The 121,905-nt window shown below is 44.2% G+C and overlaps 1 protein-coding gene across 2 annotated transcripts; it reads right to left on the bottom strand.

Annotated features, from left to right (window-relative positions):
• Positions 1–2,586: 2,586 nt before the first annotated feature.
• On the bottom strand, positions 2,587–85,023 carry LOC108697839 (leucine-rich repeat-containing protein 4B-like). Of its 2 annotated transcripts, XM_041571836.1 has the most exons (6): positions 84,318–85,023; positions 66,570–66,677; positions 46,812–46,872; positions 28,082–28,160; positions 8,525–8,593; positions 2,587–5,763 (listed from the first exon to the last, which is right to left on the bottom strand). In XM_041571836.1, exon 6 carries the CDS (start codon positions 5,702–5,704, stop codon positions 3,785–3,787), a length of 1,920 nt encoding a protein of 639 aa, XP_041427770.1. In that variant the 5' UTR covers positions 5,705–5,763; positions 8,525–8,593; positions 28,082–28,160; positions 46,812–46,872; positions 66,570–66,677; positions 84,318–85,023; the 3' UTR covers positions 2,587–3,784. The 2 variants fall into 2 exon arrangements, with proteins under 2 accessions (XP_041427770.1, XP_018083766.1); XM_018228277.2 differs by lacking the exons at positions 28,082–28,160; positions 46,812–46,872; positions 66,570–66,677; positions 84,318–85,023 and adding an exon at positions 23,024–23,140.
• Between the last annotated feature and the right edge of the window lie 36,882 nt (positions 85,024–121,905).

The raw sequence follows: 121,905 nt of genomic DNA, 5'->3' as shown, positions 1-121,905 counted from the left end.
CTGCCCAATAGCACCCTAAATAGGCCAATCCTCACATTCTTAATCCAGCACCGTCTCCTCAGCCAGAGCCAAGCAGGGTTCATGACAAACCACCGCACCACTGATCTACTCCCTGCACAGCCTCATCAGGGACTGGGTCCATAATACAAAATATGGAAAATATTTGCCAACTTGGCAGGCTTTAAAAAGACTTTTATCTCAGTGTGGCCACCAGGTCTATTCCTGAGACTTCTGGAGAGTTGGATAGGAGGGAAGACATATACTGAGAACCAATTCAATGTGAAGAGGAACTGGAAGAGAATGAGTGGTACTATAGTGGTCCTGCTTGGCCTGGGGGGTATTATAGTAATTTTGTTTTGCCTGAAGGGTATTATAGTAATCTTGTTTAGCCGTGGGTTACTATAGTAATCCTGCATACCCTGGGGGGTATTATAGTAATGTTTCTTAGCCTGGGATGGGGGGGTACTAGGATAATCCTGGTTGAGTAAGAACATGAGAAATGTATACTTGTGGAAGTTGGGGTTGGTATGGAATTTTCTACAAACACACTTTGCAGAAGGTGAGCAAAGGAATTGTGCCTAAAAAGATCAGATATTAAAGGGGATTAAAGGGTAGAGATTATGGGTGTGACTGCGTTGTGGCTGCAGAGGGGCATGGGTGTGGATTGTGGAGGACAGAATTGAGTTATAGGTACTGACAGGTGAATCAGGATCAAAGGTAGGATGAGAGTCTATGTATTTACCATAGAAGTACTTATGGGTCTCACCCTAAACCCTCGGCATGGGCCCTCTGGTGCCTATATGGTAGATATTGCCTTGTCACAGGGTCTGCTCCTCTGGAAATAAAACCAAACTGTGAAGAACTGTATTTCCATTCACATGGCCCAAAAGGAACAGGCAAATTGCCACTTTCCCTCAAAAACAAATCTTGAGTCCCAAATTTGGTCAGATGAAAATTCCCATCATAATGGTGAGCCTCCATATATATATATATGTCATGTCACATGAACATCAATTATCATTTGTACTAGTCAGACCAGTAAAATAGTGGCTCCTGGACCATAACACTGTAATTTAGCACAGACTTTCACTGAATTGAGATGGGCAGAAGAAACTAAATTAATAAAGGAAATTGAATTATTTAGTTAGGAGCTAAGATTAGGCTGATACATTTCTACATATGATTTGTCATGAATACAGAACATTCACAGAAATCTGATCAATGACTGGGGGAAGGTCATTATCACCCTCAGAGTCTTAATGGACAATTTTATGTCAGAGCAGAAGAGGTTTTTTATTAATGAAACAATGAAAATAGGCCAGAAAAGAATATTGGGCTTCTCCTAATCTGTGCAAGGTTCTGGTTTGTGGAACAATGTGCATGTAATGACACAAGGATGAAGAACGAGTATGTTATTAGCTACAGACATGTATAAGGAGCCCATGCGTCTCACAAGAGTTGCACCTGGGCAGCCTATGTACTATACTGGAAATATTTCCTTGCACTACCAAAAAAGAAATCAGATAGTTGCAGATATTACTTACCTAGAGGAACACAAAGGTCCAGCATGGAAAGTTCCTTTGAGCAGCGCATTTGGCAATTGCTTTAAATTACCTTGTAAATGCCCCTACTCTAACAGAAGGGCACAAAATACCCTGCAGAAAGTACTCTGCCTAAACTGCCTGCAGAGGTAAAACATGTTCTATTTTATAAATGTAAATGGTTCTGGCAATATTCAGAGTAGCCGGCAGAGGGCACAAAGCCATAAGCTTGGCCTGTAGGGGAAATCCTCCCACAAGAGCCTATATAAGGAAGAGTAGGAGCGGTGCGCTTCCTCTTTGGCCTAGCATCATCCATAGAAGAGACAGAAATGACTGAGCCAGACCAGGTGAGTACCTGATCCTTGCTAGGGAATAGGTAGGTAGTGGGGTTCATAGCTCATTGCAGGATTGAGAGTTCGATAAGGCTAGCTATTAAAGACAGCCTGCGTCCCAATGAGGAGTTTAGCTTTGGGGTACCGCCCTGGGGCGATTATGCGCTAGACAGGGAAAAGAGCATGTAAGGACTAGGTTAGTGGCAGCCTAGAGAAAGCTTGGGCACTGTATACAGACATTACACAGTCATTAGGCATGGAAGCCCCCTTGATGGCTAGTGGCACTCTATTAGTGCACTTATACATGACAAGGGTCCTGCAGGCTACAGCGAGACACAAGTGTGTGTGACAGAGGGATCATGAGAGGATCTCCTTAGAAGTGTATTTGAGTTACTCACGAATTTAAGTAAATTTCTGGTCATTTGTGACTCCCGTCTTCCCCTGTGGACCTGTGAGAAGCTACTAAATAAACTTTTTCCTTGGGTTATCACAACTACGTGCACCATGCTTTATTCACAGCCTAAAGGCCCAGCAGGTGCCCTGGGAGTATACCATTTATGGGGGACCCCGTTACATACCCATACTCTGAAGGGAACAAACTACCTGCCTCTACTCTGGTGCCCCTAAAGATCAGGTTGATGCCCATCTACACTGGCCTCTCCTTCTTCTACTTTTTCTACTTCTTCATGTATAAAAATCAAAGTTTAAGACAGTCTTTTTCATTTTTTTATTTGTTTTTGTAGACTTGGCAATGCCCTTCCTGTATAGAATCATTGTCAGAGAGAGAATCCATTCTTCTTCTTGGCACAAGAATACCTTCAAGGATCATTCAAACATCGCCTATTAAAAAAATCAAATCAACTAAAAAAAAAACAAAGCAAAAAAAACATAAGTGCATATCAATGTCGTGATTTTACATACCTTACAATTTTTTTGAGATATAAATCCAGAAAAAATAACTGGCCCAAATATTCCTGTGGCAGAAGAATGAAAATTTAGTCCTCCATGTGTCTTTCTCAAAAACATTTTTTTTGTAAAAACATGTTTTTTTTTCATACACTTGTATTTTTCTGTAAAGTTCAGAAGATAATTGGCACATTTGTAAATGTTTCTATGGCACAGTAACTTTTAAAATAAACATATTTAAAGGTTGGAAAAACCTTTAATTATTTTTAATTAGAAAAAAAAAGAAAACCCCTTTGGAAGCGGCAGAGAGTGCGGGGAGTTCCCGGAACGTCTCCTTCCATTTCCCATTATTGTTATCAATGAAATGTCCAAACGGATCAGAACTGAGCCAAGTGACGGTCAGTGGGGCCATTACTCCACAGCAGGCACCCTCGGCTAGCAAAATCTAACAATGACCCCCAACTGATCTACGAGGAGCATCAACGCTTGTGTGTTACACAATTATTCAACAGAAACTCCTTAGTGAGACTATTAATAAAAAATGCAATTTTCTGCCTCAGTGATCCCGGGATTGATTTTCCTGTTCCATAACACCTTTCCTTGATGAAAATAGATCTGAAATAGAATTTACACATAAAGAGCTGTACCACAAAATAAGCTTTTTTCCTTACATATTCTTTTCATTACATTTTTACCACCTTTTCTAATCTTTTTTTAGCTTTTTAAAAAATTTTTTTTAGTAATACATCAGGTAGTCGGAGAGTGAAACATCCCTTGGAAATTATCAAAAGGTTTTTCAGTTTGTGTCAGTGCTTTGTCTGGGGTGTCTCTCTATAAGTCCGAGAATTCCGTGAGACTAGTGCCCATGAAAAGACTCTCAGGGTTACCCAAGCCAAACAGACTCATCTCATGGTTGGACACGCTCGCAAGTTCTTTCTGAAGATGTGGAAAAGTATTTTCTGTCATTTGAAATTCACAAATAATAACACTGCCTGGTTTTGTCCGCTAAATTTGCGTCTCTTGAACATTTTCTTTTGAGCTGCTCTTAAACAAAAGGGGTTCGTGGATGGAGTTCAGCATGGGGTTTTTGGCACAGTTAAGAGTTCCCGTATTGTTGTTATAGTGGGCCTTAAACGCAGTGTAATGATTGAGGTGGTCATGCTCGATGGCTGGTAGGGCCATGTGATTGTCCCCCGGGGCCGTGGCTGGTATCTCATCTTCTACATTAATGATCTCGATAGTCCGTGTCGGCCCGTGGTGCTTGTGAAGCTGGTGCTGCTTTCGAAGTTTGTAAAATGCGATCAGCATAACGGCTGCCATGAAAGTTATAGCCACAAAACATCCTATGATAATTTTTGTGGTCTTCATAACATCATCGAGATCCTTCATAATGTTCCCCGTCATGTCTGTGATTGGGATTGTGAAGGTTTTTTCAGTAGAGCGTGTACTGCGTGGTGTGAGGGAGGTGGTGGAGTATGTTATTCCCCATCGGACCGTTGGAGTGGGACCAGGCTCCTTGTCGGTAGGTTTTGTCTCCTCTACGTCCAAAGTTTCAACAGTTACAGTAGTGAAATATGTATAATCAGTGGTTGAGGGATCAGTAACAGCAGATACGTTAAGTGTGGCAGAGGCAGTCGTATTTCCAGCCGAATTAGTCACCATACATGTGTACTGGCCTGTATCCTGAACCGTTACATTAGTAAAATTCAATGTGCCATCATGAAGGACTGAAATGCGTACCCTGTAAGAGCCATGGGTCATCAAAGTTCCATTTGGTGTCAACCAGTTTACAGAGGTCATCGACGTACCACTTCGACACTTAAGTTCAGCCGCCATGCCTTCAGTGACATTAAGGTCAGTGGGGGGTTCCACTATCACTGGGGCATAGCAAGTGAAATGACTCTGATCTAGCTCCCCAATGTATCTCATTTTTAGGTTGGGAGGTGAATGGCAACGGGCACAACATGTTGTATTATTAGGTACAGTCTCTTTTAGCCACCAACTTAGCCACAATACATCACAATTACAATGCCAGGGATTGTGGTTGAGATGCACTCGCTCCAGTCGGTGGAGAGGTGTAAAAAGGTCATGGGGAAGAGACATCAAATTGTTATGAGAGAGATTCAGTTCCTCTAGAGACTTTAAGTCATCAAAGGCATTGCGCTCTATGATGGCAACATGGGCATGCATCAGCCACAGCTTTCTAAGACTGGTCAACCCTTGAAAAGAGCCTGGACGGATCATTTCCAGACGGTTTCCAGAGAGTTCCAGTTCCTCAAGTCTCACCAGAGCTGTAAGGTTGGGTATATCCTTTAAGTTACACATACCTAAGTTGAGATATCGCAGGTTCACAAGACCTTCAAAGGCAGCTTCAGAGATATACTCCAACTTTTTAAGTTCCCCTAAATCCAGTCTCCGCAAAGAAGGAACTCTGTTGAACGCATAAGAGGGTATACTTTCAATTGGATTATTTCTCAACCACAGCTCCCTCAGCTTTGACAAGTACTCAAAGGCTTGAGTTGGGACAGTGGTCAAGCGGTTATCAAAAAGTTCCAGTGTGCTCAGATTTGGGAGTCCATTAAAAGCTCCAACCTCAATGTTGCGAATGACGTTTTTACTGAGCTGAAGAATTTCCAAATGACGAAGGTGCTTGAAAGTGTCTGTCTTAATGACCTGGATATTATTCTCCTGAAGATTCAGATATCGCGTATTAACAGAGATGCTCTCTGGCACTTCCACCAGTTCCCTCCGGGTGCAAGCTACACGACTGGCCTGGTTACTGCAGGTGCAGGGGGCTGGGCAGGACGTCGGGGATGGGCCACCCAGTGCCAGAGCTGTGACCCACAAGAGAATTAAAACTTGCTTCCAAATCATTCTAATGAGCTTCAGACCAAGAATCCTGCATGTGCAAAGGTGGGTAACCATGTTCAATGTTCATACTTTTGTGATAATTCTTCTAGGGAACCCTTTTTTTTGGAAAACACCTTAAAGAGAAAAAGAGAAGAACATGAATACAAATACATGGATTATATGAAGGATAGCAGAATTAAGGTCAAATAAACCAATTTATCCGTACAATCCCCAATCCTAAAGTGCGCTGATTATTGTGGGTCAGGCAGTGTAACCTACTGATCTCGTGTTCTGGATCTAATGGCTGACCACAACCTACACAGGCTGGTACAGATGCACGGGGGGGGGGGGGTTTCAGCTCCAAGAGCTCCACTGCTTTACTGCTCACTTTAAAGCACCCCCCACCCTCCAGGGTAAGATGGGCAGCATCAGGAGGCACATGTACCCCTATGCTTACTGCCTGCTGGTGTATAATAATAATACACAATGTCTCTAAGCCATCTCAGAACAAAATACCTGTCATTACTAGTTGTGACTCTCATCCGTTGCATCATTTCTCTCAACTACTAACTTCCTCCATAAGGAATTATTACAAACGTATCAATTGTGAAAATTGGAGAGATCAACAATATAGAGCAATGTCCTATATGCACAATATCCAGCCTGTATAATATAGTTACATAGTTACATAGTTAAATTGGGTTGAAAAAAGCCAAAGTCCATCAAGTCCAACCCCTCCAAATGAAAACCCAGCCCCATACACACACCCCTCCCTACTGTCACATAAATGATATATACCCATATCTATACTAACTATAGAGTTTAGTATCACAATAGCCTTTGTATTATGTCTGTCCAAGAAATCATCCAAGTCCCTCTTATAGTCATTAACTGAATCATCACCCGGCAGTGCATTCCCCAACCTCACTGTCCTCACTGTGATGAACCCCCTACTCTGTTCCTTTAAATGAAACTTCTTTTCCTCTAGTCTGAAGGGGAGGCCTCTGGTACGTGATTCTCTTTATGGGTAAAAAGGTCCCCTGCTATTTGTCTATAATGTCCTCTAATGTACTTGTAAAGTCTAATCATGTCCCCTCACAAGCGCCTTTTTTCCCCCAGAGAAAACAACCCCAACCTTGTCAGTCTCCCCTCATAATTTAACTCTTCCCTCCCTCTAACCAGTTTAGTTGCACACAGTGCCTCTTTGCTTGTGGACAAAGGGAATGTGCCATTTTGTGCACTAACTGATTCCTAACCTCTGCATTAAAATCCAAAAAAAAGGACCCCAGGGGGTCCCCATCATCTTCTGGGGGGACAGTCTCTCCTCCAGTATAAAAGAAGCTTCTATGGGTTTCAACCAACTGAATGGGAGACAATGCAACAGTTCCAGGTTTTTAACAATGAAAACAGGAACCGTTGTATTTAGGTAGTGTGAGTCCACATACGGGGAATCTGCAAACGGGTGTGTCCGAAAAGACCGCTCTGGCCGCGGCATACAAACAATCCAAAGTAATAGAAACGGACTCCACCGGAAGAATAGTAATCAGTGTAGAAACCAGCGTATTCAAATTTTCAAAGGCTTTATTGAATACCACTTTAAAATCACAGGAGTAGCGGGCAGGGGAATATGCGCTCGACTCATACTAAAATAACAAACATCGTTAAGAACATGGGAAACACCTGATTGAAAAAAGCTCACGTTTACGTAATTTTTAATCAGGTGTTTCCCATGTTCTTAATGATGTATGTTATATTAGTATGAGTCCGTTAGAGGGCACCCGTGCTTCTGATGAAGTGACACAAACGCGTCGAGCGCATATTCCCCTACCCACTACTCTGTGATTTTAAAGTGGTATTCAATAAAGCCTTTGAAAATTTGAATACACTGGTTTCCACACTGATTGCTATTCTTCTGGTGGAGTCCGGAGTCCGGAACTTAGTTCCAGGTTTTTAGTCTGTTTTGTCAACATGAAGCAAAACTGTTAACTCTTTAAGTGAAGTGAAAGTTTAGAAATTGTGGACAATAAAAGTTAATAAACCTTGCAGCACAGCATCTGCGGTTTCTGAGCATGTTTGTCCACAATTTCTAAACTTTTGCATTGGCATGTGCTTCAGTTGGGACAGAAGTGGTGGTAGAGGCATCCAATCATGTTACTGGTACAAGCTTCTCTTATTCCTGTGAAGTGAATGTGCTGCCTTTAGGAGACCAGTGTGCCACAGCCATAGATTGCAAGCTTCTGTCACCAGCATGCCAAAAGGACAGTCATTTTTTTCTTTATGGAGAACACCATGAAAGGGTTACAATATGTTTTCTTTCAAAATTCTCCCTAAATTGATCCACTTACAGGCAATGTTCCCAGTAAAACTATAGGAATAAAGCTGCATTCACACGCCAATATAGATAGTGTCTCCCTTAACCACTAGAGGGACACACGCTACACAAGATCTCCAGCAATAAGATCTGCAATGTGTTGGCTTTCAACATTACTGCTCCGTCATTCATTAAAGAGAGAAACATGGATTCTCCAAGCCAATGAGCTGTGTCTTGCCCTGCAGTGTGGGCTCCCGGCTCCAGGGAAATTTTGGAAAGTGTTTGCTCTTGCAATTGTTTAGATAGACCTTAAGGTGGGCAACATTGGCCCAATCCGATCATTTGGCGGAGGAGAAGCAGGATTTTAGCCTAACATAGCAGGATTTTAATTGCTTTTAGTTTCATTTGGTGCAGAGCAATTTCTATTAAATTCAAAGCAAGTGAAGTTTTAGTTCTGTGGATCAGCAGTGCCAGTGATTGACACAGACAGAAGGTGGTGAGACCCTTTCACTTCTTTTCCCTGGGGCAGCAGGTTACACAGATGAGGGTGCCAGGCCTGGGTGCAGAAATGGAATGAGCATTACCTTGTAAATGATGGAGCCTGGATATCTGCCCCCGTGTCTCAGCTTAGTGCCAAGTCATCTTCAAATGATCTGAAACAACAGAGAGAATGAGGAGATCATGAAACACGGCCAATGAATCAGTCACAAAGTAATGGTTATGGTGCATGCGGCACAGACTTTGTGTGGGTCCAAATGATAGATGTGCTGATTGATATCTGATAGGAGATATTGCGCTGGGCACAATAACCAACTGATTGCATGTGTTTAGTGACACACAGGCCTCTATGGGAACCACCAGACCAAATGCATCAATTTGGCTCAATATTTGGGGCAAAATATGAGTAACCTGGCCAGACAAGCGGGTGTTTATGGAACCCTGGAATTATCCCCAGGCAGGTTGTGTCAATATGTGTTACTTGCTCCAAGCACATTGCTCACTAAAGCGGCTGATTAAAGTGATACTGTCATGGGAAAATATGTTTGTTATTTTTTTTAAATGCATCAGTTAATAGTGCTGCTCCAGCAGAATTCTGTACTAAAATCCATTTCTCAAAAGAACAAACTGATTTTTAAATATTTAATTATAAAAATCGGACACGGGGCTAGACATTTTGTCATTTCCTAGAGCTGTCCCCAGTTATGTGACTTGTGCTCTGATAAACTTCAGTCTCTCTTTACTGCTGTACAGCAAGTTGGAGTGATATCACCCCCAGCAGCCTAACAACAGAACAATGGGAAAGTAACCAGATAGCAGCTCCCTAACACAAGATAACAGCTGCCTGGTAGATCTAAGAACAACACTCAATAGTAAAATCCAGGTCCCACTGAGACACATTCAGTTACATTGAGTAGGAGAAACAACAGGCTGCCAGAAAGCAGTTCCGTCCTAAAGTGCTGGCTCTTTCTGAAATCACATGACCAGGCAAAATGACCTGAGATGCACCTACACACCAATATTACAACTAAATACACTTGTTGCTTCAGGAATGACATTTTATATTGTACATCGAATTATTTGCAGTGTAAACAGTTTAATTTAGAAATAAAAATTACATCTTAAAAATCATGACAGAATGAATCCCTTTAAGACCAATTTTAGTAAGATCCAACAAATCTGTCAAATGATCATGAGATCAGTGGGCACCAAACAATCTACATCTAATGATTTTTAGTCCGACGTTGGTCAGAAAATTGATCAGGCAGGTAAGATTTTCATTGGTCACAGTGAAATGTATATATTGTTCAATTATGTGCACAGCCAAGTGGGCAGCTCCCCACAGTTCACCTGGGCACAACTAGACAATGTTGAGTTGATGGATAGTGATGGGTGAATTTATTAGCAAAGCGCAAATACGCAACGAATTTCCGCGTTTCCAAGACAGCAAATAAATTCGTGAAATTTGCCGCAAATATTTGCTGGCGTCAAAAGTTTTTTTGATACCGGCGAGGGAATCGATGCGGGCGACAATTTAGACACCGGTGACGATTTCCTGATGCCCGTTGACTTTAATGGGGGCCAGCATCAACTTTGACGCCAGTGCCCATTTTGATGCTGGCATATTGTCGCCGGTGTCAAAATCTGCGTTTTGCAAATTTGCAAAATTCATGGCAAAGTGAAATGGGACAAATTCGCCCATCACTATTGATGGACAAATCATACATTTAACCCATCATTTCAGGATCCACTTGCCCTACGATAACAAAAAGATGTTTTGAAAATCTTAATATGTATGGCCACCTTAATGGCGTTATTACATGACGCTGTTCCCACAGCACAACTTGCACACCATTAACAAACCTGCATTGTGGCACTTTAATGTGTTGGTGAATGACTGGTGCCTTTGTATTACACTAGCATTACATTTTATGCTCCAATGAGGGGGATTGATCATTATTGGGGGGATCCAGGAGGACAGTAGAGTTGTGTTACATTTGTCTTAATCAGGATAAAACAAAAAACAGAAATCACTTTGTTTCTTTGTGTCCCATCACAGACTGGCAGTGCCAGGGAATGCCACACATTGCCTCTATGTAAGAACAGGCAGTCGTTTGTCCCCCGTTAAGTAAACAAAAACACTGAAGTCAAAGTTCCAGTGATTCCGGATGCCATTGTTGCACAGTTCGAGGTGGACACAGATCCAGGGGTTTCCTGTGCCAATGGCGGCATTTGTGCAAAATTTGTAATAGGAATTTGAACAAAGACAGTGGCACCAAGCGCCACTATCATTATCATTAATGCCACTTTCTCTTATCATTATTCTCTCTGTTTTATAATTTCCTCTTATAATTTCCACTTTCATTATTTCCTCTCTTTCATCATTTCATTACTCTCACACTTTTCTATTTCATTATTTCCTCTTTTCCGTAATTTCCACGTTCTCCTACTTTTTTCTTTCAGAATTTCCTCTCATTATTTCCTCTCTCATAGACTTCCTATTCCATAATTTTCTAATTCATTTGTTCTCTTGTAATTTTCAAACACCCATGAATTATGGAGAGAAAAGTTTGCTGCAGTCACATAAGAAATAACGCAAACCCTGGCGCTACGCCCATCTCCCTGGTGCCGTGTGGCAAAATACCAGCAGGGCAATTACAACTGAATCATGTGAATTCTGACACTTTGGCTGCAATTGTGTCAGAGTCCCACCCATCCCCTAATCAGTTTTATAGAATATTCTTTATTCATTCACATCACATTTGTTTAATTCATGAATTACATGTGTATAAAATAATAATGTAATGTGATTATTATATGAATATGTCTATGTCTGTGTGCCCATATATACATATTCAGTAGATGTCCAAAATCTTGCTTGAGTTGAGTGGAAAGTTCAAACTGATTATGGAATAAATGCAGAAGGCCCAGCACATGTCCAACACATTGTCTCTCACTAGGACATTGCTCAATTATATATTTATGATTTAAGAACATATTCATGTCCATCTTACATAAGAAAGAACTTGCATTTCTGAGTCTGACTTCTGAAGTGATGTAGCAGAAGCCACTGAATTAACAGGCCTAAAGGGCAACTGACAATCTTTTTCAAGAACCAAAGAACACAAAGCGGTTGATATAAATTGTGTGGCCTTTAAGCATCAGTGAAAGTGTAGATGGGAAAGTTGCTTGAATATAAAAATGAGCTCAAGTTAAACATCACAAACATACACAAAATGACTGTAAATACAGCACCCAGGTCGGCCTCACTTGGTGCAAGGTCCAACCCTACTTCACATCTGTCTTTCAGATCCCCAAAGGGGCAGTCAGTGTTTGGTCACTTTTAGGTCACGCCATGAGTCTATGGAGGCAATCAGAGAAGTGCTGAGAATGATGAGGAGCCTTTGCTGCAAGGACATTGATTCTGCTTGTGTTGCTCTGCATCGCTAGATCATGTATCTGTGACAGTTATTTATATATTTAAATATGATTGGTAGAAAACTATCCCTTTGGATTTACATTCCCACAACATAAGTAGGGTTTTCATTTCAACAGCATGAATAGGTTTTACTCTCTCTCGCTCCATGAGTAGGTTTTACTCGATCGCTCCATGAGTAGGTTTTACTCTGTTGCTCAATGAGTAGGTTTTACTCTGTTGCTCAATGAGTAGGTTTTACTCCTCACTACATGAGAAGGTTTTACTCTCTCAAACTCCATGAGTAGGGTTACTCTCTCTAGCTCCATGAGTAGGTTTTAATTTACTCTCTTGGAAAGGCAGATGGGACAAAGTGTGCTTTATTGGCTTTTTGGCTATACTCAGTACACGGACCCAGGCAGTCAAGCCACATAGAGCCATTGGGCAAATTAAAGCACCTAGTATTCAGGAGACAAAAAGGTACCGAGGTACCTGTAAAACGGAGATCAGTCATTGGTAATGAGGCTCTTATATTCTCTTGCAGGGTAGAGAGAGACTGAGCCAGGGGGCTGCCTTTCCTATGTGCAGCGGCATAACTATAGAGGAAGCAGACCCCACAATCACAGGTCATGGGGTACCCAGGGGTCATGGGGGCCCAGACTGCGGGGTCAGTTCCCTCTAGTGCCCACTTCCTAAATACGTCGGCAAGCATGAGCTGGCAATTCATTGTTACAATATGGTCTGTGTGTCTCAGGCCCTACTGCACTACTCACACTTACACTCACATAAACCTATACTTTAATTAACTTGGGCACTTGTACCTGCCTCTAAAAAAACATTTCCTTTGTGGCTTAAAGGAAAACAATTAAAGTCAAAATGAGAAAGTGGGTGATGCAGGAAGTAAGACACAGATAGCTATATACAGGTACAGAATATAGAACTTTCCTTATTGTGTCCTGGAGCAGTTTTGGCCGATTGAAGGAACATGGCACATGTACACCTGGGCTAAGTCACATGGGCACAGGTTTGGGCAGTTGTGTGGGGGAATCTGGTGCTGCTGGTGGTACCACTGAGTGACATTAGAATGTCCTTGCGACTCCATCTGAGCAGGTGTTGCAGGCAGTTCTGCTGATTATCAGGGATCCGTGTGGGGCAGAGACAATAGAGCCGGCAAACAGAATGTGCACATTTAGCCGATGCTGCCTTCTTTGGTCCTTCTCCCTTTTCTTGTGGGTGATAGGTTGTCATGGAGATTTCCATGGTTACTAGTATGTTAGAAGGCACAGCAGGGATGCCTTTCACTAGGAGTCCAAAGAGAGTCTGTCTCGAGTCAGACAAGAAACAGGAATGTGGGGGAGAATCACTAATCTTACGCATCAACTGCCATCGGCCATGTTTGGGGAACACTGCACCATCTCTGTCATCTCTCCACTCAGTCCTACATACGGATATGAGGCACCCTCACCCACTGTAACATTGGAAAACACCCCATAACCCCTAACCTAATATTCACCCCCCCCCCCCCGGATATGAGGCATCTCACTGTAACATGGGGAAAAAAAACATAAGGCCTAACATTCACCCCCCAGATATTAGGCACCCCCACCCACTGTTACATGAGCCATAACCCCTAACTTTCAGCCCCCTGGATATTAGGCACCCCCCACCCACTGTAATATATATATACATATGTATATATATATATTTACACACACACACACACATATATACATACATGTATAGTGAGTATAGGTATATACTGTATAGGTATGTGTGTATATGTGTGTGTGTATATATATATATAGATAGGACTGAATAGGTATGCATGTATATAACACATAAAGATGCCGGCAGTCGTGTTTAAATGATTCGGTGCAGTTCATGTATACATATATATCACCAAATCAAAGTGTCAATGCAGTAACAAAAGCTGGGTGCTAGTACAAAAGGAACATGGACAGAGAAAACAAGGACAAAAATGTAAATGCAAAAAAAATTAATGATGAAAATGTCATCTACGTGGCGCCCCAGACCACACGCTGGTCCTCGAATGATGCAAGACATCTGAACTCCAGGCTTAAACATAAAAAACACTTTTTCTTAATAGCCGACCACAACTCATCCCAACCAATTTGGGCTGGGTGCTGGCTCATGACAGTGAACTTTTCAAAATTTTCTATGAATGTGACCTGAAACATCATCTGATTTTAAACAAGTCCTTAAAATAACATGTCCAATTCGTAGTAGCCGAAGGGTGAAGGAGAAGCGAGGTCGAGATTCCGGCAGCAATCAATTGTGGTCAGGTACAAGACAGAGGGTAAAAGTCAGAGAATCAAATAATAATTTTAGAACACCCAGAAACGCCAAGAAGTGCAACCTATATTCGGGCATTGAACCCACGTTTCGTGTTGCTTTTATTTTGAATTTTCACACAGTGTCTTCAGTGTGCGGCCCTGGGTGCCGCCATCTTGGTTGAAAGGCAGAGTGCTCCAGAAGGAAGTGCTCCTGGCAGTTGGTGGGTTTACTCACATGAACCACTCGCTTTAGGCTTTTCCACAACATTTCAATTGGATTAAGGTCAGGACTGTGACTTGCCAGAACATTCACTCCTGTAGCCATTCTTTGGTAGAAGCACTTGTGTGTTTGGGATGGTTGTTTCGCTGCATCACCCACTGTCTCTGGACATTTTTCTTTAGAATTCTCTGTCAAGTTCAGAATTCATTGTTCCATCACTAATGGCAAGCCGGCCAGGCCCAGAAGCAGCAGAACCCAAACCAGAACACTCCCACCACCATGTTTCACAGACAGGATAAGGTTCTTATGCTGGAATGCATGGTTTTCTTCCAAATGGAACACTCCTCATTTCAGCCAAAATGTTTTATTTTGGCTTCATCTGTCCACAAAATATTCTTCCAGTTTCTTTCTGCTTTGTCCAAACTGTAGACGCTCATCAATATTTCCTTGCTTCCCTGCCATGCACACCATTGCTGTTCAGTCTTCTCCTGATGGTGTACACATGAACTTCAACATTGGCCAATGTCAGTCAGGCCTTCGGTTGCTTAGAATTGACTTTGGGTTCCTTTGTAACCTCTCCCACTATTTGGTGCCTGCCAGTTGGACTTATCTTTCATGGTCAACCACTTCTGGGTAACTTCTTGAGTTTCCTTCATTTGCACACAATCTGGTTGGTGGATTCAAACTCTTCAGAGTCTTGTAACCGTTTCCAGCTTAATGGGCATCAGCAAGTCTTTTTGTGAGCTCCTCAGACACCTCCTCTGTTGGTGCCATGATGTCCATCCACAAATGTGCTGTATGTGTGATCAGGCTTTGCGGAGTGCCCCCTCTTTCAATAAAACTCTCACTCACCCCTGATTGTCATCTCATTGACTGAAACACCAGCCTCTGATTTCACCTTTCAATGAGGTGATAATCCTAAGGGTTCACTTACTTGTGCCATACGCAGAAATGTGATTGGATCATTTAAAGGAGAAGGAATGCTACAGAGGCATTTTATTGCCAATAGATTAGCCACAATAGTGCAAGCTAGAATGCTATATTTATTCTGTAGAATGTTTTACCATACCTGAGTAAAAAGCTCTAGAAACTCTGTTTGTTTAGGATAGCAGCTGCAGTACTAATGTGGTGTGACATCACTTCCTGCCTGAGTCTCTCACTGCTCTGGGCTCAGATTACAGTAGAGAAGGGAGGGAGGGGGAGAGGAGCAAACTGAGCATGCTCTTGCCCAGGGCAATGAGGTTTAAGCTGAAGGCAGGAAGTCTGATACAGAAGCCCATGTGTACACAATAGAAGGAAAGAAATGTGCTGTTTCTTTTGACAGGGGACTCAGACCAGCACCACTTTGGGGGTTTACAGGTATATTTAGATGGACCTTTCTGATAAGGCTTACTTAGATTTAACCTTTCCTTCTCCTTTAACTAGGGTTTCTTCATATACTTTTACAACCTGTCTTGTAAAAAAATCAGAAGATGTTTCAGGTGACATTCAAATATACAGAAAATTTTGAAGGGTTTGCAAACTTTCAAGCACCACTGTATAAAAAGAAGATACATCAAATGTAGCAAAAGGGTTATACAAGTGTGTCCTAAGGGGAATGTGCCCTATTGGCACAAGTACATATGCCCAGACGAGGAGGGAACTGTGAGACATTCCTACAAAGGTGGTAGGAGGGGTGGGGGTTACGCCAGTGACTATCATTTGCTCCACAATGTCTATGATTTCTATGTGATTTTGTACTTCCTGCTTTTCATTATTCCTTTTGTCTCTAGTTGCTAAGGGATGTGCCAACTGTATGTTTTAATAATGATGATTATGCCATTTTCTTGTAATACTATGTGATACCCACGGCTTGATAAAGGTTCCTGGATGCACCAACATGTTTCTGCAATTGTATGGGCTATGGGAATGTTTTGCTAGATTTACCTGCATTATACTGTGTGTGCTGGGCACTGTATATTATAAGCCACACACAGTGGTGGGGAGTTTATGGGAGTGTGTGTATACATACATCTTTATATGTTTGTCTATGTATCATCTCATATCCACTGAGCCACAACACTAATAATTCCACATGATATTCTAAGAGCAAAAGAAATAAGGCCACTGGAAAGCTCTATAAGGCAAATGTCACATCAGGCAGTTTCCCCGGTAAAGTAACGTGTGCCCCTTCCAAAACTGCCAGCACTGCTGCTATAGGTTTTACCAAAAACAGCCATCATGTCTATTTCCCAGGCAGTGCCCATTAAAGTCAATGGAAGGTGGCACAACGTTAGGTATTTCTCTTCCCACAGAACAACACACCTATGTGACATTGACTTTAACTGAATTGTGCAATACATATATTGTCCTTTCCCACCCAATAAATCTGCATGTGAAATGAGGGCAGTAGGACTAGGAAATCCTAAGGGGGATATGGATATATATATATATATATATATATATATATATATATATATATATATATATATATATATATATATATATATATATATATATATATATATAGATATAGATATAGATATACACATATATATACTGAGCAGCTCCTACATCATCTTAACTGGGGAATCAATGGGAAAAGAACAAGCAAAAAGATTTTTCTAACCACTATCATCTTCAGGCTATGGCTTCTGACTGTAGGTTTGTGGGTAACAGTCACCCTGCTATAGTTCCAGGAGAACCTACAAATAAGCACTCACCCCAAATCTCTCCCTAACTGACCTTCAGGCTGAGCCCCCTTAGCTCATAACAAGGTTACAGATATTTAGAAACATTGGGGTAACAGTCACCCTGCTATAGTTCCAGGGGTACCCATGGCACAAATAAGCACTCACCCCAAATCTCCCCCTAACTGACCTTCAGACTGGGCCGCCTTAGCTCATAACAAGGTTACAGATATATAGAAATATTGGGGTGTCACCCTGCTATAGTTCCAGGGGTACCCAGGGCACAAATAAGCACTCACCCCAAATCTCCCCCTAACTGACCTTCAGACTGGGCCCCCTTAGCTCATAACAAGGTTACAGATATATAGAAACATTGGGGTAACAGTCACCCTGCTATTGTTTCAGGGGTACCCAGGGTACAAATAAGCACTCACCCCAAATCTCCCCCTAACTGACCTTCAGACTGGGCCCCCTTAGCTCATAACAAGGTTACAGATATATAGAAACATGGGGTGTCACCCTGTTATAGTTCCAGGGGTACCCATGGTACAAATAAACACTCACCCCAAATCTCCCCCTAACTGACCTTCAGACTGGGCCCCCTTAGCTCATAACAAGGTTACAGATATATAGAAACATTGGGGTGTCACCCTGCTATAGTTCCAGGGGTACCCAGGGTACAAATAATCACTCACCCCAAATCCCCCCCTAACTGACCTTCAGACTGAGCCCCCTTAGCTCATAACAAGGTTACAGATATATAGAAACATTGGGGTAACAGTCACCCTGCTATAGTTCCAGGGGTACCCAGGGTACAACTAAGCACTCACCCCAAATCTCCCCCTAACTGACCTTCAGACTGGGTCCCTTAGCTCATAACAAGGTTACAGATATATAGAAAAATTGGGGTGTCATCCTGCTATATAGTTCCAGGGGTACCCAGGGCACAAATAAACACTCACCCCAAATCCCCCCCAACTGGCCTTTAGGATGGGCCCCTTAGCACATAAAAAGGTTACAGATATAAAAAGAAGTGTAAGCACACAGGGCAATTATCGGAGAGCTGAGAAGCCTACAACCTGTCACCTGTTACTTATACAATATCAAAATTTTGCAAAATGACAGCATTTTAGGGTAACCTGAAGGACTCTATGACAGAAGTGAAATGTAAGCTCTAAAGCTGAATCTTTTGGTGTAACTATAGAGGGGACAGGGGAGCCTAGGGGAGTAGGGGTCCCAAAATAAAGGGCAAGGAGGGCTCCTGCTTGACCCATGACAAGCTCAGAATGGTGGGTGCACTCCAGGTCATCTGTGATTCCATGGGGGCCTGAAAAATATTTAAGGCAAAGGGACCCCAGCTCCTTTACTTGTGCTCCTGTTTTTGGATATTGCCCTGTGAGCAGCTTCTTGGTGTATTCCACTTGTCTTTTTCCTCTGGGCGGATTCCTCTGGGTGTATTCCACTAGGCAGATTCCTCTGGGTGTATTCCACTAGGCAGATTCCTCTGGGTGTATTCCACTAGGCAGATTCCACTAGGCAGATTCCTCTGGGTGTATTCAACTGGGAGGATTCCTCTGGGAGAACTCCACTGGGCGAATCACACTGGGTGTATTCCACTGGGCGGATTCCTCTGGGCAGATTCCACTGGGGAGTATCACACTGGGCCCTGAGCACACACTGCTGCCTATAATGTAATGTGTGTGACTCCGGGTGCTTCTCTGAGACATTCCTGAATTTACATTAATTTTCTATTTCTAGTGGTTTGTGAGACATTAGCAGAACCCCACAACACTGCCCTGGTTTTGGCAGGTGCCATCTTGTGCCACTTAATGTTCTTTTACCAGTGCTCCCAGATGTGGCGTATGTGCCAGGTTACTGCTTATTATCCTCATGGTGCCCAAAGTGACCCATAGCAGCTGCTTCTGTGTTTGCCCCTCTCTTCTTTGGGTAAAATAAATCCTGGGATATTGGGCTCTGGCACCTGCCAAACAACTTCCCTTTGTGCAACTGTCAGTAACCCTTTCAGCAGCTGGTACTCTAACAGAATGCACTTATTTTACTATTCATATATTTAGAGGATTTTAGGGATTTTCTTTTTCCCAAATCTATTTTCCAACACCTGCCAACCAAACAAGGATAAGCCAGTAAGTTACCCCCGCTGAACTGTATCACTGGGGGCGTCAGGTAAGTAACAGCGGTTGGTTACACTGGACATGCCACACAGGTGAAAATTACTGGTGCACAGACAATATTACTGCCTGTTGCTGGGGTAAATGACACCCTAGCAACGAAATAGCTGTTGAAATTCCAAAATGGAGAGCAGCTGAACAAACAGTTAAAAAAACACACACAAACATAAGACCAATTGCAAATTGGCAATATTGGCAAAGCATCACACTAAGCTTTGTGTAAAGGTGAAGCACCCCTTTAGTAAGAGCAAAGCTTGGGGCTCAGTCCCCAGGTTTTCCTGCTGATAAAGTAAAATTGACTGGTGGGAGGAGCCTGTGTTACTGTTGCTAAAGGGTAAGTTAAACAACACAATGAAATGTGCAAGGACAGACAGGGGTACAATTAAGTCACACACAAGGTGCCCCCAGGGCCCATCAGTTGGATCTCAATGACAGGAATGCAGAAGGGCAAAGTGCCAACGTGGTCCTCACTCCGTCAGGATTTATACACCTGTCCATTGATTTGTGGTTGATTCTTGGGCAGGTATTGATCAGAGAAGCCCAATGGAGGGCCCATACACTGGCCAATGATATCTGTGTCTTATCTGCTTGTGTCTGGGCATGTTAGAGTCCGTCACCAGGCCAGTCGCTACTCTAACGCCGTGCCCACCCACTTATGGCCTTATAGCACAACATTCTGCTGCTTTCAATTCATCACAACTTTTTGTGTTATTTTTGCTCTGACAGTTTCTTTTAAACTTTTGTTAGAGATCAGAAAGCGACGGCTTTGTGTTTGAACACTGAGTTCATTGCCGGTCATTTTGGGTTCAAAGGACCAAGTGGAGAGAAGAATTTACTTGTCTGGGGGCATTACACACACTTCACCCCCACTTTGTAACTAGTATCATGTGTAAGTGAGTCTGACCATCACATCCAGTCTACTCCATCTCATCATAAACACATCCCTTTACTCTTCCCTCAGCTGGGTCAGGAACTTGCTCCTACAATGGTCTTTAATGTAAAGTAAATGTGCCGCTAACAACAACACACGCAGCTGAAATCTTTGTCAATAGTTCACAAAACTGACAGATAGTTCCCTCATATTGCAACAAAAACGTGCGAGCTAGTGGGTGGAGCAGGGTGACATAAAGGTGAGGGTGGGTGGGGTGTAATGTAACGGTATATGGGGCAAGTTAGTGGGTGGAGCAGGGTGACATAAAGGTGAGGGTGGGTGGGGTGTAATGTAACGGTATATAGGGGCAAGTTAGTGGGTGGAGCAGGGTGACATAAAGGTCAGGGTAGGTGGGGTGTAATATAACGGTATATAGGGGCAAGTTAGTGGGTGGAGCAGGGTGACATAAAGGTGAGGGTAGGTGCATCATGAAAGGCTGTTGAGTGAGTAAAGTTCTATGGTAGAAGGGTGGGAGGCTGTCAGTAATGTACCACCAGGGAATGTAGGGGGCAGCAGTGAGTGAAGGGATGACAGTCAATGTTATGCACATTAAGGGGATGAATGGGTGGTGCCAGTGCAGAGGGCAGGTCAGTAAAGAGACAATGGCACCAGAATGAAACCTATGTGTGACCTCCATGTTCCTGTATGAGGGGGCTGGCATATTGGTGCAGCAGGAGTCTGTTGGCAAGAGAAACTCTGACTGACAAGAAGGGACAATAGAAAAGCAGCTGCATCAGTATAAAAGCATCAGCATGGCCTATAGGGAACTTTTATGCACACGAATATCATGGAGAAGTTTTCAGTGTCACTTTAAGGAGGGTGCTGGCACTACTGTGTGTCTTTGTATAAAGGTGGCAGTGTAAGGACTGCAGGGTGCCAATGTGGAGAGTGTGGGTGCCATGGGGTGAGGCAGTTGGTTAACACAACACTTGGCACACAGAGACCCTGGTGAGCTGCTGATGGCCGTGGGACTTATAGTAAATAATAGTGCCAATAGGGTGGTCGTTATTCTACTGGTAACAGTGCAGTGTGAAGGACCCCAACACCCAACTCATGAGAGGGGCATTTTGGGGTACAATTGTGGGGAGCCTGGGTATCACTGAGCACCGCGAGGAAGTCTGGTTACCACAGGCAGGGTGAGAGTTAGTGGGTAGCACAGGGCACAGGGTGGAAGCTTGGTACCAATATGGTGGCGTGTGGGCCATAGTGACATTATGTTTAGGTACAAATGAGATGATGCCCAGATACTGCCCATTGTAGGGTGCCACTGGGTTGCTGGTAATTCCGAGTGCTGCCAGTGGCACATAGTGATGATGATGAGGAGGGGCAGTTGATCAGAGGAGGTGCCAGTAGGTTGGTGGTGGTGCCAGTGTAACATAGTGATGATGATGATGAGGAGGGGGACGAGGGGCAGTTGATCAGAGGAGGTGCCTGTAGGTTGGTGGTGGTGCCTGTGGCAGATAATGATGATGATGAGGGGGAGTTGATCAGAGGAGGTGCCAGTAGGTTGGTGGTGGTGCCAATGTCACATAGGGATAATGATGAGGAGGAGGAGGGGCAGTTGATCAGAGGAGGTGCCAGTAGGTTGGTGGTTGTGGTGCCAGTGTCACATACTGATGATGAGGAGGAGGAGGGGGAGTTGATCAGAGGAGGTGCCTGTAGGTTGGTGGTGGTGCCTGTGGCACATAATGATGATGATGATGAGGAGGAGGAGGGGCAGTTGATCAGAGGAGGTGCCAGTAGGTTGGTGGTGGTGCCAATGTCACATAGTAATGATGATGATGATGAGGAGGAGGGGCAGTTGATTAGAGGAGGTGCCAGTAGGTTGGTGGTTGTGGTGCCTGTGGCACATAATGATGATGATGATGAGGAGGAGTAGGGGCAGTTTATAAGAGGAGGTGCCAGTAGGTTGGTGGTGGTGCCAATGTCACATAGTAATGATGATGATGATGAGGAGGAGGGGCAGTTGATCAGAGGAGGTGCCAGTAGGTTGGTGGTTGTGGTGCCTGTGGCACATAATGATGATGAGGAGGGGCAGTTGATCAGAGGAGGTGCCAGTAGGTTGGTGGTGGTGCCTGTGGCACATAGTGATGATGAGGAGGGGCAGTTGATCAGAGGAGGTGCCAGTAGGTTGGTGGTTGTGGTGCCTGTGGCACATAATGATGATGAGGAGGAGGGACAGTTGATCAGAGGAGGTGCCAGTAGGTTGGTGGTTGTGGTGCCTGTGGCACATAATGATGATGATGATGAGGAGGAGGGGCAGTTGATCAGAGGAGGTGCCAGTAGGTTGGTGGTTGTAGTGCCTGTGGCACATAATGATGATGATGAGGAGGAGGGGCAGTTGATCAGAGGAGGTGCCAGTAGGTTGGTGGTTGTGGTGCCTGTGGCACATACTGATGATGATGATGAGGAGGAGGAGGGGCAGTTGATCAGAGGAGGTGCCAGTAGGTTGGTGGTTGTGGTGCCTGTGGCACATACTGATGATGATGATGATGAGGAGGAGGGGCAGTTGATCAGAGGAGGTGCCTGTAGGTTGGTGGTGGTGCCTGTGGCACATAATGATGATGATGAGGAGGAGGAGGGGCAGTTGATCAGAGGAGGTGCCAGTAGGTTGGTGGTGGTGCCAGTGTAACATAGTGATGATGATGATGATGAGGAGGAGGGGCAGTTGATCAGAGGAGGTGCCAGTAGGTTGGTGGTGGTGCCCGTGGCACATAGTGATGATGATGAGGGGAGGGGCCAGTACAGATGATGATGATGGAGGGCCAGTGAGGAGAAGGATGAAGGCACCGCTGATGATGTCGGTTCCAGGGGGTCGGTGATGGAGGGTCGGGGGCAGTGGAGCTGTTGCCATGGAAACCACTCACCTGTCTCCGGTTGCTCAGGACTCCCCCCGCCCCCCATCCTCCCCGGGGATCACTTCCCAGTCTCTCGGTACGTCCGACTCCTCCTCCTCCCAGCGCCGAATTTGCACCCGAGATCCAACTGCTCAGGCCAGAGATCCGCACGAACATCAGGAACAGTCGCCTCTCCGTGCTCGGCCCGAATCCCACCTCCAGGGAGGAGCCGAGCGTAATGACGCACTTGGGGCGGAACGTTCGGGACGGACACCGAGCTCCTCCTGCTCTCGGCACTAGACACGCCTCCTACGTGCAGTTTAGTACAGTGACGCAATGGAACGGGGGCGAGGCAAGTTGACGTTCCAGCCGTGGGGTCCTGCCTCCTGGGCGGAGCTTTCGGGGATGTTTCCTGCTGTACCGGAACCTCCGAATCCCACGTGATCTTTATTCCTCTCAGTCCCGTTCGAGTGTTTGTAGCGTTGTCTGTGTGAGAGAAAGTGCCACAGCCCCGCCTCCATTCCTCTGTCCTGCACGCGCTCTCTCCCGCCACGTGACTTCCTGGAGCCAATTGGGATGGAGAGAGGGAAACTGGCAGTTGTACTGGGCCCGACTGAGTGGCACGTTCAGTATTTGCCCAGTGTCAGGTCCAGAGGCCCCACCAGCCCACTAAATAGTGACTTTCTGTGGCATTTGCCACAACCCACCGATTGCCAGTCCGGCCCAGTGACCCCTCATTACAGGAGGTTTGGGGGTAATAATAACAGAAAGCTACAGGGGGCGTCACGTGTGGGTCTGACATAGAGTATGTATATTCTGTGGGGTGCATGCAAAACATTTGTTGACCTTCATATACCTTATAGCTCAAAGTAGAAAGATAGCAGGACTACCACCTTTATTATTTCATATGGGCTGGAGTTGCCGCATGAATTTACAAGATGGGGGTGCTACTATCTTTCTACATTCCTCTTCAGTCTCCTGTAGATTCTCCCCATCACCGTTGGACCTTCGCTTCTGTTGGATGCCAGTTAGTTTCCTGCCAGCTATTCTGGTGTAGTCCAGAAGCAACCAAAACTGGTTCATTGGGTGACAACCTATGTATCTAGATTACTCCAGTTTGTTTGTAATTGACACAATAGGCATCAGATCTGATCTCCAGTCTTTGGGTCAACAACAGGCTCATCTTATATATGTATATAGAGATTAGGCTGGAACTGGCAGTTAGCTCAATTGTGGCATCTGGATTGGCTGTGGATTAAGTTTAAAGATATCTTTCAAGATGGGTTTGTAGATGGCATCAGTTTAGTTAACTCCAGTTTTCATCTCCTGGATTCAGATTCCACTAGGAGCTTGCATTTCTGAGGGGAAGGGGGCCGGTGCTTTCCAGCTTGCCCCCCCCAAGTGGTTGCCCTTGGAATTAGGCCTCTGGTCCAGTGTAATAGGAACAAAAGCCCTAGAGCAACTCCTTGGTCTCATGGGCCTGGTGTTACCCTAACAGCTTGGCATATAGTCAGTGGCTGACTTTGTAGGAACATATCCCGTGAGAGGACTCTCTGGCTCACCTACACAGGTACCTGCTAACCCTCTGCCAAATTACAGAATCAATTATAGAGAGGTTGTCAATTATACAGTGTGCCTTGATCAAGACAAAGGTACATGCCTTGGGGCAGAGAAAGGGATAGGAGAGAACATATCAAGAACAAACCAAGGCAGAAGTAGCAGAAAACTTGTAAACAACATTAGCATCACTGTGTTTGCCCAACAAGAACCCAACAAGTAATCGAGTTATATTTATAAAGAGAAGAATTCTGCCATCTGAATCTGAATTCTGCACTTCCCCGGGACGGGGCCCTACACCAATATTCAGATAAACTGTCAGACTTGACTCCAGGTACAGAGGGTTCTTGTGTTTCTTTTATTAGCAACAAAGGACATTCAGTCATGTGCTTAAGTAAGGATGTTCGTTATTTTCCAGTTCAATGTGTGAACATATCATTCAAGCCAGTGTATAACAACAAAGGGGAAGTAATTGAGCAGTTAAACAAGGAGCTACACCATGTCCTTCTGTGGGGAAAAACAATGACCCCCTTCAGTCTTCTTCCAGATGGTCTCAAATTATCCTCAAGCCCTTGCTGGTGCAATGAACAATTCCTAGTGGAATCCAGAAGAGTGAGCTGCCCAGGCCCTGCCGAAGCAAAGCAGCCCCAAACCAAAACCTTTCTATGAATTACACTTGCTATCTGGTTCTCACTCTGTCCTGAGCACATTGTTCCAGGTGTTCATGGGAAACTTTACCCCCCCCCCCGTCATGTTGATTTGTGCAGCCTCTTTCTAATGGTAGCACTATGCACTTTAATACCTATGGGGGGGCAGCTGTCTAAGCTCTGGGGTTCTTAGTGATTTGTATTCTGCTCTCGGACTGAACTTTCGTGGTCGCCCCGGCCTGGGCAAGTTGTGAAGTTGTCTCCGTACCCCTCATAGACAGAGAGAAAGGACATGGAGAAATGTAGAAGATAACCTTGTGATTTACCCCCTGGGTGGGTATTACAATTATTCCCTTGTCACTGTATAAGTGGGGGCTCCTGTCTCCTGTGATACCCAACAAAAGATGTTTTATCCATAACTGAGAGGCTGTAAGAGACTTTTTCTCCGTTTGTAGCTGATCTTCTGCCCAGTAAACTGATTGATGTCCAGTGTTTTGGGATCATTTTAGATCCATTGCCATTAGATCCATTGCCTTTAGATCCATTGCCAGTCTCGCAGGTGCCTGTAACCTTCTTTCCAGAGGCCACATAGTGTACGTCCAATCTCGACACGGAGCTAGCACTCGCTCCAACTACATCTGTCAGCTTGAAGTAGGAGCAGTTCCTCTGAGATCCTGTCGTATGATGTTCTCATGTTTGCACCTGGTCTGCCCCACCCAATTCTCATGTTAGGTGTCAGAACAATGGATACATTAAATGTAGGGGTGTCCCACAAGCCATAGTTCCATGTATTCTACTCAATGAACCAAGAAAGATATATGAAATTGCATTGTTATATATATTTATATATATACAAAGCTTCTGGCCTCTTCTCACCTTACCACCTGCCCGCTTGATCCAATTCCCTCAAAACTTATCCGCAATACCAATCCTTGTCTAATCAAAGCCTTAACTCACCTATTTAATCTTTCGCTCTCAACTGGACTGTTTCCTTCTCAACTAAAACATGCTCTTGTCACCCCCATTCTGAAAAAACCTTGATCCCTCCAATCTTGACAACCTCCGACCTATCTCTCTGCTACCTTTCATCTCTAAACTACTTGAGCGCCTAGTCTACAACCGACTTACCTCATTCCTCTCTGACAATAACCTGCTGGACCCCCTACAATCTGGTTTTAAGCCACAACACTCCACGGAAACTGCCCTGACTCGACTAACTAATGACCTCTTAACCGCTAAAGCCAACAATCATTTCTCACTACTAATACTGCTTGATCTCTCAGCCGCATTTGACACTGTAGATCACCCTCTCCTCCTCCAGTCCCTCCAGTCACTTGGCCTTCGTGACACAGCCCTGTCCTGGTTCTCTTCTTACATCACCAATCGTTCCTTCAGTGTCTCCTACAATGGAGTATCATCTTCTCCCCTACCTCTTTCTGTTGGAGTTCCTCAAGGCTCTGTCCTGGGACCATTACTATTCTCCCTCTATACTTCCTCCCTTGGCAAATTAATAAATCCGTATGGTTTTCACTACCACCTCTATGCTGACGATACTCAGATCTATCTCTCATCTCCTGATCTCAACCCAGAACTCCTAACTCGCGTCTCCTCCTGCCTGTCCGCTATCTCTACCTGGATGTCGCAACGCTACCTTAAATTAAACCTCTCTAAAACTGAAATGGTTCTCTTTCCTCCAACTAACACCAGTAACATCCCGGAAGTATCCGTCATAGTTAACAATTTCACTATCACCCCCTCTCCCCAGGCCCGGTGCCTTGGGGTTATCCTAGATTCTGCCCTGTCATTCACTCCTCATATCCAGTCACTTATTAAATCATGTAACTTCCACCTAAGGAACATATCCAAAATACGATTTATCACCCAAGACACTGCCAAAATTCTTATTCACTCTCTCATCATATCGCGTCTAGACTACTGTAACTCTCTTTTAATTGGCCTCCCCCTCCAGAGACTGTCACCTCTCCAGTCCATAATGAACACTGCTGCTCATACACCTCAGCAACCGCTCCTCCTCTGCCTCGCCATTCTGTCAATACCTGCACTGGCTTCCGTTACCTTTCAGAATCAAATTCAAATTAATGACACTGACTTTCAAAGCACTTCACAACTCTGCTCCACCCTACATCTCTGAACTCATCTCTATATACTCACCCACTCGCTTACTACGCTCCTCTACTGACCTGCTACTCAACTCTTCTCTCATTACCTCCTCACATGCTCGCATTCAAGACTTTGCAAGGGCTGCACCCCTCCTCTGGAACGCTCTTCCACGGTCGGTCCGACTTTCTCCCAACCTTTCTGCTTTCAAAAAATCTCTGAAAACGCACTTCTTTCGAGAAGCCTACCCTCACTCTGCTTAACTACCAAACGCAACACCACATACAATACCACATTTCTCACCCACTTAATTCGATCTTGCCCACTCCCACACCTTGTGTATTACTCCCTTCCCTTTAGAGTGTAAGCTCTTTCTGCATAGGGCCTTCCTCACCTTTGTACCTGTATTGATTGTGATGTTTGTTACTCCATATATTCTATATATGTAATTCATGTGATGTAGTTGTATAATCACATTTACTTTACAGTGCTACGCAATATGTTGGCGCTATATAAATACATGTTAATAATAATAATATATATATATATATATATATATATATATAAAACAAGGAAATGTGTCGAACAAGAACCCCCCCCATACACGCAATACATAAGGTCTTTCGGGCTAGACAATGAAAGTAAAAATCTGGTTGCTATAGGCGACAGCACTTATATTAATAGGAGAGCCTTCTAGTTTCTAAGCACAATTTGAGATCAGCCATTGTGATGAGGGTATGAAGCCTTAATGGACATTGGTACTTACCATTGGACACGTCCCCCGGCTGCCTGAACTTTTGGGCATCACCAGAAACCCCAATGGCTCCACAAAAAAATAAAAATTCCTTAGAAAAAAGAAAGAATTGTTAGTTATGGGGAACCATTTGCTCTTGTTGCTTCTCTAAGACAAACCTGTATAAACAGCAGTCAGTAAGTGGCATGGATAGGGCATAGTTACACACAAATACAACTCCCAGCGTTCTAGCTATAGCGCAACACAGGAATCAGGCTGTGTACTTTCTTCACTTTGTACACGTGTCTCCTGCCATTATTACTGATAACAGATCCCTACTATGGAGAGGAAGGAAAGTGGACCTAATACTGAGCCCTGAGGGACCCCACTAAGAACCTTACTCCAAGTAGAGAATGTCCCATTAACAACCACCCTCTGTACCCGATCCTGTAGCCAGTTTCCTATCCATGTGCAAACGACTTCATTAAGCCCAACAGACCTTAGTTTAGAAAGCAGTCGTTTGTGGGGCACAGTATCAAACACTTTGGCAAAATCCAAATAGATCTACTGCCCCCCCACTGTCCAGAATCTTACTTACCTCATCATAAAAAGCAAAAGCAAATTTGTCTGACATGACCTATCCTTCATAAAAACAGAACACACCGGCACAACATGGGTACTGCTAGCAGGTATAACCTTGCTCGTTTATTGCGGATGCAACGTTTCGGGGCGTGGCCCCTTTAGGAAGCATCTGGGATTCGTGTTTGTCTGGACGGCCAGGGTGTGCGAGTGTAAGTTCTTTCTTTCTACAACTATCCTTCATAAAGCCATGCTGATTGCTGCTCATAATGCCATTCACTAGGAAAACATTTTGTATGTGATCCCTTAGCAAACCTTCAAATAATTTGCCCACTACAGATGTCAAATTTACTGGCCTATAATTGCCAGGTTGAGATTGTAATCCCTTTTTCAATATTGGAATAATATCTCCAATCCATAGGCACCATACCAGATGAAAGTGAATCTGAGAAAATCAGAAATAGGGGCTGGTCTAAAACTAAACTAAGCTCTCTGAGAACCCGGGGGTGTATGCCATCAGGCCCTGGAGCCTTGTTTACATTAATTTTTATTAAAGCTTTATGAATCATATCCTGAGTCAGCCACTGACTAGATTGAGCTGAGCCATCAGTGCAGCTATGAAGTGAGTCTGGGAACTCAGACTCCTCTATTGTATACACTGAAGAAAAGAACTGATTTAACACATTTGCCTTTTCTGTATCTGTTACAACCATACTGGTACCATTATTTAATGGAGCAACACGCTCAACCTGCATCTTTTTACTATAAATATATTTAAAAAACTTTTTAGGGTTAGTTTTCACCTGCACCGCAATTAACTCTTCATTTCCTTTCTTTGCCTTCCGGATTGCTGATTTTATTATTTATTATTCCCTATATCATTTACATGGGGGGCACAGTATTCCATATATCAGTGAGTCATGTGACACAATTCAAATGGATGACATCATTATAAAATATTTAAATGTGATTCCAATGAGAAAATGTTCCCCACTTGTATGTGAATCATTGTTTTTCAGGCCAAATATAAATCAAGCACCAAACTTCATCCCCCAAATTCCTTGAATAAATGTAAAACCACTGAATGCAGCAGATGAGCAAGTGTGATTTTGGTGATTGGGGTGAGAGGCACCAGGGGGTGATCTATTCTTCTCGGCATGGATTGCACCAAGTGACTGTCCCAATATCACTTCCCTTTGGGGGCAGTACTTTTTTAGAAAGATCCCCTCTATTTACTATTACCCACAAGCCCCTGTGTTTCCTCCCTTAGCTTCAGGCGGTGAGGCTTATGAGCAGTCGTCATTCCTGGGTGGACTATGCATTAGCTGCTTTCTTTGCACTTTCATCACTTTGGTGGAACCCTCCATGTGATAGATCAGTGGAGACTCAGTTGCCCTCATGTCAAACTGTCACCCAGTAACATTTGAGCATTCTATATGATACAATCAAATCTGGGGGTTTCAGGGATCCACTGACTCAAATAATCACATGCCCTCAATTTCACCAATCAGATTGCCTACTCCATAGTATGTCAGAACTACTCAGCAACATATAATGGTAAAAGACAATATATTGGGAAAGACAATATATTTCCTCCACAATCTGCAAAAATGACCAATGAGATTGGGCCTTTCCATAACACCAAAAAACTACTCAGTAGCTTATTATTGCAAAGGAGAAACCATATACTGTGACAAGTTTTGTTATGTGATCTGTTTACCTGCAAGCGTCCAATGCACTTTTTAAGAGCATACGTGTCTTGATAGGGTTATGGTTAGGAGTAAATTTAGGATTAGGTTTATAAGTGAGATTAGGTTTATGAGTAGGGTTAAGGTTAGGCGTAGGGTTATGAGTAGGGTTAGGGTTTGGCGAAGGGTTAGTGTTAGAGGTAGGGTTATGAATAGGATTGTGAATGAGGTTAGGTTTAGGGTTAGGATAAGGTTTATAAATGAGATTAGGTTTATGAGTAGGGTTATGAGTAGGGTTAGCGTTTGGCGAAGGGTTAGTGTTAGAGGTAGGGTTATGAGTAGGATTATGATGAATGAGGTTAGGTTTAGGGTTAGGATAAGGTTTATAAGTGAGATTAGGTTTATGAGTAGGGTTATGAGTAGGGTTAGCGTTTGGCGAAGGGTTAGTGTTAGAGGTAGGGTTATGAGTAGGATTATGAATGAGGATAGGTTTAGGGTTAGGATAAGGTTTATAAGTGAGATTAGGTTTATGAGTAGGGTTATGAGTAGGGTTAGCGTTTTGCGAAGGGTTAGTGTTAGAGGTAGGGTTATGAGTAGGATTATGAGTGAGGTTTAGGAGTAGGGTTGTGAGTAGGGTTAGGATTGAGGTTAGGGTTAGAAGTAGGGTTAGTAGTAAGGGTAGGATTAGGTGTGAGGTTAGATTTATGAGTAGTAGTGAGATTAGGTTTATGAGTAGGGTCAGGAGTATCTCTTTTAGAAAAATGACTCTACTATGTAAAATGTGTAACATCAAATTTCCCATTGGAAAAGTGGTATTAGTGTATATTGGAAAGCTGATTTTTCTGACATTTTCTCGCATTTTCATTTCATTCATCATACCAAAATAGTTTTCTATTGTTTATTTTAATGAATTATTTTCTAAATTGCTATCAGGTACAGTTAATCAATTGTGTCAATTAATAGGGCAAGTTTGCTTTTGTATTTGATGTACTATATACTGTATATATGTAAATGTTATGTGTAGTATTTATGTATATGATGGACCTAATGAATATACCGAATAAACCAAATCCCTGTTCTCTCTCAGGTCTGTGCTCATGTATGCACAAGAGGAATTATGTGGAAACACATCATTTTGTATTTATTCTAATATAATAATTATACAGAATAAACTGAATACACATTGGGCAGATTTAGCAAAATGTCAGATTAGCGCTCAGAACACCCTCCCACTTTCTGTTCATTCCTATGGGAAGCGTAACTTTCACCCATTTCTAAATACACTTCTAAAAGTCCCATAGGAATGAACAGAAAGTGGAAGGGTTTTCTGTGCTGAGCTCTAAATATGTTGAATACATGTAATACACAGAATATAGCAAATATAATAAATGTTCTGAATTGTCAGACTGGTTATAAAGGGCTGATGTGCTGTGTAATTGCCCAACATTATGAGACTTCACACAAAGTCCTTAAACAAAGATTTTATAATGTTACAATAAACAACATGGAAATGGAGGAATGTAAAGGATCAGACAGAAAGTCCCAGTACAGGCAGTTGATAAAACAAGTGCAAATACAGGCACAATGTCAGGGCAGGCTGTAATGAGACAATCACGGGCACAGGGTCAGGGCAGGCAACTTTATGTTTAGACAGAGTAGGAGACCTAATGAGGAGACAGGCTTACTTGTACTGCCCACTTGTTCTGCCCAGTACCAGGCCCCAGTCTATGATTTCTCCTGTGTGTGACCTGCCAGTCACTGCAGCGCATTGCTCTATATCTACCTGTCTCTGCACTGTCCAATGTCCCCCACTTCTCAAAGCTTCCCATGGAATTGTGGGCTGCTTGGGATGGTTGTGGGGCCCGGAAATATATTTTGCTGGGGGGACCCTTGGGGGTGCAGCTCTACAACCCCTACATGCAGCACGTTTGCCAATATCTATTTTCATTGATATATTTATTGGTATATTCCCACCAGGCTTCCATCTCTTGGGTGCAGCACCCATCAGTACAATCACATGCCAACACTTGCATAGTCCTTTCACCCATGGGCGCTTCAATTTCTGCCTATGGAATGGGCCATCATCATCATCAGTTATTTATAGTGCCAGCAAGTCAAGCAGCAGTTTACATTCATTTATAAGAAATGGGGGTCTTAACAATCATTTAAGAGTCAAGAGTTACAGGGTAAAAAGTGGATCAGAAGGCCCTGCTCACAAGAGCTGACAATTTTACAGTGATCAATTAGTGATTTATGATCAGTGAAGTTGAAGCGGATATGGGAGTGTTTGGAAGGAAGGGGAGAGTCAGAGAAGTATTGCAGTCGGGAGTGGGATGAAGCAGAACTAGATTTACACTAACAGGGGGCCCTAGACAAGGTATTGCTTTTGTGGCCCCCACATTCCACCACCTTGACCTACAGGTAAGTGAGGGACCCACCCCCTCCAGACTCATGGCGACACACACTCCATTGGTGCTGGTACAGTTTGCAAGAAACCAGTGTTTGAATTTGGGGTGAAAAAGGGGAGGCATGCTTGTGCCCCACGCACTGTTATAATAAGCCTCACCCACCAATACTTTATGGTTTCACCCAATTTTAAAGCAAAGCCATTTGCTTGTCCTGAATAGTTTGGTCCCCAATATTTGTAAATAATGGAGCCCAGGAATCGTCTTGTTCTCTCTCCATTCTCTTTACTTCTCCTGTTTTCTCCTGTTCTCTGTGTCCTACTCTGATGCCTCCACCTTCCATCTCTGTCTCTTTTCTACTTCTCTTCCAGCGATCTCTTCTCCCCATTATCTTTTCCTTCTCCCATTTAACCTCTCTCTTTATCCCCCCATTTTATCCTGCCACTCACCCCGATTATCTTTACTCACCATTTCTTCTTTCTCTGCTTTCAGTTTTGCATTTTCATTTCCTCCATTTCCACTTCCCCCAATTCAGGCCCAACCCACAGCGCTGCCATTGCTTCCCCACTGGGCACAAGGGCCTTCACCCTGGGAATTGGGCACTGGGATGGCAGGGAGTTCAGTCGGACCCCCAGGAAAAGTTGTGGAAGAGATTAAAGAAGGGCAGGAGAGTGAGTGCAGTAATGTGGTATCAGGGGAGACAACAGCAGAGCCGTATCTAGTGCACCGGACAGACATAACTCTGTGGTGCCCCAACATGCTCAGCCCATGGGACAAACCCACACTGTATGGAACAAGTTGTTAGTCCTGAATAAAAAGCTGAAAAACCTCCAAACTCCTATTGGCATATGAGCAGAACTCAGAAGAAGAAATTGCCTAAATACGATCTCCTGTTATCTCCAAACCTGAAACCCACAAGCCTTTACCAACCGGACTCTCAGAACCTGCCAACTGTACCTGCCAGAAACAGCCCATGAGAACTTGGAATTCTCCTGAAGCCACATATGGAACTCTGGTGCCCAACCCTGGTTCCCAACACTCTATTGCTTGTGGGACTCCCTGCAACCCTACAGCTGAGGTCTGAGAAACTGATACAATAACAAAATAGCACAATACTGGGCCTCCAATTGGCCTTGTTCCTCCTCACAACCCCACAGCACCCTGGTGTCTGTACAGACTTCCATAAAACTGCCCTTAATGGAGCAAAAACAGAGGCCTTGGGCTGGCATGTGCACTCCATTTGTTTCCTCCATTTGTTTCCTCCATTTGTTGCCTCCATTTGTTGCCTCCATTTGTTTCCTCCATTTGTTTCCTCCATTTGTTGTCTTTATTTGTTTCCTCCATTTGTTTCCTCCATTTGTTGCCTCCATTTGTTTCCTCCATTTGTTTCCTCCATTTGTTTCCTCCATTTGTTGCCTCCATTTGTTTCCTCCATTTGTTTCCTCCATTTGTTTAATCCATTTGTTTCCACCGTTTGTTTCCTCCGCTTGTTTCCTCCGTTTGTTTCCTCTGTTTGTTTGCTCCATTTGTTTCCTCCTTTTGTTTCCTCCATTTGTTGCCTCCTTTTGTTTCCTCCATCTGTTTCCTCCTTTTGTTTCCTCTATTTGTTTCCTCCTTTTGTTTCCTCCATTTGTTTTCTCCATTTGTTTCCTCCACTCGTTGCCTCCATTTGTTTCCCCCATTTGTTTCCTCCATTTGTTGCCTCATTTTGTTTCCTCCATTTGTTTCCTCTATTTGTTTCCTCCATTTGTTTCCTCCAATTGTTTTCTCCATTTGTTTCCTCCACTCGTTGCCTCCATTTGTTTCCTCCATTTGTTTCCTCCATTTGTTTCCTCCATTTGTTTCCTCCATTTGTTGCCTCCATTTGTTTCCTCCATTTGTTTCCTCCATTTGTTGCCTCCATTTGTTTCCACCGTTTGTTTCCTCTATTTGTTTCCTCTATTTGTTTCCTCCATTTGTTTCCTCTATTTGTTTCCTCCATTTTTTCCACCATTTGTTTCCTCCATTTGTTTCCTCCATTTGTTTCCTCCATTTGTTTAATCCATTTGTTGCCTCCATTTGTTTCCTCTATTTGTTTCCTCCATTTGTTTAATCCATTTGTTTCTTCCATTTGTTTCCTCTATTTGTTTCCTCCATTTGTTTCCTCCATTTGTTTCCTCCTTTTGTTTCCTCCATTTGTTTCCTCCATTTGTTTCCTCCATTTGTTTCCTCCATTTGTTTCCTCCACTCGTTTCCTCCATTTGTTTCCTCTATTTGTTTCCTCCATTTGTTGCCTCATTTTGTTTCCTCCATTTGTTTCCTCCATTTGTTTCCTCCATTTGTTTCCTCCATTTGTTTTCGCCATTTGTTTCCTCCACTCGTTGCCTCCATTTGTTTTCTCCATTTGTTTCCTCCACTCGTTGCCTCCATTTGTTTTCTCCATTTGTTTCCTCCACTCGTTGCCTCATTTTGTTTCCTCCATTTGTTTCCTCCATTTGTTTCCTCCATTTGTTTCCTCCACTCGTTGCCTCCATTTGTTTTCCTCCTTTTGTTTCCTCCATTTGTTTTCCTCCTTTTGTTTCCTCCATTTGTTTTCTCCATTTGTTTTCCTCCTTTTGTTTCCTCCATTTGTTTTCCTCCTTTTGTTTCCTCCATTTGTTTCCTCCATTTGTTTTCTCCATTTGTTTCCTCCGCTCGTTGCCTCCATTTATTTCCTCCATTTGTTGCCTCATTTTGTTTCCTCCATTTGTTTCCTCTATTTGTTTCCTCCATTTGTTTCCTCCATTTGTTTTCTCCATTTGTTTCCTCCACTCGTTGCCTCCATTTGTTTTCCTCCTTTTGTTTCCTCCATTTGTTTTCCTCCTTTTGTTTCCTCCATTTGTTTTCTCCATTTGTTTTCCTCCTTTTGTTTCCTCCATTTGTTTTCCTCCTTTTGTTTCCTCCATTTGTTTCCTCCATTTGTTTCCTCCATTTGTTTTCTCCATTTGTTTCCTCCGCTCGTTGCCTCCATTTATTTCCTCCATTTGTTTCCTCCATTTGTTGCCTCCTTTTGTTTCCTCCATTTGTTTCCTCCATTTGTTTCCACCGTTTGTTTCCTCCGTTTGTTTCCTCTATTTGTTTCCTCCATTTGTTTCCTCTATTTGTTTCCTCCATTTGTTTCCTCCATTTGTTTCCTCTATTTGTTTCCTCCATTTGTTTCCTCCTTTTGTTTCCTCCATTTGTTTCCTCCATTTGTTTCCTCCTTTTGTGTCCTCCATTTGTTGCCTCCTTTTGTTTCCTCCATTTGTTTCCTCCATTTGTTTCCTCCATTTGTTTCCTCCTTTTGTTTCCTCCATTTGTTTCCTCCATTTGTTTCCTCCACTCGTTGCCTCCATTTGTTTCCTCTATTTGTTTCCTCCATTTGTTGCCTCATTTTGTTTCCTCCATTTGTTTCCTCCATTTGTTTCCTCCATTTGTTTTCGCCATTTGTTTCCTCCACTCGTTGCCTCCATTTGTTTCCTCCATTTGTTTCCTCCACTCGTTGCCTCCATTTGTTTCCTCTATTTGTTTCCTCCATTTGTTGCCTCATTTTGTTTCCTCCATTTGTTTCCTCCATTTGTTTTCGCCATTTGTTTCCTCCACTCGTTGCCTCCATTTGTTTCCTCTATTTGTTTCCTCCATTTGTTTCCTCCATTTGTTGCCTCATTTTGTTTCCTCCATTTGTTTCCTCCATTTGTTTTCGCCATTTGTTTCCTCCACTCGTTGCCTCCATTTGTTTCCTCCATTTGTTTTCTCCATTTGTTTCCTCCACTCGTTGCCTCCATTTGTTTCCTCCATTTGTTTCCTCCATTTGTTTCCTCCATTTGTTTAATCCATTTGTTGCCTCCATTTGTTTCCTCTATTTGTTTCCTCCATTTATTTAATCCATTTGTTTCTTCCATTTGTTTCCTCCATTTGTTTCCTCCTTTTGTTTCCTCCATTTGTTTCCTCAATTTGTTTCCTCCTTTTGTTGCCTCCATTTGTTGCCTCCTTTTGTTTCCTCCATTTGTTTCCTCCTTTTGTTTCCTCCATTTGTTTCCTCCATTTGTTTCCTCTTTTTGTTTCCTCCATTTGTTTCCTCCATTTGTTTCCTCCTTTTGTTTCCTCCATTTGTTTCCTCCATTTGTTTCCTCCACTCGTTGCCTCCATTTGTTTCCTCTATTTGTTTCCTCCATTTGTTGCCTCATTTTGTTTCCTCCATTTGTTTCCTCCTTTTGTTTCCTCCATTTGTTTCCTCCATTTGTTTCCTCCACTCGTTGCCTCCATTTGTTTCCTCTATTTGTTTCCTCCATTTGTTGCCTCATTTTGTTTCCTCCATTTGTTTCCTCCTTTTGTTTCCTCCATTTGTTTCCTCCATTTGTTTCCTCCACTCGTTGCCTCCATTTGTTTCCTCCATTTGTTTTCTCCATTTGTTTCCTCCACTCGTTGCCTCCATTTGTTTTCTCCATTTGTTTCCTCCATTTGTTTCCTCCATTTGTTTCCTCCTTTTGTTTCCTCCATTTGTTTCCTCCATTTGTTTCCTCCACTCGTTGCCTCCATTTGTTTCCTCTATTTGTTTCCTCCATTTGTTGCCTCATTTTGTTTCCTCCATTTGTTTCCTCCATTTGTTTCCTCCATTTGTTTTCGCCATTTGTTTCCTCCACTCGTTGCCTCCATTTGTTTCCTCCATTTGTTTCCTCCACTCGTTGCCTCCATTTGTTTCCTCTATTTGTTTCCTCCATTTGTTGCCTCATTTTGTTTCCTCCATTTGTTTCCTCCATTTGTTTTCGCCATTTGTTTCCTCCACTCGTTGCCTCCATTTGTTTCCTCTATTTGTTTCCTCCATTTGTTTCCTCCATTTGTTGCCTCATTTTGTTTCCTCCATTTGTTTCCTCCATTTGTTTTCGCCATTTGTTTCCTCCACTCGTTGCCTCCATTTGTTTCCTCCATTTGTTTTCTCCATTTGTTTCCTCCACTCGTTGCCTCAATTTGTTTCCTCCATTTGTTGCCTCATTTTGTTTCCTCCATTTGTTTCCTCCATTTGTTTTCGCCATTTGTTTCCTCCACTCGTTGCCTCCATTTGTTTCCTCCATTTGTTTTCTCCATTTGTTTCCTCCACTCGTTGCCTCATTTTGTTTCCTCCATTTGTTTCCTCCATTTGTTTCCTCCATTTGTTTCCTCCACTCGTTGCCTCCATTTGTTTCCTCCATTTTTTTCCTCTATTTGTTTCCTCCATTTGTTTCCTCCATTTGTTTAATCCATTTGTTGCCTCCATTTGTTTCCTCTATTTGTTTCCTCCATTTATTTAATCCATTTGTTTCTTCCATTTGTTTCCTCCATTTGTTTCCTCCTTTTGTTTCCTCCATTTGTTTCCTCAATTTGTTTCCTCCTTTTGTTGCCTCCATTTGTTGCCTCCTTTTGTTTCCTCCATTTGTTTCCTCCTTTTGTTTCCTCCATTTGTTTCCTCCATTTGTTTCCTCTTTTTGTTTCCTCCATTTGTTTCCTCCATTTGTTTCCTCCTTTTGTTTCCTCCATTTGTTTCCTCCATTTGTTTCCTCCACTCGTTGCCTCCATTTGTTTCCTCTATTTGTTTCCTCCATTTGTTGCCTCATTTTGTTTCCTCCATTTGTTTCCTCCTTTTGTTTCCTCCATTTGTTTCCTCCATTTGTTTCCTCCACTCGTTGCCTCCATTTGTTTCCTCTATTTGTTTCCTCCATTTGTTGCCTCATTTTGTTTCCTCCATTTGTTTCCTCCTTTTGTTTCCTCCATTTGTTTCCTCCATTTGTTTCCTCCACTCGTTGCCTCCATTTGTTTCCTCCATTTGTTTTCTCCATTTGTTTCCTCCACTCGTTGCCTCCATTTGTTTTCTCCATTTGTTTCCTCCACTCGTTGCATCATTTTGTTTCCTCCATTTGTTTCCTCCATTTGTTTCCTCCTTTTGTTTCCTCCATTTGTTTCCTCCACTCGTTGCCTCCATTTGTTTCCTTCATTTGTTGCCTCCTTTTGTTTCCTCCATTTGTTTCCTTCACTCGTTGTTGTTGTTGCCTCCTATTCAACGTCGCTGGGAAAGGGAATAAATGCACAGGTGGCTCTTGTGAAGGCTTTTGGGATCCACTGAGGGTATCAGCAACTGGAAGGTCGGTTTCCTAATCACATTCCCCACTACACTCCAATCTCACCCTCACTGGGGCTCATCCCTAAACTGCAGGCCTTTTCCCGTTCAGCATTACAACACCCACCAAACAGGCTGCAGAACAGAACCAGGAAAACCCCTACGGCACTCCCATTGCATCTGCCCCTTTGGCACCCCCAGAAAAATCACATTGCAGCTGCCCCTATGGCTCCCTGAAAATTCCCGTTGCACCTGCCCCTATGGCACCCTAAAAATTCTCGTTGCATCTGCCCCTATGGCACCTTGAAAATTCCCGTTGCACCTGCCCCTATGGCACCCTTAAAATTCCTATTGCACCTGCCCCTATGGCACCCTGAAAATTCCCATTGCACCGGCCCCTATGGCACCCCAAAAATTCCTGTTGCACCTGCCCCTATGGCACCCTTAAAATTCATATTGCACCTGCCCCTATGGCACCCTGAAAATTCCCATTGCACCTGCCCCTATGGCACCGTGAAAATTTTCGTGGCTTCTGCCCCTATGGCACCCTGACAATTCTCATGGCATCTGCCCCTATGACACCCAGAAAATTCCCATTGCACCTGCCCCAATGGCACCTATAAAATTCCCATTGCACCTGCCCCTATGGCACCCCAAAAATTCCCATTGTACCTGCCCCTATGGCACCCTGAAAATTCTTGTGGCATCTGCTCCTATGGCACCCTGGAAATTCCCATTGCATCTGCCCCAATGGCTCCCATTATTTAAAAATAATGAGTGGCTAGTCACTGGGGGGCACGGGGGCACCTTCATTATTACCAGCAAGTTGGTTTGGACTTTGGGAAAGATGACGGATCTCCAGGACTTCCTTTCTCTCCAGGACTTGTTTGTCCAGTCAACTGGAGCTTCTCATCCGCGTCCCAAACAAAAAAAATATTTCATGGAGTTGTTTGTTCTTCCAGTAGAAGGTCAGATTCAATCTGCTAAAGGATCCATCTAAACTCAATGTACATATTGCATCTGATCCCAATAAATGAGACTGGGGGTCCATGTATAATTTATCTAAAACAGAAAGGTGAACATAACACCCCCCCCCCACACCAATGTTGCCCTATTCCGAAACTGCCGTGACCTCAAGCCAAGTCCTTTCTCCACAGTCACTTGTGAGAGCTCCATCTATACTTGTCCAACACATTCCTGACTCACTTCCAAAATACCCCAAGGCAACATTAGAGCAATACACCCCTGACCCATGGCTCCCTCCAGCACTGCCTATTGTGACATTATCTGATCCATAAAAGGTCCCTGGGATGTTTTACTCCAACAGAGCCCACATTGTGTCATCACACCCTCCCATAGGCACAACTGCCATGACTTCCTAATGTACTGCAGAGCCTATTGTGTCATCATATATTCATCTGTACAAATACCCAGCAGCCCCTTCATACCATGGTGTCCCCCTCTGGGCACTTACTCCAGAGATTAAAGAGCTGAACATCAATATTGGGTGTGAGGAGCACAAAGTCAGTCCAAATAATGAGCATTTGAATGAGGAGCAGGGGGTGCAGGCAATTGCCAGCATTTTGCTTAAGGCAGCAACATCCCAATGTGCAGGAGTGGCACTCGCTAGGCTTGTGGAAAGGAGATAAAGGTGGATGGAGCAGAGATGGATGGAGCAGAAATAAATGGAGCAGAGATGAGAAGAATCCAGACCATTGGCAGTTCCACACGTTATAACCATCAGCTGCCCAATGATTCCCAGGATCCTGTTAAAGCCACACAATTCTCAACTGCTGACACACATAGTTACACAGTTACATAGTTACATAGTTACTTACATAGATATTTACATAGTTAAATTGGGTTGAAAAAAGACAAAGTCCATCAAGTCCAACCCCTCCAAATGAAAAACCAGCTCCATACACACACCCCTCCCTACTGTCACATAAATTCTATATACCCATATCTATACTAACTATAGAGTTTAGTATCACAATAGCCTTTGTATTATGTCTGTCCAAGAAATCATCCAAGTCCCTCTTATAGTCATTAACTGAATCATCACCCGGCAGTGCATTCCCCAACCTCACTGTCCTCACTGTGATGAACCCCCTACTCTGTTCCTTTAAATGAAACTTCTTTTCCTCTAGTCTGAAGGGGAGGCCTCTGGTACGTGATTCTCTTTATGGGTAAAAAGGTCCCCTGCTATTTGTCTATAATGTCCTCTAATGTACTTGTAAAGTCTAATCATGTCCCCTCACAAGCGCCTTTTTTCCCCCAGAGAAAACAACCCCAACTTTGTCAGTCTCCCCTCATAATTTAACTCTTCCCTCCCTCTAACCAGTTTAGTTGCACTTAGTCTCTGCACTCTCTCCAGCTCATTTATATCCCTCTTAAGGACTGGAGTCCAAAACTGCCCCCATACTCCAGATGAGGCCTCACCAGGGACCTATAAAGAGACACAATTATGTTTCATCCCTTGAGTTAATGCCCTTTTTTATACAAGAACTTTATTTGCTTTAGTAGCCACAGAATGACACTGCCCAGAATTAGACAACTTGTTATCTACAAAGACCCCAAGATCCTTCTCATTTAAGGAAACTCCCAACACACTGCCATTTAGTGTATAACTTGCATTAAGAAGGAAACCTTCACTTACTGGTTCCTCATTTTGTGTAGACAGATGAAAAAATATGAGTTCAGAATCTGCGTTTTATTTTGTTTTCATCAACCAGCTGACCCCCCTCTCAAACTAAAGGTCCAACCCCTTTCCTGCTTCCTGTTTTTTACTATTAACATATTTAAAAACTAATATTGGATTCTTTTTGCTGCAATATCCTTTTCTATAGCAATTTTAGCTTGCCTTATAGATTCTTTACATGATTTATTGGCCTCCTTGTACCCTATAAATGTTTCGGCTGTACCAGCTAACTTGAAAGCCTTAAAAGCAGGTCTTTTCTTACCCACCTCAACACCAACGCTTCTATTGAACCAAAAAGGTTTTGCTTTGTAACGACGTTCCTTGCTTACAAGTGGAATATACTGACAAGTAGATTTATTATAAAGACTTCCCATTTTTGTTCTGTGTTTAACCCTGTGAAAAGCATTTCCCACTTAATATGTTGCAGAGATGCCCTTATACAGTTTGTACGTCTGAAATTTAGTGTTTCTGGGATTCTGGGATTTAGGGCAAATTCATTCCAGTCTTTCAGCAGAATTAATTAGTCATTAGTCCTACCCAAAGTGTCGCTTTCACACTCACTGACACCTTCCTTTCCCACTGTCATGGCAAAAACACATGGTTTGCCCTTATTTATTGTAATGAGACAATTAGCAAGAACCTTCAGTGACAGGTCCAGTGTATCAGCCCAACTCTGAGCAGACGTCATTACGGATTCCTTTAAAATTTCCCAATTATTGATTTCCATTTTAACTGCTGTGTTCAAGGTCCAGTTCAGCAGCTCCATGTCCTCCAGTTCTCCTCTTGTCTCACCAGCAAAGGCCTCAGTAAATCAAGATCTGGAGAAGGAATGTCCTGAGTTTGAGGGTAGAAGGAGTCACTGCCTAAGGGGACCCAATGTGTTGCACCCTGACAGCGAATATTATCCTCTTATTAATCACAGTGGAATGGGCTTCAGATTTGTTTGGGAGCTCAGCAAATAAATGTTTTAGGGAATCACCAACTGATGCAGCTGATCCAGTCATTCCTAAAACTCCATGCGTTTGGCTCCATGTTGTAGCACCATCATGTACAGGAGTCACCTACCTCTATCTACATACCTCATTCATGTGTCCCTGTTCCCTGACTCACCCTACTAAAGTGGTACTATAACAGGCACTCACCTACCTCTATCTACATACCTCATTCATGTGTCCCTGTTCCTGTACTTCACTAACGGTTTGATTATTTTAGTGTCTTCCTTAACTGAGGCCTTGTGTTCCAGGCTCCCCAGCACCATCAACCCTGTTTCACAGGTGGAGGTCAAAGAGGAGGAACAACCTGATCCCACTTACTATACGAAACGGCAAAGAAAGTGGTCACTGCCGAGCAGGGCCAAGAAGAAACACAAACTTCCCTAGTGTTCAGGTTAAAGGTGTCAGGACCTAAACCAAAATAGAGGGGAAACCAATCAGTGGATTTTACAAGAGGGGAGTTAACCCTATGTGTCCCTACTTTTCTATGTCTGTTGCATAGCAATTTCAAAACCCCCGGCTTTTGAGGAGCCAAGCAGAAATAATGGTGGGCTAGATCTCCAGGTCTCTCACAACCCAGAACATATAATAATAATAATAATAATGGCCCCCTGTTTATTTAACACACAGATGTAAAAGAATTAACAATGTTGATTCATTATGGGATCATCCAGTGGATCAGGGGGTGCTCCCTGCCCAACAGACTCTAAATGCTAACTCCTCTGAGGTGGAAAGATGAAGGTTAACGTTCCCCCAAGTTGTGGCCTATGTAGAGAGGCACCTAAATGATCTCCCTCACGCTCTAGTAAGAAATCCGCTGCATCTGATTGGCCTGGGCAGTGTATGTTCTTTGTGTCGGCCGTGTGAGGTGATTGTGTGATTATGGCTTCAACCCTGCAGGACAGACAGACAAAACTTCATCCATTGTCTTCTATCCCCACCGCTGTCACCAAATGTCATATCAGTAATATATCAGTGATATATCAGTTATCAGTAACGGAAGCTGAATCACCGAAGAGAAATCAGGCGGCATTTTATCCCTTTGGTTTTTTCTAACATCCAGTGTTAACACAACAGTCACAACTCCGGAGTCGCACAAAATCTCAATCCACAGTGTAAAGTCCCAGTAGGTAATGGCAGAGGGGTAAGTGGAGTAGTAGAACCAACATGCAGGGGTCTCGCCATCGCTTCCCCAAAACTAACTTCCAGTCTTTGTGGCTCTTTTGATGCCCCTATTGGCCTCCCAGCAGGTCCCTATGAGATAATATAGAATTATCTGCCACTACTTACAGATACACCTTGTATATATCCTTAACTCTTTCAGCTCAGGTTTAGAACAGCCCACCATAAACCTGGGGAAATGGAATTAAGAGAATTAACCCTTTCCTGAATGACTGGAGTCTGGGGATGTGCCAACTTGTTGCTGGATTATTTCCTTTTGTTTTGTGGATCTCTGAAGCTCCGGGGTAACTATGGGGGGCAGAGGGTGCAATTGCAATGGCAGTGAGAGGTGCACTTTCACCTACAGTTTGACCAGGCAGGAGAGAGAGGTGCAGTTCAGTAACCTACACACATCACTTAAACATTACACAATATATAATATATATAATGCTGACTTCTGATTGGCTGCTGTGTTCCCAGGTAAATGTGATCATAATCCTGGGCAGAGGCTTTGTGGCATGAGGCTTAGTGTCGGCTTTCTCCGTACTGTTGGGTCAGTAGCAGAACATTGGGGATCATGTTATTTGCCTATGAGCAACTGATTTCCATGATCCTGATCATTGTGCCCAACCTCCAGTCTCCATGGATATTAACAGCATCTCTCTGACTCTTGACTAATACATTCAACAGCTCCTGTCTATGACTGTGGGATGGGACCGCCATTAACATTAAAATGCAACCGCCGACACTGATTTCAATGGAGAAATTAATTTGAAGAGGCTTAGGAGGCTAATGAGAGATTTGTACCACTCAGAACTACATTATCAGCAAATAAGAAGCTTAAATATTCCCCTTAGTGATTCACTATTAGTGGGTCACATTCTCTCTATCCTCCTACAGCATGTGCCGTCCTTTGGGGTTCAGAGTGGCCCCTGGGCTGAGATTTGGAATGAAGAGTTAATATAAATTCATCTAATGATTATCCCTTCTGCCACCTACACCTCTCCTCTGTACCCACCCACAACCCCAACATAAACAGTAAACTAGGGGGTTGGTTGTCCAGACTTTCCCATAACTGATCCCTTCCATTACCTTTATCAGCTTAGTCTCTCTTCTCTGTACTTTCTCTATTTCATTACTGTCCCCCCTTATATAGTTATATATAGTGATCATATCCCCCTTATATAGTTATATATAGTGATCATATCCCCTTATATATTTATATATAGTGATCATATCCCCTTATATATTTATATATAGTGATCATATCCCCTTATATATTTATATATAGTGATCATATCCCCCTTATATAGTTATATATAGTGATCATATCCCCCTTATATATTTATATATAGTGATCATATCCCCGTATATATTTATATATAGTGATCATATCCCCTTATATATTTATATATAGTGATCATATCCCCCTTATATAGTTATATATAGTGATCATATCCCCTTATATATTTATATATAGTGATCATACCCCCTTATATATTTATATATAGTGATCATATCCCCTTATATATTTATATATATAGTGATCATATCCCCCTTATATATTTATATATAGTGATCATATCCCTCTTATATATTTATATATAGTGATCATATCCCCTTATATATTTATATATAGTGATCATATCCCCTTATATATTTATATATAGTGATCATATCCCCTTATATATTTATATATAGTGATCATATCCCCTTATATATTTATATATAGTGATCATATCCCCTTATATATTTATATATAGTGATCATATCCCCTTATATATTTATATATAGTGATCATATCCCTCTTATATATTTATATATAGTGATCATATCCCCCTTATATATTTATATATAGTGATCATATCCCCTTATATATTTATATATAGTGATCATATCCCCCTTAACTGTCTCTTCTCCAGTGTAACAATCCCAACTTGTCTTTCCCCATAACTGATCCCTTCCATTCCCTTTATCAGCTTATTTTTCTTTCTTTCAACTCTAATTCTACAATATCCTATTTGAGAACAAGAGCTGATAAGTGCATGGCTAATTAAGGGTATAAGTGGATATTGTTACATCTCAGGTGCAGGACTTTACATTTATTGAAATGAAATCTCATCTCATCCCAGAACACCAGTTTGGCCAGATTCTGGATGGTGCCACATGCTGGTGGAATTAATTGGGAGCATAACCCTGTGGCATCAGCAAACACAGATACATCACTTACGCTGCCCCCCTCCCATGCCATTAATGAAGACGTTTAATAAAAGTGGCCCCATCGCAGGTATCAAAATAACTTGCAATGTGCTTAAAGTGGTAAGCAGCAATGCTGATAGAAACAAGACATATGATGAATAACCTTATGGAGATGTTACACTTTGTACAAGGATTGTTGAAATAAAAATTATTTGGGAAAAAAATAAAAGCGGCCCTAATACAGAAACCCTAAAACTAAAAACGTTTCTCAGAGAAAGTACCAGTTTCCTATCAATGTGCAAACAACATTACCCAGAAGCCTTTAGTTTAGAAAGCAGCAATTTGTGGGGCATTCGTAACAATATCTTGGCACAATACATTCGGATCCTTTAATAAGCCTCCAAATCACTTGCTCTCCACAGATGTCAGACTTACAGGCCTATAACTGACAGACTGGGATTGTCAACCCTTTTTAAATATCAGCATTACGTCAACTTTCCTCCAATCCACAGGTAACAGAACAGATGAAAGTGAGTCTAAGAACAATAGAAAAAGAGGCATGTTCACATTAACTTTGATTAAAAAGCCACTGACTTGACTGGGCCTTGAAACTCTGACCTTTCTGGATCCACTTTTACCAAATAATTCCCATTATTGAAAGGAGCAAAATTTCCAGAAGTCTGAAACCCAGACAGGCAACTAAAAGTGGGTTCTGTTTCCTCCCAATGAGAAGATTATAATGTACAAACGCTCCACACCCCACTGTGTACATTCCACTTCATATACCTGATCCGCCACTGTCCTACCAACCCTGAAACTGGCACGAGGGCACTTTTCATCCTCCTTATTTGCATCTCTGTACATAGTGAGGAATCAAACATACAGTGTAATTAAATGTTATTTATGTGAAATGAAATCTAAAGAATGTGGCTCCAGGGCCACAAACTCACCTCTCCCAATTGTCATATGAAGCAGGTGTCAGAGACGAGGGGAAAAGTGACAGAATTCAGGCTGAAAAGGAGAAGAAATATTCAGCAATCAGACAAATTCCACAGGGTTCGTTAAGTAAAGTACCACAACAATCCCCTATGGAAAGATCACAAGATCCAACTGTATATTTAATGTATCTCTTAGGGGCGTAACTATAGAGGAAGCAGACCCTGCGGCTGCAGGGGGGCCCAGGAGGTATAGGGGCCCCACGAGGCCTAATTCATATACATTTTCAATAAATATTGGAGAAACAAGTCAACCTCTAAACATTTTGGGGGCCTGAAAAATAATTTGCTGTGGGGCCCAGTAATATCTAGGTACGCCACTGGGATCTCTTATCAGATAACAAAGTTGTGTTGTTACATGTGCCCAGGGCAGGGACTGGCACTTCCACTACTTGTGCTGCTCCAGCCGAATGAAGATAAATAAAAAAAAATATTCCTGGTGCTCCCAGTGTCATGTGATTCATGGGGTGCAGATAGAGGGTCTCCTAAATTGCCAGGAGCACCGAAAGCCCCAGAACCAAGAGGGTCTCCAATCTGCATTCAGATCTATGGGCTCTGGGTACAATTCATTGTCCACTTGCTTTGGACTCAAAATGTCAAGTAATATATATTCCCCGACCTACCTGGCGGAATTCTCTTTATTACCCATAATGTTCCCTCATCCCATATATCCTCTTTATTCCCCCAATCACTGGGACCCACCATCTTCCCCCGTCCCATGGGATGGGCTACATGGGGACTCTTCCCTGAGTGACAGACATGGGGGTGGGATTGTGCACCTTATGCTTGTTACCCCCAGTTTTGCTTTAGTGTAAATGAGAGGCATCAGTGCAGGGAAAATACCCCATCTGGGTGCCCTTATCCTTAGGGAACCTTGGGGGTTGGCAGGATCCCGGCAATATGAGACTTTTCTGTGGACTGGGTCACATGACTGGGTTGTGTGTCCCATTGTTCCCACCGGAGCTGTTTCCACAGTGGAGCTTTGTGTTCAGGGGACGTGGTGCCCGGCGGGGGCTCCTCATGATGCAGGACTGGTCGTGTGCCAGGATCATTGCCTGGGAATATTGAATACAGGAATCCAGCCTATTTTTATAGCTTAGTGATTTACCCCCACGCTGAATGCTCATTGTGTGAGAGGGAGGAGAACATGAACCCCCCTCCTCCTGCTCTTGGTACATTCAAGGACATTGTCTCCATGCTCAGCAGGTACAAAGGACTAATCCTTCCTCCCAAGGCTGGGGGGAAATTTCCATCCTAATCACAGTCATGTCCCTGTCATAGGGGAGGCTAAACCAGCAGTGAAGAGCTGTGATGTGAGAGGTGCAGGGAGTTGGAGGCTGAATTTCCCTGGTTGGCCCTGCAGGCTGTTAAATCATGTGACGCCTCCTGCTGCATTGCCCTCCTCTACTCTCTGGGGCCCAGGGGGTTAATCTGCATTCTCCAATGAAAGGGTTATTGTGTCACTGTGTGTGTTATGGGGGGGGCTCAGGTCTCCCCATCACTCGCCTGCCCAGAGGGAGAGGTAAAAGGGGCAGTTGGCATGGGAGAAGGAAGGGGAGGGATGGGGCAGATTTTATTGCTGCTTTTGTTCAGTTTCTTGCAGATTTATGGGGGGGGGCAGAAATGACATGAAACGTATCTGGAACATTGAATATGTCACCCCCTCATGGTGTGTATGTGTCTGTGTGTGTAAGTGTGAGTGTGTATAAGTATGAGTGTGTAAATGTGAGCATATAGGTGTGATTGTGTAAGTGTAAGTGTGAGTGTGCAAATGTGAGTGTGTATGTGTGTGTGTGTAAATGTGAGTGTGTAAATGTGAGTGTGTGAGTGTGTCTGTGTGTGTAAGTGTGAGTGCGTTAGTGTGAGTGTATAAGTGAGTGTGTAAATGTGAGTGTGTAAGTGTGTAACTTTGAGTGTGTAAGTGTAAGTGTGTGTGAGTGTGAGTGTGTAACTGTGAGTGTATAAGTGTGAGTGTGTAAGTGTGAGTGTGTGTGAGTAAGTGTGACTGTGTACGTGTGAGTGTGTAAGTGTGAGTGTGTAAGTGTGAGTGTATAAGTGTGAGTGTGTAAGTGTGAGTGTGTGAGTGTGAGTGTGTAAGTGTGAGTGTGTGAGTGTATAAGTGTGAGTGTGTGTGAGTAAGTGTGACTGTGTACGTGTGAGTGTGTAAGTGTGAGTGTGTAAGTGTGAGTGTATAAGTGTGAGTGTGTAAGTGTGAGTGTGTGAGTGTGAGTGTGTAAGTGTGAGTGTGTGAGTGTATAAGTGTGAGTGTGTGAGTAAGTGTGACTGTGTACGTGTGAGTGTATAAGTGTGAGTGTGTAAGTGTGAGTGTGTAAGTGTGAGTGTGTAAGTGTGAGTGTATAAGTGTGTGTGTGTGTAAATGTGAGTGTGTGAGTGTATAAGTGTGTGAGTGTGAGTGTGTGAGTAAGTGTGACTGTGTACGTGTGTAAGTGTGAGTGTGTAAGTGTAAGTGTGAGTGTATAAGTGTGAGTGTGTAAGTGTGAGTGTGTAAGTGTGAGTGTATAAGTGTGAGTGTGTGAGTGTATAAGTGTGAGTGTGTGAGTAAGTGTGACTGTGTACGTGTGAGTGTATAAGTGTGTAAGTGTGAGTGTGTAAGTGTGAGTGTATAAGTGTGTGTGTGTGTAAATGTGAGTGTGTGAGTGTATAAGTGTGTGTGTGTGAGTAAGTGTGTAAGTGTGAGTGTGTAAGTGTGAGTGTGTGAGTGTGTAAGTGTGAGTGTGTGAGTAAGTGTGACTGTGTACGTGTGAGTGTGTAAGTGTGAGTGTGTCACTGTGAGTGTGTAAGGGTGTGAGTGTGTATGTTTTTAAGAGTGTAAGTGTGTGTGTGTGTGTGTGTGTGTGTGTGTGAATAGAAGAGTGTGCAATACAATCAAAGAGAATGATGGGCAGTAGTTTTTCCTGGTGACACAAGTCACACACATTAAGTGAGTGTTGGGAGACCAGTCAATAGACAGTGAGATTATATCAGATCAAAGGTTAAAGGGCCAATACTGCATCACTAGGAGCTGAGCTTTAGGCCCAATTGGTACAGGAGACTCAGTGTGTTGGGGGTAGAAGAGCTGACCCTCATCCTGCAACTTGTGCTTATTGCTGTGCAGCCTGGAGGGGGGTTAGAGTGTCAGTTGCTCAGCCTGAGATCCCCCGAGAATGTTCTGCCTTGTTGACCCCCCCCCGACCCCAGGCCTGTCACTCAGTGGAGGTGCCGAGTGTCGGGGGAGGAGATGGAGACGACATAGAGGTGACACAATGATCAATACAGGTTCCCAAATGAAATGAATGTGAAGCTCCCGGAATCAATTTCCCATCAACACTAATTACTCTGATAGAAACATGGCGCCGGGTGTGGAAGACTGAGCTGTGGGGTCGGGGAGAGACAATGGGGGTAAGAGAAGAAGCTGCTGTCACTATTGGGATATGGGGGGTCTGACCCTTTCGTTTCTCTCACCCTCCTAATGGGAAATCTCTCCTGGAGTCCTGCTGTATGGCACCAGTGTCTCTGCCCCTCATTGCATGGAGGGACCACGTGCACCTAAGTGTTTGTGTAGGGTCTCTTCTTATCCCATTGGGTTGTGCCCCTCCCTATTGATGGAACGTAGAAACACTTGTGAGGCTTTGCTTTGAACCCCAAAATTGCTGAATTCTCCTTGGAGGACCATTGTTTGCAGAAAAATCAAGTTGGCACATAGAGCTAGTTAAAGCGAGGTCCTACCCCTGGTGTGTTTATTGCGTCCCACAACATTTCGGAGGGCGTCCCCCCTTCGCCAGGTGATCACCGTGCCGTGTGCCAGCTTGATTTTTCTGATTATTGGATTGTTGGGAGTCCGTCTCCCTTAGGCTTTGTGCACCAGCGGAATCTGTGCGAAGGGCCTGAGTGTGCGTGTGACCTTTACACTGTAGGACCATTGTGGCCCCAGACCCCTTGTAAGCCTTTTGGCTGGAGGTAGAAAGAGTATATGGACCCCCCTAGCTTCGCAGTGAAGGGGTTAAAAGACCCTTGCCTCCCATTGGTGCATTGTAGTGCTTACTTTACACTCCCAGACTAAGTGCAGCCCCTGTAGTGCATTGCCAGTGGGTTACTGTGCTTGGGTTACACCCCAAAACTTCTACTCCCAGTAACTCCCTGCAATGTATTGGTTACAAAGAGAAGCTGCCCCCATGTGTGTGTGTGTGGAGGGCTGAAGATTTCCCAGGGTGCAAGGCTGAGCTGTGCATATGGAATTGGGCCCTGTCTCTATCCATTAGTCCCATCCCTGGACTCACATGCTGAGATTTCTGCTCCACTTTCTTGCACTGACAGGACCACAAATCTCCTCCCCTGCCCCATATATTTCCTGCTGTGAGGCCCACAATTATTCACACATGATCCGAGTGAGGAGACTCGATTCCATCCATCACTCCTTAGCACGTGAGCTTCTGCTTTATCATCCCAAGGAATCTCATCTGATACTACAACTCACTACTGAGTCCTCAGCTCAACTGCTCCACAAGCCATTTACACACCTGTTAACCTGCCACTCCACATCATAAGGTGGGACAGTGTCATTAAAAATGGTGATTTACCTGTGGATCTGTGGGAGGGACTATAACATAGTATGGAGGGATTATCAGGAAGAATGAGAGCAATTATAAAGATCAATAGGAGGTATTATTATGAGGAATGGGAGGGATTATTAGGAAGAATGGGAGGGATTATGAAGATTAATGGGAGGGATTATTAGGAGGAATGGGAGGGTTATTAGGAGGAATTGGAGGGATTATAAAGATCAATGGGAGGGAGTATTAGGAGGAATGGGAGGGGTTATTAAAATGAATAGGAGGGATTATTAGGAGGAATGGGAGGGATTATGAAGATTAATGGGAGGGATTAGTAGGAGGAATGGGAGGGATTATCAGGAGGAATGGGAGGGATTATGAAGATTAATGGGAAGGATTATTAGGAGGAATGGGAGGGGTTATTAGGAGCAATGGGAGGGTTATTAGGAGGAATGGGAGGGATTATAAAGATCAATGGGAGGGATTATTAGGAGGAATGGGAGGGATTATCAGGAGGAATGGAAGGGTTTATAATGAGGAATGGGAGGGATTATCAGGAGGAATGGGAGGGATTATTAGGAAGAATGGGAGGGATTATGAAGATTAATGGGAGGGATTATTAGGAGGAATGGGAGGGATTATCAAGAGGAATGGGAGGGATTATGACGATTAATGGGAGGGATTATTAGGAGGAATGGGAGGGATTATCAAGAGGAATGGGAGGAATTATGGATATTAATGGGAGGGATTATTAGGAGGAATGGGAGGGATTATGAAGATTAATGGGAGGGATTATTAGGAGGAATGGGAGGGATTATACAGATCAATGGGAGGGATTATTAGGAGGAAACGGAGGGGTTATTAGGAGGAATGGGAGGGGTTATTATGAGAAATGGGAGGGATTATAAAGATCAATGGGAGGGATTATTAGGAGGAATGGGAGGGATTATCAGAAGGAATGGGAGGGATTATTAGGAAGAATGGGAGGGATTATTAGGAAGAATGGGAGGGATTATTAGGAAGAATGAGAGGGATTATGAAGATTAATGGGAGGGATTATTAGGAGGAATGGGAGGGATTATCAGGAGGAATAGGAGGGATTATTAGGAGGAATGGGAGGGATTATCAGGAGGAATGGGAGGGATTATGAAGATTAATGGGAGGGGTTATTAGGAGGAATGGGAGGGATTATAAAAATCAATGGAAGGGATTATTAGGCAGAATGGGAGGGATTATCACGAGGAATGGGAGGGATTATTAGGAGGAATGGGAGGGATTATCAGGAGGAATGGGAAGGATTATTAGAAAGAATGGGAGGGATTATGAAGATTAATGGGAGGGATAATTAGGAGGAATGGGAGGGATTATAAGGAGGAATGGGAGGGATTATTAGGAAGAATGGGAGGGATTATGAAGATTAATGGGAGGGATTATTAGGAGGAATGGGAGGGATTATCAGGAGGAATGGGAGGGATTATCAAGAGGAATGGGAGGGATTATCAGGAGGAATGGGAGGGATTATGAAGATTAATGGGAGGGATTATTAGGAGGAATGGGAGGGATTAATGTGTGGAAAATGTGTGTGAGGTTCCCAGTTATATAGAACAGACAACTGGAAGGTTCAGTGTAACGTGTCCATAAAGCAGCCGTCACCTTGGGCCCCACCCTAATCCTAATCGTATATAAAGGGGCCTCTAGACAGGCCCAACTGTACCCAGGAGCCTGAATGTAGCGCCACCTGCAGTTGGTGTATTTGGGGCACAGAGGGGCAATTTCTGATACAGGGCCCCAATCTCACACTGACAGACGGGGGGCACCACAGCAGCACAAGTATCAGTAATCTGACGCCCCCCCCCCCCACTGAACTCCCAGCCCTTATACTGTTACACACTGGCAGCACTTTAATAATATCTTTATTGTGCATCTGTGCAGCGTATTGAGCTGCTCTTTGCTTCTTGGCACCCAGTTAGCACTAAATACTCCCATTTCTTGTCCAATTGCTCATAATGGGGCTCATTATTACTCACTTCTGCACTGGCTCCACTTCTCATAATATCTTCATTAAAGGACAAGTTGTGCTGAGATTGGCTCCACCCATGATCTGTACCATGAGGCATTAGCTGGAGACGTCCAACATTGTGCTCCCAAATTGCAGTAAAGGGGAACCACGAGAGACACCCCACTGTATAAGTGGCCCACACCGAGCACCTCACTAATAACTAACAAGTCTCCGGCTATTGAGACAAATGGGGCACATGTAGAACCTGATGGGGGTCTGTCTCGTCTCACTGTGATACAAAACTCAGCAGAATATCTGAGGGGGGCAAGTGAAAAGAAAAGGTGGCAAACATTAACCCCCGGGTGTCAAGGGGCTCGGCCTAATGAGATGGAATTGGACAGATTGGCAGGTGCACAATGGAAACCCCAAACCCAGAGAGATACCCAGCGCTCTCAGTTGGGAGTAGGAAAGTGAACCCTTTATTCTTGAAGAATGATACACTCACTATCAGTCTGACCAATGAGATTGCACCGTTCTATGGGATTGTAGAACTACACAACAGCGCAGATTGGGCTATTCCTGGGGAGTGAACTGCGCTAGGCCAGGTAATGCCACTACACATGAGGGTCATTCACTCTAATTTGCCCCAATCATGCCAAATTCTGCCCACCATCCCCTCCACTCACATCCCCACAAGCCCGGCCCTCTTGCCATTCATGAACAATCCCCAACTCGTTTTTTAGTGTCACTGTCACTTTAAGGTCATTAAACGTCTCGTTCCAAACTCTGTTTCTGTTCAGTTGGTTTCAGGTTCTTCAGCAGAAATAAATTCAATTGTTTTGTTTTTTCTTTTTGACCATTTGTCCAAAGAGAGTGTGAGTGTGAGTGGGGCAGCGGAGTGATCCAGGGGCAGGTTCTAATTGGCTGATCCATTAGTTGCTCCATTTCTCAGTCTGATCTATTGAATCAAGTCTAACAGCTGTATTTAATGTCACTCAGGGATTGTAGCAATGTAGAGCATCTGTGCTTTTATTTTAAATTAACGTTCTCTTGTCTGTAGTCATATTTAGCAGTGCACAGGTTGAGGTGAAGTTTTACAAGTTAATTTAAGACTTTATATGAGTCACATAATAACAGTGTATAGTTTAATAACATTATAATAACACTGAGAGTGGTGCTACACTGAGACTATTGCAGTGACACTGGCCATTGTGCACATACAGAGTATTCAGAGTGTGGTACACGTAAAGAGTATACAAAGTTGCGCAAGTACATAGTATACAGAGTTGCACACATAAAGAGTATAGAGAGTGGTACAAGTACAGAGTATACAGAGTTGCACAACTACAGAGTATTCAGAGTGTGGTACACGTAAAGAGTATACAGAGTTGCACAACTACAGAGTATACAGAGTGTAGTACACGTACAGAGTATACAAAGTTGTGCAAGTACAGAGTATACAGAGTTGCACACATACAGAGTATAGAGAGTAGTACATGTACAGAGTATACAGAGTTGCACAACTACAAAGTATACAGAGTGTAGTACACGTACAGAGTATACAAAGTTGCGCAAGTACAGAGTATACAGAGTTGCACACATATAGAGTATACAGAGTGGTAGACGTACAGTGTATACAGAGTTGCACAAGTACAGAGTATAGAGTGTGGTACACGTACAGAGTATACAGAATATACAGAGCTACGCAAGTACAGAGTAAACAGAGTTGCGCAAGTACAGAATATACAGAGTAGTACAGGTACAGAGTATACAGAGTTGCACAAGTACAGAGTGTACAGAGTTGCACAAGTAAAGCATATACAGAATTGCACACATATAGAGTATACAGAGTGATACATGTACAGAGTATACAGAGTTGCACATGTACAGAGTATACAGAGTTGCACACGTACAGAGTATACAGAGTTGCACCAGTACAGAGTATATAGAGTTGCACCAGTACAGAGTATACAGAGTTGCACAAGTAAAGCGTATACAGAATTGCACACATATAGAGTATACAGAGTGATACATGTACAGAGTATACAGAGTTGCACATGTACAGAGTATACAGAGTTGCACAAGTAAAGAGTATACAGAGTTGCACACGTACAGAGTATACAGAGTTGCACCAGTACAGAGTATACAGAGTTGCACAAGTAAAGCGTATACAGAGTTGCACAAGTAAAGCGTATACAGAGTTGCACTAGTACAGAGTACACAGAGTGGCGCACGTACAGAGTATACAGAGTTGCACAAGTAAAGCGTATACAGAGTTGCACTAGTACAGAGTATACAGAGTGGCGCACGTACAGAGTATACAGAGCTGTGCAAGTAAAGAGTATATAGAGTTGCACAAGTAAAGAGTATAGAGTATACAGAGTTTTACACGTACAGTGTATACAGAGTTGCAAAAGTACAGAGTATAGAGAGTGGTACACGTACAGAGTATACAGAGTTGCACAAGTAAAGAGTATACAGAGTTGCACACATATAGAGTATACAGAGTGGTACACGTACAGTGTATACAGAGTTGCACAAGTACAGAGTATAGAGAGTGGTACACGTACAGAGTATACAGAGTTGCACAACTACAGAGTATATAGAGTGTAGTACACGTACAGAGTATACAAAGTTGTGCAAGTACAGAGTATACAGAGTTGCACACATACAGAGTATAGAGAGTGGTACACGTACAGAGTATACAGAATTGCACAAGGACAGAATATACAGACTGGTACACGTACAGAGTATACAGAGTTGCGAAAGTACAGAGTATACAGAGTTGCAAAAGTACAGAATATACAGAGTGGTGCACGTACATAGTATACAGAGTTCCACAAGTACAGAGAATACAGAGTGTTACATGCACAGAGTATACAGAGTTACGCAAGTACAGAGTAAACAGAGTTGCGCAAGTACAGAATATACAGAGTGGTACAGGTACAGAGTAGACAGAGTTGCGCAAGTACAGATTATACAGAGTTGCACATGTACAGAGTATACAGAGTGGCACACGTAGAGAGTATACAGAGTTGCACAAGTAAAGCGTATACAGAGTTGCCCTAGTACAGAGTATACAGAGTGGCACATGTACAGAGTATACAGAGCTGTGCAAGTAAAGAGTATACAGAGTTGCACAAGTAAAGAGTATACAGAGTTGCACACATATAAAATATAGAGAGTGGTACACGTACAGAGTATTCAGAGTTGCACAAGTAAAGAGTATACAGAGTTGCACATGTACAGAGTATACAGAGTGGCACAGGTACAGAGTATACAGAGTTGCACACATACAGAGTATACAGAGTGGACACATACAGAGTATACAGAGTTGCAGACGTACAGAGTATACAGAGTTGTGCAAGTAAAGAGTATATAGAGTTGCACATATACAGAGTATACAGAGTGGCTTAAGTACAGAGTATGCAGCGTTGCACACATACAGAGTTGCAGCCGTACTGAGTATACAGATTTGCACAAGTAAAGAGTATATAGAGTTGCACAAGTACAGAGTATACAGAGTGGCTTAAGTACAGAGTATACAGCGTTGCACACATACAGAGTTGCAGCCGTACAGAGTATACAGAGTTGCACAAGTAAAGAGTATATAGAGTTGCACAAGTACAGAGTATACAGAGTGGCTTAAGTACAGCGTATACAGCGTTGCATACATACAGAGTTGCAGACATACAGAGTTGTGCAAGTAAAGAGTATATAGAGTTGCACAAGTACAGAGAATACAGAGTGGTGCACATACAGAGTATACAGAGTTGCACATATACAGAGTATACAGAGTTGCACAAGTACAGAGAATACAGAGTGACGCACATACAGAGTATACAGAGTTGCACATATACAGAGTATACAGAGTTGCACACGTACAGAGTATACAGAGTTGAACATGTACAGAGTATACAGAGTTGTACACATATAGAGTATACAGAGTGGTACACAAACAGAGTATACAGAGTTGCACAAGTACAGAGTATATAGAGTGATACATGTACAGAGTATACAGAGTTGTGCAAGTAAAGAGTATACAGAGTTGCAAACATACAGAGTATACAGAGTTGCACATGCAGAGAGTAAACAGAGTTGCACACATACAGAGTAAACAGAGTTGCACACATACAGAGTATACAGAGTTGCACACGTACAGAGTATACAGAGTTGCACAAGTAAAGAGTAGACAGAGTTGCACACATACAGAGTATACAGAGTTGCACATGTAGAGAGTAAACAGAGTTGCACAAGTAAAGAGTATACAGAGTTGCACACATACAGAGTATACAGAATGGCGCACGTACAGAGTATACCGAGTTGCACAAGTGCAGAGTATACAGAGTTGCACAAGTAAAGAGTAGACAGAGTTGCACACATACAGAGTATACAGAGTTGCACACAAACAGAGTATACAGAGTTTCAAACGTACAGAGTATACAGAGTTGCACAAGTACAGAGTATACAGAGTTGAACAAGTACACAAGTACAGAGTAGACAGAGCTGCACACGTACAGAGTATACAGAGTTTCACACATACAGAGTATACAGAGTTGCACAAGTAAAGAGTATACAGAGTTGCACAAGTAAAGAGTAGACAGAGTTGCACACATACAGAGTATACAGAGTTTCACACATACAGAGTATACAGAGTTGCACAAGTAAAGAGTATACAGAGTTGCACAAGTAAAGAGTAGACAGAGTTGCACACGTACAGAGTATACAGAGTGGCTTAAGTACAGAGTATACAGCGTTGCACACATACAGAGTTGCAGCCGTACAGAGTATACAGATTTGCACAAGTAAAGAGTATATAGAGTTGCACAAGTACAGAGTATACAGAGTGGCTTAAGTACAGAGTATACAGCGTTGCACACATACAGAGTTGCAGACATACAGAGTATACAGAGTTGTGCAAGTAAAGAGTATATAGAGTTGCACAAGTACAGAGAATACAGAGTGGTGCACATACAGAGTATACAGAGTTGCACATATACAGAGTATACAGAGTTGCACAAGTACAGAGAATACAGAGTGACGCACATACAGAGTATACAGAGTTGCACATATACAGAGTATACAGAGTTGCACACGTACAGAGTATACAGAGTTGAACATGTACAGAGTATACAGAGTTGTACACATATAGAGTATACAGAGTGGTACACAAACAGAGTATACAGAGTTGCACAAGTACAGAGTATATAGAGTGATACACGTACAGAGTATACAGAGTTGTGCAAGTAAAGAGTATACAGAGTTGCACACATACAGAGTATACAGAGTTGCACATGCAGAGAGTAAACAGAGTTGCACACATACAGAGTAAACAGAGTTGCACACATACAGAGTATACAGAGTTGCACACGTACAGAGTATACAGAGTTGCACAAGTAAAGAGTAGACAGAGTTGCACACATACAGAGTATACAGAGTTGCACATGCAGAGAGTAAACAGAGTTGCACACATACAGAGTAAACAGAGTTGCACACATACAGAGTATACAGAGTTGCACACGTACAGAGTATACAGAGTTGCACAAGTAAAGAGTAGACAGAGTTGCACACATACAGAGTATACATAGTTGCACATGTAGAGAGTAAACAGAGTTGCACAAGTAAAGAGTATACAGAGTTGCACACATACAGAGTATACAGAATGGCGCACGTACAGAGTATACCGAGTTGCACAATGCAGAGTATACAGAGTTGCACAAGTAAAGAGTAGACAGAGTTGCACACATACAGAGTATACAGAGTTGCACACAAACAGAGTATACAGAGTTTCACACGTACAGAGTATACAGAGTTGCACAAGTACAGAGTATACAGAGTTGAACAAGTACACAAGTACAGAGTAGACAGAGCTGCACACGTACAGAGTATACAGAGTTTCACACATACAGAGTATACAGAGTTGCACAAGTAAAGAGTATACAGAGTTGCACATGTAAAGAGTAGACAGAGTTGCACACGTACAGAGTATACAGAGTTTCACACATACAGAGTATACAGAGTTGCACAAGTAAAGAGTATACAGAGTTGCACAAGTAAAGAGTAGACAGAGTTGCACACGTACAGAGTATACAGAGTTGCACAAGTAAAGAGTATACAGAGTTGCACACGTACAGAGTATACAGAGTTGCACAAGTAAAGAGTATACAGAGTTGCACACGTACAGAGTATACAGAGTTGCACAAGTAAAGAGTATACAGAGTTGCACACGTACAGAGTATACAGAGTTGCACAAGTAAAGAGTAGACAGAGTTGCACACATACAGAGTATACAGAATGGCGCACGTACAGAGTATACCGAGTTGCACAAGTGCAGAATATACAGGAGGTGCCGCCCCTTCTATTTGCTTCTCCGTTTAAGGTATTTGAATGTAGAGCGGCAGGACAGAGTGAAGAGACTGGTGTTGGGTAGAATCTCATACAGAGCAGTGTAGGCGGGAGTCCTGGGGTGCCCCCTATAGCGGAACTCCCTGTACCCTCTGATAGCTGCCCTGCTGTTGGGAACCAGTACTTATAATGGTGGTTCACTTTTAGCACATTATACAATGTCCTATTACCAACAGCTTTGCAACTGGTCTTCATTCATTTTTTAAAGTTCAGTTTAATTATAAACCTCCTTCTTTTGCCTCAAGCTTTCAAATAGGGGTCGTTGACCCCGGAAGTAAAAACTATGACCCTATAAGTCTACAATTGTATTGTTACTTTTTATTCCTTAGTCTTCTATTCCACCCCCATGTCCATGAGACAAGGAGAATAAAGGGACCCCCCCATTGAATAAATAGTGACAATGGCCCATGATCTCCCACTCACTGAGAATCCAGAGAAACACTGACCCCGTAATCCTGGGAATTAGTCCCAGAGTGAAACACTTGGGGGTGAGACAATAATGTGGGAGAACCTCCTTCCCCTTAACATCATTGTGATGTCACTTCCAATTGCCCCAAATGGGCCCCAATTCTACCCCTGCCCCTTTCCCTACTCACTTATTAACCCCATCACTACTGTTGCGCTGATGCTATTAACCATGTCACTATTCTATTAACCCTGTAAGTGCCACCCTGCTGTATTAACCCTATAAATGCCACCAGGGCAGCCATCAGGGGGGGGACAGGGGGAGAGTTGTAGGGGGCCCCGAGGGTAAGGGGGGCCCCCAGCCATGCCACACTTACTTGATTAGCTGGGCCCCCCATCTGCTGACTTTGGAAAGGCATGGACGTTTAAGGGGCCCTGGCCACCAATTTTCTTATAATGTGGGGGGGGGGCTGGTCACCAATTTTGGCCACCAATTTATTTTTCTCATGTGGGATCCTAGCCACCAATATTTTTTAATGGGGGGGCCCTGGCCACAAATGTTTTTTTATGGGGGGCCCTGACCACCAATATCTTTTTATTTTTTAATGTGTGGTGGGGAGGGCGGACCTGTAGGTGGGGCTTGCGGTGGGCGCAGCCCAGGGGGCCCAGGAAATTGCAATTTCTGATGGCGGTCATGAATGCCACCCTACTGTATCAACCCTATAAGTGCTACCCTGCAAGTGCCACTCTGCTGTATTAACCCTGTAAGCGCCACCCTGCTGTATTAACCCTATTAGTGTTGTCCTGCTGTATTAACCCTGTAAGTGCCACCCTGCTGGTTTTACCCTATAAGTGCCACCCTGCTGTATTAACCCTGTTGTATTAACCCTGTAAGTGCCACCCTGCTGTATTAACCCTATAAATGCCACCCTACTGTATTAACCCTAATACAGTAGGGCAAGTGCCACCCAGCTGTATTAACCTTGTAAGTGCCACCCTGCTGTATTAACTCTGTAAGTGCCACCCTGCTGTATGAACCCTATTGGTGTTGTCCTGCTGTATTAACCCTATAAGTACCACCCTGCTGTATTAACCCTGTAAGTGCCACCCTGCTGTATTAACCCTATTCGTTCTGCTCTTCTATCATAATACTATATGTAAAAAAGTCACTGTTTGCCCGGGAGCAGTAACCCATAACAACCAATACGATGTTTGCTTATAAAGATCTGCTGATTGGTTGCTATGGGTTACTGCTCCTGGGCAACCTTAGTGCCTTTAATTCCATAGCCCCATATGTGATATTAACTAATTAACTGTGCTACCCCAGGAACAGACCAAAGACTAACTTGGGGGTGATAAGTGACGAGATAATTATACATCTCATTTGGGGTGTGACAGATCCCACTGTATTCCCCCGAAAACATTCTCTCCTAACAGTGAAAATCTGGAGATGGATTGCCCCCCACTTTCCAGTTATCCCCAACCTTTGATCCTCCATGAATTGGAATTATCCCCCCAAAACAAGAAGAAAGTGGAGGCAGAAAGTAAAAAGGTTATTGGGTGTTGGCTAAAGGCCTTGCAAGGGTTAAATGAGTTTCTTTTGCCTTTTCCATGGTAAAACAATAAAAGAAATACCCCGGTGACATCACAGGATTTGGGACATGGAGAGCCAATCAAAACATTAGACACTCCCATTTCTGTGGGGAACAGAACAAAGTATCAATCACATGAAATCTTTCTCCTATTGGTTTACGGGACCTGGGAGGAAGGTGGTAGTGGGGAAAGCTGCTCTTTGATTGGCTCAGCCCAAGGGCTCTGGTTGCAGGGGGGGATGATGGGAATGATGGGGGAGGGGAAAGAAATGATCTCTATTGTTTAGTGTTCTCCTACCCAGAGGAGGTGCTGCCATGTCGCTGCCCAGGCCTCAAGTGCCCCTTCACATACACATTTTGCTTTGGCTGTTGGGGGGCAATGAGCTACTGATCTCAGTGCTGGATTTGGGGGGCTGGGCATTTCTGGGGGGTGGGGTTGGAAGGAACAGCCCCATGGTCACTGCTCACCTATTAGTGCACATGCCCCTAGTGAGGGGACCAGTCACCCCTTCTTACCCTGATCACCCCCTGATCAGCACCCCCATAATAAGTGCCGGCGTCTCAGGACCCCTGTGTTTCCCACTTGCAATGGGGGGAGGGCAGCTGAGCTGAATGGGAATGACAAGATCAATGTTAATCAATAGAACGGGGGGACGGGGGTGCGGGAGGGGGAGATCGGAGCAGCTGCTGTTGCCTGAGAGGAGACGTGTGAGGGGAATATCAATTGGGCAGCAACACAATCCCATGAAGTCCAGCTCAGTCCACTGGTACCTGAACATCATCTGCTGGGGAGAAGCAATGAGCCCCCCAAAGCTTGTGGAACAGTCACCACATTATTCCAGGACCCCCACACCCGCCTTCTGCCCCAATTGCCCCTATACCCCAGTGTCTCCAGGACCCCCATACCCGCCTTCTGCCCCAATTGCCCCTATACCCCAGTGTCTCCAGGACCCCCACACCCGCCATCTGCCCCAATTGCCCCTATACCCCATCAGGATCAGCAGCCGATTGCCAAAGATTCTCTATAACCAACAAGAGCAGGAGAGTAAAAGGCACCAGTAACATTTGTATCAGTAACATAAAAGTGTATTTTACACATGAAATCAGCTTATTGCCAACAAATGGCCGACAAATCTCTGAGGTGACCTCACATTTACATTTATTTAAGAGGAACTCAGAGGAGTCACCTGATGGCAGACTGATGGGTTTAAGAAGGAGGAGAAGTTATAAGTACAGTCTTTAATGCAAAGCACAGTAGGGCAAGAGTAGGACAAGATGGAGACAGTAGGACAGGATGGAGAGACCAGGACAAGATAAAGACAGTAGAGCAAGATGGAGACAGTAGAGCAAGATGGAGACAGTAGGGCAAGATGGAAACAATACAGCAAGATTGAGACAATATGTCTAGATGCAGACAGTAGGACAAGATGGAAACAGTACAGCAAGATGGAGACAGTAGGACAGGATGGAGACAGTAAGATGGAGACAGTAGAACAAGATGGAGACAGTAGGAAAAGATGGAGACAGTAGGACAAGATGGAGACAGTAAAATGGAGACAGTAGAACAAGATGGAGACAGTAGGGCAAGATAGAGAAAGTAGGACAAGATGAAGACAGCAGGACAAAATGGAGACAGTAGGGCAAGATGGAGACAGTAGGACAAGATGGAGACAGTAGGGCAAGATAGAGAAAGTAGGACAAGATGAAGACAGCAGGACAAAATGGAGACAGTAGGACAAGATGGAGACAGTAGGACAAGATGGAGACAATAGGACAAGATGGAGACAGTAGGGCAAGATGGAGACAGTAGAACAAGATGGAGACAGTAGGACAAGATGGAGACAGTAGGACAAGATGGAGACATTAGGGCAGATGAAGACAGTAGGGCAAGATGGAGACAGTAGGACAAGATGGAGACACCAGGACAAGATAGAGACAGTAGAGCAAGATGGAGACAGTAGGGCAAGATGGAGACTGTAGGACAGGATGGAGACAGTAGGTCAAGATGGAGACAGTAGGACAAGATGGAGACAGTAGGGCAAGATGGAGTCAGATGGAGATGGAAAAGATGGAGAAAGTGCTGCTCACCCTATAAGACTTTAGCTCATGTGAAATACAAGTCAGCGCCAGTAGTGATGGGCGAATTTGCGCCGTTTTGCTTCGCCGAAAAATTTGCGAATTTCGCGTCTCATTTTTGACGCCGGCGCCCATTTTTTCCGACGCCGGCGCCCGTTTTTTGACAAAAAAAAACATTTTTGACGCCGGCGAATTTTTGACGCAAATTTTCGCGGGCGTTTCGCGAATTTATTCGCTGCCGGCAAATCGCGGGAATTCGCACATGGCGAATAAATTCGCCCATCACTAAGCGCCAGTAATTAAGGCCAGTGATGACTATGCCGTCATGCTGCTCTTACTGGTTCCCCTAGAAGTAATGTGTGGGTTGGCCCTACTATGTGCCATTTTCACTTCCCACAATCTTTATTTATAGGCTCATGCCGGATCTGCCCTCTTCCTTTTTGTGATGTCAGAGATGGGTGGGTCTATATAATAGCAGTGACTTGCCGGGTCTGGTTGGGTGCAGATTGGGAGAGGGAGGGTCAAGGTTGGGTGCACCACACTATTGCTTAGCCCTGGAGGGTCCCATAGAATTAAATGGTTACTGGCCCATTTCTGGGTCTTCAGGTCACCCATATTGTTCCTGGCAGAAGGTGCCACACACACATTTATCAACACAATCATATTTATTGCACATGACACTAATGCAGCATGAAATTGCTCTAGGCCCCTGTAACTGAAGTTTTCCCTCACTTTAATTGTTATTGATTTCCTACTCACCTGGAGCAGTTTATTAAACATCTCCACATGTGGCCAATACCCGCTCTCAGCTACTGCCCCAAAACCACCAACTATACCTTCTGTCTCTCATGCCCTGAAAGCTTGGCACAGCCACTCCAATCACTATTCACCCCAAATCTTCCCTGATTGTTAGTTACAACATGGCAGCTCCCAGCCATACGTATAAATACAAATATACAGAGAAGGAATGTTCTGGGCACACAATAAGCTATACCCTCATACTGTACTGTCTAAGGGAATCAATATGGCACCTCCTCCTCCCATATGTATAAATACAAATATACAGAGAAGGAATGTTCTGGGCACACAATAAGCTATACCCTCATACTGTACTGTCTAAGGGAATCAATATGGCACCTCCTCCTCCCATATGTATAAATACAAATATACAGAGAAATAATGTTCTGGGCACACAATAAGCTATACCCTCATACTGTACTGTCTAAGGGAATCAATATGGCACCTCCTCCTCCCATATGTATAAATACAAATATACAGAGAAGGAATGTTCTGGGCACACAATAAGCTATACCCTCATACTGTACTGTCTAAGGGGATCAATATGGCACCTCCTCCTCCCATATGTATAAATACAAATATACAGAGAAGGAATGTTCTGGGCACACAATAAGCTATACCCTCATACTGTACTGTCTAAGGGAATCAATATGGCACCTCCTCCTCCCATATGTATAAATACAAATATACAGAGAAGGAATGTTCTGGGCACACAATAAGCTATACCCTCATACTGTACTGTCTAAGGGAATCAATATGGCACCTCCTCCTCCCATATGTATAAATACAAATATACAGAGAAGGAATGTTCTGGGCACACAATAAGCTATACCCTCATACTGTACTGTCTAAGGGAATCAATATGGCACCTCCCTCCTCCCATATGTATAAATACAAATATACAGAGAAGGAATGTTCTGGGCACACAATAAGCTATACCCTCATACTGTACTGTCTAAGGGAATCAATATGGCACCTCCTCCTCCCATATGTATAAATACAAATATACAGAGAAGGAATGTTCTGGGCAGTATAAACAGTAACACTGCACCACTAAGATGTGTGATCCCAGTTCACAATTACAATGAGGAAAGTACCACAGAGGAGTTCCCAGGTGTGAGAGTTTAGGCAGAAGTAAATAGAATCCATTGAATCAATATCAGCAATAAAAGTAAATGGAGCAGAGGGAATGGGTCAGTCAGGGAGGGGCCCAGCAAGGGAACCTGGAAGTACCAAAGCGGCTTGTTAACTGTGGCTATTTGGTTGCCAAGCCCTCAGTTTGCTCAGAACCAGCCATGAAACACAGGCACATCTATTAGTTGGTCTCATCCAAAGGTTGGTCCCTCCTCTCTCCCTCCCTCCTCTCCATCCCGTTTCTCCCATGATGGCGCATAAAATAGCAGAGTAGCAGAAAATAGAAAGTCTTTATTTCTGGGGACATTAAACCAACTGACCTACAATAAGTCTTGGAAGGGGAACGTCCCCTTTAACCCAAATACACTCCATTAAAGGGGGAGGGGCAAGTAGTCTGTGACTAAGACTGTGGGTGGGCTCTGCTCTGATGGAACCTTACAGGGGTGGGGCAGGGACATTGTCAATCAGGCAGTGGGTGGGGCTAGAAAACGGATGGGTTTTTGGGAAGTAGAACAAGAGTTTGCTACAAATGTAACCTGCCTGTGCTTTACATTGTGATGCTAAAATTCATAATCAGTCAATAATAAGATATTTGTGTTTGAAAACGTCTCCATAATCCTTAAATGTGGAATTGTATGTTTTCTAATTAAACCAATTCTGTGTAAGTCGGGGGGCACATTGATCTACGGATCTCCCCCACTTCCAGCAAGTTTGGGCAATTTATCAAATATATGAAATTAAATATTTGTCTCACCGTTCTCATGAAAACTCCATTGCAGTGCAGCCAAACCCAGAACTGAGTGTGGACTTAAATTCTGCTCATCCAATCAGATCTTCTGCTTTGTCTCCTTAATCTCAGCATCTGCATCGCACAAAAACATACAGATTGTATAATATTCATGCACAATCCCCCAAAATCTCCCCCTAACTGACCTTCAGACTGGGCCCCCTTAGCGCATAACAAGGTTACAGATATATAGAAACATTGGGGTGTCACCCTGCTATAGTTCCAGGGGTACCCAGGGTACAAATAAACACTCACCCCAAATCTCCCCCTAACTGACCTTCAGACTGGGTCCCCTTAGCTCATAACAAGGTTACAGATATATAGGAACATTGGGGTGTCACCCTGCTATAGTTCCAGGGGTACCCAGGGTACAAATAAGCACTCACCCCAAATCTCCCCCTAACTGACCTTCAGACTGGGCCCCCTTAGCTCATAACAAGGTTACAGATATATAGAAACATTGGGGTGTCACCCTGCTATAGTTTCAGGGGTACCCAGGGTACAAATAAACACTCACCCCAAATCTCCCCCTAACTGACCTTCAGACTGGGTCCCCTTAGCTCATAACAAGGTTACAGATATATAGAAACATTGGGGTGTCACCCTGTTATAGTTCCAGGGGTACCCAGGGTACAAATAATCACTCACCCCAAATCTCCCCCTAACTGGCCTTCAGACTGGGCCCCCTTAGCTCATAACAAGGTTACAGATATATAGAAACATTGGGGTAACAGTCACCCTGCTATAGTTCCAGGGGTACCCAGGGTACAAATAAGCACTCACCCCAAATCTCCCCCTAACTGACCTTCAGACTGGACCCCCTTAGCTCATAACAAGGTTACAGATATATAGAAACATTGGGGTGTCACCCTGTTATAGTTCCAGGGGTACCCAGGGCACAAATAAGCACTCACCCCAAATCTCCCCGTAACTGACCTTAAGACTGGGCCCCCTTAGCTCATAACAAGGTTACAGATATATAGAAACATTGGGGTGTCACCCTGCTATAGTTCCAGGGGTACCCAGGGTACAAATAAGCACTCACCCCAAATCTCCCCCTAACTGACCTTCAGACTGGGCCCCCTCATAACAAGATTACAGATATATAGGAACATTGGGGTAATGGCTATATGGGGGGATAAAAAAACATTTGCAAATCACATTTTAGCTTATTTTCTTCTTTTGCTCAGGTGCAGTAACTCATAGCAACCTCAATAAGATGAGTTCTCTTAGACAGGAGGCGGGCACTAAATGCTCCCTGCTCATTGGCTGCTAGAGATGGTTGGACCCTGTATTACATCACTGTTGTAAAAGAATGACATTGTTCTCAAGCACCTGTCTATCTGGCAGCACATGGCCACACCCACTTATAGCAATAACAGGGGAGGCCAATAGGCTGAGAGCCTGGGAACTAAACCACATTAGAAAATTCCACAAACAGAATTAGCTCAGTAACGGTTACAATCATCTATAGCAACCAATCAGCATCTGCCACAATCAACTCCCAGCACCTTGACTGCCAGACAAAAGTCCCCGCACCTTCTCTGCCACACACAACTCCCTGCACCTTTACTGCCACACACAACTCCCAGCACCTTTACTGCCACACACAACTCCCAGCACCTTTACTGCCACACACAACTCCCAGCACCTTTACTGCCACACACAACTCCCAGTATCTTTACTGCCACACACAACTCCCAGCACCTTTACTGCCACACACAAATCCCAGCACCTTCTCTGCCACACACAACTCCCAGTATCTTTACTGCCACACACAACTCCCAGTATCTTTACTGCCACACACAACTCCCAGTATCTTTACTGCCACACACAACTGTTGTTGACTGTGTTGAGCAAATCTGCCATGTTTGGCTTGTGACAATAGGAAGGGCAAATGACATGCAAGTTTGGCCACTACACTGCTATATGGGGGCCCTACATTATTAGGGGACCCCCTATAGATTGTGCTGCAACTGCTTTTTCAACAGAAATAAAGTCTGTCTTGTTGTTAAAAACATGTCTGTGATTGTGACATTCCCTCTGGGCGACTGCTAATGTATCTACTACTTCTTAACTATGTTATTGTTTAACCAAAAAGTACCATCTATAGTTTTTAGATCACTAACTAGTTACTCAACTGATCACTGACAGTCTCTGCAGCAACTCAACCAGGGTTGGACTGGGGGGCTGTCTCAGGCCCCCCCCCCCCACACACACACAAAGCCCCTCCAGGTTCCCGGCGCAGCCGAAAACCCCCCTTCCACCTTGCCGCACACGAGCCTTTTCTTGCCACAAAAGAGGTGGAAAGGGAGGTTGGAGCCCAGATTCCACAGGGATCATGTCTGGGCCAGCGGGGCCACAAGAGTCAGAGCCCAACAGGCTTTTTTCCCTCTGGCCCAGACCAACCCTGAACTGATCACTGATGGACCCCCAGCAACTGAACTGACCCTGCAATGACTGAACTGATCACTGACTGTTTCCCTGGTCACTGTGTAGACTTTATACTGGTAATACTGGTAATACTGATTATACTGGTTACACTGGTTATACTGGTTACACTGGTTACACTGGTTATACTGGTTACACTGCTTATACTGGTTTTACTGGTAATACTGGTTATACTGGTTATACTGGTTACACTGGTTACACTGGTTATACTGGTTATACTGGTTACACTGGTTATACTGGTTTTACTGGTAATACTGGTTATACTGGTTATACTGGTTACACTGGTTATACTGGTTTTACTGGTAATACTGGTTATACTGGTTATACTGGTTATACTGGTTACACTGCTTATACTGGTTTTACTGGTAATACTGGTTATACTGGTTATACTGGTTACACTGGTTACACTGGTTATACTGGTTATACTGGTTACACTGGTTATACTGGTTATACTGGTTACACTGCTTATACTGGTTATACTAGTTATACTGGTTATACTGGTTACACTGGTTATACTGGTAATACTGGTTACACTGGATAGAGAAGGCAGGTGTCCCTCCCAATATGGCGGCCACTGTGCAGACATGTTACGCTGATTTTTCATGGTAACCTTCAGCCTCTCTCCTTCCTCCTCTCACCGCCATTCATTTTCACAGGAATTTTCCTGCACTTGCTTCTATCGCCATGGTTACCGTCTCTGCTGGCCGCCTCCTGTCCTTTCTGTGCTCCATCCTCCTGCTCCATGTGTCATAATGCGGGGGGCCGGGGGGCCAGTGCCTGAATCCCATAAGGGGCTAAGAACCATCTAAGGGGGCCCCACACCCCAAATAAGCCTGACTAATATGAATATTATCTCCTTGTAACGAGGGTCCTTCCCCCACGGGCTCATCTGCAGCTTCATAACAATCTTATTGTGGGGCCCAGTGACCTACAGACAAAACCAATAGAAGAGGGGACACATCATTAACCCTCGCTTGGCTTCTAGAGGAATATCCTAGTCTGGCTCGTGTGTGAGCTCATTGGGCAACCGACTGGGACACTGATTGGCAAGTAGTGTAATTAGTGCCTGACTGGTGCCCCTGAGAATGGCCGGCCTAAAGGGCACGTTATTAGCCATTCACAATAGGGTGTGGCCTCAGCCTGGGATTGGGTGGAGCCTGGGGGAGGAGCATATGACGGGAGTCTGCACTGCTGCTTCTATGGGGCCAAACATACATAGAACCATCCTGCACTACTTAGTAACATACTAGTGTCACACCTACTAACATCAGAAATCCTCATAGCAACTTAACCCCTGGGGAACTTAACTACTGGGAACTTAACCCCTGGGGAACTTAACTACTGGGAATTTAACCCCTGGGAACTCAACTACTGGGAATTTAACCCCTGGGAGATTAACCCCTGGGGAACTTAACTACTGGGAACTTAACCCCTGGGAGCTTAACGCCTGAGAACTTAACCCCTGAGAACGTAACCCCTGGGAACTTAACCCTTGGGGAACCTAACTACCGGGAACTTAACCCTTGGGAGCTTAACCCCTGGGAACTTAACCCCTGGGGAATTTAACTACTGAGAACTTAATACCTGGGAACTTAACCCATGAGTACTTAACCCCTGGGAATTTAAGCCCTGGGAACTTAACCCCTGGGAACTTAACCCCTGGGACCTTAACCCCCAGGGAACTTAACCCCTGGGAACTTAACCCCTGGGAACATAACTCCCAGGGAACTTAACCCCTGAGAACTTAACCCCCCGGGGAATTTAACCCCCGGGAAACTTAACCCCTGGAAACTTAACCCCTGGGAACTCAACCCCTGGAGAATTTAACTACTGAGAACATAACCCCTGAGAACTTAACCCCTGGGAATTTAACCCCTTTGACCTTAACCCCAAGGGAACTTAACCCCTGGGGAATATAACCCCAGGGGAACTTAACCCCTGGGAACTGAACTAATGGGCAATTTAACTACTGAGAACTTAACCCCTGGGAATTTAACCCCTGGGAACTTAACCCCTGGGAACATAACCCCCAGAGAACTTAACCCCTGCAGAATTTAACCCTGGGCCTAGGGCGGCAGGATTTATAGGGGGCGGCTGCCCAACCACACTCACATTGGTTCACAAACACTGGGGATGCGCAGGAGATAAAATCATTTCTTACATTTCCCATGTGCCCCATTGCTCTGGTCTGAATGATGAAAATTTGCAGGAATAAAGGGGAGGGGACTGGGGCGACGAATGGCAGTGGCCTAGGGGCACCCCCTATGTAAATCCGGTCCTGGCACCAAATATCAGTGATTTAACCCTAAAGTGATCAGTGTGCTTTAAAAAATGCCCTAAACATGAACTCATGCCAATTCTAATTATTCTAAAAATATTCCAAATGATTTGAAGACGAGGCATAAAGGAAAGTGAAATGTTTGTGGCCGTGAGGATTATGTGCCAGTCACAGTAACTTAGTTGTACCCCCACTCTAAACTACCACGTTATACCTGGTGCCACTGTGCCAGTATATAGCGTCACTCAATTGGATTCCTTTGCCTATAGCTCATGGGGGCGACATAAATCATTTACAACAGACCAGGCCCATACAAACTGCCACCCACCCCCTCCAGAGTCAGAACCTTGTCCCTATGGGTAACCCAAGTAGGTGTAAATATGGGATGTAAGCTCACAGGAGCAAATACTGATGGAAATGTGATAGGGACCTTGAATTGTAAACTCACTGAGGTAAAGACCGATGGGAATGTGACTGTAAGCTCACTGGGACAGAGACTGATAGGAGTGTGATAGGGACCTTAGATTGTAAGCTCACTGGGACAGGGACTGATGGGAATGTGACAGGGACCTTAGATTGTAAACTCACTGGGGTAAAGACTTATGGGAATGTGATAGGGACCTTAGATTGTAAGCTCACTGGGGCAGGGACTGATGGGAATGTGATAGGGACCTTAGATTGTAAGCTCACTGGGGCAAGGACTGATGGGAATGTGATAGGGACCTTAGATTGTAAGCTCACTGGGACAGAGACTGATAGGAGTGTGATAGGGACCTTAGATTGTAAGCTCACTGGGACAGAGACTGATAGGAGTGTGATAGGGACCTTAGATTGTAAGCTCACTGGGACAGGGACTGATTGGAATGTGATAGGGACCTTAGATTGTAAGCTCACTGGGGGAGGGACTGATGGGAATGTGATAGGGACTTTAGATTGTAAACTCATTGGGGTAAAGACCAATGGGAATGTGATAGGGACCATAGATTGTAAGCTCACTGGGGTAAAGACCGATGGGAATGTGATAGGGACCTTAGATTGTAAGCTCGCAGGAGCAAATACTGATGGGAATGTGATAGGGACCTTAGATTGTAAACTCACTGAGGTAAAGACCGATGGGAATGTGACTGTAAGCTCACTGGGACAGAGACTGATAGGAGTGTGATAGGGACCTTAGATTGTAAGCTCACTGGGACAGGGACTGATGGGAATGTGACAGGGACCTTAGATTGTAAACTCACTGGGGTAAAGACTTATGGGAATGTGATAGGGACCTTAGATTGTAAACTCACTGGGGCAAGGACTGATGGGAATGTGATAGGGACCTTAGATTGTAAGCTCACTGGGACAGAGACTGATAGGAGTGTGATAGGGACCTTAGATTGTAAGCTCACTGGGACAGAGACTGATAGGAGTGTGATAGGGACCTTAGATTGTAAGCTCACTGGGACAGGGACTGATGGGAATGTGATAGGGACCTTAGATTGTAAGATCACTGGGGGAGGGACTGATGGGAATGTGATAGGGACTTTAGATTTTAAGCTCATTGGGGTGAAGACTGATGGGAATGTGATAGAGACTTTAGATTGTAAACTCATTGGGGTAAAGACCAATGGGAATGTGATAGGGACCATAGATTGTAAGCTCACTGGGGTAAAGACCGATGGGAATGTGATAGGGACCTTAGATTGTAAGCTCGCAGGAGCAAATACTGATGGGAATGTGATAGGGACCTTAGATTGTAAACTCACTGAGGTAAAGACCGATGGGAATGTGACTGTAAGCTCACTGGGACAGAGACTGATAGGAGTGTGATAGGGACCTTAGATTGTAAGCTCACTGGGACAGGGACTGATGGGAATGTGACAGGGACCTTAGATTGTAAACTCACTGGGGTAAAGACTTATGGGAATGTGATAGGGACCTTAGATTGTAAACTCACTGGGGCAAGGACTGATGGGAATGTGATAGGGACCTTAGATTGTAAGCTCACTGGGACAGAGACTGATAGGAGTGTGATAGGGACCTTAGATTGTAAGCTCACTGGGACAGAGACTGATAGGAGTGTGATAGGGACCTTAGATTGTAAGCTCACTGGGACAGGGACTGATGGGAATGTGATAGGGACCTTAGATTGTAAGATCACTGGGGGAGGGACTGATGGGAATGTGATAGGGACTTTAGATTTTAAGCTCATTGGGGTGAAGACTGATGGGAATGTGATAGAGACTTTAGATTGTAAACTCATTGGGATAAAGACCGATGGGAATGTGATAGGGACCTTAGATTGTAAACTCGCAGGAGCAAATACTGATGGGAATGTGATAGGGACCTTAGATTGTAAACTCACTGGGGTAAAGACCGATGGGAATGTGATAGGGACTTTAGATTGTAAGCTCACTGGGGTATAGACTGATGGGAATCTGATAGGGACCTTAGATTGTAAACTCACTGGGGGAGGGACTGATGGGAATGTGATAGGGACTTTAGATTGTAGGCTCATTGGGGTAAAGACTGATGGCAATGTGATAGGGACCATAGATTGTAAGCTCACTGGGGTAAAGACCGATGGGAATGTGATAGGGACCTTAGATTGTAAGCTCGCAGGAGCAAATACTGATGGGAATGTGATAGGGACCTTAGATTGTAAACTCACTGAGGTAAAGACCGATGGGAATGTGACTGTAAGCTCACTGGGACAGAGACTGATAGGAGTGTGATAGGGACCTTAGATTGTAAGCTCACTGGGACAGGGACTGATGGGAATGTGACAGGGACCTTAGATTGTAAACTCACTGGGGTAAAGACTTATGGGAATGTGATAGGGACCTTAGATTGTAAACTCACTGGGGCAAGGACTGATGGGAATGTGATAGGGACCTTAGATTGTAAGCTCACTGGGACAGAGACTGATAGGAGTGTGATAGGGACCTTAGATTGTAAGCTCACTGGGACAGAGACTGATAGGAGTGTGATAGGGACCTTAGATTGTAAGCTCACTGGGACAGGGACTGATGGGAATGTGATAGGGACCTTAGATTGTAAGATCACTGGGGGAGGGACTGATGGGAATGTGATAGGGACTTTAGATTTTAAGCTCATTGGGGTGAAGACTGATGGGAATGTGATAGAGACTTTAGATTGTAAACTCATTGGGGTAAAGACCAATGGGAATGTGATAGGGACCATAGATTGTAAGCTCACTGGGGTAAAGACCGATGGGAATGTGATAGGGACCTTAGATTGTAAGCTCGCAGGAGCAAATACTGATGGGAATGTGATAGGGACCTTAGATTGTAAACTCACTGAGGTAAAGACCGATGGGAATGTGACTGTAAGCTCACTGGGACAGAGACTGATAGGAGTGTGATAGGGACCTTAGATTGTAAGCTCACTGGGACAGGGACTGATGGGAATGTGACAGGGACCTTAGATTGTAAACTCACTGGGGTAAAGACTTATGGGAATGTGATAGGGACCTTAGATTGTAAACTCACTGGGGCAAGGACTGATGGGAATGTGATAGGGACCTTAGATTGTAAGCTCACTGGGACAGAGACTGATAGGAGTGTGATAGGGACCTTAGATTGTAAGCTCACTGGGACAGAGACTGATAGGAGTGTGATAGGGACCTTAGATTGTAAGCTCACTGGGACAGGGACTGATGGGAATGTGATAGGGACCTTAGATTGTAAGATCACTGGGGGAGGGACTGATGGGAATGTGATAGGGACTTTAGATTTTAAGCTCATTGGGGTGAAGACTGATGGGAATGTGATAGAGACTTTAGATTGTAAACTCATTGGGGTAAAGACCGATGGGAATGTGATAGGGACCTTAGATTGTAAACTCGCAGGAGCAAATACTGATGGGAATGTGATAGGGACCTTAGATTGTAAACTCACTGGGGTAAAGACCGATGGGAATGTGATAGGGACTTTAGATTGTAAGCTCACTGGGGTATAGACTGATGGGAATCTGATAGGGACCTTAGATTGTAAACTCACTGGGGGAGGGACTGATGGGAATGTGATAGGGACTTTAGATTGTAGGCTCATTGGGGTAAAGACTGATGGCAATGTGATAGGGACCTTAGGTTGTAAGCTCACTGGGAGAGGGACTGATAGGAATGTGATAGGGACCTTATATTGTAAGCTCACTGGGGCAGGGACTGATGGGAATGTGATAGGGACTTTAGATTGTAAGCTCATTGGGGTAAAGACTGATGGGAATGTGATAGGGACCTTAGATTGTAAACTCACTGGGGGAGGGACTGATGGGAATGTGATAGGGACTTTAGATTGTAAACTCATTGGGGTAAAGACTGATGAGAATGTGATAGGGACCTTAGATTGTAAGCTCACTGGGAGAGGGACTGATAGGAATGTGATAGGGACCTTATATTGTAAGCTCACTGGGGCAGGGACTGATGGGAATGTGATAGGGACTTTAGATTGTAAGCTCATTGGGGTAAAGACTGATGGGAATGTGATAGGGACCTTAGGTTGTAAACTCACTGAGAGAGGGACTGATATTATGTGATAGGGACTTTAGATTGTAAGATCATTGGGGTAAAGACTGATGAGAATGTGATAGGGACTTTAGATTGTAAGCTCATTGGGGTAAAGACTGATGGGAATGTGATAGGGACCTTATACTGTAATCTGTGCCCATTTCACCCCAGGTCCAGACTGAGATTATTAATCCCTGGCATTACACAGTGTCTGTGGCATCTAACAGCAGCCCCTCTGCCATTTGCTTGAACCTAAGACTGCCACCCCTGCCTGTGCCATGTTCCCTGCCCCACTACCTCTGCTAGGTATCAGGGGACTTCAGGTGACAATTCTGTGCATTTCATAAAAGTGACAGCAGGAGACAGAACTATTTAATCAGGGTGACTCCCAATACAGAAGAGATTTCCCTTTCTGGTATAATCCCCCTACAGTGAGAAGTGGTATATCCCACAAAGAAGTGCGATGCCCCCCTAGTGTGGGAGTTGGTATGTTCCACACAGGAGGCAGAGGCTCTTGTTTCACCGCCATGTGGGGTCCTGGATTGGGGGGGGGGTATTAGAGTTCCCATCATGCTATTCCCAAGGGGTAGAGGGGCCCACGTGTGTTACACAACTACAACTCCCAGCGCTGGGTTATACCTGGGGTATGAAGCAAGATGGCTACTAGTTGGGCCCTCAGCACACTCTTTTAGGGCCCTCTGAATAATGACAGAGGTTGAAAGTAGCGCTATGGCTTCTGGGGCATCAGACATTGGCATGAGCTGGGGGCACCCAGTGGGCATCACATACACAGTATAGGGCCACAATATAGGGCCCCAGTCAGTTCCATGACATTTTATATCACTTGAAATTTATGGACGAGATTGAATATGAGGAAATGTTCTCCTAATTCACTTCCAGTTGATTCCCCCATTGATTCTGTCCCTCTGGGACAACGTGGAAGTGAATTGGGAGACGCGTTTCTCTCGTCTCATTAAATGTGGCCCTTGATTACTGGAATAACGAATCCTCCACCAAAGAGAAAATCGCACCCTCATTTCCACATTCACAACCGGGGAGGGGCCAAGAAATGATTTGGGAGGGAATATTAATGTTACATGAGGGTTGGGTGACTCTTGGCTTTTTTGCTTCTATAGCGGTATTGAGTATAAACTTTTGTGAGGGAGGAAAGATGCTCTGGGGCTGAATTTCAGGGTAAAGGCAAAGCTAACCCTACTGTGTGAGCCGGCCTAATCCCAACCTGTATTTTCCCAGAATTCCAGCCTCATTGTCGCCTCCTACAAACTAGCGCCAACTTACTTGTGATTGGCCAACGCAAAGACCAATCAGCAGCTGCTCTGTTAATGGTGCAGCACAAATAGTGGGTGTCAGAGTGGAAATGAGTAGGTGCAAGGCCGGTGTATGTACAGATAGTAAGGGAGGCCACATACTAAATAAAGCCCAGATACTGATGGAACCCTGAGCATCAGAAACCATTGACTTTGGGTCCAATAATGTAACAATCAAATTATCTAATGACAAGAGACCAGACTAACCAGTGTGGAGCCAATGGATATGGGCCCAGATGTACCAATGGGACGGCCCACACACTGTGCATTTAGTTGACATATTTGTACAATACAAGAGATCTGCTCTAGTGCAAATGGAACCATAAAGATGTAGGTTGGCTCTGGAAGACTCCATTGTTTAGATGGAGGTGGATCGGAACCTGGAACCTACACACTGGATTGGATCTGGACTGGGCTCCAAACACTGACATTTTGGCCTCTCTTTGGAGTTATGGGCGGGGCTTTGGTGCCTTTCTCTTCCTGTGCCGACATGTTGCATAGGGGCAATTAATGGGGTGAATTAAACCCCTACACTAGTATATTGGCTCTGCCCACACCTACATTAACTATAGAGGAGGCAGACCTGGGGCAACAGAGTGTCAGGGGGGTTGTGATTTACCTGCAACTCAAACAAAATCCTGGGGGACCTGAGAGTTTTGTGCTGGGGTTCCCCAAAAGTTTGCCTGGGGCCTCAACCTGCCTCGTACATTGCACCTCCCTTACTACTGAGAGTAACTGCCCAGATCAGACTAAACTGAAACATTAGCACTGGGGGCCACAGACACTGGTGCAAAATAGCCCCCCAATTCTATGTGTAACAATAGGAGCAGCTTCATAATAATCCCCCGCTTTGAGAATGGGACGTGGGACAGACATGCGCCCCGAGTCTATTGGCCAATAGGGAATTGTTTTATTGATTTGTACAAAGAGCCCCCAGGAAATAAAGGAACATTGTGTCTAATGCCCCCCTAATGTTACTGGGGGCTCTTGGAGTAACAGGGATACCATGGGGGTGCTTCATATTGTTATGAGTAACAGGGGGCTCTTGCTGCTACTTGGGGTTACTGGGGGCTCTCATAGAGAAATATCTGTAGGACCCGACACCCCCAGGCCAATACATAAAGCTCTTGGTCAGATTCGTGTAGAAATGAGAAAGCTGATTGGATGACAGAGGACCCGCCTCCTCATGAGTAGAACAGGAATCAGCAATTGGGGAGCAGTTATTCCATGTTTGACACCCCTACTTTATAATGCCCCCCTCCTGCACCTCCAGTCATCAACCTTCCCATGTGACCATAAGTGGCCCCCAGATTCTATATAGATTGGCTGCTACTGGATATATCATTATATGCACCCCAACAATCCACTGACACCCCCAGACTCTCCTGTTACAGACCCCAAACTTTCCTTCTCTTCCATTTCTCCTTCCTACACACTCCACTTAATCACCCCCACCGATGTGTGTCTGTGTAATGTGTGTGTGTGTGTAATGTGTGTGTGTGTCTGTGTGTGTGTGCAATGTGTGTGTGTGTCTGTGTGTGTGTGTAATGTGTGTGTGTGTGTGATGCGTGTCTGTGTGTAATGTGTGTGTCTGTGTAATGTGTGTGTAATGTGTGTGTGTGATGTGTGTGTGTGTAATGTGTGTGTATATAAAGTAATAGTTATACACACAGATGGGGAAATTACAATAAATACAAATAAATAGAAAGTTCAGTTCCAATAGAGAGAAGGGGTCCCTGCCCCCCACAGAATTAACCCCCACAGAAGTCTCCAGATTCACCTCACCTGATACACCTGCCAGTCCCACACACTTACACTACATGTCCCACACAATCCCACTGTATTGCTTCCGGGAATAATAATAATAACTAATAATAATAATAATAATAATAAATAATAGTAGTAATCATAATAATAATAAACAATAGTAGTAATAATAATAACAATAATAATAATAATAACCACCTAATCATTCTCTAGAACCTTCATTTACAAGAAGAGCAGGAGGAAGAGGAGACACATTATTTGGTATAAACCACAATTTCAGGAATCTTATGGATTCTTAAAGGGGAAGTTCACCTTCCAAACACTTTTTCAGTGGCAATTTCCTCATATTTCATGGTTTGGCCGGATTAGTCTAATAAAGATGAATGTTCTACCTCAGCTTTTATATCAATTTCAGGCCATCCCGGTCCAACCCCCTATTCGCTTCTTTAATAAATTGCATTCATCGTTCACTAAGTTTATATGGGCTAAGAAAAACCCTAGAATTAGTAAGAATGTATTAAGGATGCATAAATCCAATGGGGGCCTTGGCCTTCCTAACATAAAGGGTTATTTAAGAGCTTCGGTATTGAACAGAATCATAGAATGGTTTCATTATAAAGATCAGAAAAAGTGGATTCAAATGGAACAATCATTACTCGTCAGACCTATACAAGCTCTGTGATGGTTGCGCCCCGCTCTCAGACCTGACAAAAAATACATTGGCTAAAATATGTAGAGAAACTCTTTCACAGGCAGATGATTTTCTAAAAGCTGCACCATACTTAGGGGCCGATTCACTAAATTTGAGTGAAGGATTCGAAGTAAAAAAACTTCGAATTTCAAAGTATTTTTTGGGCTACTTCGACCATCGAATGGGCTACTTCGACCTTCGACTACGACTACGACTATCGAAGGATTCGAAGTAAAAATCGTTAGACTATTCGACCATTCGATAGTCGAAGTACTGTCTCTTTAAAAAAAACTTCGACCCCCTAGTTCGGCAGATAAAAGCTACCGAAGTCAATGTTAGTCTATGGGGAAGGTCCCCATAGGCTTTCCTAAGTTTTTTTGATCGAAGGATATTCCTTCGATCGTTGGATTTAAATCCTTCGAATCGTTCGATTCGAAGGATTTAATCGTACGATCGCAGAATTTGCGCTAAATCCTTCGACTTCGATATTCGAAGTCGAAGGATTTCAATTCCTAGTCGAATATCGAGGGTTAATTAACCCTCGATATTCGACCCATAGTGAATCAGCCCCTTAATCTCCCGGACTGGTTTAATGGCACCAATTATCGGTAACCCGAATTTCCCACCGGGTATGACCAAGGGTGTATTCCTAGGTAGACGCTTTAATGAAAGTTTCATATGTGGACAGGTTATGAAGGATAAGCAAATGTTACCGTTCGATACTGTTTGCCCTGGTATTCCAGTAACATTTTGGTCTCAACCCCAACATTGGTGAGGGAACTCGGTAAATCGACAGATTACGAATACACCTTCTATTAACTTCAAATATCTCTGCTTCCAATCAGACTCTCTCAGGCACGGGATCTCTGTCCTGTATAAGTTGTCAGACCCCAGAGCAGTAAATATAATATAAATATACTGTAAGTTGGGAAAAGGAATTACTAGTTACATGTAGTAATGAACAATGGAAATCGTGCTTTTACCTTACTCATAAATTCTCCATTGCGTGTAAACGACAGGATTATAAAATGATCTCTAGATGGTAGAGGTGTCCTGAGCTCTTGCACAAAATCTATCCTACAGTCTCTGCTCTTTGCTGGAGGAGTGAAACAGCATTAGGGTCCCCCACACACATATGGTGGTCATGCTCGGTCCTTCTGGGAAGGAGTATTTAAAGTAATTAATATGGTAACAGGTTTGGACATCCCAACAACTCCTTCAATAGGTATTCTTTCCTTGCTATCAGGAAATATGTTTAAATACAAAGTAGGATTTTGTTTGAGTGCTGCTAGAACTGCAATTCCCTGCCACTGAAAATCCACAACTCCTCCTCCTACAATAAAGGAATGGCTCAAAGAAACGGGTGAGATTAGGCGTATGGAAGCGTTACTTAGTCATGTGTATGAGAAACACGAGGTACAGGGGTGTGAAAAACTATTTGCCCCCTTCCTGATTTCTTATTCTTTTGCATGTTTGTCACACTTAAATGTTTCTGCTCATCAAAAACCGTTAACTATTAGTCAAAGATAACATAATTGAACACAAAATGCAGTTTTTAAATGAAGGTTTACGTTATTAAGGGAGAAAAAAAACTCCAAACCTACATGGGCCTTTGTGAAAAAGTGATTGCCCCCCTTGTTAAAAAATAACTTAACTGTGGTTTATCACACCTGAGTTCAATTTCAAAGGTTATAAAGCCATTTCTAAAGCTTTGGGACTCCAGCGAAGCACAGTGAGAGCCATTATCCACAAATGGCAAAAACATGGAACAGTGGTGAACCTTCCCAGGAGTGGCCAGCCGACCAAAATTACCCCAAGAGCGCAGAGACAACTCATCCGAGAGGCCACAAAAGACCCCAGGACAACATCTAAAGAACTGCAGGCCTCACTTGCCTCAATTAAGGTCAGTGTTCACGACTCCACCATAAGAAAGAGACTGGGCAAAAACGGCCTGCATGGCAGATTTCCAAGGCGCAAACCACTTTTAAGCAAAAAGAACATTAAGGCTCGTCTCAATTTTGCTAAAAAACATCTCAATGATTGCCAAGACTTTTGGGAAAATACCTTGTGGACCGACGAGACAAAAGTTGAACTTTTTGGAAGGTGCGCGTCCCGTTACATCTGGCGTAAAAGTAACACAGCATTTCAGAAAAAGAACATCATACCAACAGTAAAATATGGTGGTGGTAGTGTGATGGTCTGGGGTTGTTTTGCTGCTTCAGGACCTGGAAGACTTGCTGTGATAGATGGAACCATGAATTCTACTGTCTACCAAAAAATCCTGAAGGAGAATGTCCGGCCATCTGTTCGTCAACTCAAGCTGAAGCGATCTTGGGTGCTGCAGCAGGACAATGACCCAAAACACACCAGCAAATCCACCTCTGAATGGCTGAAGAAAAACAAAATGAAGACTTTGGAGTGGCCTAGTCAAAGTCCTGACCTGAATCCTATTGAGATGTTGTGGCATGACCTTAAAAAGGTGGTTCATGCTAGAAAACCCTCAAATAAAGCTGAATTACAACAATTCTGCAAAGATGAGTGGGCCAAAATTCCTCCAGAGCGCTGAAAAAGACTCGTTGTAAGTTATCGCAAACGCTTGATTGCAGTTATTGCTGCTAAGGGTGGCCCAACCAGTTATTAGGTTCAGGTGGCAATTACTTTTTCACACAGGTTTGGATTTCTTTTCTCCCTAAATAATAAAAACCCTCATTTAAAAACTGCATTTTGTGTTTACTTGTGTTATCTTTGACTAATAGTTAAATGTGTTTGATGAGCAGAAACATTTTGTGTGACAAACATGCAAAAGAATAAGAAATCAGGAAGGGGGAAAATAGTTTTTCACACCACTGTATATTTAAAGACCTGGACAACATGGGTTGTATTTTTGGAATCTGATCAATATAAACTTTTGTACTGGGACTTGGAGCTTATCTTTTTTGGATACATTTCATACTCTACTTGGTGAATCAGTGTTGGGACTTACTTGTATGTTATTAGAGTAGCTCATAACGGCTGAGCAACGTTCTTTTTCTTCTGACTTTACTTTTTCTTTTTTTTCTGTTCTTGCTTTTTCCTATTATATTATCTTAATCATCTGGTTCAGGTATCCTATTGATATGCTTTTAAACTATTTGTTTTTTTCCAACAAGATATGAGTATATTTCGAACGCAAATGGTCCCTAGATCGCAACAGAAGACAAGTGATACAATCTGATATGGGACGTAATGTGTATTATGTTAAATACAACTGGGAAGTGTTATATTGTCGACTGTGAACTTCCGCATGTTTTGGTAAGCTTCATGGCCCAATAAAGTCACATGATTCCAACTCTATATCTTTGTTGTAATATCCCTCTAATGCTGATACCTATGTCTATGTTATGTCCTAATAGGCTTTTTTCAATAAAAACAAAATATACAAACACTTTTTCAGTTCAGTTGGTTTCAGATTGTTCCACAGACATAAATACTTTTTTCAATTACTTTCCATTATTTTTTTTACAGTTTTTCCAAAATCTAAGTGTAAAGTTGAATGTTGTGTCTCTGGTGTTTGAGTCTGAAGCTCAGTAATTCAGGTGATTCAGACTCTAAACTGTCACAATTTCATACATTTAGTTGTTACAATTAGTTGATACATTTAGTTGATACATTTAGTTGTTACAATTAGTTGATACATTTAGTTGTTACATTTAGTTGATACATTTAGTTGATACAATTAGTTGATACATTTGGTTCATACATTTAGTTGATACAATTAGTTGATCCATTTCTCAGCAGCATCTCTGGAGTATCAGTAACTATTGTATCAAGTCTAACAGTTGCCTGTAATGAAACTCAGGGATTCTGCTCAGCAGGGACAAAGATAAGAAATGTATCAACTAAATGTATCAAATTAGAACTGATTACAGGGTCGGCGACCCCCTCCCAGAGCTGCTTTAGAAGGTGAAAAATTACACTTTACATTTCAATATTAGAAAAACGGTGACACATAGTAAAAAGAAAATACTTGAAAAAAGTCATTATTTCTGGTGATCTATCTAAAACCAACTAGTTGTTTGAAGGTAAACAACCCCTTTGATACCTACAGTATATATACACCTGTATCCTATAGACACCTGAATCCTATATACACCTGTATCCTATACACCTGTATCCTATATACACCTGTATCCTATATACACCTGATTCTTATATACACCTGATTCCTATATACACCTGAATCCTATATACACCTGAATCCTATATACATGACTCCTAGCAAGATATGGCCAATACCCATCTCCTAAATACAGTCAGTATTCTGACTCTTAACAAACCACTTGCCCTGACTTCTAGAAACACAAAGTGAAACTAATCAAACCTGTGTTAAATATTACAGCCAAAACACACCTGTCCTGAGCACTAACATGGCTCAGCCAATACAAACCTGCCCTTAACACTAACATGGCATGGCCAAAACACACCTGCCCTGAGCACTAACATGGCACAGCCAATACATACCAGCCCTGAGCACTAACATGGCACAAACAATACACACCAGCCCTGAGCACTAACATGGCACAAACAATACACACCTGCCTCTAGCAGTGGCAGGACACCAATATGTGTCGTGGCTGCTAAGAAGACAGGGACAGCCATTGACTGGAATGCTCTGGGCATCTGCATGTATTAGATACACAGGGCCACTTACTGTTGTGCTGTGAGTCCAGCTGAGCTGCTGCCAGTCCAGTGCTGAGGAAGAGCCACACGTTGGGGCCACTGCAGATACAGACTCCCCTTTGAATGACTCCCCAAGGTTCTTGCTGCTGCTACAGAGTCGCCAGTGAGACTGCAGTCCGGGGGAGCAGGACAGAGGGATGCTGGGGGGTGGGGGACAAAATGGTTTCCTTCCCCCAATTAATGATCAGTGAGCATCAGGCAGAAGGAAAGGCTCTGCAGGCTCCGGCAGAGCATGGGAAGCAGAGCCCTAATTAGCACAAGCTCTTTCAGACAAGGCTGGAGGTGCAGCATCCGTCCTCCCCTGCCTTTAACATCCCTATTGATGGTGCAGAGCATTCGGAACACTGGGCCGGACACCCACTGAATACTAATGCTGGAGCCACTGAGGAATGAGAAATGTTCAGCAGCAGCAGCAGCAGAGGAAGAAACCACTGGAACCCAGCGAAGAGGCAGAAAACCAAAACAAAAGGAAAGGGGGAGAACAAGGAGGGGGAGGATAAAGGGAGAAATGGAGGCGGAAATCTAAATATGGAAAGAGACAGAGCTTTTCCCTCTCTGAGATTCCAATGGGCAGTGAGCCCCGAGCCCCAGGAATGCAGATGTGCCACCTCCACCTACTCATTCATTCCTCCCTCCTGCCTTCCATCTGCACTGCCATTAAGGGCCCCACTCCCTGCATCCACAGAGCATGTGCAGAGCCACAAACACTCATCTCCCTGCCTCTCAATGGGCACCAGTACCCACCATGGGGCAGTCACAGCCTCACACAGTATATTCTGCACAAGAGACTGGCACCTAGCCTGGCACAAGGGAACACCATTATTTAATATGAGTAGTGATGAGCGAATTTGTCCTGTTTCGTTTCGCAAAACATTCACAAATTAAAAAAATTTTGTGCGCAACAATTTTTTACACACGTGACAATTTTTTCCCAATCCAAATGCATTAAAGTAAATGGGTGTTTTTTTTTATTTGTCTCTGCAACAATTTTGTCCTGGCGACTTTTTTGTTGCGGCAACATTTTTTAGCACTAGAGAATCCCGCATATGTAGGGTACAGACTGTATCTTGGAATATCGGCTTTATTAGTGCACACACAGTGGTACAAACAAAATGCAGTGGGTGTCCTGGACTTACGCGGTCAGGAAGTGCCGAGATTTGCGGCACCAAACACGTGAGTTTTACGCCTACACATGCGGGATTCTCTAGTGCTAAAGAGTTGTTATGGCGAGGAGTTGCCGGCATCTCGTGATGGCAGCGTCTGGAAGGACACAGCAACCAGGCGAACTCTGATGTGGTCCATCATCATATTTTTTCGCTGGCGACATTTTTTTGCAGCGGATTTTTTGCTGCATTTTTCATGGAAAAATTTGCAGATTAGAAAATGCATAAATTCAGACCGAATCCATGCCTGGCAAAAAAAATTCACTCATGACTAAATATGAGCTTCATCTCTTAAATGAAGTTTCGCTTTGTGCAGGAGTCAGATTTTCAGTTAGTCTCAAAATAACCAGCTCTCTTGTAAATTCTGTCTCTCTACATGCAGGGTGTGTGCTGGAGTCAGTTTATATTGTTCACTTTTGTTTGTGCTGGAGTCAGTTGTTTGAGTGAGCTCCAATATATCGACTATGAAAAGGAGCCTCCCCAAAAGATGTGTTTGACCTGTCAGACTCCTGAATGTAGATTGACAGAATAGAGACAGATGCTGACACAGGGGAGAGTGAGGGGTGACTTGGTTATTCCAGAAGATTTTCAATTGATTTATTTAGAAAGTTTATTTCAGTGACATGAAGCTTATATTACATTTTCACAATCGTTTCCCCTTTAAGGAAAGCAGAGGAATTATTTTTGGTAAGTGCAATTGTGTGGCAATGGGGCTGCGGGTCTTTTCTAGAGACCCCAAAACACAGATTTAGTAGAAAAAGCCCAGACTGAGCCGAGTGCAGGATCAACAATGCAAAACTCTGCACAAATGTCTTTACTGAAAATAGATTACCCCCAAGGAGCTCCCTGCAATGAGGTCACCCCAAATACGAACACCCAGCTCCACAATACCGAGTCATTGCAGCTGGATCCGACTCCTCTGCACGGCACAAACATTCGGGATCATTCTCCATCATTGTCAAAGAACCAGCAGGAGCCAATTGAGCTGCCTGTGTGTTTGTGGAGGAAACTGGATACTAAAACCCACACAGACACAACATACAAGAGCTTTAACTTCCCCAGGGGCACAAGGACACACCCCTTTAGTGGTCACTTGTGGCCCAGGTTGCTGGTTGTCCAGTCAGGCCAGATTTGTGGAAAGGCCACCTAGGCCCGGGCCTAGGGCGGCAGGATTTAAGGGGGGCGTCATGCTGCCCAACCACACCCACATTGGTTCAAAAACACCCACAATGCACTGGAGATAATAACAACAATCATTTTTTAAATTTCCCATTCCCCTAGGCCCGTACCAAGGAACGGCAGTGGGACTAGGGGGGCCCCACTATGTAAATCCGGCCCTGTCTCCAGTGCAGAGTGAAGTGTCAATAGATTCAGTTCAGCCTCAAGCTTCCCACCTGCCGCAGGGCACAATCAAACTGAGGACCCCAACACTGCAAAGGCCGGGGGCTACCCACTGAGCCAACGTGCTGCCAGATACACTCTATACCTATACACAACAACACACACATGACAATACACAAATACACAGACTTCTCTCTCAGCTCTGCACAAATGCTCCGGTCCATTTTCACCAGGTTCTTTTCAGAACAGACATTTTTGCGCAGATTGGGAGTTGGGATATGACTGGATTAGGGCAGTTTCTTGGGTTTGGTCCAATTCAGTTGGACGCGTGTTTTGGGCCAAATTCTTATCAATTACCATTGCTATGGAGTGGCACTGGGGAACGTGTCAGATTTCATGTTCTCAGCACGGTTCCTTTTTTTATTTCAGTTTCACAACAGACAGGTCTGGTGGGGGGAACATTAATCAGTTGAAGAGAAGATACTGCTCCAGACCTGGGGGTGCAAAGATTTGAAATCCTGTTGTCTTGAAGGATGGGGATCCTTTGGCCCAGTCTCAGGTCAAACAAGTTTACTTTGCTCTGTATTCATCTTGCCCTTATTATTGCCCAGTTAGCCACTGCCAATGCCCATCACAGAGACATCAGCCTCTCTTTGGTCGCTTCCCATTATGCCCAGACAATACCCTGATATGGCAACACCAAACTCCCTGCTCTGACCCCAAACTCCCTGCTCTGACCCCAAACTCACAGCTCTAACCCCAAATGCCCTGCTCTGATCCCACTCAGGGTAGAAATACAGAGGTTTCCTGAAAAATACAGTTGCCAGGTGTGCCACCGCCAGGCTTCAGTACGGGCACAATTCTGCTTACTGCCACAAATAGAACTTTGCCCAAAGGATGAAAACGTTTGTCCCATCAGAGCAGAGAGACTTTTTTCCCACATGTTTTATTTTGAATGGACTTCGGTATAGGACAGGTTTTTGCTGTTTGTTCTCCCAACACTTCCATAAGGTCCTGCTTTGTGGTGGCTCCTGGTTATAGTTGTCCCATGGATGGTTTCTCCCATCTCTCTAACTAATACCGGTCTCTTGTTTATTTCTCTGACTAATGCTGAAAGAAAGGTGAGGGTTGAAGTCAGGACATATAGCACAGGCACAAGCCTAAAGAAAGAAACCGGCAATTGCAGATAAAGGGTGACTATAGAACTCAGCAAGGACGAAATCTATTATCAGTAGCCACTAATTCCATGCAAATGACCTAAAAGAAGCTTGCCGGAACACGGGGGAGAGATTCATGTACCATATCTCACTTTATTATGTAAAATCCAACGACACCAACAAATTTGTCTATGGAAGACAAGTAATAGTAAAGGTGGCCATAGACACAGAGATCCACTCGTTTGGCGATGTCGCCAAGCGAGCGGATCTCTCCCCGATATGCCCACATTGAAGTGGGCCCAATGATCGGATCACGATGTATCCGAAATGGGCAGATCCGACGGGATTTTTTAACCTGCCTAATCAAGATCTGGCCAGATCTGGTCTGATGTGCAGAAGTTCTTTCCTATTTCTCTGAAGACAGAGTAGTAGAACACATTAGTAGTGTTCAGATATTCATCACACCTAATCCTGATTGTTTCAATATAATGTAGCTTGGAAGCAAATCCTGCCCACCATACAAACTGGCCTCCCCTGCCCACCATACAAACTGGTCTCTCCTGCCCACCATACAAACTAGTCCCTTTAGCCAATCATACAAGCTAGTTGTTTCTAACAACCATACAACCCAGGTTCTCCTGCCAACCATTCCAACCTGTCAAGCACACAAGCCAGTCTCTTCTGCCAGCCATACAAACTAGTCCCTTCTGCCAACTATTTAAATGATTTCCTTCTGCCATTTCTACATTCTAGCACATCCTTCCAATGATAGAAGCTATTGTGTGATGCCAACTGTGGAAGCCAGTCTCTCCTGCCAACCATAAAAGCTGGTCCCTCCTGCCAGCCTTATAATCTGGTTTCTTGTGCCAATCACAGAAGCCAGTCTGCCAAGCGAACAACCTATTACAATGGATCATGTGGCCTCACCTGTAGGCAGGTGGGAAGCTCGGATTTTACCTTTGTCACCAGCCGCTGTGGGAACTGTTCGAGGGTGTGAAAGTGCCAGTCAGGCATGGGTAAGAAGTAATAATAAGAGAAGTCACAGGTGTATTAGAAGATGTGGGTGTGAGTGGAACATATAACATTAGTGCCACATGGATTCACTATTTGGGTGTCAAGAAATTTTCCAGTAGATTCGGACTGAGGCAAACAGACACAACTAGATGAATCTCCATCAGTCCGAGGCTCCGGGAAATTATTTGTACAAAATGAGGACGGAAGTTTGTTTTCTACCAAAAACTCTGCTACTATAAAACTGAGCTGATAAACCCCCCGCAGGCCCATTGCACAACTAAAATCCACAAATTTGTCAAATGGCCACCGGGGGCACCAGTGTTCCCGTTTAAATAGTTTCCTTTTTGTTACCCAGTCTTGACATGTATGTGACACGCATGAACTCTTTCATGGACAGAGACTGTGTCATTGCCTTTGTGGAATATTACTATTGATCTGGCCTATAGAACTGGGGAGGGTTTTACAGTTTTGGCTGTCCCTAATTTCTTATAACGTTGACCTGCAAGTCGTTCTGATCCCCCGATAATTGTATTCTTTCAATAGAGTTAAAAAAATCATTATAAAATCCCAACCCTGGTCCTAAACCTAGCCCTAAAATCATTATAACCCCAACCCTAACCCTTGCCCTAAAAACATTATAACCCCAACCTTAACCATAGCCTTTACATTAAACCTAGCCCAAGCCCTAACCATAGCCCTAAAATCATTTATAAATCCAAAAATCCTAATGCTACACTAGTCCTAACCCTAACCACAGCCCTAAAATCAGTTTAACCCCAATCCTAACCATAGCCTTTACTTTAAACCTAGCCCTATCCTAAAATCATTATAAAATCCAGTCCTAGCACCAACACAAGCCCTAAACCTCACCCTAACCCTAGCCCCAACCCTAGCCATAGCCTTTAAACCTAGCCCTAACCCTAGCCCTATCCTAAAATCATTATAAAATCCAGTCCTAGCACCAACACAAGCCCTTAACCTCACCCTAACCCTAGCCCCAACCCTAACCATAGCCTTTACCTTAAACCTAGCCCAAACACTAACACTACAACCACAACTGGCCAAGCCTTGTGCCTACAATTTTACTGGTTGGGGGCTATTTCCAGCAAGAAGATTGGATGCAGACCTTGTTACTTTTGAGAATGTCAGAAAGATTTGGATTAGGGTCTGTTAGGGTCTCCCTGTTTCGAACCAGGGACCTGTTATATATTGTCTATGACACTGCCTACATCTCTACCAGCTGTGGGCAATTGATCGTTTAAGGGCTATTTAAGCCTGTATCCCAGACTCCCCAGTGCTGGATTATTGGATTTACAACTGACTCCAAGCTTTGTGGAAATCTTGGCCTTGATCCTGTTTCATTTCCTGTACCTGCTCCTGTTTTTTGCTCCTGTTCCTGAATCTGGTAATCTTGTCTTGTTCCTGCCCCATTCCTGTTCTGTTCCTGTGTGGTTCCTTAGATATTGTTCTCCCGGTATTGACCTCGGCTTGTTATTCAACCTTGCATGTACTCTGCCTGTCCCGAACTTTGGCCTGTCCCGGATATGTTTGTCTGCTGCCTGCCCTTGACTTTTTGCCTGAACCTGGACTTGTGTTTTTGCTGCCTTGTTATATCCCTCGCAGAGGTGTGTGCACATTTTTTCCATATTAAAACTTAAAGTTACACAGCACATTGGTTCCTGTCGCACGTTGGGCAACTGTAAATTATTCATATTTTCATAATATTCCTAATTAAACAGCCCTTTCATTTATTCCATATAACATTAATATAATGTAGCCCATATATTTGTACCATTTTTGTAGAAACATTAATAATAATAATTGCTATAGAGGAGGGAAAGGGGTGTTACAGGGAGAGCTGGGAAGTGAATCAGGGGTACAGGCTGATACATTAGATAGGTACAAGGAAGGGTCGGATGCTTTATTCACCAGTAGCTCCTCCCAGCAGACAGGAGGGAGCCAATGGCATTAGAGGAGGGAAAGGGGTGTTACAGGGAGAGCTGTGAAGTGAATCAGGGGTACAGGCTGATACATTAGATAGGTACAAGGAAGGGTCGGATGCTTTATTCACCAGTAGCTCCTCCCAGCAGACAGGAGGGAGCCAATGAGATTAGAGGAGGGAAAGGGGTGTTACAGGGAGAGCTGGAAAGTGAATCAGGGGAACAGGCTGATACATTAGATAGGTACAAGGAAGGGTCGGATGCTTTATTCACCAGTAGCTCCTCCCAGCAGACAGGAGGGAGCCAATGAGATTAGAGGAGGGAAAGGGGTGTTACAGGGAGAGCTGGGAAGTGAATCAGGGGTACAGGCTGATACATTAGATAGGTATAAGAAGGGGTTGGATGGTGTTTAGCAAGTGAGGGAATACAGGGATTGTGCTATATCACAAGGCCAGGTATCCTGAGCCTAAATCCAAAAACAATCTGTTTTGGTAGCCATATGCTAAATAATGATAATATGAAACAACATATATAATATAAGTGCCAGTGCATAACCCCCAAGGGCTTGTAAGGAATCAACATGGCACTGTCTGTGTATCTGGACCCAATTCTGCCCTGGACTGGGCTCAGATAATGGAACCAAAGGGTAGAACATAAGTAAAACCCCATGTAAGATTTTCCCTTTACCAGCTTAGTTGCCCTTCTCTGTCCCCTCTCTAATACAATAATGTCCTGTTTGAGTGATGGAGACCAAAACTGTAGGGCATATTCTAGATGGGGCCTTACCAGTGCTCTATACAGTGGGACCCCCTCCTCCCGTGACTCTCTGCCCCATTTAATACAAGTCAAGACCTTATTTGCCCTTGATGCTGCTGACTGGCATTGCTTGCTACAGACAAGTTTATTATCTACTCCAAGCTCCGTCTCCATTATGGATTTGCCTAGTGCAGTCCCATTAAGGGTATAAGTGGATATTGTTACATACCAGGTGCAGGACTTTACATTTATCAACATTGAATCTCATTTGCCACTTAGCTGCCCAGATTGCCAGTTAGTCAAGATCCTGTTGCAAGTGCCACATCCTGGATGGAATTAATTGGGCTGATAGTTTTGTGTCATCTGCAAACACTGATACATTACTTACAACACCCTCCCCTAAGTCATTAATGAACAAGTTAAATAAAAGTGGCCCCAATACTGAGCCCTGAGGGACCCCACTAAGAACCTTACTCCAAGTAGAGAATGTCCCATTAACAACCACCCTCTGTACCCGATCCTGTAGCCAGTTTCCTATCCATGTGCAAACGACTTCATTAAGCCCAACAGACCTTAGTTTAGAAAGCAGTCGTTTGTGGGGCACAGTATCAAACGCTTTGGCAAAATCCAAATAGATCTACTGCCCCCCACTGTCCAGCATTTTACTTACCTCATCATAAAAAGCAATCAAATTCGTCTGACATGACCTATCCTTCATAAAGCCATGCTGATTGCTGCTCATAACGACATTCACTAGGACAACATTTTGAATGTGATCCCTTAACAAGCCTTCAAATAATTTGTCCACCACAGATGTCAGACTTACTGGCCTATAATTGCCAGGCTGAGCTCGTAATCACTTTTTAAATATTGAAATGACATCAGCTTTTCTCCAATCCATAGGCACCATACCAGATGAAAGTGAATCTGAGAAAATCAGAAATGGGGACCGGTCTAAAACTGAACTAAGCTCTCTTAGAACCCGGGGGTGTATCTTGCCCTGGAGCCTTGTTTACATTAATTTTTATTAAAGCTTTATGAATCATATCCTGAGTCAGCCACTGACTAGATTGAGCTGAGCCATCAGTGCAGTTATGACACAATCTTTTGCACTGAGATGTTCAGGTGACCCAAAGACCAATTGCAGAGGAACTGCCAGAGGTGGAACTTAAACGCAATGATAAGCAGGTAGGTCTGTTTCACCATATAGATGGTGTTGTCCATGATTCCATACGTTAACTGTGAAAACCCTGCTATTTTCTTGTGTTGGGTGTCGAAAAACTTGGCCAGCAAACCGTTGCTTTTGATCAGGCACAGAGGCCTTTCTTTTGTGTCACCTACACATGCTTCTAACTCAGGTTCTGATGTGAAATATAACTGGGTAATGGTGTTGTACAGAGCTTTCCTTGAGAAGATGCTACCATGTCTTTAGCAAGGCCCATTTCCTGATACAGACCAGTGGAGCCAAGATATAACATGGGAAAGGGATGGCTACCTCACCTAAATTGGATTTGTTTTCCTCTTGTTTCCACTTGCCAAGAATGTGTGCAGCAAGTCATTGTGACTTTCCATGGTGGAAGAGCTGCTGCATCTATGCCACTAAGGTTAGGGCTAGGTTTAGCACTATGGTTAGAGCTTGGGCTAGAGCTATGGTAAGGGTTAGTGCTATGGTTAGGGTAATAGGTTTAGAGCTAGGATTAGGGCTAGGTTTAGATCTTGAGCTATCGTTAGGGTTATGGTAAGGGCTAGTGCTAATGTTAGGACTTATGCTTGGGTTAGGGTTATAGGGATAGAGTTTGGGCTATGTTAAGGGTTAGGGCTATGGTAAGGGTTAGCGCTATGGTTAGGGATAGTGCTATGGTTAGGGCTTGGGTTAGGGTGATAGGGTTAGGATTTGGGCTATGGTAATTATTAGTGCTATGGTTATGGCTATAGTAAGGGTTAGTGCTATTGTTTTGCTATGATAAGGGTTAACACTATGGTTAGGGTTTAGGTTAGGGCTATAGGGTTAGGATATGGACTATGGTAAGGTTTAACACCATGGTTAGGGCTTGGGTTAGGGTTAGAGTTAGGTACCACAACTAATCAATTCACTGTTGATTACTGGAAGTTGGCGAATTGTAGAGGATCAGAATAGCCCGTGTTTTCATGAGCCCATCTAGTTATGTATCCAAGGAAAGGACAATTCTCATCAGTCCTTTCTTTACATTATAACCCTAAATTACACACGGGCCTTGTCTGACACGTCAACTAGACATTGACCATATAGTGACAATAGTGCAGATGAACCCACATATTTATTCTTCTAATCTATAAATATCATGGGCTGTTTGGCAGCTCCCGCTTGTGCAAAATAAAACAGCTCAGATAAATATAACACATTTCATTTTCCTTTCATTTACGCAATCAATTGGTCCAATATGGCGGCACCTGGTCCATTTCTCCTTCTCTCCATTTCCATCTCATATTTCCCTTATTTATTTCTGCAAGTAAATTGGATTTATTTTGCCCCAAATAGCAAATCCTGTGCGTTTGTTTCTCTGCAGTTTTCCCTGTGGCTCCTTCTGGGCCTGAAAAGGTCAGCGCAGCTGAATGTGCAAATGTGGCCCCGGGAAACGTCGCTGTCATTTCTATTTACTGCGTCTCATTACCTTAATGTGGCCCCTGGAGATGTATTCTAGAAGAGCCCAAATGATTCCATGGAGTGTGTGACAGTGTCGGTTGGGATCAATCACATTTGATTTCCCAGAGACTGACAGGAGATCTCGCCCAGGACACAAATCCCAGTAAGAACTGGGAAGGAGCAGAACCACAGATTTAAAGGGCCAGTAACAATAAAATTAAAGGAGTTTGCATGTAGACTTATTACACTGTATCCAGCATTCAACTTTCAGTAGGGTCCCAGGGTCCACATTTGCATATCACATTGACTGATTCCAGAACTTAAAGGACAAGGAGACCCATTAATATGAGTTTAATTCCCTCCAGAGGCTTCTCGCCCTCCTCTGGGACCACGGTGTATCCCCAAAGCTGACCTGTTTGCTGTGACACTTATTACAATGTGGACTAGTGCAATGGGGTTGGTGGTCTCCATCTTTGGCTGCCTGAAGTTTCTTCCCAGTCTCTGGAAGACAATCTGCACCCAACTTCAATTACTAAGAGTCCTGGCTGCCACCCCCACTGCACTACACTGGGTCAGTATTGGGGTCACCTAGGGTGTGGCCAGGGACTTTCTTGTGACCTAAGAGGCCTATGGGTACCACCCCCTTACCCCTTGGCACTTGCCTTTTAAGTGTCAGAGCAAGTGGGGGGGCACTGCTAGTGCCCAGGTTCACCACTAGGTGTGATTCTAGTGCACTCCAGTATGGCCAGTGGCCAGCTCCTATCCATAGCAAGGACAATTGTCGAAGAAGTGGGATTTAGGTTTAAGTGATATGGAAAATTCATCAAGGAAACTCTTGTATGAACAGGTGCTTAGCTCTTTTTTTGTCACTTCTTTGAGTCTGAAAGATTGCCCTTCAGAAGTTATGGGGAAATGAATTAAGTTCCTGAACGGGAAAAGGCTCCCTGGGAGATTTTTTGATAATGTTTGGTTGGCCCTACAGGGGAAGTTATTCGTTAGGGGGGATTTGAGTTATCTGAGTACTGCAAATAGTTTCTGCCCCTGGGAGTGTGGAAAAGAAAAAACAGTAAAAGATCACTTTTTGTTAGAATGTTCCGTCTCAAAAGCCCTTTACAAACAAATCTTGACAAGTTTAGTTTGAGAACTTCTGCAGAAACACTTACGGGGAAAGAGCCTATGTAATAGTAACTATCCTCTGGATAAAGAGACCCTTTTTGTTATTTCCTCAGTTGAGATATGTTATGGATGAGGAGATGTGGGAAAACTTTGGGGAGAGAAGAAGGTTCTACTGGCAAAGTCTAAAGGTCACTATTCCATACTCATCCTTCTATATCTCTCTGCAGAGACCACCCATTCCCCCTAGTCATTCTATACTCAGCTGATATTCACTGCTCTGTCATGGTTTACATCTTATCTGTCTGACCGTTCCTTTAAAGTTTCCTTCTCTAACTCTACTTCTACTACTTTCCCTCTCTCTGTCGGAGTTCCTCAAGGCTCTGTCTTAGTTGCTCTGCTGTTCTCACTCTATACTACTATGTAGTTTGGACTTCAGTATCACCTTTATGCTGATGACACCCAACTCTACTTGTCTACTCCTGACCTCTCTCCTTCTGTCCTTTCCCAAGTTACAGACTGTCTCTCTGCTGTCTCCTCCTGGATGTCTCAGCTCCACCTGAAACTGAACCTTTCTAAAAATAACTCATTATATTTCCTCCAAGATCTTCCCCTGTCCCTCAGATATCACTCACAGTAACATCACCTTTCATTCCACCACACAGGCTGCCTAGGAGTCATCTTAGACTCACATCTGTCTTTTTCTCCACACATCCAAACACTACACAAATCTTGTCGTATTCAACTGCGCAACATTGCCCCAATACGACCCTATCTCAGTTCAGACTCAACCAAAACACTTATTCAGTCTCTCATCATCTCCTGCCTTGATTAATGCAACTTACTCCTCACAGGTATTCCAACAACTCGCCTTTCACAACTCCAATCTGATCTAAATGCGGCTTCTAGACTCATTCATCTATCTCACCGCTCAATATCAGCTGCTGCTCCCATATCTATGTCCCTTCACTGGCTCCCAATCTCCTCTAGAATCAAATTCAAATTACTCACACTTACACTTAAGGCCCATCACAATGAAGCCCCTCCCTATATTTCATCTCTAATCTCCAAATACTCTCCTTCATGAAACCTTCTCTCTGCTTCTGATCTTCGCCTCACTTCTCCTCTGATCACTTCTGCCCATTCTCATCTACAAGACTTCTCTCTCATCACTTCTGCCCATTCTCCTCTATAAGACTTCTCTCTCTCATCACTTCTGTCCATTCTCTTCTACAAGACTTCTCTCTCATCACTTCTGCCCATTCTCATCTACAAGACTTCTCTCTCATCACTTCTACCCATTATCATCTACAAGACTTCTCTCTCATCACTTCTGCCCATTCTCATCTACAAGACTTCTCTCTCATCACTTCTGCCCAATCTCATGTACAAGACTTCTCTCTCATCACTTCTACCCATTATCATCTACAAGACTTCTCTCTCATCACTTCTGCCCATTCTCATCTACAAGACTTCTCTCTCATCACTTCTGCCCATTCTCATCTACAAGACTTCTCCTCTCATCACTTCTGCCCATTCTCATCTACAAGACTTCTCTCTCATCACTTCTGCCCATTCTCATCTACAAGACTTCTCTCTCATCACTTCTGCCCATTCTCATCTACAAGACTTCTCTCTCATCACTTCTGCCCATTCTCATCTACAAGACTTCTCTCTCATCACTTCTGCCCATTCTCATCTACAAGAATTCTCTCTCATCACTTCTGCCCATTCTCGTCTACAAGACTTCTCTCTCATCACTTCTGCCAATTCTCCTCTACAAGATTTTTCTCTCATCACTTCTGCCCATTCGCATCTACAAGACTTCTCTCTCATCACTTCTGCCCATTCTCATCTACAAGACTTCTCTCTGATCACTTCTGCCCATTCTCCTCTACAAGACTTCTCTCTCACCACTTCTGCCCATTCTCCTCTACAAGACATCTCTCTCATCACTTCTGCCCATTCTCATCTACAAGACTTCTCTCTCATCACTTCTGCCCATTCTCATCTACAAGACTTCTCTCTCATCACTTCTGCCCATTCTCATCTACAAGACTTCTCCTCTCATCACTTCTGCCCATTCTCATCTACAAGACTTCTCTCTTATCACTTCTGCCCATTCTCATCTACAAGACTTCTCCTCTCATCACTTCTGCCCATTCTCATCTACAAGACTTCTCTCTCATCACTTCTGCCCATTCTCATCTACAAGACTTCTCCTCTCATCACTTCTGCCCATTCTCATCTACAAGACTTCTCTCTTATCACTTCTGCCCATTCTCATCTACAAGACTTCTCTCTCATCACTTCTGCCCATTCTCATCTACAAGACTTCTCCTCTCATCACTTCTGCCCATTCTCATCTACAAGACTTCTCTCTCATCACTTCTGCCCATTCTCATGTACAAGACTTCTCCTCTGATCACTTCTGCCCATTCTCCTCTACAAGACTTCTCCTCTCATCACTTCTGCCCATTCTCATCTACAAGACTTCTCTCTCATCATTTCTGCCCATTCTCATCTACAAGACTTCTCTCTCATCACTTCTGCCCATTCTCCTCTACAAGACTTCTCTCTCATCACTTCTGCCCATTCTCATCTACAAGACTTCTCTCTCATCACTTCTGCCCATTCTCATCTACAAGACTTCTCCTCTCATCACTTCTGCCCATTCTCACCTACAAGACTTCTCTCTCATCACTTCTGCCCATTCTCATCTACAAGACTTCTCTCTCATCACTTCTGCCCATTCTCATCTACAAGACTTCTCTCTTATCACTTCTGCCCATTCTCATCTACAAGACTTCTCTCTTATCACTTCTGTCCATTCTCACCTACAAGACTTCTCTCTCATCACTTCTGCCCATTCTCATCTACAAGACTTCTCTCTCATCACTTCTGCCCATTCTCCTCTACAAGACTTCTCTCTCATCACTTCTGCCCATTTTCCTCTACAAAACTTCTCTCTCATGATCCAACAGTGGGTGGGGCACAAAGCAATAGAAAGAGACATGAAATGGAGCAGGTGGATCAGGGGAAGAGCTGAGTCTCCTGTAGTCCAAATCCTCTTCATTCACTGACTGTGAAAAACTGCCCTAATGTAGTTTCCCACGGCAACCAGTATAATATGAGCTTCCTGCAGCTGTCTGGGAAACACTGATTGGTTGCTATGGGTAATTGGCCCAATGTTAATAAATGAGCCCCTGTAATTACTTGCCAAGAAGCCACTGGGAATAAAGTCCTGGGTGGGGTCAATAGCGACAACCGTCTGTATGAACAGCCCCAAGACTGAGTTTATAACCTTATAATATGGGAATTGCCCCCTGTACAGAGAATGGAGGGATCCTGTGTGCTGATTATAGTTCATGTTAGGAAGTAATGAAGGGAAAACAATTCTGCTTTAATCCCTAATATGTTACTTTTGATGGAATAACATACAATTCCCGGGGTTCATCTCTGATCCCACAAATCAGTTGGTTTCTGTGCTTCCCACTCAATTAGCCAGGACTCCTCCCACAATCCCCTTGTGAGGCTCTAATTAACTCCTTCATGTCCTTGTCACTTGCCTGATGCCTCACTGGGCTGCTGAGCTCACACTTCAGCTCACGCGCAACTGCTCAGGGGCTTCTGGAACTCCCCACTGTTGATTTTCCAGTGTCACCCCCATGTTTATAGGGTCACCCTTGTGTCACACAACTTCAGCCCTAATGACCCTGATCCCTTGGCTCCTGTAGCCCGGGGGGGGGAGTCTAGATGTAATGATGTTGTTAGTTTATTAGGGGAGTGATGTTCCTTTAATTCACCCCCCCCATGTCCTGCTCAATTTGGCCTCGTGGCCCGAAATCAATGAAAAAGAATCTGATGCTTCTCCATCGGCTCTTCCATCTGAAGCTGGGGGGGGGTGAAGCAGCTTTTTATTGGTGCCCGAAAACATTCCTTGATTTCTATGGAAAACAGCTCTGAATATTCATCATTTCACCTACACACAGTCCTGAGGGGGGAGGGGGCACTGGCAATTACAGATCCAGCACTAGAGCCACACTTACAAGGTCAGTCCCAAGACCCCCCCCCCCCAGAATGTCCTTTCCTGCTTAAACAGCCCCCCTGCTGCCTGGAATGTGGGGCCTCAGGCACAGAAGTTGCTCTTATTTTGGAGTCAGAAAGGATTGCCCCCCCCTCACCCTCTGGACCACCCTGGTGCAAATATCAGTTCAGTCAGCCATGTTTTACCCATAGGGCATTGCTTCCCCATGAATCTCTGATTCCTCTGCAGAATTGTGTGCCCAGTGCAGGATTCAGTAGCCACATGGGCATTAGGTCACATGTTATTCACATGGGGTTATAGTGAGTGTGGGAGAAGAGCAGGGATCAAACGTTGGATTTAATGGGTTACGTAGCCCCCAAATAATTTCCCTTCTCAGGATTCCTGAACTCAACGTGACCCACATGCCACCCCCAATGTGAACCCCCTCCTGTAACAAACTGGGTGCAACTTCTTAACAAAGGAAAGAGTTTTATTTGCTCCCAAAATATAATAATGAAGTCCTGAGGACTACTGAACCCCAAGTTCCACTCCCAGCAGCTTCTGCAAATGAATGAACAAGGGGGACCAAGTTCCCCCCCCCCTGCAGCACCCCATTACTAAACGTCCCATTTGCAGTTCTTCATGGCCATTGAAAAGCCCCAACTGGACCAGTGATATAAAGAGGCTCCTGCCCATTAGAACTTACACATGAATGACACAAAACATTCAGATACAAAGGGGGCATTTTGGGGGGTGCCTACTTGCCCCATCAGGATTTGGCATATTTATGCACTTTGCCCCGTGATATTCCCTCACAAAATGGTTGTACTGGTTTATTTTTGCAAAGCTGTCCTTTTTGGGTGTCCACTGGCAGCCCCCCAATCTTGTAAGTTTCTCAGGAAACCAGAGGGCACTAGAAAGAAGGGGTGCAGGGTCCTTGATATGTGTGTGTGCCCCTGTACTTGCACTGAGCCTGCTCTGAGCCCTGCTCATTAAATGGTATTACCCAGGCTGCAGCTGGTAGTGATATTATATAGATATATATTAGTAATAAATAGCACCATGTACTGAAATATAAATATACTGTATATAAGGGCTGCAGTTCTATAAAGCACCACATGATGTCATCAGTGAGTATAGACTTTACCATGGAAATGATTCGCCTTCTTTACTGCCACCTGGTGTCCTTACTGGGAATAACACTCCATTGTATGTACAGTCTGAATTAACACGTGGGCTTAGGAACTAAAACATTGGCCAGTGTAAGGGGGCGCTGCACCCATTGCTTTGGATTGACTTGTTCTTACCTAAGTCTGACATCTGGGTGCACACATTGCTTTTTAAGCTTTTTACATTGCCAAGTGTGATTGTCAGACTTCCATCTGCAGTCTGTGTGGCTTCACCCATAGAAAACAATGAGACATAATTCATCAGCTAGAAATGACTACATGTTGCATTTGTGTTACTGCTGCAGCCCCAGACTCTGCCCAATGCCTCTATCCTAACCCTGTGGTACCAGTATGAACGGTCCTGAGCCCAGGGCCGGATTTACATAATGGGCGCCCCTAGGCCCACTGCTGTTCATCGCCCCTGTCCCCTTCCCTTTATTCTTGCAAATTTTCATCAATGGGGATTGGTGCATGGGAAGGTTAAAAAATGAGTTTAAAAATCCAGCACATTCCAGTGTTTTTGGACCAATGTGGGTGTGGTTGGGCAACATGCCGCCCCCCTAAAATCCTGCCGCCCTAGGCCCTAGCCTAGGTGGCTTTTCCACAAATCCGGGCCTGCCTGAGCCCCCCAAAATGGGGTAAAGTCACACATAGCAGATTTCTGGGTGGGGTCACACCTGCACCTCCATGGGTTTCCCTTGAGTGAATGGGAGCCAGAGGGGAGGGGCATTTCCCAGCTATGTGGGAGGTTTATCTCACACCCCTGCTCAGTACAATCTTCCTATTGGCTGTTAAAAAGCAGAGCCATTGTTGTATTTCCCATGTGTCCCCTCTCAAGCAGCAGCGCAAGGGTTACTGTCTGTGTGTGGGTGGGATGTAGTTCTGTAGCGCCCCATTGTCACGTGAATGAAGTCCCCCAGTAAACCTTCTGCCTCACAGTGTAAACTTGTGCAGCCCCAATAAAAGGAGGGTTTAGCCCCCGGTGCAATCAGAATGCAGCAGATAGGAGGGGGGACTGTGAGTCACATGAGATACAACCACCCCCCCCAGCAATCTGCAGTGAGACAGAAATAGTAGCATCAGCACCAGTTAATAATAGCACCCCCCCCCCGAGTGCACGGCTAAATATAGCATCTTCCCCTTCCTACTCAGGCACAGAGCTGCACAGGTTAATTTCCTCACGTGTAACAACTTGGTCCCATTCCCAAACCCCCGACTGCTACTGCACCAACTTTATTATCCTTTATGATAGGATGCAGGGAGTTGTAGTTCATCAAAAATGGTGCTGAATATTCAACTGACATCTCTCCTATTCCTACACACTGGCCCACAGCTCCTTCCCTTACTATATACACTAACCCCTCCCCCTTCCCTTATTATATATACTAACCCCTCCCCTTTCCCTTATTATATACACCAACCCCTCCCCTACACCCATCCCCCTTCCCTTATTATATACACCAACCCCTCCCCTACACCCATCCCCCTTCCCTTATTATATACACTAACCCCTCCCCTACACCCCTCCCCTCCCCCTTCCCTTATTATATACACTAACCCCTCCCCTACACCCTCCCCCTTCCCTTATTATATACACACAGTATATATTAGACCAATATAAACTCCAGTTGTATCTCTGTGTCCCTGGTGAGGCCTCATCTGGAGTATGGGGGCAGTTTTGGACTCCAGTCCTTAAGAGGGATATAAATGAGCTGGAGAGAGTGCAGAGACTAAGTGCAACTAAACTGGTTAGAGGGAGGGAAGAGTTAAATTATGAGGAGAGACTGACAAGGTTGGGGTTGTTTTCTCTGGAAAAAAGGCGCTTGTGAGGGGACATGATTAGACTTTACAAGTACATTAGAGGACATTATAGACAAATAGCAGGGGACCTTTTTACCCATAAAGAGAATCACGTACCAGAGGCCTCCCCTTCAGACTAGAGGAAAAGAAGTTTCATTTAAAGGAACAGAGTAGGGGGTTCATCACAGTGAGGACAGTGAGGTTGGGGAATGCACTGCCGGGTGATGATTCAGTTAATGACTATAAGAGGGACTTGGATGATTTCTTGGACAGACATAATACAAAGGCTATTGTGATACTAAACTCTATAGTTAGTATAGATATGGGGATATATCATTTATGTGACAGTAGGGAGGGGTGTGTGTATGGGGGAGGGGTTGGACTTGATGGACTTTGTCTTTTTTCAACCCAATTTAACTATGTAACTATGTATGTAACTATATATAAATATATAAGGGGATATGATCACTATATATAAATATATAAGGGGGATATGATCACTATATATAAATATATAAGGGGATATGATCACTATATATAAATATATAAGGGGATATGATCACGATATATAAGTATATAAGGGGGATATGATCACTATATATAAATATATAAGGGGATATGATCACTATATATAAATATATAAGGGGATATGATCACTATATAGATAGGTACAAGGAAGGGTCAGATGCTTTATTCACCAGTAGCTCCTCCCAGCAGACAGGAGGGAGCCAATGAGATTAGAGGAGGGAAAAGGGTGTTACAGGGAGAGCTGGGAAGTAAATCAGGGGTACAGACTGATACATTAGATAGGTATAAGGAAGGGTCGGATGCTTTATTCACCAGTAGCTCCTCCCAGCAGACAGGATGGAGCCAATGAGATTAGAGAAGGGAAAGGGGTGTTACAGGGAGAGCTGGGAAGTGAATCAGTGGTACAGGCTGATACATTAGATAGGTACAAGGAAGGGTCGGATGCTTTATTCACCAGTAGCTCCTCCCAGCAGACAGGAGGGAGCCAATGAGATTAGAGGAGGGAAAGGGGTGTTACAGGGAGAGCTGGGAAGTGAATCAGGGGAACAGGCTGATACATTACATAGGTACAAGGAAGGGTCGGATGCTTTATTCACCAGTAGCTCCTCCCAGCAGACAGGAGGCAGCCAATGAGATTAGAGGAGGGAAAGGGGTGTTACAGGGAGAGCTGGGAAGTGAATCAGTGGTACAGGCTGATACATTAGATAGGTACAAGGAAGGGTCGGATGCTTTATTCACCAGTAGCTCCTCCCAGCAGACAGGAGGCAGCCAATGAGATTAGAGGAGGGAAAGGGGTGTTACAGGGAGAGCTGGGAAGTGAATCAGGGGTACCGGCTGATACATTAGATAGGTACAAGGAAGGGTCGGATGCTTTATTCACCAGTAGCTCCTCCCAGCAGACAGGAGGGAGCCATTGAGATTAGAGGAGGGAAAGGGATGTTACAGGGAGAGCTGGGAAGTGAATCAGGGGTACCGGCTGATACATTAGATAGGCACAAGGAAGGGTCGGATGCTTTATTCACCAGTAGCTCCTCCCAGCAGACAGGATGGAGCCAATGAGATTAGAGAAGGGAAAGGGGTGTTACAGGGAGAGCTGGGAAGTGAATCAGTGGTACAGGCTGATACATTAGATAGGTACAAGGAAGGGTCGGATGCTTTATTCACCAGTAGCTCCTCCCAGCAGACAGGAGGGAGCCAATGAGATTAGAGGAGGGAAAGGGGTGTTACAGGGAGAGCTGGGAAGTGAATCAGGGGAACAGGCTGATACATTACATAGGTACAAGGAAGGGTCAGATGCTTTATTCACCAGTAGCTCCTCCCAGCAGACAGGAGGCAGCCAATGAGATTAGAGGAGGGAAAGGGGTGTTACAGGGAGAGCTGGGAAGTGAATCAGTGGTACAGGCTGATACATTAGATAGGTACAAGGAAGGGTCGGATGCTTTATTCACCAGTAGCTCCTCCCAGCAGACAGGAGGCAGCCAATGAGATTAGAGGAGGGAAAGGGGTGTTACAGGGAGAGCTGGGAAGTGAATCAGGGGTACCGGCTGATACATTAGATAGGTACAAGGAAGGGTCGGATGCTTTATTCACCAGTAGCTCCTCCCAGCAGACAGGAGGGAGCCAATGAGATTAGAGGAGGGAAAGGGGTGTTACAGGGAGAGCTGGGAAGTGAATCAGTGGTACAGGCTGATACATTAGATAGGTACAAGGAAGGGTCGGATGCTTTATTCACCAGTAGCTCCTCCCAGCAGACAGGAGGGAGCCAATGAGATTAGAGGAGGGAAAGGGGTGTTACAGGGAGAGCTGGGAAGTGAATCAGTGGTACAGGCTGATACATTAGATAGGTACAAGGAAGGGTCGGATGCTTTATTCACCAGTAGCTCCTCCCAGCAGACATGAGTGAGCCAATGAGATTAGAGGAGGGAAAGGGGTGTTACAGGGAGAGCTGGGAAGTGAATCAGTGGTACAGGCTGATACATTAGATAGGTACAAGGAAGGGTCGGATGCTTTATTCACCAGTAGCTCCTCCCAGCAGACAGGAGGGAGCCAATGAGATTAGAGGAGGGAAAGGGGTGTTACAGGGAGAGCTGGGAAGTGAATCAGTGGTACAGGCTGATACATTAGATAGGTACAAGGAAGGGTCGGATGCTTTATTCACCAGTAGCTCCTCCCAGCAGACAGGAGGGAGCCAATGAGATTAGAGGAGGGAAAGGGGTGTTACAGGGAGAGCTGGGAAGTGAATCAGTGGTACAGGCTGATACATTAGATAGGTACAAGGAAGGGTCGGATGCTTTATTCACCAGTAGCTCCTCCCAGCAGACAGGAGGGAGCCAATGAGATTAGAGGAGGGAAAGGGGTGTTACAGGGAGAGCTGGGAAGTGAATCAGGGGTACAGGCTGATACATTAGATAGGTACAAGGAAGGGTCGGATGCTTTATTCACCAGTAGCTCATCCCAGCAGACAGGAGGGAGCCAATGAGATTAGAGGAGGGAAAGGGGTGTTACAGGGAGAGCTGGGAAGTGAATCAGGGGTACAGGCTGATACATTAGATAGGTACAAGGAAGGGTCGGATGCTTTATTCACCAGTAGCTCCTCCCAGCAGACAGGAGGGAGCCAATGAGATTAGAGGAGGGAAAGGGGTGTTACAGGGAGAGCTGGGAAGTGAATCAGGGGTACAGGCTGATACATTAGATAGGTACAAGGAAGGGTCGGATGCTTTATTCACCAGTAGCTCATCCCAGCAGACAGGAGGGAGCCAATGAGATTAGAGGAGGGAAAGGGGTGTTACAGGGAGAGCTGGGAAGTGAATCAGGGGTACAGGCTGATACATTAGATAGGTACAAGGAAGGGTCGGATGCTTTATTCACCAGTAGCTCCTCCCAGCAGACAGGAGGGAGCCAATGAGATTAGAGGAGGGAAAGGGGTGTTACAGGGAGAGCTGGGAAGTGAATCAGGGGTACAGGCTGATACATTAGATAGGTACAAGGAAGGGTCGGATGCTTTATTCACCAGTAGCTCCTCCCAGCAGACAGGAGGGAGCCAATGAGATTAGAGGAGGGAAAGGGGTGTTACAGGGAGAGCTGGGAAGTGAATCAGGGGTACAGGCTGATACATTAGATAGGTATATGAAGGGGTTGGATGGTGTTTAGCAAGTGAGGGAATACAGGGATATGGAAGCTCATAGTACAAGTTGATCCAGGGACTGGACTGTGTCTTGGAGTCAGGAAGGAATTTTTTCCCCCTTTGAGGTTTCAGAAAGGGGTTTTGCTTCATTTGGATGAACTGGCAGTTGGCAGGTTCTATGAGACAAAGGATAGAGGAGGAGTCTATAGGTGGCCATACTCACTACAACTATCCCACAACCATTGGCCGTATGAAAAGTCTTCATCCAATCTACTGACGTTATGAGTTGGATTGTCAGATATGCAGCTAAAAACAAAAATAATTCTTTAGCTCTGACAATTCAGTATTAACATTATGATGTTTGGGAGCCTTCACCCGATAGACGAGATGACTGATACCCAAGACTTTTTACTGATATCGGTCACCTTCCCCCCACCACATGTGTGGATGCCACCTTAAAGGAGAAGTAAACCCTAAAAATGAATGTGGCTAAAAATGTCCTATTTTCTATAGTGAACTTATTGCACGAGGCTAAAGTTTGAGCTTGTCAATAGCAGCAATGATCCAGGACTTCAAACTTGTCACAGGGGGTCACCATCTTGGAAAGTGTCTGTGACACTCACATGCTCAGTGGGCTCTGATTGGCTGTTGAGAAGCTAAGCTTAGGGCTCGTCACTAATTATCCAGCAGAAAATGACCTTCCCTGGCTGTAATATAAGCTGATGCTACAGGTTTGCTGATTATTCAATTCTGATGCTAATTGCACTGGTTTCTGTGCTGCTGCCATGTAGTAATTATCTGTATTAATTACTAATCAGCCTTATATTGTGACATTTCTATTCTATGTGTACTGTATATTGTGAGTGGCTCCCTAAGCTCAGTAAGTGACAGCAGCACAGAGCATGTGAATCAGTGAATCAGCAGAAAAGAAGATGGGGAGCTACTGGGGCATCTTTGCAGACACAGATCTTTACTGCTAAAGGGCTGTGGTTGCCTTGGGCTGGTACAGAAACACAAAACATCATGTACAACATGAGGATAGAGGAGGAATCTAAGAGAGGATAAAGGAGGAGCGAATGAGAGGAAAGTATAATGGAGGAGTCTATGAGAGGAGAGGATAGAGGAGGAGTCTGTAAGAGGAGAGGATAGAGGAGGAGTCTATGAGAGGAGAGGATAGAGGAGGAGTCTATGAGAGGAGAGGATAGAGGAGGAGTGTGTAAGAGGATAGGGGAGGAGTCTATGAGAGTTGAGGATAGAGGAGGCTGAAGCATTTAGAAGAGGCGGCTACTCTGTGACATCAGCACTTGTATATATGGGTCATTCACACGTTACACTGGTGGGGGGCGACCCACTCCCTACAGATCCAGAGTTCACTGTGCCAGTTATCAGCATTGGTTTAGCCCTGACTCCCAGAAATCCATTGGGTCATCATCATTGGTGGGGGATGGTGTCACCATGTTATTTATCCATCGTTAGTGGCCAATTTGGCTTCTGCTCTGCTTGTCCCCCCCCCAGCAGTGTTATGTGGGGTTTCTCCTGGGATCCAACACTCAGGGTCTGTCCCAGTCATCAGTGTTACTCACAGACCTAATGTTACTCACAGACCTAATGTTACTCACAGACCTAATGTTACTCACAGACCTAATGTTACTCACAGACCTGATGTTACTCACAGACCTGATGTTACTCACAGACCTGATGTTACTCACAGACCTAATGTTACTCACAGACCTAATGTTACTCACAGACCTAATGTTACTCACAGACCTAATGTTACTCACAGACCTAATGTTACTCACAGACCTGATGTTACTCACAGACCTGATGTTACTCACAGACCTGATGTTACTCACAGACCTGATGTTACTCACAGACCTGATGTTACTCACAGACCTGATGTTACTCACAGACCTGATGTTACTCACAGACCTGATGTTACTCACAGACCTAATGTTACTCACAGACCTAATGTTACTCACAGACCTAATGTTACTCACAGACCTGATGTTACTCACAGACCTAATGTTACTCACAGACCTAATGTTACTCACAGACCTAATGTTACTCACAGACCTAATGTTACTCACAGACCTAATGTTACTCACAGACCTAATGTTGGAGAGAGAAGAGGCAGATTTGAGGTTTTGGGGCTGATTTTATTAAACTGACTGATGAGAGAATTCAATTCAGTTCAATTGTATCGGCATGAGCATTTGGAGAGCCCAAGGGGGTGCTGACCCCGGTGTGATTGTTTCTCTGGTAGTTACACCCCTGTTGTTATGAACCATTGTGACCAGATGATACTTTTACACCTCTGTGAGTTTCAGCAACACCTACCTGAATAGTTCAATGGATCCATTGTGATTGGATATTGGTGACTGTTTCTTAAGGAGTTAAAGGCCTCGTATTCTTTGCTGCTTATCAAATAAATATGTTATTCCTTCTTACTGGAGTGTTGTCTTTATTTGTATCAGCTTAGCCTACAGCACATTCATGTCTTTATTGTATCAGTCAGGCTACTTTCCCTTCGTTTTTTTCCCCAATCACTATTATATTGTATTACTTTACAGTTTATACAAGGGGATCAACATAAATCTGCATTATATTTATAAATGACAGTTGACATATCCCTTGTATTTTGTGTGAAACAAGACAAATAAATTTGTTTAATGTTTAACAAGTCAATCATTAGCCCTGATTTCCAGACTGTTATTATTTCCAAATAGTCTGGACTTCATCACTGGCAAGTGAAAAATGACTCGGTACTGAACCCGTCTGTGGCCCATCAGTTAGTTGTAGTAAGTGGCTCTAAGATTTCAGATTTTACTGTATTTTTACACAGAAATCCTCCCTGTGTGATCAGACGGGTGAATTACAACTTTTGCCAGTGTTTATAATATGGGGCCGAATCAGTTGTTTCTCCTCCAGTGGAAAATCAAAGTTGAAGAAACTGTTACACATTAGACTTATTCTCCCCAAATACAAACATCCCCCTCAGACTATGGTCTCACCAATAAACCCATTGGGATTGAATACACAGAATTCAGCGCTTAGTTACTGGATTTCCGCATCCAGACAATGAATATTGGATTTGTGATGTTTCAATGTAAATGTTATTAATTCATGAGAATAATTTAAATGCAACAATTACTGTAAATGAACTTTCCTGCCAATGGGAATTGTATTGTCCGGGTGCAGAGTAATTTGTAGTGACTCAGAATGGCCACTAGATGTCAGCAGAGTAACAGCAGGTTTCCCATTACACATAGAGACCTCCAATACATATTCCCCTCACCCCCAGCACTTACATCTCCTGCCCCAGAGGGGGTCCAGGGCACAAGGCAAGTTTCTCAACTCTGGAGGCCCCCGTTAAAGGGTCTTCTGCCCACCCCCAAGTTCATGTTTGCTCCCCTCTGTCGCTCTCCCCCTCCCCTGTTACAGCTCATGTGTGTGCAGATTGGGGGGTCCCGCGTGTGCACATGGGGATGTTGTATGGGGAGAGTGCTGGTAGGTAGGCTTGGTTTCTATTGTTACTAGTCAACTGCTGCAATCTATAGAGGCCAAAAACGCTGGAATATAGCCCCCAGCTCAAAAGGGCACATAAGTCAAGTAAAAAAATATATTCCAAAACATTCTTTCAAAGTTAAAAAATGTACTCTTTATTCAGCAGAAATATTTAAAAAGTAGGTGTACAGACCAATTGATGCTCCGCCTTACGCGTTTCGTGCCCACAGGCACTTATTTATAGGCATCACTGTTGTTCCATTTGGTCACAAAATTTATACCCCAGGAGATCCCTCCCCAAACATTAAAACCAATCACATGTTGCCACCTCACATCTACTTTTAAAGCAACATACACATCTCTTCAATTGGTCATATTAACATTGTTTTTCTGCCTATACTCTATTACAACAAAACATTTTTACAGTAAATATATTAGGATACCCAATTCAGACACATTTTACCTAGCAGTCACTACCAGGTTTTATTTCCTAATAATATTATTTGTATATATCCCATTGTTTCAGTCTTAATTGCCCCATATCACCCTGGTTCCACCTCATTGTAAGTATATCAGTTCACATTATAAATTAGGTAAAGCCTGTTACATAAATTCGTAGTTTAAACCAAGTGGCAAACGAGAATGTAAATAAAAAATCCAAAATAATTCTCTTTTTGCTAAAAGCCCTGCCAGATCACCTCCTCTACTCCCCAATCTTACTTTTTCTATTCCCTGTAAAGAGAAATATGACAAATCACTTCCATTATATTGCGAAAAATGTCTCGTTATGTCGCTTTTTTCAACCGCTTTTGGATTTTTTATTTGACTCAGATGTTCACGTATTCGTTCTGTTAATGTTCTGCTCGTACAGCCCACATATTGTTTCTGACATTTCAAACATGTTTTCAAATAAACCACTGTGGATGTATTACCATTAATATAATCTCTTATTTTAAAGCTGGTATTGGTCACAGTAGACTTAAATTCTTTTCAGATTTAAATTTTTACATTTTGTGACCAAATGGAACAACAGTGATGCCTATAAATAAGTGCCTGTGGGCACGAAACGCGTAAGGCGGAGCATCAATTGGTCTGTACGCCTACTTTTTAAATATTTCTGCTGAATAACGAGTACATTTTTTAACTTTGAAAGAATGTTTTGGAATATATTTTTTTGGACTTGGGTTAGTCCGGCCCTGGTGACAAGGAATAGTCTGTGCACTGGGCACAAGTAACTGCTTCTATATAAGAATATTCCTGAGTGGTGCTGCCATACTGATTTTCTTCTCTACCTATACACAGAGCATCAGTGGGGCACAGTCAACACCCCAACATCTTTATGCAGAGTATTATCTGTTAGTCCATGTATCCCCGAGTACCCCCATGTACCTACCTATGTATCCTACATGTACTCAGAATCGTCACCCACTGGAAACATCGTTGTCCTTTGGCATCAGTTTGCCATAACTGGGTGAATATTTTGGGAATATCTGGTGCCAGAGACCCCGGTCGTTCCATGTTCCACCATGTTCCCCAGAAGCACAAGTGTCTGTATAATACAGTAGATACAATAGAGACAACCCAGAGCCACTCTCTGCCCTTTCTGCCCCCGACGTTTCTCTTGAAAAGTAATTGCACCGCTCTGTCCCACTGGCGCCTTTATTTCTTTATCACAGTAACTCTAGTGTAGTTCAGCAACACCATTGCCCAGCTGAGTGGTCACAGTGTAACTTCGCTCTACCATTCAGCAGATTTGGGGGTGCAACCCCCACCCTGTCTCCCCATTCTCTTAACTATAGAAATACAGTGAAACCTAGATTTTAAGTTCCCTGATTTTAAGTTTTTCCGCAGTTTACATTTTTATTTGTGGTCCCACCAATTTATAATGCGTTTCCCTGATTTTAAGTTAATGTTTTCCCAGATTTTGCATCCAAATGTCGTCCTGATGTTCCCAAAAACAGCTTTTTTCCTGTATATTATTAGTGAAATAAAGAGGAATAAAATACTAAGCAGATGTTTATTTGCCCTGGTTCTTCCTGTAAATTGTGAATTGCAATAAGTCCGCCCCTTATACAGTCCTGCACCAATGACTTTAGGTTGTGTATGTGACTGACTCCTCCCCCCATAGTGTAACATTAACCCTTGTTATTAACCACTAAATATTGTATCTCAAAGTAAATCTGATGCCTCTGCTTATTTCCTTTCAGTTACGTTAAATGGATTGTTCACCTTTAAGTTAACTTTTAAAATGATTTAGAGAGGGATATTCTGAGACATTTTGTGATTGGGATTTCATTTTTTATAATTTAAGATTTTTGAGATTTTTAGCTTTTTTATTCAGTAGCTCTTCAATTTTCATTATAAACAATCTGGTAGCTAAGGTCCAAATTCCCCTAGCAACCATGCATTGTGTGGAATAAGACACTGGAATATAAAAAGTAGAGGATCTTACTACAAAGATGAAAAATAAAAATGAATGATTACAATAAATTTGTGAGCTTAACAGAGAACTTGTTTTTATAAGGGGTCAGCGACGCCCATTTGAATGCTGGAAAGAGTCCGAAGAAAAAAGACAAATAACTCTAAAACTATAAAGAATAAATAATGAAAACCAATGGAAAAGCTTCTTAGAATTAGCCGTACTATCAGGGCCGCCATCATCGGGGGACAGGGGGGAGAGTTGTAGGGGGGCCCAGAGACGTCGCACTTACTTGATTAGCCGGGCCCCCCCTGCTTTCTGAGAGCTGCTGACTTCAGGAAGGAAGGGCGGGAGCACAAGGGGAGGGATCTTCTGTCCATTACTTCCCCTTATTGGTCACTGAGTTTAAGTCCAGGTTGAGCTGCTCAGGGATTGGATAGCTGAGGTTTGAACTTCTCCTCCAGCTCATCCAATCACCATGCAGCTTTACCGGGACTTGAAATTCTGTGACTAATAAGGGAAGAAAATGGTGTCACTGGAAGAAGATGCAGCCACCTGTGCTCCCCTCCTCCCCTCTGTAGTTGGCAGCTCACTGACAGCAGGTGGGCCCCACTAATGAAGAAGTGTAACATGGCAGGGCCCCCCTAAAGGTAACCCTTTGTGGTCCCTGTTGTGTGGTGGGGCCCTGGGCACCAATTTTTTTTACATGGACGTTTTAAGGTGGGCCCTGACCACCAATTTTCTTACAAGTGGGGGGGGGGGCCCTGGCCACCAATTGTTTTTCCCCATGTGGGGTCCTAGCCACCAATATTTTTTTAATGGGGTGCCCTGACCACAAATGTTTTTTTAATGGGGGGCCCTGACCACCAATATTTTTTTTATTAACATGTGGGAACCACAGCCACCAGTGTTTTTTTAGTGTGTGGTGGGGGGTGGGGAGGGCGGACCTGTAGGTGGGGTTTGTGGTGGGAAATTTTTTCGTATGGGGCCCTGCGATTTCTGATGGCGGCCCTGCATACTATCACATAGTAAAAGTACAATTAATGGTGAACCACCCCTTTAACACATTTCCCTGATTTTATATTTTCCTGGATTTTACCACCTGGTCCCCTGAAAAACATAAAATAGGGGTTTGTTCTATAAATGGACACGGCAGCAGCTGAGACTGGGAACAAACCTGCACTAGTTGTGCCACAAGAGGGCAGCATTGTCTCATAACCCTCAATTAACCAACAAAAAACATACAATACAAACAAAAAAGTGGGGTGCACATTGTCTGTAAGAATAAGGGCCCATTTCTCTGGGCTGCCTCAATCCCCAACTGGGGGAGTAATTAGTGAATAGATCCATTATTGTCCTGTCACCATCCCAACTGTCACTTCTATTTACCCCCAGTGTTTCCACAATTGTACCTCCTCCCTCCCCTCAGCCCCTCAATCACACCAGCTGCCCCTGAGTCCTGGTTTCCCTTTCCAGTGTGCACCCCCTTAACACTCTGCACCCCTATACCCATTACTCTAAGCAATAAAGCAAATGAAAGTTGGCCACTAATTTTGCACCAGGAGTTCAGCCCTAGCGGAAGGGAAATGGCAGTTAATCTGCTCACACACAATTGGATTCTTCCCATCAGTCCTACCCAGCGGCCTTAGCAATAGAGCTTGAGTGACAGCCCCGCCCCCCGCACTAGCAACTGTCACTCAGAGGAGTGGGATGATAAGTCAGGTAGTGGGAGCTCAGCAGTGTTTATACAAAGTGTCATTGGGTGGAACAGACAAGAGACAGAGGCACCTTGAGATTCCCTGGAGTCTCTCTGTTTGTGTCCAGTAAATAAGAGACAGACGGAAGGCTTGTCTGGGGCCACAAGGGGCCCTTGTCAAAGGCAGAAGTGGATAAAACTGTCGGCATGACGCCGGGATAATTATTTACCTCTTAAACTTGTTATGGGGCACTTGCAAATGAAACTGCAGAAACCCCGGATAACTAAGTAAAGAACATCCCATCATGCTCAGGGGCAAAATGGCGCCACTACAAGATTGTGATTGTGGGACGGAGGTTGTTGGGATTTGTTGTGGGTTTGGTGGAACATATACTGACGTAACCAGTTCTCAATATTTAGCATCATATGGTCAGAGGGAGAGCACCCAGTGACTAGAAGAAGAGAGGGGTGTTGTTTGTGAAAGTTCTGTAGATGCAACAAAGAAGGGCCATTTACCTAATATTTGTGCAACAAGCCTCAGGAACCAAATAATGAGTGGCATCAACCAACAACTGCAACTAAGTATAAAATGTTATCACTAACCTGCCCTACTGTCTCCATCTTGTCCTACTGTCTCCATCTTGTCCTACTGTCTCCATCTTGCCCTACTGTCTCCATCTTGTCCTACTGTCTCCATCTTGTCCTACTGTCTCCATCTTGTCCTACTGTCTCCATCTTGTCCTACTGTTTCCATCTTGCCCTACTGTCTCCATCTTGTCCTACTGTCTCCATCTTGTCCTACTGTCTACATCTTGTTCTACTGTCTCCATCTTGCCCTACTGCCTCCATCTTCTCCTACTGTCTCCATCTTGTCCTAGTGATTCCATCTTGTCCTACTGTCTCCATCTTGCCCTACTGTCTCCATCTTGTCCTACTGTCTCCATCTTGTCCTACTGTCTCCATCTTGCCCTACTGTCTCCATCTTGTCCTACTGTCTCCATCTTGTCCTACTGTCTCCATCTTGTCCTACTGTCTCTTTCTTGTCCTACTGTCTCCATCTTGTCCTACTGTCTCCATCTCGCCCTACTGTCCCCATCTTGTCCTACTGTCTCCATCTTGCCCTACTGTCTCCATCTTGCCCAACTGTCTCCATCTTGTCCTACTGTCTCCATCTTGTCCTACTGTCTCCATCTTGTCCTACTGTCTCCATCTTGTCCTACTGTCTACATCTTGTTCTACTGTCTCCATCTTGCCCTACTGTCTCCATCTTGTCCTACTGTCTCCATCTTGTCCTACTGTCTACATCTTGTTCTACTGTCTCCATCTTGCCCTACTGCCTCCATCTTCTCCTACTGTCTCCATCTTGTCCTAGTGATTCCATCTTGTCCTACTGTCTCCATCTTGCCCTACTGTCTCCATCTTGTCCTACTGTCTCCATCTTGTCCTACTGTCTCCATCTTGCCCTACTGTCTCCATCTTGTCCTACTGTCTCCATCTTGTCCTACTGTCTCCATCTTGTCCTACTGTCTCTTTCTTGTCCTACTGTCTCCATCTTGTCCTACTGTCTCCATCTCGCCCTACTGTCTCCATCTTGTCCTACTGTCTCCATCTTGCCCTACTGTCTCCATCTTGCCCAACTGTCTCCATCTTGTCCTACTGTCTCCATCTTGTCCTACTGTCTCCATCTTGTCCTACTGTCTACATCTTGTTCTACTGTCTCCATCTTGCCCTACTGCCTCCATCTTGTCCTACTGTCTCCATCTTGTCCTAGTGATTCCATCTTGTCCTACTGTCTCCATCTTGCCCTACTGTCTCCATCTTGTCCTACTGTCTCCATCTTGTCCTACTGTCTCCATCTTGTCCTACTGTCTACATCTTGTTCTACTGTCTCCATCTTGCCCTACTGCCTCCATCTTGTCCTGCTGTCTCCATCTTGTCCTACTGTCTCTTTCTTGCCCTACTGTCTTCATCTTGTACTACTGTCTCCATCTTGCCCTACTGTCTCCATCTTGTCCTACTGTCTCCATCTTGTCCTGCTGTCTCCATCTTGTCCTACTGTCTCTTTCTTGCCCTACTGTCTTCATCTTGTCCTACTGTCTCCATCTTGTCCTGCTGTCTCCATCTTGTCCTACTGTCTCTTTCTTGCCCTACTGTCTTCATCTTGTACTACTGTCTCCATCTTGCCCTACTGTCTCCATCTTGTCCTACTGTCTCCATCTTGTCCTGCTGTCTCCATCTTGTCCTACTGTCTCTTTCTTGCCCTACTGTCTTCATCTTGTCCTACTGTCTCCATCTTGTCCTACTGTTTCCATGTTGTCCTTTTGTCTCCATCTTCCCCTACTGTCTAAATCTTCCCCTACTGTCTAAATCTTCCCCTACTGTCTCCATCTTGTCCTGTTGTCTCCATCTTGTCCTACTGTCTCTTTCTTGGTGGTGGCATCTGGGGCAAATATTCCAATTCTACTTTATAATGGGTTTTATATATTTGGACAACAGGAGGGCAGCAACTCCCAGCATTCTCAAAAGCCTCTGCAGGTGAAACTCCCAGTTGTTTATACTGATGAAATGTAACAAATCTTCCCAATGTTATTTGTCCTTTAAGCTTGTTACAAATTTCCCCTTGTCCCCTACGATATTGGGGCTCCTGTAACAATGAGACCCCCAGAGCCAATGACCCAGGTCTGTTCATTCCCAGTCTGGGATTAACCCTTCGGAGAAGAGGAGGGGGGGGAAGGGTTAAAGACAATATTTTGCCAATATCTGGGGATTCAGTAAAGACAGAAAGTCGCAGCGATGATCTCGGCTCGGGTGCTAATTGGTCGTATCCGAGTTGAAGGCGACAGCGAGTCGACGCTCAGGTCAGCGACAGGAATAACGATTAGACGCGAGTGTCAGAGCAAGAAATGGATGGGGGCCCCGCTGGGCCAAACAAGCTGAACACTCAAAGCTCTGCCCAATTGCTCTGGGGTTTCCCACTGGGACAGAAATCATTTCAGTTGCTCAGGATTCAGTCGCACAAACGGCTCCCTCTGGGGGGCAAATGTTCCGCAGAATTAACTCTTTCCGCAGCTCTGCAATTGGTCTCATTTCTCCAACATTATTTCTCTTTGTTATTGTCCCCCAAGAAATCTCCAGGTCACAGAGTTCTGGGGGGGGGGCAGTATGTGGATCAGTAGCACAGCCCCCACTTCCCTTTACCCCAAAACACAGGGGCCCCTGTAGCAGTTATTCAGCTTGATTTCTCCTCTGTTGGGAGTTGCAGTTCAGCAAATGGGGCCCTACATTAATCCTGCCCCCCCCATCACTTTATCTCCAGGGCACATTGAGAGCCTGAGCCCCCCCATCACCAGGATTAAAGTCTCAGTGAACTTCATTTCACCCCACATCAGATTTGGATTAGAAACCAGGAATGGGGAGCGGAGGAGCAGGAGGGGCCCCTGGCACAGATAAAGGGCCCGTGTCATTACTGCGGGTGTCACATCTAATTAGGCTCAATTGGAGGGGGGGGGGTCTCTAGGCTGGGGGGTCAGTGAATCCTTCTGATTTAACCGAAAGTTGTGCAGCCACTGACACCAGCGACCAACTGCATCATCTTCTGACACTCCCCCAATGACATCACATGCCAGCGATGAGGTCATAGCACAAGAAGATGGGGTCGTGGGGTGGCCATTTATCGCAGGGAGTTGCGGCACCTCTGACATAACCAATGAGGGGGCTGCTCCATCCCACCAGGGACGCCATGAACAGAAGTGGCCCCACAACTTAGTCACAGAACAGGGGACAGTGTGGGCCACAGGACTTGAGCCAGTTGGGCTTATTGGGGGCAGACATGGGCACCTCATAACCACGGGGGGTGCAAAGTGGCACAAATAGAGTGCAAGCTGTTGTCTAACCCCTAGTTTGGGCCCCTGAATAATGGTCCCACCAGGCTCAGTAGCTCCCTCCTGTGGCAGCTGTAGGTTCAGCCTTTGGTCTGACAGTTAATTCCAGAAGTAGAAATGATCTATAAATGACAATTAGGGGGCGAGTCGCTGGCAGTCGTTGTGCCCCATGGGGCAGTTATTTGGCCACGGCTCAACCTTCACAAGGGGCTCTTGGAACAGGAAACGTCCCAATGAAATGACACTGACATATTTCTACTGAACAGATTCCCTCCCTTCAGCTTTTGTTGAACTATAATTCCCAGAATCCTCTGGGAAATGTCTGGGTGAATCCCCCCCCCCTCTTGTGGTTAAATAAGGAAAGGTTAGTCAGTTACTTATACAGGGGCTGCTCTCTTTCCCATGGTCAGACAGGAACTTGCCCTCACTGCAGCCCATCTCACGGTGCCACTTTGCTGGGACCTTCTGTGACTCCTTTGTCCAATCGAGATTTGTTTAAGTGACGTTTAATTAGAGAAAGAATCACCCAATTAAATTGTTTTTCATTGTTTCTGCCTTTTGGCTTGCAGGGCATGCTGGGAGCTGTAGTGAAAGAGCCCTGATATGAAATGTCAGCACCTTCCCTCAGAGAACATCAAACTGTGGGGTGCATCCGAGAACCCCCCCATACACAGTGGCTGCTTTGTGGGGCCCAGTGCAGTTCCCCAGTTGCACCCCCATAAAAAGAGCCCCCTACGACTCAGTGCAGACCATAGAGTTACGTGTCCTGCCTGTGAGCCCCCATGTCCAGCAGGGAGAGGCCAGACACCCCCAGACCCAGTGTGTGGGGTGCAGAGTCAAGTCCCTTTCTTTGCTCAGATGAAGGAGGTGCACATGAAACAAACACCCCCTCTCCCGAATTCCCCCTTCAATTTCACATTATCGACTGTCTCCCATTAAAGGCCAAGATCCCAACCTCTAGTCTGAAGCTGGGCCCCCAGGGGCCCAACAATCTCCTCTCTCTTTCTCTCCAATCCCTGACAGGAAATCCCGGGTGCCCAACACTAACTGTCGGTATCACCAGCAACTGCCCCCGGCTCCCTCATATTGGCTCCAGCAATGGGGGACTCAGCACTTTGGTGCCGCTGATCCGCTGGGCTCATTGGGCAGAGGGAGGGCTCTGGAATTATTAACATTAGACAGAAAATTTGAGGGTATTTGTATTTTCCTTTGAGTCCAGTGGGGAGGAGAACAGCAGATTCAGAGTTTTAGTGCAAATTCCAACTTGAATACTCATCCCATAATCCTCAGCGGTTCCAGGAAAACCTGGTTTTCTCCCATTGTTATTGGCCCAGGAATTCCCATAGTGGGTCTCACGGAACCTCTAACAAATGTCCTTTACTCCCAATGTGTTTTGGTCTTTTGGGCTCCAAGGGACTTGGAACCCACATCTGAGAACATTTTATATTTAAATGGACCAATGAGGGACACAATCCATAATATCAGATAATAATAATAATAATAATAATAGTAATAATACTAATAATAATATCAAATAATAATAGTAATACTAATAATAATAATAATAGTAATACTAATAATAATAATTATAATAATAATATCAGATAATAATAATAATACGAATAATACTAATACTACTACTACTAATAATAATATCAGATAATAATAATAGTAATACTAATAATACTAATACTAATAATTATTAATAATAATAGATAATAACAATATCAGATAATGAGGTTCAGAACTGAGTGGCCCAGGCATCATTTGTCTTCCATTAATGACAGGGGCCCCGGGCCCTCAAGGGCCCTCCAGCGACCCAATCCTCATTATATCCTGGCAGATGAGGGGCACACGAGGGGCAGACGAGGGGCACAGGGACAATACCATGAAATTGGTTCCCTCTTCCCACGCCGTGTGGGTCGCGCTCACTTCCCAAACCTTCATGTTGAATGAGGAGCGACGAGGATAAGAGATTATTAAGGCTGAGAATGAGAAGATTCGGAGGGGTCTCTATGGCCGAGCCGATCCTGAGATGAATTAATCAGCACTTGGAATCAGCACAACCAATCAGATCTGGGAATAACACTGAGCAGATTATAAATTCTGAGAGTCTCCCCTTTAATTGACTCAGACTGTTTGGGTTTAGAATGTTCTGCTGGTTCTGTTTTACACTTCAGAAAAAGGACAGGAAAATATTTCTTTGTACATTTGTCCCCCATAATATTTCATTTCTGCTCTTTGCTTTTTGGGGTCACTGTGACATTCTGCAATCTGGGGCCACAGCTTTGGGGTGTATTTCTGCTACTTCTCTGCTACTATCACCCCCTTTTTGTGAGAAAGTTACTTTAGTTCTATGAGCCCAGTTATCTGGGGCCATTGGTTCTTAAACATGTGGATAATAAGTTATTGCAGGAAAACTCATTGTATAGAAATCTATTTGTATTTACTGCTCTTATATCATGTACTGTCTGTACTTCCTGCTCCTGGGCTGTTCTCTTTCCCATGGTCAGACAGGAACCTCCCCCTGGGTAAGTGAATCCAATCTCCCCCAGTACTTACCCAGGTACAGAGCTCTGATTCTCTGTACTTCCTGCTCCTGGGCTGTTCTCTTTCCCATGGTCAGACAGGAACCTCCCCCTGGGTAAGTGAATCCAATCTCCCCCAGTACTTACCCAGGTACAGAGCTCTGATTCTCTGTACTTCCTGCTCCTGGGCTGTTCTCTTTCCCATGGTCAGACAGGAACCTCCCCCTGGGTAAGTGAATCCAATCTCCCCCAGTACTTACCCAGGTACAGAGCTCTGATTCTCTGTACTTCCTGCTCCTGGGCTGTTCTCTTTCCCATGGTCAGACAGGAACCTCCCCCTGGGTAAGTGAATCTCCCCCAGTACTTACCCAGGTACAGAGCTCTGATTCTCTGTACTTCCTGCTCCTGGGCTGTTCTCTTTCCCATGGTCAGACAGGAACCTCCCCCTGGGTAAGTGAATCCAATCTCCCCCAGTACTTACCCAGGTACAGAGCTCTGATTCTCTGTACTTCCTGCTCCTGGGCTGTTCTCTTTCCCATGGTCAGACAGGAACCTCCCCCTGGGTAAGTGAATCCAATCTCCCCCAGTACTTACCCAGGTACAGAGCTCTGATTCTCTGTACTTCCTGCTCCTGGGCTGTTCTCTTTCCCATGGTCAGACAGGAACCTCCCCCTGGGTAAGTGAATCCAATCTCCCCCAGTACTTACCCAGGTACAGAGCTCTGATTCTCTGTACTTCCTGCTCCTGGGCTGTTCTCTTTCCCATGGTCAGACAGGAACCTCCCCCTGGGTAAGTGAATCCAATCTCCCCCAGTACTTACCCAGGTACAGAGCTCTGATTCTCTGTACTTCCTGCTCCTGGGCTGTTCTCTTTCCCATGGTCAGACAGGAACCTCCCCCTGGGTAAGTGAATCCAATCTCCCCCAGTACTTACCCAGGTACAGAGCTCTGATTCTCTGTACTTCCTGCTCCTGGGCTGTTCTCTTTCCCATGGTCAGACAGGAACCTCCCCCTGGGTAAGTGAATCCAATCTCCCCCAGTACTTACCCAGGTACAGAGCTCTGATTCTCTGTACTTCCTGCTCCTGGGCTGTTCTCTTTCCCATGGTCAGACAGGAACCTCCCCCTGGGTAAGTGAATCCAATCTCCCCCAGTACTTACCCAGGTACAGAGCTCTGATTCTCTGTACTTCCTGCTCCTGGGCTGTTCTCTTTCCCATGGTCAGACAGGAACCTCCCCCTGGGTAAGTGAATCCAATCTCCCCCAGTACTTACCCAGGTACAGAGCTCTGATTCTCTGTACTTCCTGCTCCTGGGCTGTTCTCTTTCCCATGGTCAGACAGGAACCTCCCCCTGGGTAAGTGAATCCAATCTCCCCCAGTACTTACCCAGGTACAGAGCTCTGATTCTCTGTACTTCCTGCTCCTGGGCTGTTCTCTTTCCCATGGTCAGACAGGAACCTCCCCCTGGGTAAGTGAATCCAATCTCCCCCAGTACTTACCCAGGTACAGAGCTCTGATTCTCTGTACTTCCTGCTCCTGGGCTGTTCTCTTTCCCATGGTCAGACAGGAACCTCCCCCTGGGTAAGTGAATCCAATCTCCCCCAGTACTTACCCAGGTACAGAGCTCTGATTCTCTGTACTTCCTGCTCCTGGGCTGTTCTCTTTCCCATGGTCAGACAGGAACCTCCCCCTGGGTAAGTGAATCCAATCTCCCCCAGTACTTACCCAGGTACAGAGCTCTGATTCTCTGTACTTCCTGCTCCTGGGCTGTTCTCTT

Source organism: Xenopus laevis, chromosome 7S (assembly GCF_017654675.1).
Source record: "Xenopus laevis strain J_2021 chromosome 7S, Xenopus_laevis_v10.1, whole genome shotgun sequence".
NCBI lineage: Eukaryota > Metazoa > Chordata > Amphibia > Anura > Pipidae > Xenopus > Xenopus laevis.
Note: the sequence above shows the minus strand (reverse complement) of the source record. Positions and strands in the feature narration are given on the sequence as shown.

Bases quoted from the DNA above. Each gene is read 5' to 3' on its own strand.
- LOC108697839 (XM_041571836.1), bottom strand. From the start codon at position 5,704: ATGGTTACCCACCTTTGCACATGCAGGATTCTTGGTCTGAAGCTCATT.